We start from the raw sequence: 136299 nt of genomic DNA on the forward strand, positions 1-136299 counted from the left end.
ATCTGCTGAGCCGGTCAGGCTAGGGTGAGGTGTTTTCCGAATGTCTTCCTCAAAACCACACTTGCTATCCTGCAGAGGAGGAGAGGCAGGGGCCTGGGTAGGGTGCTGTGGGAGAACCAGGGTCACAGCCCTGTCCCCGGCTCCACCAGGACCCAGGCCAAAGCGCCAGCGCCAGCCCCTGCCAGGCCAAGGATCCCCCACCAGCCACTCATGCCCAGGGACCTTGGGGCTGCCACGCGCAGGGGTTCTCCTGGGACCACAGTGCCTCTGACAGCTCACGACAGCTGGACCCCCAGTAGGAGACGGGGAGGGGGGTTCACATCCCACTCCCCTGGACCGGGCAGATGGCTGGGGAACTGGGGAGACAGGAAGGGGGGTTCACATCCCACTCCCCTGGACAGGGAAGATGGCTGGGGAACTGGGGAGCCGACTTCAGGGGCTGAAGACCAGCGAGGGAACGGGCAGAGAATCCATCAGCAGCCCAGGCAGAAACGAAGCGCCCATGGACCAGTCACAGAGACTAGGTGCACTGGGCACAGCCTGGAGGGCTTCTCAGAGGCGGTGGCATGGCAGGTGTACTTCTAGGGACAGAGCAACACCAGGTGCTGACATGGGCTGACGATGGTGTGGGAACTGTGATTTGGCAAGGGCTGGAGGGCAGCACACAGGCAGCTCTGCGGTGTCTGTCGGGTCAGCAGTGGGAAGTCTGGGGCCACCGAGGGGACACTGGATGACAGAGCTCCAAAGAAGAGCCACCCGTCATGTGCACGCGCTGGAGCTGCCTGTCCACAGAAGCCCCGTGGCTGCCGTGGTCTGTGAGACGTCTTTATTTCTCGGTTAAACGCCGGGGAAGTGGCCGGGTCACTGCTGGACTCTGTGCTCCTCCTTCCGAAGCCCCCTCCCCTCGCCTGCTGCCCACCGCGGTGCTTCTTGCTCACAGATCCACGCCCAGGCCCCTTTCTCTTCCGCTCCCCCCCCCACCACGTCCACGTGTGTCCCCTCCGTAGGTGTCTTTCTCCCCATCTCCTTGGGAACTGCAGCTCGGTGACAGGGACCACGGTTGAGAGCAGCGGCTGTGCTGCAGGGCGCTCGCTGCCTGCACTGGGGACCGAGGGGTGCCGTGCACGGGCCTGGGGAGCCACGGGAGGAAGATGGGGTGCGCTAGGGCCCGGGCTGAGCCTGTGGCAGGAGGAGAGCCCCCTCCTCCTTCTCAGACTGCTCCGCCTCCTGCAGCAACGTGTAGAGGGGCCCCCGGGGGCCCGCGTGACGCGGAGCCCCTGTGGACCCCGCCGGCTCCGAGCGGGGGCCGTAGCAACGCAGCCAGAAGAAGGAGAAGCCGTGGACCCCCAGCAGGCACAGCGCGTCGGCCATCACGTGCCAGCAGAAGAAAGTGGTGACAAACATGATGTCGCTGACGTCGTCATCCTGCCAGGGGAAGCCGGAGATGGGTCTGTACAGGATGAAGCCGGCCTGCACCAGCCAGGAGCCCATGACGAGGAAGAGGAAGCTCTCCATCAGCCGGAGCTGGCGGGCGGCGGGAGCCCAGAGCTGCGCGGTCAGCACCAGGCTCAGCAGCAGCACCACGGGGAGCAGCAGGGCGTGCACCTGCAGCTCCACGCCCGACGAGTCCTTCACGTGGGATCCCAGCAGCAGCAGGAGCTCGTAGAAGGTCAGGGCCAGGGCACCCTTCTCCAGGGCCACGCACCTGCGGGGCAGCAGGCTGCCGCTGACCAGCTCCACGCAGCCCAGGAGGGCCAGGAGGGCGAACATGGTGAGGTGCTGCCACTCGTGGGGGTACATGAACCGGGGCGGCAGCTGCCTGTCCATCAGCAGCATTCCGTCCTCGAGACAGAAGACCACGTAGAGGGTGAGCGTGGAGCCGGTCGCCGTCTTCAGCAGCCCCGCGTAGGGCAGCGTCCACAGCCAGGCCCACCTCCCCTCACTCCTGGGGGGCTGTGGAGGCCACAGGAGGGGGTTGTTGCATATCAGAGCCCTGGACGCCATCGTGGCCTGGTACAGCCCATAATAGAAAAGATACAGCCCTGGGTAGAAGTGGCCGTTGAACTTCCCCATGAAATCACAGATCCACCCGACCCAGCAGAGAGCAAAACTCAGGGCCCGCCCTGCTGGTCCTCACGGCCAGGGCTTGGCTGCGGTACAGAACCAGCTCGCAGCCCCTTTATGATCTACCTTCGCCCACTGTCCACGCCCACGGACGCAGGGTCTTGGCGGGGAGCCGGGGCTCCTGCTGAGCCGGGTCTACGAGTTCTGTTCTAGTGCCCACGGGCCCTCACTCAGCCTCTGGCCACGCTTGTCTCTCTGTCCCCGGCTTCCTCCACTCCTGCCCCAGGCTCAGAAAGGGGCTATCCAGGGAAGGCCTGGTCACCCTCAGATGCCGGCTCACCGCGAGGCCTCCTTGGGCTGTGTCCCCTGGGGAGGCGCTGAGCCCCTCACCTGGCCTCCATCTTCTATGGCAGACAGATTAGGGGGCTACCGAGGTGGGCACTCACCTGCCCCCAATCTCGCTCCACTGGATAGTAGGCACACCTGAGAGCAGGTACAGGTGTGTGAGACAGGCAGGCCCAGTGAGCTGCCCATGGGCCCGAGTGAATGGGCTCCTCCCCCTCGTCCCTGGCATCACCATCTGCTGTAGCCCACTGCACACAGCAGCCACGGCAGGTGGGAGACAGCATCCAATGAAGGGAAGTACTCGCAGCCCAGGTGTGGCTGCACAGACACCCTGTGATTGGGCATACCACCGCCTCACGGCGACCTGTGTGTGAACATGTGTGTGTGCATGAGTGCACACACGTGTATATGTATGTGTGCATGCGTGTTCGCGTGTGTGCACAATGTATGTGTGCATGTGCATGCATGCATGTGTGTGTACTGAGGACACCTAAGGTCCATGCTCGCTGAGTCTCACACACGTGCCGTGGCATTGCTGACCCCACTCCAGGTCTGGACTCACGTGCACCTTGGCCCTGCCCCCCTCCCAGCTGACTGGCTGTGGAATTCTGATTGAATTAACCTGAAAATCGCAGTCACGCTCCATTTGGAGGGAATTAATATCTGTCCCCTCAGCAAAAGGGTTCCATTTCATTTTCCAAAACACAAAAACTCATCTTGGTCGTGTTACCTGTAGATTTCCAAGCATGAAACACCAATTTGTTGTGTTTTTTATTTCATAATGGATACAGCTGGTGGCAGCCGCGTGCACCCGCTGTCTCCCCCGGCGAGCTCGACCCCCTCAGATGCGACGTTTTCCGAGCCTGCCTCGCGGCATCGTCCTCCAGCCTCGTCCGTGCGGTCCTGAGCAGCAGGCCCTGCTTTCTGCAAACACCGGGTCACCTGCCGATGAACAACCAGGCTCTTCCCATAAACACCGGGTCACCTGCCGATGGACACCCAGGCTCTTCCCATAAACACCGGGTCACCTGCCGATGGACAGCCAGGCTCTTCCCATAAACACCGGGTCACCTGCCGATGGACACCCAGGCTCTTCCCATAAACACCGGGTCACCTGCCGATGGACACCCAGGCTCTTCCCATAAACACCGGGTCACCTGCCGATGGACACCCAGGCTCTTCCCATAAACACCGGGTCACCTGCCGATGGACACCCAGGCTCTTCCCATAAACACCGGGTCACCTGCCGATGAACACCCAGACTCTTCCCACAAACACCGGGTCACCTGCCGATGGACACCCAGGCTCTTCCCATAAACACCGGGTCACCTGCCGATAGACAGCCAGGCTCTTCCCGTGTCTCGGTTGTTGCCATTCGAACGGCAATGAACACGAGAGTACAGCTACTGCTTTGTGATTCTGACTTCATTTTCTCATCTGGAATTTTTAAATTTATTTTCATTTTGTTTGAAAGACACAAAGAGGGACCGTCCATCTGCTGGGTCACTCCTCAGAAGCCTGCATCAGGGCTGGGCCACGTGGAAGCCAGGAGCCAGGAACTCCATCGAGGTCTCCCCAGGATTGGCAGGGGCCCACGGTGCTCGAGCCATCGCCGGCTGCTCCAGGGCTGTGGTTAGCAGGAGCTGGGTCTCACGCAGGCCTGGCCACGTGGGATGTGGCAGCTTGAGTGTTGTGCGAAGGGTCTGCCCTGCTCCCACTTCACGGGGGTTTATCCCCAGAATGAGCACTGCCAGATGCTGTGGTGGGGCTGACTCTATTTCCTGAGGCAGCTCCAGGCTCTCGCCCACAGTGGCTGCACAAATCTGCATTTCCACCAACAATACACCAGGCGCCCCTTCTCTACATCCACTTGTTCTCTTTGCAAAGAGAGAGACAGAGACAGGGAGGGAAGGAAAGGGACAGAAACAGGAAGACAAGAGTTCCCATCTGCTGGTTCACTCTCCAAACACCCACAGTGTCCAGGGCTGGACCAGGACCGAAGCCAGGAGCCAGGCCCTCGATCCAGGCCTCTCACGGGGTGGCAGGGACTCGAGCCATCACCTCTGCTTCACAGGGGCGGTGCTGGCGGGGAGCTGGAGCCCAGGCGCTCTGCTGTGGCACGGGGTGGCCGCAGCTGATGCTGGCAGAGCTGGGCCTGCCCATGCCCGAGGATGACCACTGGGCCAGCAGCCACCCTTGCCTTCTTGCTTGCACTCTTCAGACAGACGGTGGCTGTGGTCAGTACTTGGTGGCGCTGGGCACTTTTCACATACCTGCTGGCCTGTTTTGTGTGTTTGTTTTTTGTAAACATGCCTATGCAGTTTCTTTTCTTTCTTTCTTTCTTTCTTTCTTTCTTTCTTTCTTTCTTTTTTTTTTTTTTTTTGACAGGCAGAGTGGATAGTGAGAGAGAGAGAGACAGAGAGAAAGGTCTTCCTTTTGCCGTTGCCGTTGGTTCACCCTCCAATGGCCGCCACGGCTGGTGCGCTGCGGCTGGCACACTGCGCTGATCCAAAGGCAGAAGCCAGGTACTTCTCCTGGTCTCCCATGGGGTGCAGGGCCCAAGCACTTGGGCCATCCTCCACTGTACTCCCGGGCCACAGCAGAGAGCTGGCCTGGAAGAGGGGCAACCGCGACAGAATCCAGCGCCTGGACCGGGACTGGAACCCGGTGTGCCGGTGCCACAAGGCGGAGGATTAGCCTAGTGAGCCGCGGCGCCAGCCCTATGCAGTTTCTTTACCCAGTTTCTTTCTTTCTTTCTTTTTTTTTTTTGACAGGCAGAGTGGACAGTGAGAGAGAGAGAGACAGAAAGGTCTTCCTTTGCCGTTGGTTCACCCTCCAATGGCCGCCGCGGCCGGCGCGCTGTGGCCGGTGCACCGTGCTGATCCGATGGCAGGAGCCAGGTGCTTCTCCTGGTCTCCCATGGGGTGCAGGGCCCAAGCACTGGGCCATCCTCCACTGCACTCCCGGGCCACAGCAGAGAGCTGGCCTTCTTTACCCAGTTTCTGATGGGGTCCTTTTTTTTTCTGTTAAGATTCAATTCAGCTGCTGATATAAACCAAAGAGCAGTTTCTGTGTCCTGACAACTATGAAACACCGAAGAGAGAAACCGAGGAGAGCCATTTCACGAATCAGAGGAATGAGCGTGGATAACAGGTTCCCACCACACCGATCTGCAGTCAACACATTCCTGACAAAACCGCACGGGCACTTTTCACAGGAACCAGGAAGAAATTCTAAAGTTTGGATGGAACCCAAAGACCTCGGCAGCCAACACAGTCCTGAGAAACAGCCGCACTGGCAGCCCCACGCTCCTGACTCGGGGTGTGCGGGGAGGACAAGGGATGGGGCAGCGTGGAGCCGGCACGCACGCAGATGCCCAGAGTGATACAGCAGACTGGCAAGACTGGGAGTGAGACCGCGGGAAGGCGCTCAGCGCCCTCCAGCCAGACAGCCGAGGCTGCACAGCAGGCAAGCGCCGTCACCTTAGCACCTGGCATCGGGGACGCCGAAGCCCCTAGCTGGCATCACTCACAGACGCCTGGAAGCCAGGTCTGAGGTGGCCAGCAGCGGGGATGGCCCCGACACTGCCCTTGGCAAGGATGATTTTGGACATGACATCAAAAGCACCGACAGCAAAACTAAAAATAAATAACGACACGAAATCAAGTCAAGGACCATCAGAGAGGCATGGGGGAGAACCCCCAGAATGAAGAGGCACCCACAGGACAGGAGGGCACGGCGGCCACCCACGCCTCGCTGGTGGACACCCGCACACCACAGGACAGGAGGGCACGCGGCCACCCACGCCTCGCTGGGGACACCCGCACACCACCGGTCTCCACTTCGAGGGCTGGGCCGCGGCTCCAGCACACGTGGGTCTGGTTCCTGCAGAGCACCCAGCAACGCACCATCACAAGCGGTCGTGCCGGACAGCTGGGCCTCTGTCTGTGTCGCCACTGTTCTGTTCTGTTCTGGGCTGTCCTCTGACTCGCGCCTGACAGATGACATCCAGGACACACCCTGAGGCACACATATAGGGCGCACCAGCACCCGTGTCTCGGAGTGCCGCTCCTCAGGCACCGGAGCGCCAGTCCCCCCCGCCATGTCCCCGGGGGAGAGGGGCCTGGGGAGAAAGGGCTGTCCCCGGGGCTTCCGTCTGCCTCACGGCCTCACCTTTCTGGCTCTGTACTGGGTGGCCGGGGCCGGCCAGCAGCCCCCAGGGCTCATTGCTGCCCTCCTGGTCCTCCGTGCTCCGTGCCCAGACGTGGCTGACGGAGTGGGGGTGGGGCATGGGGTTCCTTTCTGGCCACTTCTCCCATCCACGCTGCTTCTAGCCTCTGCACAGTGGTTATGGCTCCCGCGGGGACAGAGGCTGGCCAGAGGCCTTGGCCCTGGCTGGGTGTTCACTCCGGAAATGCAAGCTTCATTTCTGTGCTAAGTGACAGAAATAGGCCCCTCTGTCATGGTCACTGTTCATGCAAAACTGACACGTGGCCCTCACAGACAGCCCTGGGAAACACACGGAAGGAAAGAGAACGGAACAGAGAGAGGAGACCCCACTGCCAGAGAGGAGACCCCGTTGTAGGACAGGGGCCCCCATTCTCAGGGAGAGACTCCCGTTCTCTGCTGTGGGGGTCCTGAGCCGCCTGCAGACAGCCCGCTGGCCCCAGGGTGCACACCACACCCAGTCTTTGCCGTCACCGCAGCCCTGTGGGTGTTCTACCCGGAAAGGCTGCAGGCGTCAGACAGGGCCACGCCTGTCCCCGGAGCAGGCTTTCCAGGGCTCAGGCCTCAGGGTCGAGGGGCCAGTGGACATGGGGGCAGCCACTTCTGCCCAGCATGCTCCCCTCCACACCTCGATTGCCCCTGGCCGCTGGGACACAGGTGTCAGCGATGGAGCAGGGGCCTAGCAGGCACTGGGTCACCACAAGCTCCGAGTTAAAAGTGGACAAATGGGGCCAAGAGGCGCCAGGAGTCAGAGGCCCTGCTGTGCTGGGCACCGAGGCCATGTGTGCCCACTAACACCCCAGCATCCTGGCTTGGAACTTAGAAGGCAGGACCAGCCCGTCCACCCCAGACCAGGCACTGCCCACGGTGACCACAAGGGAGCCAGGTGGTGAATGATTAGCAGAACGCCCAGACGCCCCACGTCCACGCACAGCATTCCAGGACAGCTGCTCCAGGGCAGCAGCCTGCACACAGGAGCTCCCAGGGACAGCACCCACCTGGGCCGCAGGTTCTCCGACCAGCCCGAGGGTCCCCAGGCACACATGGCCATTTCCCTGAGCGGGCAGTGCCAGAGCAACAAGAAAGGAATCGGGAACTCAGACACACACTCACACTACAGCGACAGAGCACTGGCCAACAGAGGACACTCACACCAGTGTCCTAGAGCTCACAGCTACAGTGTCACACACACATTCACACCCTTGTCCTACAGCTCACAGCAGGAGTGTCACACACACACTCACACACTTGTCCTACAGCTCACAGCTAGAGTGTCTCACACACACACTCACACACTTGTCCTACAGCTCACAGCTAGAGTGTCACACACACTCACACCCTTGTCCTACAGCTCACAGCTACAGTGTCACACACACACTCACACACTTATCCTACAGCTCACAGCTAGAGTGTCACACACACACTCACACCCTTGTCCTACAGCTCACAGCTAGAGTGTCACACACACACACTCACACCCTTGTCCTACAGCTCACAGTTAGAGTGTCACACACACACACTCACACCCTTGTCCTACAGCTCACAGCTAGAGTGTCACACACACACACTCACACCCTTGTCCTACAGCTCACAGCTAGAGTGTCACACACACACACTCACACCCTTGTCCTACAGCTCACAGCTACAGTGTCACACACACTCACACCCTTGTCCTACAGCTCACAGCTAGAGTGTCACACACACTCACACCCTTGTCCTACAGCAGTTTGACACACTCACACGCTGTCCTACAGCTCAGAGCACACTCAGAGTGTGACACACAAACAGATTCACTGAAGACGCATCTGGAGCTGCACGGTGGCACACTGTGTGGGGCACATTTTCAGGGAGGCTGTGACAAGAGTGGGCAGCTCGCAGGTGTGAGTTGGTCGAGCCACGGACACTGCCAGATCTTGGGAGCTTTTGCTGCAGAAGCTGCTCCTGCCGGGTCTCACTTTGGTGGCCTTGACGTCCCCACTGCTGTCATCGTCCCCAGTGCAGTCCTCTGTCTGCTTGGGAAATGGCTCTAGCAGTGGGAAGCCAGCTGGGTCTCTGTCCCTGACCCACAGAGCCCTGCACAAGGTAGACTGGGCTCCCAGATGGCCTCGCCCTAGTGGCTCCAACAGGGGTGGGGTGAGGTGCTCCATTTGCCACCCCGACCCCACACAGCAGGGACCATGGCGCGACCCCCCCCTCCGCCGCTGAGGCTGGGTGGCTGGGGGACGAGGCTGCTGAGTGGGAGGAGACCGTCTGCAGCACTTACTGCGGGGTTGCTGCATGAGCCACGGAGGCCCCACTCCGCTCTGGCTCCTACGGCTTCAGCTAAGGTGCACAGGTGCACAGGTGCACAGGAGGCCGCGGCTGTGCCTGCAGGGAGCAGGCCCCGGGGCCTCATTCTGAGCAGCACCATCGGGCGGCAGATGCCGGGCAGTGTCTTTGGTGCCTGCTCGAGAGTACTGAACACTTGCGCGATGCCCCACGGAGGCACAGGGTGCGGCGGGCAGTGTGCAGCCCAGGAGGGCCCCCTGCGCTGGGACCCCCGCTGTGCCGTTTTGTGCCACAACAGCTTCACTTGTCTGAGCCCCGTTTTCCTTGGTGTGTAGTGGGCGGGGTCGGCAGGAGCAGCCCTCAGAGGGAACCCGGGAGGGTCAGAAGAGAGGAGCCCTGGCCCAGCCCGTGGCCTGTAGGCAGAGCTCAGGAGGTGTCGGCTCACATGGTCACTTCAGAGTATGGCTGACCATGCTTCCTACGCACCCCCTGCAGACCACAGCGTCTCCTCGCATTCCTAGCACCCCCCACGCTGGCTGATGGTGTCCGACTGTGAGCGGAGAGCCGAGAGCTGGGCCGCGCCCTGGCCCTGGCCTCACGCTGCCACCCCTGCCCTGTTCTGCTGCGTTAGAATGACCTGGCCTTAATGAAATGCACTTTAATGAGCAAACAGGGAAAGATCAAGAGGCTGCGGCTTGGACTTAGGGGAGACTTTGAAGCGGACGCCAGGCCAGGGCTGACGCCCTCTGGCCATCGGCCGGCCTGTGCCTTTGATGGCATCGACCCCTCAGCCCTCGCTCGTGGGAGCCGCAAACAATTCGGTGCAGTCGTCTTTTGCAACCTGTCCTTGCGCTTCCTTCAGCAAGTGAGCACAGCACCTGCCGAGTGCCGGGACTCGCTGGCCCTGAGGCTCCTGGCGGTGCTGGGGCGACGGCTGCGTGCAGGAGGCACTGTCGGGGGCCGGGGGGGGGGCACAGGGCACACAAGCAGCCCCAGAAGGAGCGGCCATGCGGCACCGTAGAAGAGAAGCAGTTTCGTGCTTACAGTCAGGCGTGAGTGCTTCCGCCTTGCGGAAGCTGAGCCGGCCGTGTGTGGGCAGGACTGAGCAGGTGGCAGGTGGCAGGTGTCTCAGAGGCGCACATGGCGTGGGCACTGGCAGAGAGGTCGTGCCATGTCCTGGGCCCGTTGTGCCCACCCGGTTCTCCACGGGAGCCCCGTGCTTCCCCATCAGTGAAGCAGGACTGGCAGCGTTGTGACCGGCAGGTTGTGCACAGCACTGTGTGTGCTCAGATGCGGTCACTGGTGCCAGTCCCCAGGCTGCCGGGAAGCAGGCCTGCAAGGTTTCCCCCCGGGAGATAAGAGGGGAGCTGTCGGAGGTCAATGCCGCTGTCCCACTGAGCAAGTCTGCGGCTGTCATGGGGCGGCCCCGCAGGGCACCTGCCGTGAAAGGAGCCCTGCACCTGGGAGAACGTTCTGGACTGACGGCTTCAGGCTGCCCACCCTGCCGCCCCCTGCTGTGACGCCCTCGGGCGGCACGGTTATCTAGAGCTCTGCTTGCTTGCTTGCTTTTTTAAAGATTATTTATTTATTTGAAAGTCAGAGTTACAAAAGAGAGAGGGAGAGAGAGAGAGAGGTCTTCCATCTGCTGGTTCACTCCCCAATGGGCTGCAAAGGCCAGAGCTGCGCCGATCCCAAGTCAGGAGCCAGGAGCTTCCTCGGGGTCTCCTACGCGGGTGCAGGGCCCAAGCACCTGGGCCATCCTCCACTGCTTTCCCAGGCCACAGCAGAAGTGGAGCAGCGGGGACTCAAACCGGCGCCCATATAGGATGCTGGCACTGCAGGCGGCGGCTTCACCCGCTACTCCACAGCGGCGGCCCCTAGAGCTCTGCTTTCAAAGACGCCCCCAGGTTTCTGCTGGACCCAGCTGAGGACAGGGCCGCTGTGGCCATCTCTTCTCTTTCCCGTGTTTGGTTTTGGGCTCCACGCGCCTCTGAGACCCCGTCTCAGCACTGTCCCTGAGGCCTCCTGCGCTGGTGCTGCTACCCAGGAAGGCCCCACTGTCCGCCTGTGGCCCACACAAGGCGGCGAGGTGGGCCGGACGTCGGGGGCGGGGCTTCTGTGCAGACAGCGGTCAGGGCAGCCCCCGCCCAGCCTCTCGCCGCCGCTGCCAGGTGCCGCACAGAGAGCAGCTGGGCGCGCTCGGAACCTGAGGGGCCAGGGCCTCCTCTCGGCCTTGCAGGGGCAGCAGCGAGGGGCAGCGTCGCCGTGGGGGCGGCCACGGGGACGCCAGAGGGTCTTCTCAGGAGCTCGTGGCCCGCGGATCTGCTCGCCCTCCGCCCCTTCCTAAGAGGCGGACCTGGTGGGGAACAGGGGCGTCCTGGGGCGGGCGGTGGGCCAGCGGTGGGAGGCCTGGATGGAGTTCCCGGTGAGTGGCCCAGCCGAAGGGAGATCTTTGTCTCTCTCGGTCTCTCTGCCTTTCAAGTAAACGAATGCATTTTTAAAATTGTTAGACAAGAAATTAAAATAGAGCCATGGGGGTGACCCAGGAACCCGCCTTCGAGTGTCCACCTGCAGAAACCACACCACCGCCCCGGAGAGAGACGGGCACCCAGCGACCGCGGGAGGCAGCGGATAAAGACCCGGCCCGCGCACGCGCACAGCTGAACCTGCGACAGCGCCCACGCAGGGTGCGCGGGCGCTGGGGCCGGCGGTGAGGCGAGGGGTGAGGTGAGGAGGTGTTGTGGTGAGGTGGGTTAGGTGAGGTGAGATGGCATGAGGTGAGGGGTGAAGTGAGGTGGAGTGAGGTGAAGTGAGGTGAGGTGGGATGAGGTGGGGTGGGGTGAGGTGAGGTGAGGTATAGTGGGGTGAGGTGGGGTGAGGTGAGGTGGGATGAGGTGGGGTGGGGTGAGGTGAGGTGAGGTATGGTGGGGTGAGGTGGGGTGAGGTGAGGTGGGATGAGGTGAGGTGGGGTGAGGTGAGGTGGGATGAGGTGGGGTGAGGTGAGGTGGGGTGAGGTGAGGTGGGATGAGGTGAGGTGGGATGAGGTGAGGTGAGGTGGGGTGAGATGAGGTGAGGTGGGATGAGATGAGGTGAGGTGGGGTGAGGTGAGGTGAGATGAGGTGAGGTGAGGTGAGGTGAGGTAGGGTGGGATGAGGTGAGGTGAGGTGGGGTGAGGTGAGGTGGGGTGAGGTGAAATGTGAGGTGAGGTGGGATGAGGTGAGATGTGAGGTGAGGTGGGGTAAGGTGGGATGAGGTGAGGTGAAGTGGGGTGAGGTGAGGTGGGTGAGGTGGGCTGAGGTGAGGTGGGCTGAGGTGGGGTGAGGTGAGATGTGAGGTGAGGTGAGGTGAGGTGAGGTGCGGTGAGGTGAGGTGTGAGGTGAGGTGAGGTGTGAGGTGAGGTGAGGTGTGAGGTGAGGTGAGGTGAGGTGGGGTGAGGTGAGATGTGAGGTGAGGTGTGAGGTGAGGTGAGGTGAAGTGGGGTGAGGTGAGGTGAGGTGAGATGAGGCAGTGTGGGAATCAGGCAGGAGCCCAGCCGCTGTGTCCCCTCCCTGGCCCTTGACCGTGGGAACACCACAGGCGCACAGGTGGGATGGGCGGGTGTGGTCTGAGGGCTGGAGTCTGTCACGGGCCGAGAGGAACCTGGGCGCTGGACGCAGTGTAGCCGGGGAAGCAGGGTGACGGCGCACGCTGGGCCGCAGGGATCGGGGTGACGGCGACGCTGGGCCACAGGGGACGGGGTGACGGCGACGCTGGGCCGCAGGGGACGGGGTGACGGCGACGCTGGGCCGGGCCGTGGCGGGGGGGGGGGGGGCAGCACTGACTGCGCCTGCGCTGGGCGTTTGTTGATTAGAGTTCAGACACTCGGAGGGAGGTGACTGCAGGAGGGACTGCCGCGTTGGCTCACTTGACGGCAGTAATCACGTCACTGCTACCAGCACGTGCAAAGGGCGACCGCCTCGCACGTACACATCAGTAGATAAAACCACCGTCGCGCTCATCCGGGGCGCAGGCCTGGGGGGAACTAACCCCCTCGGCTCCCGGGAGCCCTGGCACAGGAAGAGCCGGAGCCAGAAGGCCCTCCACACCGACAGCTGCTGGGACCAGCAGGTCGCAGGAAAGAGCCGGGCGCCCTCCCAGGGCGGGGCGGGGCGGGGCCGCCTCAGACCCTGTGCTGTCTGCCTGCGGCCACGTCTCCCCGCGTTCCGGGCTGGGAATTCGGCTGCACAGCCCCCGAGACACTGCGCTGCCTGTGGCAGGACTCGTCCCCGAGCCCGAGGTCAGGACGCCACGGGCCGTCGTGTGGCGGGGGAATGACCGAGGGTAGAGGTGAAGCTCGAACCTTACGTTCTCACGGTGCTCTGCGCACGGCAGCCCCTTTGATCCCCACTTGCGTGAGGCAATCACCACAGCCCCGAGGGGCAGGGAGCGGCTCTTAGCGTTTGCTTAACAGATGTCGGGACTGTGGTTCAAGGTCATGGTCTCCCCCAGCAGTGCCGAGTCAGCGTCCTGTCCCTCCAGCCTTGGGCAGTTCAGTGACACAGACGGTGTACGGTCCACCTTTTGGAATTAGCTGTATTCTGAAGATTATGGTTCCTGCCACTGTCATTCAACCCAGGCAAGAAACAATGAAAAATGAGGGCGGTGCACGAGGACGCACAGTGCCAGGCACCAGCCCTGGCTGGAGGAAGGGATGGAGCCGAGGAGCATGGGACTACGGCCCGCGGGAACCTGAGCCCTCACGAAGGCCCACGTGCGTGCCGAGGAGAGCTCATGAGCCACTCGGGTACCTGGGAATGGCGTCCAGGGTGACAGCATGGCCAGTCCAGGGTTCCGGGGACGGCCGCAGTCAGCTTCAGTGTTGTGTCTGGGTGGCCCCTGAGGTGTCCAGGGGAGCCACTGTCCACTCTCAGACACACACGTTGGCGTTCTGTGTACAGGCGGGGTGAGCAAGGGCACTGGTGGCCAGGCCAGGGCGGGCAGGCGGGTGGGCAGTGCAGGCTCTGCCTTGCCTTCCGCGCCAGGTGAGGGGGGGAAGCTGCTGCTGGCCGCTGGGCGGTGCTGTGGTCGGACCCAAGCCTGGGGGAGACCAGCTGGGTGTGGGGTTGAAGATGGGCTTCGGGGAGTCCGGGAGGAAGTGGGGCGGTTAGGGGACGGCGACCCCAACAGGAGCTGCGGCCGGTGCTGAGGGAGCTCACGTCGGGTGGCTCTGTCCTCTTCTGGAGGTGGCTTCAGGGGCCAGCACGCTGCGGAGGGCCGAGCGAGGGCAAAGCCGACGCTGAGGTTCCCGGGAGCGGGAGAGCTGAGCTCGCACTTCTCCGAGACGGCCGACCGCGAGCCGCTGGGGCCTCACAGGTGTGGCCTGCCTTTCTCTCAGGTGCAATGGCAGCTGGCACAGGGCGGGGCCGGGCTCAGTGTGGCTGCAGGAGTGGGATCTGCACTCTGCCCACGAGTCACCGCTGAGCCTGCCCCAGGCACGGGGGCTGCCCGGGCGGTACGACCAGGGCCAGATGCCTGCCCTGGCGGGGAGCCCCAGGCTCAGGGGACCAGAATCCTGCATCGCAGAAGTTGTGCACCTTCTCCGTGTCCCAGAGATGTTGCTAAACAGGTAGCCTTGGAAACAGCCAGGAGCGGAGCTGGGCGGTGTCCACTCCTGGGCCAGACGGAGATGAGAGGGGCCCTGCAGACTCTCCTCCAGCATGGTTTCCCGGGGTGGAGAGTATATGTTATTTATTTAAAATTTTTATTAGAAAGGTAGAGTGACAGAGAGACAGGTAGTGACTAGAGGTTTTCCATCCAGTGGCTCACTCCCCAAATGGCTGCCACAGCTGGGGCTGGGCCAGGCCAAAACCAGGGGCCAGGAAATCAACCCTGGTCTCCCACGTGGGTGGAAGGAGCCCAAATTCTTGGGCCACCTTATACTGCGTTCCCTGACACAATCGCAGGAAGCTGGATTAGAAGCAGAGCAGCTGGGACTTGACAGAATATCAGTGTTGCAAGTGGCAGCTTAACCCTCTGTGTCCCGATGCCGGCCACAGGGGTGGGGGTCTTCATGGTGTCTCTGGGTCTCACCGTAATCCGGAGGGCTGCTCTCACTGTGCTACAGGGCCGGGCACGCTGGGTTCCACGCTGGGTGAGGCAGCGTCCAGCAAAGAGTTCTGGGTGTTCATGGGTTTTGAATGTCCTGAAACATTCACATAAGTTAGGACAAGAAGAAACAAATAATTATTTGCTAGATCCACTCTCCACTTGACACTTTACAACGCTCCTGTCGGTGTGGCTTACTGTGCGCTTAGTAGTCATTCGTTTAAATCAAAGCCACACTGCACCGAGCCCCACTCAGAATTCCCTCCAAACGGACGCAGCCTGGGTGCAGGCTGGGAGCAGCCAGTCCCCGCCGCAGGTGCTTGGGGCCGAGTAGCCCATGCCACATAAGGGACACAGATGCTGGCCAGGCATGCCCACTCCCCAGGGCAGGCACCCGGCTGGGGCCCCAGCGGGACCCCATCTCCGACGTGGCCTCCTTCAAGTAGGAGTCATGTTTGTTGTACGACCCCGCCCCAGGCTTTGTCACACAAGAACGTCTTGCTGGTGACTGCCTTTCAGAATGCCATCCAGTTCTGGCCGCGGCTCTGGGACAGGCCAGGTCGAGGTAGTGGGACAGTCGGTGGCACTTGCTGGCCTGCGCATGACCGTGGCCGAGTGCCATTTCACTCTGTCAACCCCATGTGGCTCGTGTGGCCGGGCTAACAGGAAGCTCTGAGGGGGTCCGAGTTCCCTAGCCTGCGAGTCGATGCCCTCTTTCGTCTTGGTGCCGAGGGGCTGGACATGAGTGTAGCTGGAGGGGGCGAGGGCCCTTGGGGCTCTGTTGGCACCAGAAATGCAGCCTTGGCTTAGGCCAGCTGCCGCTGCTTTTCATTTCGAATAAACCTGCGGAACCTGGAATGGAACAGCAAGGCCACCAGCCCTTGCCACAAGTGGAAAATCAGGGTTTCTAGTGGCAGGCGGTGCAGAGGGGTCGGTGGGCGGGGATGTCTTCCTTCATTGTCAACGGTCAGCTGGGCATCAGTGAACCAGAGCAAGGGCAGGAAGGAAGCCAGCCTCCCACCTGCCCGTCTCCCTCGGGATGAGGCTGCCGTGGGCCGCGCAGAGGACATAAGTGCAGGCCCCTGCGCCCTGGAGCCTGGCGCGGCCCTGGGCATCCGGCCACTGCCAAGCCTCTCGCTCTTGCCCCCGGTCAGAGCTGCCTGGGACCCATGGGCGGCTTCGAAGGCCACCTGTACCCGGGGCTGTCCTTCTTCCTGTACGGGCTCCACCAGGCACGGCTGGTCTCCAGGGCGCTGCTGTGTGACTCCCTGGCCCAGTACCCGCAGCGTGGCACCCAGGGCCGGGGGGCATGGGCAGGGCTGCGGCGCGCGTGCAGTGTGGGCTCACTGAAGATTCTGAGTGCCTGCATCCTCGTGGCCCAGGAGGTGCACAGCATCCCCAGGCAGTTTGTGCTGCTGACCAGGATGTACCACGAGCGAAGCTTCATGTACCGCAAGCAGTGGCAGCACGTCACCCTCTACGCCTCCTTCCTCCTGAGCGGCTGCGTGGACGTGGCCAGCCAGCACCTGCTGCCGCGCAGGTGCGCCGGGCTGGAGCAGGCGGCCCAGGCCCTGAGCATGTCCATCTTCCTGCCCCTGATGCTGTCACACATGCAGGACACGGAGGGCGTGGAGCTGCGGTCCCACGTGCTGCTCACACAGACCATGCTCCTGCTCACCCTGGTGCTTACCGCAGAGCTGTGGGCCCCCGACGAGCCGCGGCTGTGGGTGCTGAAGGCCTTCCTGTCCACCGTCACAGGCTCCTGGCTGATACAGATGGGCTTCATGCTGTACAGGCCCATCTCGGGCTACAAGTGGATGGACGACGACCAGAGTGACCTCGCCTTCGTCACCACCTCCTTCTGCTGCCACGTGATCTTGGCGGCCGCCCTCATGCTCTGGATCCACGGCTGCTCTTGGGTGTGGTACTGCCACATCTCTGCCAGCACCTGGCACCCCAGGGCCCCTGCGGCTCCGGGTGGGTCAGCTGCCTTCCCCGAGTGCCCCACTGGGGGCCCCTGTGGCTCTTCCCGGTTCTGTCTGTGAGCAGCGTGGGGAAGACCCTGAAGGAATCAGAGTGGCGTCGGCCCCAGGCCTTACCCTCCCCCTGCAGCCCCCCAGGCCTGCGCCTTCGCCTCCACGCCGCCCCCCGCCCCGAATGTTGGAATAAACAGCTGCCCCCTGCTCTGTCCGCCTGACACTCACCCCCATCCCGCGCACAGAGCAGCGGCTCACCTGGACCCCATGTGGCCTGCTTCTTCCCCCACACTGGGCCAGGGAGGGCGACTGGGGAGTGATCGCAAACCAGGGGTGGCTGGACGCTTAGCCACAGCCGAGGGTCAATGGGAGGAACTGGGAGCACTGGAGCTAAATTACTGGGCACCAAGCCCTGTCCAGCTTCCCTCGCCCAGGCCTGGCTCAGATGCCTCATTAGGACAGAGCCAGGAGGGGCCTGGGCCGTCATCACCCTCTCGCTTCCTTTCACCTTCTACCAGTGTGACAGGCCGTCCTGGCCTGTGTTTTGTTGCAAGTTCATGGTGGCAGGCGAGTTGCTGCTGCCCAGGGCTGTGGCCTCTGCACCTGGGGCTCAGGCAGTCTCGGGTCCTGCAGAGGGGAGGTGCTTGCCTGGCGTTTAGATGGGGCCCAGGCAGGGCCAGCGTGCAGGGTGCCTGTGCCGTGTCTCCGGCTCCTGCGCCCCTGCCTCGGTGGGGACGTGGGGCAGGCAGCAGCAATGCTGTCCGCTGGAGGCGGGCGAGGCCCCTGGCATGGAAGTGAGCCGAGCCTTGGGCACAGTCCAGCATCCACGCCTCTGCCTATCTGGGTGTTCCCAGCTGTAGTCTCGGGTGTCACCTGTTTCCTCCACACAATCCTGCAGCTCATCCTCCTCTGGCCCGGCTGGACGCGAGCATCCTGCTCGCCCCTGCACTCTGTCCGTGTACAAAGCACAACCAGCCGTGTTTCCCTCCGCTCTCCTCTTTGGATGTTAAGCTGTGTCATGTGCAATTTTTAGGCCTGAAAGTTGATTTTTATTTTTGCTATTACAATCAGACCTCATCGCAAGGCAAATCTTTGGCCAAACAAGAGAAGGGAGGCGTGCGTGCGGGTTGAGAGCAAAGCCCGCCAGGGCATTAAGATGCCCTCCCCTGCAGATCCGAGCACCGACAGCGCTCCCAGCCCCACACGGGCCCTCAGGCCTGTGCCGTCATGAGCACTTTTGAAGTCTGCTGAGGACAAACGAACTCGCCTCTTGTCGCAAGTACTGTGTCTCACAACACTTTACTGGGCAAAACCATAACATGACCAAGGGGCCTGTTGAATGCTGGTTGGGGGGGTGGGACCTACTGGGGGCACCAAGGCCCCAGCTTACGGCCAATACAACCACGCAATGCAATCTTAGCCACTCTGGGAAGCGAAACCAACCGCAGACAGATTTCCAGGGGGAAAACTGAGAGCCAATTTGGGGGAGAAAGGTGTTGTCTTGATCTCGTCCACCAGGGGGCAACATCTCCCCATGACCCTGCAGAGGGCAGTGTCCACTGGGTGTGGAGTCCTCGGTTCCCAAGAGAGGGAAGACCAAGGAGAGGGTGGGGGAACGGCAAACGAGCATGGTCCAGGCATCTGGTGAGCGTCAGGTGGGCCTGTTTCCGTGGAACTTGGATGTGTGGTCACGAGCGAGCAGGCTTCAGTTGATGAGACAGAGACGTGCGTGTGCCTCAAAACCTCCCGGCCCCTCTGTCTACCACCCTTTCCATTTGTGTGAGCCTGGGGCGGGACGGGGAGGGGGGCTGCGTCCCACCGTGGCAGCGCAGAACGGACGCTGGCCCTGGTCCTGCTGCCGCTGCCTGAGGGGGCTCCTGGCAGGGGAGGAGGGCACAGTGGGGCAGCCGCAGACGCTGCAGCCGGTGGGTGTGGTCACGGAGACGGCGGCTCTGCCAGTGTGGACATCGGGAGGGCTGGGCCCTCAGCTGCTTAACTGTGTGGACAGGCTCTGTGGGGTGGGGGGGGGTCGCAGACGTCTGGGGTGGCGTCTGCGGGGTGGGACCCCGTGGCCCAGTGCAGGGCTCCTGAGCAGGGGCCTGATTCGCACTTCCCGGGGGAGAGCCCGGCCCCGGTGGCACTGGCAGCCCCGAGGCACACTGGAGGCTCCTTCTCAGGGAGCAGCAGGCTGCGTTCTTGCAGGATCTTCCCGGGACGGGCCCGCCTCCGGAGAAGCCCAGCCTGGTCGCTGTGCCCGGCCTGGTCTAACCACAGCCCACAGCCGGCAGACACCAGGGCCGAGGTGGGCATGCAGGTCCAACTCAAGAACCAGCGCCGCCCATGTCTGCCTGCGGGTGGCGGCCCTCGGACCAGCACCCAGCGCGGCCTTCTTCAGCAGGGGTTGCGGCTCTGTCTCCCTGGCTCGGTGTGGACAGCCCTTCCCGAAGAGGCAGGGCCATTCTAGAACCATCCGGAACTCTCAGGAAGTGTGCGGCCCACGCTGGCAGATGAGCGCGGTGACTGGTAAGAGCTGGAGGAAGAGGCGCCGTGGCCTCGGCTCCCCGGGGCGCACTCAGCCTGCAGGCATGCAGGACAGCCTCCTGCGCTGGCCTCAGCTTTCACACGGCCCTGGCCTCACCACGCACGCAGCGTGACGGGAGCTCCACGGTCACAGCTGCTCCTCCCCGACACCTTCCCCACGAGCCAGGCCGCTCATGTCCGCTCCCCCCGCCACAGGCCACACTGCCCCGTGCTCACAGCCTGGGCGCCCACCCCACAGGCCACGCTGCCCCTCCTCACAGCCTGGGAGCCTCGATGGCTAAGTGACAGGTGCACAGGGCGTGGCCTTCGTCCTCAGAGCTTCCCCCGGGATGAGCAGAGAGGATCCGGGTCTGACGAGAAGCCACGTGCCCTTCAGAGCATGCCGTTCGGGGCTCTCAGGCTGTGGGTGAAGAACCAAAGTGACTCCACTTTAAAACAATAAAAAGCAGCCTCCATTTCCATGGCAGACCCGAGTCCTTGTAAAAGCAGCATTCAGGTGTTCCAGAGGTATCAAAGCTCACCAGGGACAGCTAGCTCGGTAGGCCAAGGACAGCACAGCAGAGATCGCTAAACAAAGTAACTCCCTGCGCCCAAGTGCCCAGAGCTCCCGCTGTAACTCCCTGCACCCAGAGCTCCCGTGCTGTGAGCCCCCGCTGTGACGCCCTGCACCCAGAGCTCCCGTGCCGTGAGCCCCCCTGTGACTCCCTGCGCCCAGAGCTCCCGTGCCGTGAGCCCCCCTGTGACTCCCTGCGCCCAGAGCTCCCGTGCCGTGAGCCCCCGCTGTGACTCCCTGCGCCCAGAGCTCCCGTGCTGTGAGCCCCCCTGTGACTCCCTGCGTGAGCCCCCGCTGTGACTCCCTGCGCCCAGAGCTCCCGTGCCGTGAGCCCCCGCTGTGACTCCCTGCGCCCAGAGCTCCCGTGCCGTGAGCCCCCGCTGTGACTCCCTGCACCCAGAGCTCCCGTGCTGTGAGCCCCCGCTGTGACGCCCTGCACCCAGAGCTCCCGTGCCGTGAGCCCCCCTGTGACTCCCTGCGCCCAGAGCTCCCGTGCCGTGAGCCCCCCTGTGACTCCCTGCGCCCAGAGCTCCCGTGCCGTGAGCCCCCGCTGTGACTCCCTGCGACCAAAACTTCCTGCCGTGAGCCCCCGCTGTGACTCCCTGCGCCCAGAGCTCCCATGCCGTGAGCCCCCGCTGTGACTCCCTGCGCCCAGAGCTCCCGTGCCGTGAGCCCCCGCTGTGACTCCCTGCGCCCAGAGCTCCCGTGCCGTGAGCCCCCGCTGTGACTCCCTGCACCCAGAACTCCCATGCCGTGAGCCCCCCTGTGTCTCCCTACGCCCAGAGCTCCCATGCTGTGAGCCCCCGCTGTGACTCCCTGTGCCCAGAGCTCCCACGCCGTGAGCCCCCGCTGTGACTCCCTGTGCCCAGAGCTCCCGCGCCCTGAGCCCCCGCTGTGACTCCCTGTGCCCAGAGCTCCCGTGCTGTGAGCCCCCGCTGTGACGCCCTGCACCCAGAGCTCCCGTGCCGTGAGCCCCCCTGTGACTCCCTGCGCCCAGAGCTCCCATGCTGTGAGCCCCCGCTGTGACTCCCTGCGCCCAGAGCTCCCACGCCGTGAGCCCCCGCTGTGACTCCCTGTGCCCAGAGCTCCCGCGCCCTGAGCCCCCGCTGTGACTCCCTGTGCCCAGAGCTCCCGTGCCGTGAGCCCCGCTGTGACTCCCTGCGCCCAGAGCTCCCGTGCCGTGAGCCCCCCTGTGTCTCCCTGCGCCCAGAGCTCCCATGCTGTGAGCCCCCGCTGTGACTCCCTGTGCCCAGAGCTCCCGCGCCCTGAGCCCCCGCTGTGACTCCCTGCGCCCAGAGCTCCCGCGCCCTGAGCCCCCGCCGTGACTCCCTGTGCCCAGAGCTCCCGTGCCGTGAGCCCCCGCCGTGACTCCCTGCGCCCAGAGCTCCCGTGCCGTGAGCCCCCGCTGTGGCTCCCTGTGCCCAGAGCTCCCGTGCCGTGAGCCCCCGCCGTGACTCCCTGCGCCCAGAGCTCCCGTGCCGTGAGCCCCCGCTGTGGCTCCCTGTGCCCAGAGCTCCCATGCTGTATGTAACTCTTCCTGCTGATGTAGCCTTTTTTTCCTTTAAAAACTCCCAAACAAAGACCGGGGCCTCACTCCTTCCTCCGCTGCGCCCGTTGGTTGGATGGGGTCCCTGTCGCGGCTTGTACTCCCGAATAAACCTTGCTTTTGCACTTCGGTGTGACCGACTCTCTGGGGGTCTCTAACGATCTGGGCACAACAACTATTTTTTGGTGCCCAACGTGGGTTCTGGTGACGCCACGAGTGCGGCCTTGCTCGTTCACAGGCCCCGCGGGCGCTGTGTGAAGCCGTGCAGAAGCTGCCTCGGGCAGAGAGCAAGGAGACTGGGGCCGGATTTCCAGAGTCTGGCACCAGGCATGGGACCATGGGCACCGCCTAGGAGCGGGGGAGCCAGAAGTTCAGGGGCCGGGAGCCACGTGGGACAGACTTACCCTTGGCAGGGGGCCGCCCAGAAGTGAGGGGCCATGTGGCGGAATCTGGACCCTCGGGGCGTGGCTGTGTGGTCACAAGGGCCGGGTTCTGTGAGCTGGGGCTCCGTGGCCCTGGCCAGTCAGTGCCGGGGGCCTCACCATGAGCCACGCAGGTGAGTGTCTTCCCTCATGCTCCCTCCTCCTGACCTGCTGCCCCCTGCCCTCAGGATGGGACGGCCTCATTGAGGAGGGGGTCCCCAGTCAGAGGGGGCCTCGGGTCCCGTGGGCTGGACGACCCGCAGGACGATGCTGGTGGGGTCGGGGGTCCAGTCCTGCTGTTCTGGTGTGGAGTGAGTGCTGTGTGAAGACAGAGCAGGAGCGAGGCGTGGGGTGGAGGGGAAGGGGCCGGCCGAGCGGGGCCCGCAGCCACGGGAGCCTTCCCACGCTCAGGGTCTCGTGAGAGACGAGCTGGCCCCGGCCAGGCTCCAGGAGCAACTGAGCGGCGAGTGCCCACAGGGCTGCCGGCCGTCTCTGGAGGGGACTCAGAGCCGGGTCCAGCGGGGGCGTCGGCGTCACAGCTGCGTTAACCACTCACGCCCCGCGGGCCGACTCGACCATCCTGAGCTCGCCACGCGCCTTGGTCGACCAGTTCTTGCTGGACGCCCAGGAATTTGTGAAGTAGGCAGTGCAGGAGCCAGAGCACACGGAGCCTTGGACGCTAGGAGACCAGGTCCTGAGGACTCCGACCACAGTGACCGGACGGACTGGAGGACAGTCGGGGGTGCAGCCAGGGACACTGCTTCAGGACAAACAGCACGGGGGAGAGCGGGGCTGCAGGGATGAGGCAGATGGGTGGGCGGCAGGGGAGAGCGGGGCTGCAGGGATGAGGCAGACGGGCGGGCAGCAGGGGAGAGCGGGGCTGCAGGGATGAGGCAGACGGGCGGGCAGCAGGGGAGAGCGGGGCTGCAGGGATGAGGCAGACGGGCGGGCGGCAGGGGAGAGCGGGGCTGCAGGGATGAGGCAGACGGGCGGGCGGCAGGGGAGAGCGGGGCTGCAGGGATGAGGCAGACGGGCGGGCGGCAGGGGAGAGCGGGGCTGCAGGGATGAGGCAGACGGGCGGGCGGCAGGGGAGAGCGGGGCTGCAGGGATGAGGCAGACGGGCGGGCGGCAGGGGAGAGCGGGGCTGCAGGGATGAGGCAGATGGGCAGGTGGCAGGGGAGAGCGGGGCTGCAGGGATGAGGCAGACGGGCGGGCGGCGCGCAGCGGGGGCTCCGTGGAGGGGCAGGGAGAGGGGAGGGGAAGGAGAGCGAGAACGGGGGAGAGAGAGAAGAGGGAGAGAGAAACAGAGGCGGAGGCTTGGTTTTCTGGTTGGTGTAGTGAGTGAGTGCTGGTTCCAGTGACAGAGCTGGGGACAGGAACAGGAGCATGTGGGAGGCCTGGGCGTGGTGAGCATGCGGGCACAGCAAGGCTGAGGGCCGTGTCAGGGAGACAGACGGCCCATGGTGCCCGTACCCAGAGCCAATGGTGTCTACACCCAGAGCCAGGGGGGCTGTCTGCCCTGAAACACAGTTCCGGAAGCATCCCGTGGATGTTCCACGTGGCAGCTCGGCACAAAGCCCGACGTTCCCACCAGCCCAGGATGGCATCTGGTGTTGCCAGGAAGGGTGACGGAGCCATTGCTTGGCTTCCTGTACTGTGGACCCCTGCCCCTGCCCCGCGGCACCCGGCCCTTCCATCCGCTGTCCTGGTCAGACTGGAGTGAGCTTGTTCCACGGCCCAGGCAGCAACCCCAGCCCACACTGAAGTCCAATGGGAATCCTGCAAACTCCTGTCCTCGGCTTCAGAAAAGCGACTGCGTACTTCAAGCGGGGTGCCCAGGAGGGCCCCCAGAGCCACGCCCCTGCAGGCCGCTGACCCTGCGAGGCTGGGCTGGGGTGTGGCCCCACTGGCCCCACTGCAGAAGTGTGGCCGTGTGAGGACCAGCCAGGCTGCAACAGCCAGCAGCTCCGCCCCTTTCAGAGGCCCCGGCCCAGCCCGGGTGACCAGCCTGCTCCTGATGGGCGGGCCAGGTGGGCCGGGGTGGGCGCAGGGGAGGGGTGGTGGGCCGGCCAGGGCGGAGCCACCAGCCCAGCTTTGCCTTGTCCCCACACAGAGCTCATCGGGTCTACAAACCTCATCATTCTGCTGGAGGATGAGACTTTTGCCGATTTTTTCAACACATTCCTTTCCCTGCCGGTGAGCTCGTGGCTTCATCTAGACGTTCGTGTAACCGCCGAACACGCAAACCACCGACCTGGCACTCACTTCTGGCTTAGCAGTTACTTTCTTTACATGAAATTCTGTATGAAAAACTCTTCCAATCTCAGCAAATAAACGTGAGCCAGAATACCACTGACACGCCCAGGACTCCCGCTGCCCAACATGGATTCCTAACTCCCCCGCCTCCTCCACTGCCTGCCCAGAAGTCATTCCCCTCACCAATGCTGGATCCGAGAGCAGGCCTGACTGCACCTGGCACCCACAGCCCACACACTACCCAGAGTGCACCTGGCACCCATAGCCCACACCCCTACCCAGAGTGCACCTGGCACCCACAGCCCACACCCTACCCACAGTGCACCTGGAACCCACACTCCACACCCCTACCCAGAGTGCACCTGGCACCCAGTCCACCCCTACCCAGAGTGCACCTGGCACCCACACTCCACACCCCTACCCAGAGTGCACCTGGCACCCACAGCCCACACCCCTACCCAGAGTGCACCTGGCACCCACAGCCCACACCCTACCCAGAGTGCACCTGGCACTCAGTCCACCCCTACCCAGAGTGCACCTGGCACCCACACCCTACCCAGAGTGCACCTGGCACCCACACCCATTCCCAAATGCACCCACACACTAAGAGAGAGGATATGAGGAGAGGAGGTGAGGAGAAGAGGAGGTGAGGAGGAGGTGAGGAGGAGGTGAGGAGATGAGGAGGTGAGGAGATGAGAAGGTGAGGAGAGGAGGAGGTGAGGAGATGAGGAGGTGAGGAGAGGAGGAGATAAGGGGGGAAGAGGAGAGGAAGAGGTGAGGAGAGGAGGAGGAGAGGAGGTGAGGAGAGGAGGAGGTGAGGAGATGAGGAGGTGAGGAGAGCAGGAGGTGAGGAGAGGAGGAGGTGAGGAGAGGAGGAGGAAAAGAGATGAGAGGAGGAGGTGAGGAGAGGAGGAGGAAAAGAGATGAGAGGAGGAGGTGAGGAGGAGGTGAGGAGGAGAGGAGGAGGTGAGGAGAGCAGGAGGAGATGAGGAGGAGAGGAGGTGAGGAGGAGGTGAGGGGAGGAGAGGAGATGAGGATGTGAGGAGATGAGGAGAGGAGGAGAGGAGATGAGGAGGTGAGAAGAGAAGGAAGTGAGGAGAGGAGAGGAAGAGGTGAGCAGGTGAGGAGGAGGTGAGGAGAGGAGGAGGTAAGGAGGTGACGAGAGGAGGAGGAGAGGAGAGGAGGAGGTAAGGAGGTGAGGAGAGGAGGAGGAGAGGAGATGAGGAGAGGAGGAAGTGAGGAGGAGGTGAGGGGATGAGAGGAGGTGAGGAGGGGGTGAGGAGATGAGGAGGAGAGGAGGAAGTGAGGAGAGGAGGCGGTGAAGAAATGGGAGGAGAGGAGAGGAGAGGTGAGGAGGAGGTGAGATGGAGAGGAGAGGAGGAGGTGAGGAGGAGGTGAGCAGGTGAGGAGGAGGTAAGGAGGAGAGGAGAGGAGGAAGAGAGGAGAGGAGAGGAGGAGGAGGTGAGGAGAGCAGGAGGAGATGAGGAGGTGAGGAGGAGGTGAGGGGAGGAGAGACGATGAGGAGGTGAGGAGATGAGGAGATGAGGAGGGGGTGAGGAGATGAGGAGATGAGGAGGAGAGGAGGAGAGGAGATGAGGAGGTGAGGAGGAGGTGAGGAGAGGAGGAGGTGAGGAAATGGGAGGAGAGGAGGAGGTGAGCAGGTGAGGAGGAGGTAAGGAGGTGAGGAGAGGAGGAGAGGAGATGAGAGGAGGAGGAGGTGAGGAGATGAGGAGGTGAGGAGGGGGTGAAGAGATGAGGAGATGAGGAGGAGAGGAGGAGGTGAGGAGGAGGTGAGCAGGTGAGGAGGAGGTAAGGAGGAGAGGAGAGGAGGAAGAGAGGAGAGGAAAGGAGGAGGAGGTGAGGAGAGCAGGAGGAGATGAGGAGGTGAGGAGGAGGTGAGGGGAGGAGAGAAGATGAGGAGATGAGGAGATGAGGAGATGAGGAGGAGAGGAGGAGAGGAGGAGGAGGTGAGATGGAGAGGAGAGGAGAGGAGGAGGAGTGGAGACGAGGGGTCTGGAAGCAGCAGAGGCAGAGCAGGGACCACCCAGCAAGGAGCAAAGGCCTTGCACAGTGACAGACAGACGGCTGCGCAGTGCTCAGCCCTCAGGCACCCAGGGAGAGGCCCAGAGAGCAGCCAGGCACTCAGGCAGCCACACTGGCTCTGGGTCAGGCAGGCCCTGCCTGGGAGTCTCGATGGCATCCCTAGGGTGACCGGAGACCCCCGGGGACATTGGGGCCAGCAGGCACCAGCTCAGGCTCACTTCCAGGGGCTTATTCCTCTGTCCTGCTGGAGGGAAATGGGGGGGAGAGGCCTGTCCGGGAGTGGGTTTGGGGAGGCCCTGACTCACTGTTGGCCCTGCCCAGGTCTTCCTGACAGCTGCTCCAGTCACTTCATCAACACTCCAGGAACAGCTCACAGAACCTTCCGGAAGCACAGTGATGGGGAAAGGCATGAGGCCATCCTGGGCACTGAGGCCACTGCAATCAGTGGGACACAGTAGCATAGCACTGTGGTTTAGTCTCCTGCCAGCTCACACCCTGCCAGTTCACAGCCTATCAGTTCACACCCTGCCAGCTCACACCCTTCAGTTCATATCCCTGCCAGCTCACATCCTGCCTGCTCACACCGTTAGCTCACACCTGCCAGTTCACATTCCTGCCACTTCACACCCTGACACTTCAAACCTGCCAGTTTACACCCTGCCAGTTCACACCCTTCAGTTCACACCCTACCAGCTCACACCCTGCCAGCTCACACCCTGCCTGCTCACATCCCTGCTAGTTCACTCCCTGCCTGCTCACACCCTGCCAGCTCACACCCTGCCAGCTCACATCCCTGCTAGTTCACACCCTGCCTGCTCATACCATTAGCTCACACCCTGCCAGCTCACATCCCTGCCAGCTCACACCCTGCCTGCTCACACTCTGCCAGCTCACATGCTTCAGTTCACATCCCTGCCAGTTCACACCCTGCCAGCTCACACCCTGCCAGCTCACATCCCTGCTAGTTCACACCCTGCCTGCTCACTCCATTAGCTCACACCCTGCCAGCTCACATCCCTCCTAGTTCACACCCTGCCTGCTCACTCCATTAGCTCACACCCTGCCAGCTCACATCCCTGCTAGTTCACACCCTGCCTGCTAACACCGTTAGCTCACACCCTGCCAGTTCACATTCCTGCCACTTCACACCCTGACACTTCAAACCTGCCAGTTTACACCCTGCCAGTTCACACCCTTCAGTTCACACCCTACCAGCTCACACCCTGCCAGCTCACACCCTGCCTGCTCACATCCCTGCTAGTTCACTCCCTGCCTGCTCACACCCTGCCAGCTCACACCCTGTCAGCTCACATCCCTGCTAGTTCACATCCTGCCTGCTCACACCCTGCCAGCTCACACCCTGTCAGCTCACATCCCTGCTAGTTCACACCCTGCCTGCTCACTCCATTAGCTCACACCCTGCCAGCTCACATCCCTGCTAGTTCACACCCTGCCTGCTCACTCCATTAGCTCACACCCTGCCAGCTCACATCCCTGCTAGTTCACACCCTGCCTGCTCATACCGTTAGCTCACACCCTGTCAGCTCACATCCCTGCTAGTTCACACCCTGCCTGCTCACACTGTTAGCTCACACCCTGCCAGCTCACATCCCTGCTAGTTCACACCCTGCCTGCTAACACCGTTAGCTCACACCCTGCCAGCTCACATCCCTGCTAGTTCACACCCTGCCTGCTCATACCGTTAGCTCACACCCTGCCAGCTCACATCCCTGTTAGTTCACACCCTGCCTGCTCACACTGTTAGCTCACACCTTGCCAGCTCACATCCCTGCTAGTTCACACCCTGCCTGCTCATACCATTAGCTCACACCCTACCAGCTCACACCCCGCCAGTTCACACCCTGCCTGCTCACACTCTGCCAGCTCACATGCTTCAGTTCACATCCCTGCCAGTTCACACCCTGCCAGTTCACATCCCTGCCAGTTCACACCCTGCCAGCTCACATCCCTGCCCATGGATTTCTGTCCCACGGCTGGCCCCCCGACAGCACAGTGACTCTGGGCTGCTCTGAGAGGGGCCCAAGGCCTCTGGCTCAAGCCAGCCGACAGCAGTCAGCAAAACCCCTTCCAATCCTCCACAACCTCACCTCTGGACCTCACCTCCTGCCATACACCCCCTACCAGTAACAAGGGGCCCTCAGGCCTGTGTGTGCACCCCAGGACTGGGGCGCCTCAGGGCGTGTGTTGTCCAATGTGGGTAGCCCTGCCATTTTCCTAAAGGGCCGAGTGAGGGGCCGGACACTGACTGGGGGCATGGTCTGGGGGGACGGTCGGGTTGCCGTGATTGTAGCTCAAGCCCAGCCCCCATGGGTGCTTCGAGACAGCAGGTGCCCCGGTGGCTCGGCTTACGCTCAGTCGGACACACGAAGGAGCCGTCCCTCGGTTTCAGAGCCGGCTGCCTCCATGGCAGTCCCCGCTCCGTGCCTCCGCCTCTCCTGTGGGGACACTCTGGGAACATGCCCCCCGCCCCGAGTTCACAGCCCTGGTCTTCACGGCTTCAGTCCTCTGCTGCCTCCAGTCCAAGATTTAGGGGACTCCAAAGCCGTTCCTCACCCGGGGAGGCCTCGGACCCTGGCTCTAATTCTGGATCCCGCTCTGCACAGGGGGACAGCCGGAACATCAGCGTCTTGTCCTTGCCCACAGCGGGTGGCTCCCAGGACCACAACGCGGGGCAGCTCAGCTGGGTTGGGAGACTGCGCAACTCGACTCAGTGGAATGAACTTAAGATGTGACGTCCGCTGACCTGGGAGGCCCCCGTGACCGCGGGGGGCTGGTGCTCCGAGCACGCGGAGCAGCCCCATGCCTGTTTCCCGTCTTCTTGTGCAGGTCTTTGGGCAGACGCCGTTCTATACTGTGGAGAATTCACAGTGGAGCCTGTGGCCAGACATACCTTACGACTTGGTGAGTCAGTCGTGAACGTTGAGCGGTCGGGGCAGGGCAAGGGGAGCTGCATTGGAGGGTGAATTGGGGGGGGGGTGGAGGGGCCCAGGGGTGGCCTTGGAATGAACCGTGAGGCAGGGGCAGAGCCGCGGGCACCGAGCGAGGCAGGCGGCTCTGCTTTGAACGCCGTTGCCTCTCGGGCAAGCAGTGCCTGGCCAGGCTTCCTTCTCTCATGTCCACTACGACTGTTGGGCGGGAGATGCATGGAGCTCTGTGCCAAGGTGACCTTTGAGGCCACTCAGAAGCAGCTAAGTGCGGGGGTTGATTGACGGTGCTTACCTGGTGTGAGGCGGGTGTGCAGCCCCCAGGGCCGTGAGGTCAGGACTGGGGGTGGAGGGCGGTGTTTCCAAGGCGGATCACAGTGAGATGCCAGCCGCAGTTCTCAGGACCCCTGTCCACTCTCCTCCAGGGACACGACTTTCTCTCAACCTTCTTTTCAGATGACATGGTTTTTCCTTCCCCTGTCTACTTTCTCATCTCTGCTTTCCCCTTCCTGCTCTGCTTTCCCACTGCGTAGATGTGACACCTGCCACCTGCACTTCCCCTCCAGGCCCTGCCCACACCAAGGTCTCAGCCGTCTCTGAGTCGTGCAGAGCCAAGAGGAGACGCCAACCCTGGTTCCCTAAGAGAACCTGACGCTCACATTTCCCAAGTTTCTCTGCCCTTTCTGGTAGCTTGGACCCACGGGCACCCGTCCTGGACCCCAGATACTGTCATGCGTCAGCCTCGGTGCTTGGGCACACGCTGTGCGATTGATACAGGCTGGGTATATGCGAGAAATTACAAGTGTGTCCACCAAGAGGCGAGCGGGAGCGCTGTGACCCCACACCCTGGAACAAAACTTTTTCTGCTTCCGGTGCCAGGCAAGGCTTAGCGCTTCACTCAGACAGCTTCCCCTGGGAAGCAGGCAGCTCTGAGGAGCGACCAGGCTTTTCCCTTCCCGTCCCTGGCTTCGTCTGCTGTCCACTGGGTGCTGTTTTAATCAGCACCACCCGGCTCCTCCTGCCAGATCCCACAGATGGGGATCCCCTAACTGCCCCAGCCGAGCGCCACGTCCCGGCAGTTCAGCTCCATGACCTTTCCTGTTGCTGTTCTGTCTGAACTCTAGATTGCCAAGTACAAAGGACTGTTGACCTGGTTGGAGAAATACCGGTTACCTTTCTTCTGTAAAACAAACTTGTGCTTCCATTACATTCTCTGCCAGGAGCTCATCAATTTCATCAAATCCACAGAAGGAGGTAAGTGTGTGTGTGCCTGTGCGGGTGTGTGCCTGTGCCAGTGTGTGCCTGTGCAGGTGTGTACTCGTGCATGTGTGTGCCTGTGCATGTGTGTGCCTGTGCATGTGTGTGCCTGTGCATGTGTGTGCCTGTGCCTGTGTGTGCCTGTGCATGTGTGTACCTGTGCATGTGTGTGCCTGTGCCTGTGTGTACCTGTGCATGTGTGTGCCTGTGCATGTGTGTGCCTGTGCATGTGTGTGCCTGTGCATGTGTGTACCTGTGCATGTGTGTGCCTGTGCATGTGTGTACCTGTGCATGTGTGTACCTGTGCATGTGTGTACCTGTGCATGTGTGTGCCTGTGCCTGTGTGTACCTGTGCATGTGTGTGCCTGTGTGTGCCTGTGCATGTGTGTACCTGTGCATGTGTGTACTCGTGCATGTGTGTGCCTGTGCATGTGTGTACCTGTGCATGTGTGTACCTGTGCATGCGTGTGCCTGTGCCTGTGTGTACCTGTGCATGTGTGTGCCTGTGCCTGTGTGTACCTGTGCATGTGTGTACCTGTGCATGTGTGTGTCTGTGCCTGTGTGTACCTGTGCATGTGTGTGCCTGTGCCTGTGTGTACCTGTGCCTGTCTGTGCCTGTGCATGTGTGTGCCTGTGCATGTGTGTGCCTGTGCATGTGTGTGTGCCTGTGCATGTGTGTGTGCCTGTGCATGTGTGTGCCAGTGCATGTGTGTACCTGTGCATGTGTGTACCTGTGCATGTGTGTACCTGTGCATGTGTGTGCCTGTGCCTGTGTGTACCTCTGCCTGTCTGTGCCTGTGCATGTGTGTGCCTGTGCATGTGTGTGCCTGTGCATGTGTGTGCGCCTGTGCATGTGTGTGCCGGTGCATGTGTGTACCTGTGCATGTGTGTGCCTGTGCCTGTGTGTACCTGTGCATGTGTGTACCTGTGCAGGTGTGTGCCTGTGCCTGTGTGTGCCTGTGCATGTGTGTGCCTGTGCATGTGTGTGCCTGTGCATGTGTGCGTACCTGTGCATGTGTGTGTGCCTGTGCATGTGTCTGTGCATGTGTGTACCTGTGCATGTGTGTACTCGTGCATGTGTGTGCCTGTGCATGTGTGTGCCTGTGCATGTGTCTGTGCATGTGTGTACATGTGCATGTGTGTACATGTGTGTGCGCGTGCATGTGTACCGTGCATGTGTGTCCCTGTGCTTGTGTGTGCGTGTGCATGTGTGTACGTGCGCGTGTGTGCATGTGTGTGCCTGTGCATGTGTACCTGTGCATGTGTGTGCCTGTGCATGTGTGTGTGTGTGTGTGTGTGTAGAAACAGAGGCCCTACTGCAAAGCAATCCGCTCCTACAAGGTGCAAATGCTGACTGAGTTCGTGACAAGTGGGTGGCCCAGCCCATGGTGCAGCAGTACACTGTCTGCTGAAAAACTGTCCCCCGGAGCAGTGAGCAGGAGTCACATGGGCTGGTCTGTGGACCTCACAAGGTGAAACTGTCCATGCATACCAGGGTCTGACAAATCTCACCGCTTTCGTCCCACCATCTGGCCTAAACACCATCATTTCTTACCTGGGAACTGAAACCATCTCCTAACACAACTTGCTTCTGACCTTGCTCTCCTGCTAACAGCAGCCCGCGTGGGCCTTCCAAATCTCACCAGAGGAGGAGCGTTCCAAGGAGATGGGACAGTGGGACGCTCCCAGAATTTGTCTCCTCGCCTGGCTGACCACAAAGGTGGCATCTGTTGATGAAACCACTTTGGAACTCTGTTGAGATCGTAGGCTGTGCATGTCAGCCAGTGTCACTCAAGGCCAGTTCTCACATGGTGACAGCCACACAGCCACAGCCCGGGACAGGCAGAGCTGTGCACCTGTTCTGTGAGCCAGGGTGAGCAAAGAGGACCGAGTCTTCCACACCCTAGGGGTCTGTGCTCCAAGTGCTGATTCTGCTCTGGTCGAAGAAGCACAGCAGAGGGGAGTGTGGCCACTCTTGATGCACCTCCCCAGGGGTGCACCCAGTCCTTCCAGGGAAGTGAAGGTCCCCCGCTGACGGTCCGACATCCCTCTTCCCCTGTGTTTTTCTCTTTCTCGTGGGAGGCAGACATTAAAGAGCAGGACACTGAGATGCTGCTGCACATATGGAGAAGGCTGGGAACACAACTAATGACTAGGAACAGGTGCAGGCTCAGAAAAGACCCAAGAAGACCTGAGTTCATCCCCCAGGCTGACCCCTGGCACAGAAACATCCTGCAACAACTCTAAACCTCAGAAACAAACATCATAGCAAAACTCAGGAAACTCTAGGTGTTGCTGAGGATTCGTTCTGAGAGGAGGAGCGTGGTGAGGGCAAGAGGCACGGAGTCACGACACAGACCCCGGGAGTGTGGTGAAAGCAGGCCAGAGGTGAGCAGCTCGCAGACTCGTTTATTTCAGTTGGTGCAGCAGCTTATACAGCCGAGGCAGCCAGTGTGGTCAAGGGGCGGTTTATGCCATAACCAATCACTGCCTGTTGCCAGGCAGGCTCCATTGCCAGGTGCGTTCCAAAGCCATTCCTGAGTAACTGACGCTCACTTGCCAGTGGCCATCTTGGCACGGCCTTCTCATTCCACCACATCTAGGAAGGAGTGGATTTCCAGAAGTTCTGCATTATTAGATTGAAATAACAGCCAAAAAGCTCACCTGGAAATGACTAGCCTTCAGCCAAAAAGCTCACCTGGAAATGACTAGCCTTCAGCCAGAAAACTCACATGGCATACAAAGAAACAGGAAAGCAGGACCCCTTTACATGGAAATATACAAATCAAAAGAAACTGTCCCTGAAAAAGCCCTGTTGTCAGATCTACTAGACAAAGACGTTGAAACAACAGTCTCAAAGGTGCTCCAAGACCCCGGGGGAGATGTGGAGAATGACAATGATGTCTGAGCAGAATGGAAGTGTCAGTCGAGAGAGAGAAAGCCGAAAAAATAGGTCAAAAAGAAAACTTTGAGCTGAAAGTACAACAATAGAAGTGAAAAGTCCAGCAGAGAGACTCAAAGGCAGAAGAACCTGGAAGCCGAAGACAAGACAGAGGAGCAGAGGCTGAGGAAGGGGCGCAGGGCCTAAGGGCACCGGGACACTGGCAGGCAGAGCAGTGCTGCACTGTGAGGGTCCCAGGGAAGAGGAGGGGCAGAGCCGGCGAGAGGACACTGCATAGACGCGGCCACAAAACCTGACGGAATTCGCGCATGTGGGTCCCACAGTTAACGGTTAGTGCTCTGGACTCTGAAATACGCGAATGCAAACAGGCACAAGGCTCAATGGACTGCTGTAAGACGAGCTCAAGCCCACACCAAGACACATTATAATCGAGCTCTCGGAAGACAAACGCGGCAGAGAGGAGACTCCCCACTCACAGGGATCCTCAGGAGATCACACGCTGATTCCTCACGGAGACTTTCTTTTTTTGACAGGCAGAGTGGACAGTGAGAGAGAGAGAGAGAGAGAAAGGTCTTCCTTCCATTGGTTCACCCCCCCAAGTGGCCGCTACGGCCGGCACGCCGCACTGATCCAAAGCCAGGAGCCAGGTGCTTCCTCCTGGTCTCCCATGGGGTGCAGGGCCCAAGCACTTGGGCCATCCTCCACTGCACTCCCGGGCCACAGCAGAGAGCTGGACTGGAAGAGGGGCAACTGGGACAGAATCCGGCGCCCCGACCGGGACTAGAACCAGTGGTGCCGGTGCCGCAGGCAGAGGATTAGCCTAGTGAGCCGCAGCGTCAGCCCCTCATGGAGACTTTCAAGTCCAGGGCCCAGTGAGCTAATACATTCAAATTCCTAAAATCGAAAAAAACAAAAACAAAACAAAACAAAAAAACACAGACAACCAGTGATCAGACTCTACGCAGGAAAACTTTCTTTGAAAATCAGAGTGAAGTGACAGCCCCAGATAAACAGAGGCTGGGGGAGCTTCCCGGGGGACCTGCCTGAGGGAGCCTTGCGTAGCGGGAGGTGGAGGCCAGGGCTCAGGGAAGTGGGGACGTGGACCTGGAGAAGCTGCGTCACCGACAGCGACTTGTTAGCGCTCTCTGTTTGCTGCTTATTTAAGAGACCGGATAGTTTTTAAAGAGCCTATTAGTCTAAAGGCTGGCATAACTGCAACTTTGATTTTCACTCCATATTACATTTTGTTGTCTCCGTACGAGAGTCGAATGCAGGCTGCCAAACGACTGGTTTATGTCTGGGGGCGCTCGGGTGTAACGATGCAGCATTTTTTACATCAACCACCAGAAGGAATGGAGACAGAGCCGTGACGGAGCCGACTGTTACGTTACTGAAGCTACGCTGTCGCAAACTACGCTCGAGTGTTGTATACCTGCAGGGTTAAACACAGCCCCGCTGACTGCCAGGAAACAGCCGTGGAATGAGGCAGATGCGCAAGGAACTCAGACGACAACAAGACACAGGAGGCAAGAACAGCGGTGCAGAACTGAGGACCGAGAAGGACCTGGGGCACGTGGAGAACAAATGGCAAATGAGAGGAGGCCCCCACTTACTGGTAACTTCTGAGTGCAAACGGATTGAACTCTTCAACCAAAGGGTGAAGGATGGCAGAATCAATTGAAAAATAAGGCCCAGCTTCACGTGTTTGCAGGAGACTCCCTCCACCTACAAAGCCGATGCCACAGTTTGTCCGCGGGGACCACGGGGAGGAGCTCAGGGTTGGATAAAGTCCTTAGACTGGAGCCCCATTACCCAGTCCTGGTGGCTCCCTAAGAAGAGGGAGGGACAGCGCTGTGACACAGCAGGCGAAGCCATTGCCTGTGACACCATCATCCCACATGGACGCAGGTTTGAGTCCTGGCTGCTCCACTTGAGATCCAGCCCCTGCTATGGCCTGAGAAAGCAGCATAAGATGGCCCGGGTGCTTGAGCCCCTGCACCCACGTGGGAGACCAGGAAGAAGCTCCTGGCTCCTGGCTTCAGCCTGGCCCAGCCCTGACTGTTGTGGCCATTTGGGGAGTGAGCCAGTGACTGGAAGATCTCTCTCTCTCTCTCTCTTCCTCTCTCTCTATAACTCTTTCAAATAAATAAATAAATAAATCTTTTTTAAAAATTTAAGAAGAGGGAGCCGCCAGCCAGACACACAAACACGCGTGCTCCCCGTCTTCTGATGCCCGGTGCTGCCTTGGGGACTCTGCCAGAGGCCCTCACCACGTGCGGCCCTGACCTCGCCGCTCAGAACCGTGGGCCAAAGTGAACCTGTTTCCTTTCTCTTTTTTTTTTTAAAGATTTTTATTTATTTGAGAGGTGGAGTCACAGACAAAGGGAGGGGGAGTCAGAGAGAGTTCTTCCGTCTGCTGGTGAACCTGTTTCCTTTCCAACTCACCGAGTCTGTGATGAAAACAGACTAACAGAAAACAGACTAACAGAAAACAGACTAACAGAAACCTGGACGGGCGGAAAGTGAGTGGATGGGAACAGACGCCGCATGAGAGCAGTCGCCCACACAACGCGCTGCTGCCTGCAGCAACTTCCACCAAACGAGTTGGGCAGTCACGAGGACAGAGGCCAGCGTATGCTGATGCGAAGTCCAGCACTGCAAGGTCACCCCATAGTTACACACATCTGCAGCTGGACGGACCATCGCGATACCCGCAGCAGGTAGAGAGGCAGTGCACAGAGACGAGCTGTAACTCTGTCCTCAGACCGAACAGTCTGAAGAGGAAATCCTAAACACAGCTGCAGGGGCTGGCACTGTGGCACAGCAGGCTCAGCCACGTCTCCTGGCAGAGTGCCGGTCGCTTGCTGCCGACCCAGCTCCCTGCTAATGCTCCTGGGAATTCAGTGGAAGATGGCCAAGCACTTGGCCCCTTGCCACCCATGTGGGAGACCTGTGTGGAAAATTCTGGCTCTTGGCTTCAGCCTGGCCCAGCCATGGTGGTTGTGGCCACTGGAGAGTGAACCAGGAGATAAAAGATCTCTCTCTCTGTCCCTCCCTCTCTGTCACTCTGCCTTTCATATAAATAAATTTTAAAGTAAATAAATAGAAACTAAAAAATAACTCCAAATGAATCAAAGACTTAAATGGAAGAACTAAAACTCAAAGGAAAACATAGAACAAAATCTTTATGACATTGTATTTGACAGTGATTTCTCAGATGTGCCTGCAAAGGTAGAGAAAAAAAAATTAGACTTCAGGAAAGATTTTTAAATGTATGTATCAAAAAGACTTAGTGGCTGGCGCCGCGGCTCACTAGGCTAATCCTCCACCTGTGGCACCAGCACCCCGGGTTCTAGCCCCGGTCGGGGCGCTGGATTCTGTCCTGGTTGCTCCTCTTCCAGTCCAGCTCTCTGCTGTGGCCCGGGAATGCAGTGGAGGATGGCCCAAGTGCTTGGGCCCTGGACCCCATGGGAGACCAGGAGGAAGCACCTGGCTCCTGGCTTCCGATAGGCGCAGCACGCCAGACACAACACGCCGGCTGTAGCGGCCACTTGGGGGGTGAACCAATGGAAAAAGGAAAACGTTTATCTCTGTTTCTCTCTCTGTGTCTAACTCTGTCAAAAAAAAAAAAGACTAAACAGGCAGCCCATAGGGTCAACGGAAATACTTGGAAATCACCTTGCCTGATGACGGAGTGATATCTACAATACACAGAGAACTGAACCTGAACAAGAAGACACAGCAAACACACACAGGATGCAAAACTGGGCAGGGGCCCGAGTGCAGGTTTCTGCAGCGAAGGTGCACAAGTGGCCCCTAATCATGAGGGAAACGCAAGTCGCAGCCACGGCTAGCAGCCACCTCACACCCATCAAGACGCCCATGATCGAAAGCCACAAACAAGTGTTGGTGAGGCCGTGCAGCCCGGAGCCCATGCGTCCTGGGTGGGACGTCACGTGGTGCAGCTGCGGGCAAAGCTGCCTGGAAGTTCCTCAAACACCGGAAACAGAGCCAGCATGAGACCCAGCATGCCTGCCCCGGTGCACAAACGGGGCCTCCAGGGGCACCTGTCGTCCTACGACAGCGTCCACACAGCTGAGATGCGGGAGCCAGCAGGTGTCCATCAGCGGGCGAATGAGTAAGCCAGGTGTGGTCTCTGCACACACGTGGCGATCGCACGGCACACGCATCCCGCAGGGACGTGTGCCCATCACCAAAGGGCAGGCTGCATGCGTCATCTCACAAGGGACCTGGAGACAGGAGGCAGCGTGGGGCTGCTGGGGGCGGCCGGGGAGTGGGTGTTCAGTGCGTGCGGAGTCTGTTTCCAAGAGAAGGCAGTTCTGGGGGTGCAGGGAGGTGACGGTCACACAGCGTGAATGAGCGCACGCCACGGGCGGACGCTGCGTGCCCTCGCGCCACTCCTGCGTTCACTGCCCGCTCGCTGCTCCCCACACCCCTGCCTCAGCGCACATCCAGCCCCCGACTGAGGCTGCCCGGGTGTTAGAGCGCGCAGCGAATGGGGGCCTGGCTGTGCGCGAGGTGGGGCGGCTGGGAAGAGCTCCCTCTCTCTCTCACCGTGACTCTTCCTGGCAGCCAAGATGATGAGGTGGAAGACGGCAGACCAGTGGCTGCTCCAGAAGTGCGCTGGTGGGGTCCGGGGCATGTGGCGCTTCTGCTCCTACCTCAAGGGCAGTGCAGGTGCGTTCCCGCCGTCCTGGCCTCTGCAAGCTCTGCCCGCGTCCAGGGGCCCCAGAGCCCCCGTCAGCAGCCGCGAGCGTCTGCGGTGGCCACCAGAGAAACACCGGTGGCTCTGGGAGGTTGGGCTGCGAGCGCTGAGTCCCTGCGTTCATTCATTCACGCATCACCCACTCACTGGCATCTGCTGAGCCCCACTGCAGGGCAGCCGCCGCGTTTTAGGAGACACCCAGCTGGGCAAGAGCTGAGAGTCTGCTTTGTGAAGCTGCCGCCATGGTGGGAGACAGACCGCACACAGTGCTGGGCCCACAGCCTCCTGGCCTGTTGAGTCCAGGCTGCCGGGGCCTGGCAGTGGCTGCAGGCGGGGGTGGGGGGGGTGGGGGGGTGGGGGGGTGGGGGGGGCAGCCCGGCTCAGCAGCACCAAGTCTCGGCAGGGACAAGCCCGAGTTGCAGGGGTGACACCCGGGCTCCAGGGAGCAGGCCACAGCGGGCTGTGGCCTGCTCCAGGGAGCAGGCCACAGCGGGCTGTGGCTGCTGGCACCTTGGCTCCTGTGTCCTTCTGCGACTGCCTGGGGTCCATGGCCCAGAAGGTGTTCTACCCCTCCCTCACCCCGCAGATGTCCCCCAGCCACCCTCAGAGCTCACGGTTTTCCCCAAAGTGACAGCTTTTCTAGCAACAAAAAGTCACCAAGGCTTCCACCTTCCCCGCTCACCGGCAGGGGAAGCCTCAGCCCCAGGAGTGGTCGCTAGGGTCGCTGGGGTCTCTGGGTGCAGCCCCGAGCCCGCCCCTCCGGTCCGCAGGGGAGGAGCTGGTGGATTTCTGGATCCTTGCTGAGAAGATCCTAAGCCTGGATGAGACAGACCCGGAGGTGGAGGACCACTACCTGTCCCTTCTGCTGGCGCTGAAGGCCACCCACCTGCAGGAGGGCTCCCGCGTGCTGACGCTCTGCAACGTGAACATCAGTGAGGCCCCGCCCCCCTGCGCCGCCCCTCCCCTCCGCCTGCAGGCTGCGGGCTGCCAGCGGCCGCGTTCCCGGGAGCGTGTGGAAGGGACCCACTGCCCAGGCTGGCCCTTGAGGTGTGGCCCGCAGGAAGGGTGGCCGGAGGCCGTGGAGAGGGCTAGGGACGGGGTGTCGAGGAGCCCCTGTGCCATCTGAGCCCGAGACTGCGGCCATTTTTTTCTTCTGGACTAGAGTTCTCTAGAACAGACTACAGCCTGCGGCCAAGCGGGCTAAATGCATACTTTTCTGTTTTTATTTTTAGTTATTACTTGAGAAGTAGGCATGGAGCACGAGAGCGCTCCATCCACTCGCGCCCTCCCCAAATGCCCGTGACAGCTGAGGCTGGCCCAGGCCAAAGCTGGGGCTGGAAACTCAGTCCAGGTCCCCCGAGTGGCAGGGACCCCAGAACTTGGGCCGTCACTGCCGCCTCCCAGGGAGCACTGCAGCCGGAAGCTGGAGCCGGGCGCTCCCGCATGGACAGGGCTGCGGTGACCAGGAGGCCAAACGCCTGTGCAGCGCCAGTTTCGAGGGCTGGAAGCCAGAGGAAGGCACGTGTGGCTCACAGACCTCAAGCGCGGCCCGGGGCCCTGCACGGGAGACCAGGGCGGGCCTGGGCCCTGCACCACCAGGCCCTCCGGGGTTTGCGGGATTTCCCCTCACACCCCGGCCCCGGCCCCGGCCCCTCCTCCGTCATGAATGACCCTGCGGACCCCGTACTTTTCTTTACAACAACATTCACAGCTGGGGAGGGCGGAAGGGAGAGACAGGGTGGCTGAGCGTGAGCGGACCTCCGGGAAGTCCTCGGGGTGCGTGCTGTGCCCGCCCCGCCCGAGTGCCCGAGTGCCCGAGCGTCCGAGGAGCGAAGACGCTGGGGAAAACCATAGGGCTCTCCAGTCCCTGCTGGGCCGCCGCAGGTCACTTCCGCCCCATCCCTTCCGGCTGGCATACATCACTTCCGTCCTCCATGTCCCGCCCACCCACCACACGTCATTTCCGCCCAGCACACTTCCGGCTGGGCGTTCCGTCACTTCCGCCCAGCGCACTCCCTCCGGACGGGCGTCCGCTCAGGTCCGCTCCTCTCGTCCCCGCAGAGTCCCTGTTGAACCTGTCCATCTGGCATCCCCACCAGTCGACCACGCGGAGGGAGACCCTCGGCCACATGCAGAAGGTGGCGCTCTTCAAGCTGCAGAGCTACTGGCTCCCCAACTTCTACACGCACGCCAAGGCGGCGCTGGCGCGCGAGGAGGCGTGCCGCGGCCTGCTGCAGGAGTACGAGGGCCGCCTGGGCAGCGTGGGCTGCGCGCGCGCCGGCGGGCTCCCTCTGAACATGAGCATCCGGAAGGGCTTCCCCTCGCAGAGGCGCTACTCCAGCAGGGCGTCCAAGAGGAAGCTGTGGCTGCAGCTGGACCCCAGCGCCCAGTCCCTGGAGATGGAGCCCCGGCCGGACGCGGGCGAGGCGCGGCCGCCGGCGACGCTGGGTCTGCACGCGCCGCCCTCCGCAGAGGTGGTCTCGGAGCAGACGGCCGCCCGGTCCCGGGAGAAGGACCTCGCGTCTGCCCAGAAGCCCAGCGCGAAGAAGAAGGCCACGGGCCACCTGCGCATGGAGGGCCTCTTTGAGACCAAGTTCTCCACGCACCTGCGCACCGCCACCCCCATCATCAGCCACCCCTCCCAGGTGACCGTCAGGGGAGCGTCCAGGCAGAGCCTGCCCTGCGCCTACACCCACTGGGCCCTGTGTGCCGACGCCTGTGCCGGGGGGCCCTTCCGGGACTACCTGAGGAAGATGAGGCTGACGGTGGAGGCCCAGCTCCTGGGCCTGTGGCAGGACCTGCACCACTTCCTCAGCGTCCTGATGAGCAACAGGGCGACCGGCAGGGCCGCCTTCCGCCACGTGCTGAGCGACCGGATCTGCGAGCTCTACCTGAGCGAGCAGAGCCGCCCGCGCCTGCCGCTCAGGCCGCAGACCCTGCGGGGCCTGAGGGAGCTGCTGCCCTCCGGGGACGTGAACCCCTGGATTCCCAAGGCCCAGAAGGAGATCTGCAAGGTGGGCCCTCCCCAGGGCCCGTCCGTCACCTGCTTCCCGCGGTTCCCGCCCCGCCCAGGGCCCGCCCTCTCACGGCGCCCAGCCAGTCAGCTCTCAGGGAGAAGGGGGCTGGCCGGGACCCCAGTCCCCCCACTGCAAGTGACAGTGTAGGAAGATGAAGCTCCGTGCAAAGGAAGAAACGAACCGGGGTGGCCATACTTAGGGGAAAAAATGACTTAAACCAAAGCTGTCAGGAGAGACAGAAGTCGTTATGTAATACCAGAAGGAGCCATTCGACAGGAACATATAACAGTGATGACCACGCGTGCTCCCATCCAGCACTCAGATATGTAAAGCAAACGTTGACACATCCGAAGGGAGAAATAGTGAGATTTCCATACCCCACTGCCAAGAGACCTTTCACACGGGAAAATGCAGAAACCACAAAGCCAAGTGACCTTGCAGGCACAGAACTTTCTAGCTGAGCCGATAGAATTCTCCCTACCCTCAGGTGCACACAGGGGCTCGCCAGGCTCCAGCATGCAGTCGGTCTCAAAACAAGCCCTAAAGACACCAGGGTTGGAAGTATTCCAGGAACTACTTCTGATTGATCACAATAGAACAAGTTAGAAATCATAATAGAGAAAATACAAAAAATTGACAAATACAATTAAACAGCACATGCTTAGCTTCTGAGTCAAAGGGAAAAGCAAAAAGTAAACTGGAAGATATTCTGTGGCAGTAAACAGGAACGGAAGATCTTGAAATTTAAGAGGGGTTTCCACCCCCGACTGCCCACAAAGCCAGGGTAGAGGTCGCCAAAGACAGCCAAACCTTACACCTCAAGGAGCTACAGAAAGCAGAATCAAGCCCAACCTTGCCAGAGGGAAGGAAATACCAAAGATTAGGGGAAAAATAAGTGAGTTGAGAATAGAAGAACAAGTGTTGAAAGACACAAGTTTTCTTGACTAGAGGAGCAAAGTCTCAGTCGTGAGCAACGCACAGGCCCAGCCTACAGGACGGGATTAGCAGTTCTGTACCGCGTGCTCGGGACTCTGCCGAGGGGTGGGCCAGCAGGTGCGCCGCCGCTCAGGACACCTGCCGCCCACGGGGGAGCGCCAGTGCAGGTCCCGGCTGCTCCACTATGGTCCGTCTCCTGGCTAACGTGCCTGGCACGCTTGGGCCCCTGTCACGTACTTGCGAGGCCGATGTAGCGCCTGGCTCCTGGTGTGGGCCTGAGCCGCTTCCGTTGCTGGTATTTGGGGAGTGGAGGGAATCCGTAGGTAGAAGACCTCTCTCCCTCTTTGCCACCCTCTGGGAGTAGATCTTACGTCCACTGCCGCTCCGGTGACGCGTGGCTGTTGCGGGAATCCCAGGCACCCCAGCCGCCTGTCTGCCTTCAGCAGAGGCTGCAGCTTCAGCGAGGTGCTTGCGACACAGACCCAGTCGCCCCCAGAGCCTGGAGTGCGACACTCTGCCTGTTGCTTCCGACATGCTCTGCGCTGGGGCAGGGGATTGTCCAGTGAGGGAGGGAAGCCCTAATACAGTACAAAGGAAAATGGTTGTAGGGTTTCAGATGCTGCTTAGTTATTATGGTTTGATCAGTATTAGGATCGTAGTTTGTAGAAAAAAAGATTTTAAAAGTATATTTTGGTGCAAAAAATTGCAGAATTCGTGGAAATCTGTGTTATGCAAAAACTGCATGGATTTCACTTTTAAAAAGTTTGAGAGGCAGAGAGAGGGGCAGGCAGATAGAACACACATATGCTCCTGTCCGCTGGCTCAGTCTCCAAAGGCCCACAGCCACCAGGGCTGGACTGGGGCCAGAGCCGGGAGTCTGGCGGGAACCCAGTCACTTGAGCCACCGCTGCCTCCCAGGTCAGGAGCCGGAGCCCGGCTTTGAACTCACGTCCTCTGATATGGGATGTGGGTGTCCCAACCAGCACCCTCACAGCCAGGCCACACACCCACCTGTGCGTGATTTCAAACTTTTCACCTCAAAATCAGCTTACGTTCAGTTCCAGTTTCTCAGAAACTTGAAGTACCCTCATACATGCACTCCATTCCCCACGTGCCAGCAATGGATGGGGCACGGGTCCAAGCCAGGAGCCAGGAACTCCGTCGGGGTCTCCCAGGTGGGTGGCAGGGGCCAGGCGCTTGGGCCATCGCCGCCGCTGCCCGGGGCCGGGTTGGAAGGTGCTTGGTTTTGAGGGGACTCTCTGGACAGGAAGCAGTAACAGGCAGATGAGAAGTGACGGTCTTCAAACCGGCTCGTGGCTCCTCTCCAACATCTACGCTGAGGACAGGGCTTCCAGACTCAGAGCAAGGTTCTGTGGGCGGCCGCACTCAGGCCAGCGGTGGCCCCAGCTCCAAGGCCCCCCAGAAGCCGAGCAGCGTCCCTAACACTGGCGCTGCGTCTGTTTCCAGGCCCTCAGCCCCTGGTATGACGAGTTCCTGCACGAGGATGACTACTGGTTCCTCAACTTCACGGTGAGGGGTTGGGGTTGGGAATGGGGCACTGCTGCCTTAGAAACCCTGTTTGCTAAGTGAGTGAAGTCACCGTTTCCCCGAAGGCAGCCAGAGACTGGCAGGGTCCCTGTGTCCCAAAGAAAACCTCCCAAGAGGAAAGACCCCGACCTTGATGAAGTCATCTGCACATAGGGCTCTCCCCCAGGACAGGGGAGGGTGACAGATGAGGGTGGGCGGGGTGTGCGAGGAGCAGTGGTGGTCGGGTGCCAGGTGATGGACAGGAGGGAGTTGGGGGGGAGTGGGTGCTGGAGTGGGTGTCGGGGAGGGAGTGGGCACAGGGGAGTGGGCGGCAGCGAGTGGCGGGAGGCAAGGGAACCGGAGGTCACCAAACTTGCTTGTGCCCCGGTTGTTGCTGCCGACACTGTCTCCCCTCCCCCAGACTCAGAGCAGATTGGTCAAGACCCGGTGGCGTAAAAGAGCGGCCATGAGCATGGAAGAGAGCACCTTCCTGTACAAGAGGACCCAGGAAGCCCTGGTGCTGAGCCAGGCGCTGGCCAACCTGGAGGAGATGGACGCGGCGCAGTGGCGGCGGCTGGCGGCCGAGGACCTGCGGCAAGGCGGCTCTCTGCAGGTGGAAGTCAGGGCGCCGGTGTTCCTGGCAGGTGAGGGCATCACCGGGCCATGGGCGGTGGGGAAGGAGGTTCACCACCCAGTGGTCAGTCACTGTGCGTCCAGCCTGGCACAGAAAGGTCAACTCCTCCAACGGCCAAAATAACCTGTGAGTGAGAGGGGAGGTGCACGGGGAGGTCCCATGTCCGGGGCAGAGTGCGGACAGAGGAGCCCCAGCCAAGCCTGCGCCACGCGGTTACCTGGGCACAGGTAAGCTCACACCTCCTCCCAGCACCCCAGGAGCAGGTCCACGGGCTGCCGTGCCCTCTGCGGACCCCAGCATCACTTCCTGCAGCCCCCAGACTCCTTGTCTCTCGTGAAGGCCCGTGTGCATCCGCCTTTGCTATGCAAACCCAGAGGGCTCCACCAGGGTGGCACCCACTAAGACGTGGGAGGGTGCTGAGAGCCCTCACGCTCAGCCCACTGGCCTCCCATGGCCTCACGAGCCCTCAGCCGCACACCCACATACGTGGACACACCTATGTACGGGAGCCTCCCCGGTTACCCGTGCTGGCGCTGGCCCCGTCTCTCCACGGGCGTGTGAGCCGGCACCTGCACTTTGGAAAGCACAGGGAGAGGAGAGCCGGCACACCCTGTGTACCCATGGCCGTGCTGTGTCCCCGCTCTACCGGCTCGAGCGCTGACCCCGCCCTGCCCCTCGCCCCTCCACGCACACCACGGGATGGTGGCCTGCGTTTCCCGGTCTTGTTGACGGGGCTCAAGGTGACTCACAACAGGGCTTCAGGGAGTTGGAGATCCATACCCAGCCTTTTCATCATTGCGTTTTCCATGAACCTTCGGAAGACGCCACCATGCATGGATTTCAGTTCTTTTGGCACCAACGTAAATGTATCTTATTCCATTTCCAAGAACGTTTTGAAAGCATTTGCATAGCAAGCAGGTGTTCCACGGACAGAACCTGTTAGATCACGAAAACCCGTGGCACTGAGCCCTTTAAAACCTCCACGCTCACTCAGTGTGCAAAGCCGTCCCTGGGCCTGCGCTCAGAGCCCTGCCTGGGCGACTTGGATCTGCTTCGAGCAGACCTGTGTTTGGTCTCGACCCACTCAGCATCCCAGCCTCTCCCAGGAGTCAGGGCCAGCAGTGGGCGTCAGCACAGGCAGGAAGTGGCCACCCCCGGGGCCTCCACCCTCAGCACAGCCTTCCCTCCTCACCACTGCTCTTTGGGGCACGGTCCCACCTGGCTTGGGGCCTCCTTCCATTGGCCCAGGCGGGGGCCCTGGCTCTGGGCGGACTCTGTCTCCAGGCTGCACCACAAGCTCACAGAGCACCGGGGCCGGAACACACGCCTCTGTGACAGGAGATTGGGGTCCTCAGGAGACAGCACCCTCCGAGGTCTCCCTGCGGGGTAGGGGCTGATCCCCTGGAAACCTGGATGGGGGCTCAGGGAGCCACTGCTGTGTCGGCTGATGGCCAGGTTCTCCTGGCTGACAGACAGCCCGGTGTCCCCACCCACGCCAAGGACACGGCGTGGGAGAGCTCCAGGCGCATGCGTTGGGTGTGCCCGGCCCCAGCACCCACGTGGCTTCCCCCCAGCAGGTGCCCGGCCCCAGCACCCACGTGGCTTCCCCCCAGCAGGTGCCCGGCCCCAGCACCCACATGGCTTCCCCCCAGCAGGTGCCCGGCCCCAGCACCCACGTGGCTTCCCCCCAGCAGGTGCCCGGCCCCAGCACCCACGTGGCTTCCCCCCAGCAGGTGCCCGGCCCCAGCACCCACATGGCTTCCCCCCAGCAGGTGCCCGGCCCCAGCACCCACGTGGCTTCCCCCCAGCCGGAGCTGCTGCTCCCTGTCCCGAACTTCCTCAGACCGGGTTGCTTACAGGCCTGATGGCCCTGTGGCATCTTGGGTACAAACAGGCTCTCCCCCTCAGTTCCCCCGGGTGGGTTAGCAATGGCGGCCAACTGCACCTAGAAAACATCACCCTCCCCCACCCCCGCCCCCAGGAGCCACGGCACAGCTGCCGAAGCCACTCAGGTTCTGGGCTGCCACTCTAAGTCCTTCCCAAGCCAGAGCCGAGGGGAGAAAGGGCCCGGCCTGGGACTGCCCACCACTGACCTCAGAACCCCGAGTCCTAGAGGAGCCGGGGGCGGGAGCTATGAGAGGCTCGGCTCGTTCGCACGCCTTGCTCTGTGAGCTGCACCACAGCTGGCGGCTCCCAGCCTCGCTCGGGAAGAAAACCCTGCCAGATCCCAGGGAGGGCCAAGCCCCTGCTCGGGTCCTCACATCTGCTTCGGTAGGGGGCTTGCATTCCCAGGACAAGCTGCCCATCAAAACATGACTTTTCTACCCAAATACTAGTTAAAAGGCAGTGCCTTCCAGAATAAATAAATCCTTGAGCCCAGAGTGGACACTCTGACCCTAGCCCTGTCCTGCCTCCCTCCGCAGACTTCAGCAAAATGAGCTTCCAGGAGCTCTGCTTGAAGAACCCGAAGGCAGCCATTGAGAAGATGAGTGATGACTACAAAGCCTACTGTGAACTGGCGCCCCCTGCAGGTAGGGTGTATCAGTAAGCGTCAGGGCAACCTGGTCTTCTCGAACCTCAGACAGAATCTCCAAACGCCAGTGGCAAGAGCTTTCTTTGAAATAGACATGGCTGGGGGTGATGAGTGTGGCTCCCCGGGCACAAAGCCTTGGCTGAGCATTGTGGAGGTGAGGTGTAGTTACAAGTCCCCGAAGAGGAGATCATGAGGACTGCCGTTGGACCTGGATGTCACTCTGGGCTTTAAGTAACTTGGTCTCATTTCTGCCAAGTGGCCCGGTGTTGGAGCCCTGTGGGAGGGTGTTGTTAGCAGGTGTTGGTGAGATGTTGGAGGGTGTTAGGTGTTTGTGAGAGATATGAGAGGGTGTTGTTAGCAGGTGTTGGAGAAGCCCCATGGGAGGGTGTTGTTAGCAGGTGTTGGAGGGAGCCCTGTGGGAGGCTCTATATTCAGGTGGTCTCAGAGCTCAGGTGGTCTCCGTGGTCTGTGCTCAGGTGGTCTCCCTGGTCTATGCTCAGGTGGTCTCAGAGCCCAGGTGGTCTCCCTGGTCTAGGGCTCAGGTGGTCTCCCTTGTCTAGGGCTCAGGTGATCTCCCTGGTCTGTGCTCAGGTGGTCTCCGTGGTCTTTGCTCAGGTAGTCTCAGAGCTCAGATGTTCTCCCTGGCCTATGCTCATGTTTTCTCCCGGGTCTATGCTGAGGTGGTCTCAGAGCTCAAGTGGTCTCCCTGGTCTGTGTCAGGTGGTCTCCCTGGTCTATGCTCAGGTGGTCTCCCTGGTCTGTGCTCAGGTGGTCTCCCTGGTCTATGCTCAGGTGGTCTCCCTGGTCTGTGCTCAGGTGGTCTCAGAGCTCAGGTGGTCTCCCTGGTCTGTGCTCAGGTGGTCTCCCTGTTCTTTGCTCAGGTGGTCTCCTGAGTCAATTCTCTGTGGTCTCCCTTCTCTATATTCAGGTGGTCTCAGAGCTCAGGTGGTCTCCGTGGTCTGTGCTCAGGTGGTCTCCCTGGTCTATGCTCAGGTGGTCTCCCTGGTCTGTGCTCAGGTGGTCTCAGAGCTCAGGTGGTCTCCCTGGTCTGTGCTCAGGTGGTCTCCCTGTTCTTTGCTCAGGTGGTCTCCTGAGTCAATTCTCTGTGGTCTCCCTTCTCTATATTCAGGTGGTCTCAGAGCTCAGGTGGTCTCCGTGGTCTGTGCTCAGGTGGTCTCCCTGGTCGAGGTCTCAGTTGGTCTCCCTGGTCTATGCTCGGTTGGTCACCCTGGTCTGTGCTCAGGTGGTCTCCCTGGTCTAGGGCTCAGGTTGTCTCCCTGGTCTATGCTCAGGTTGTCTCCTGTGTCTATGCTCAGGTGGTCTCAGAGCTCAGGTGGTCTCCCTGGTCTGTGCTGAGGTGGTCTCCCTGGTCTATTCTCAGGTGGTCTCCCTGGTCTATTCTCTGGTGTTCTCTCTGGTCTGTGCTCAGGTGGTCTCCCTGGTCTATGCTCATGTGGTCTCCCAGGTCTAGGGCTCAGGTGGTCTCCCTGGTGTGTGCTCAGGTGGTCTCCCTGGTCTATGCTCAGGTGGTCTCCCGGGTCTATGCTCATGTGGTCTCCCTGGTCTATGCTCATGTGGTCTCCCTGGTCTGTGCTCAGGTGGTCTCAGAGCTCAGGTGGTCTCCCTGGTCTGTGCACCGGTGGACTCCCTTGTCTATGCTCAGGTGGTCTCCCTGGTCTATGTTTAGGTGGTCTCAGAGCTTAGGTGGTCTCTCTGGTCTATGCCCAGGTGGTCTCCCTGGTCTATGCTCTTGTGGTCTCCTTGGTCGAGTGCTCAGGTGGTCTCCTGGGTCTAGTGCTCAGGTGTTCTCTCTCCTGGACTTGGGATGCGCCCTGGTCAGGACACCTGGACTCTCATCCTTGAGGTATCTGAGCTCCCAATGTGGCTTCTTCACTTGACGGTTCATCAGTAAATTTTGTCCCTGGAGTCCAGGGAGTGGTGTTGGTTGTTCCCTGACCCTGCTGAGTATCCCTGACCATCAGAGACCCCTTTGCTCACTGCTAGCCTAATCAGTCTGACGCCTTAGGTGACCATGTCACTATGGAGGCTCTCGTGCCACCACTGAACGTGGGTCCATGTCCACTGCTGTAGCTGCCTGCCCCGGAGGCCTTTGAGACTAATACAAGGTTGAAATAAGACATATTATTGAAATTAATCCCACCCTTTTCCTGTTAGCTTCTTCAGTGTGACTGTTGGACATTTTAAATTGTGCTGTAGCTCACATTGTGTTCTCATTGAACACCATGGTCAGGCCTGAGATCGTAGAGGAGTGAGGATGATAAATGTCCCCAAGTCACCCCACCGATGCTACCCAGAGCTCTTCCGTCCCTTGGTTCCTGGACCTACACATTTCTGCCTGGTGTTGGGGAACGGTCTCTGATTAACCCTGGACATGGTGGACATGGCTCCGTTCTCCAGAAGGGTCATCTCCAGCTGGTTTCGTGGCTGCACCTGCCAGAGGTGACGAAGGCAGGAGACGCAGCTCAGGGCAGCCAGGGCTGTGGCGATGCCTCTGTTGCTGTAAATGCGTCCCTGGCTCAGGGCAGCGTTTAGTGCGGTCCCATTCAGTGAGCAAAGTCTCTGAAGCCCAGCCTCGGGCCCCATGTGTCAGGCCGCTCCCCGCAGACTTGGAGGCGTTCTGTGTGGCCCATCTCCGCGTCCAAGCGAGCTTCATTTGCCTCTGTAGCTTGCATGGTGGGTGTCCGGCAGCAGGAGTGGGTGAACAGGGGACCACGGAGCTGGGTCCACGCTGCCCTCCCTGCCCCTGCCCTCACAGGCTTTCCATGAGCAAGGCTGTGGAACGTGGACCATGGCCTCCATAAATGACTTTGCATCAGAGTAAATCTGCAGTTCCCACCTACTCCGCGCCATGCCCCTGCCTTGTCTGAACCTCATCCTCAGGCTGAACACCCAGCAGTCAGCGCGCTTGCTGGTTCTGGAACGCCCAGGGTTTCCTCTGTGTCATTCAGCCCACGTTGCTGCTTCTCTTCTTGTCCGTTAGTCCCCGTGGCTGTACCAACCGTGGTCGTTTCTCCGTATTTGAACTGCGACTGTCTCCTGTCTCAGGTTTCTCCACTCGGTTTTTGGCCAATGCCTCGCTATTTATGCTTCATCGCCATGAATGGTGAGGATTTGTAGGGATGGGGTGTGGCTTCCCACACGAGGTTTATTTTACAACAGGCACCCACTAGACCCCCAGCCTCTGACAACCCCTGCTGACCTGGGCCCGCACGGGCAGTCAGTCGGGAGCTCTGCCACCCATTGCTGACCCCTCCTGGGTCCTGGGGGACTTGCAGGGCCTGTGTCTGTTGTGGTGGTGCTGTTTCACCCCCTCTGTCCTGAGAATCTGGAGAAACTTCTGACAGCTTATGATTGTCCCGAGCTGTGACAGTGAAAGCAGCAGACAGTTCCCCCTAAAGCCTGTGGCTGTGCCCACTGTGGCTTCCGTGGCTGTGCTCTGTCCTCCACCATGACCTCCGTGGCTGCACTCTGTCCCCACTGTGGCTTCCGTGGCTGTGCTCTGTCCTCCACCATGACCTCCGTGGCTGCACTCTGTCCCCCACCGTGGCTTCCGTGGCTGTGCTCTGTCCTCCACCATGACCTCCATGGCTGCACTCTGTCCCCCACCGTGGCTTCCGTGGCTGTGCTCTGTCCTCCACCATGACCTCCATGACTGCACTCTGTCCCCCACCGTGGCGTCCGTGGCTGTGCTCTGCCCTCCACCGTGGCGTCCGTGGCTGTGCTCTGCCCTCCACCGTGGCGCCCGTGGCTGTGCTCTGCCCTCCACCGTGGCGCCCGTGGCTGTGCTCTGTCCTCCACCGTGGCCTCCGTGGCTGTGCTCTGTGCCCCTCTGTGGCTTTGCTGCTGCCATGGCCTCTGGGACAGCTGATGCCTTGGGGTCAACTCACCTGTGGTTTTTAGCATCTTCTTCATTTCTAATCTCTGTGCTTTTATTTTGTTTTGTCTTAGTTTTTTAAAAATCTGCTTATGATTTTAAAAGTATTATGCTTTAACTGAACATTTCTAGGTGTTTTGTGTTGGGAAGGGTTTTGTGTGAGGCATTTTGGGGGGGTTGTCTCTTTTTTAAAAAAAAGGTTTATTTATTTATTTGAAAGGCAGAGAAGCGGAGGTAGAGAGAGGTCTGGTTAACTTCCCAGATGGCTACAATGGCTGAAGCTGTGCCGATTCGAAGCCAGGAGCCAGGAGCTTCTTCTGGGTCTCCCACACGGGTGCCGAGGCCCAAGGACTTGGCCGCCTTCTGTGATGCCGGCACCACAGGCAGCGGCTTTACCCGCTAGCCACAGCGTTGGCCCCTCTGTTGCTTTTAATGCTTTTGAGTGTTGAATGTCACCGAGCGCCTTCCCAACCCCAGAGAAGCTTCCTGAGTGGGGTGCACCGTGCTCGGTGAACATGCCGAAGCACGGATTCTGCCTGTGACCGGCAACGCCCTCGTGTCCCGGGGGGCCCTGCAGCGCCGCCCTGCCCTGTTGAGGCTGAGGTCGCTGCTCCTGTACACAGCTCAGGGTCCCCAGGACAGTGAGCGGCACGGAGTCCATGCTTCCCCAACAGTGACATTGTTACGTGATCGCCTCTCAGTGGTGCCCCTGCCGACTGTGTGCTGTGCTGGAACCCCACCCCCACCCCCGGCAGGCTTCCAGTGGGCAGGGCCTGGGAAAGAACGCGGGTCAGAGGGTGGAGGCAGACCTCAGATGATTCTGAGCCTGCCAGGGTTCGCTCACTGCAAAGTGGGGCCCAGAGGGTGGAGGCAGGGTTAGGCTGTGGTGGCCCTGATGGTGTGGGCACGTGGCCATGGCGGGGACAATGGAGCAGCGTGAGGAGGAGGGGCCGGCGACCCAGACCACACAGCCGGGGCTGCCCTTGTCTTGGGTGGGGCTGCCCTGAGGTCAGTTCTCAGCGGGGACAGTGGCCAGTGTCGGGTCGGCGGCTGCCCCTCCGTCCGTTCTTGCTTGCAGCCATGCTGCTTGTGACGGGACGTTTGCCACGTTGGCAATTCCCCCCAGATTTCCCGATGGAGATCATCAGGGAGCCAAGGAAAGCGCACGCCCCCAGGAAGATGTCCTTCAAGAAGGCCGGCATCAGGAAGCCGTCCATGCGACCCAGGTGAGGCGCCGGCCCTGCGGGTGTCCACCGTGGAGCCAGCTTGCTACACATGTGCTGCACACATGTGCTTGGGCGCATCCTAAGGTCGGCGCCTCACCGTGGGCCTTACACAGCGCCTGCTTCCCTCCCACGGTCACGGGCCTCTGCAGCGAGCTACCCGCCACAGGAGGGGCTGTGATTCCACAGCCCCTGTCACGGTGTCCCGCTGTCTGCGACCCTCGACCCTCGGGGCTGCAAGGGCGCGCCAAGGCCCCGCCCCATCCCCCCCCCCCCCCCCCCCGTGTCCCTCTCCTCTCTTGGGGAAGCAGCTCCCAGATGATCTGCAGGTGCTAATGAGACAACAGGACAGAGCCTTCGCCTTAACCAGCGCAGCAAGTAAACCCCGAGGCTGGCCTTAAGTGCTGTGAGGAGACGCAGGCTGGTTACCTTGGAGCACCGGGACTCTGGAGGAGGGTTAGGACGGGCGGAGCCGCCGGAGCTGGAGCTGGGGAAGGCTGGCGGTGCCTGAGCCCTGCGCAGTCGCAGGCGGGAGAGGTGACCCAGAGATCCGAACTCGCGAGCAGCCGCCTGGTGCGGAAGCGCAGGGACTCTGAGCCCACCGAGGGCTCACAGGCGGGAGTGGGAGTGGGTGGTCCCGGGATGAGCCGAATCGTGGCAGTGAGGACACAGGAGTTTCCTGGAGTGGCGGGTGGCAGAAACAGCAATGAGGACAAGGAGCCAGGACCCGCAGTTTGCCAGTAGAAGCAGCCGTGGGGGCTGTGGCCGTGGCCGGGAGGGCAGCGTGGGAGGCGAGGGCCAAGGGCGGTGCAGACGTGAACTGCACGGAGGAGGGGGCCGGGCTCCTGCAGTGGCAGCGTGAGGCCCGGCCTAGCGTCCCCACCAAAGCCGTGACGGGACCGAGACTGCAGAGTCCCGCACGTTAACTGACGGCCACGGAGAAGGCGACCAGACCTCAGGGGCACGGCAGGCCCTGCCTCTGCCCCGAAGCCACTCACAGCACGTCGGCCACGAGGGCCGGGGCTGCTGCCCGCAGAGGGCCTGGCTCAGCGTGGAGCCCTGCGGTGAGCCCGGGACAGGGGCCGCTGTCTCCTTGGCCAGTGCTGGGACAAGGCTGCCCTGGGGCTTTGAAAGGCTGGGAACGTGGGGGGTCGACCAGGGCGACCCACGATGCACCTGTCCTTGGCTGCCCACAAGGTCCTGACCTAGGACTGAGGGTCACAACAGGGCCGGACGCCGCGGCTCAGCAGTCCAGCTGCCCCTCGGGATGCCCACATGTCACGGAGCGCTGGGTTCAGTGCCTGCTCCTCCTGCCAGTGCGCCCTGGGAGCCAGCTCAGGAGGCTGAAGTGCGTGGGCCCTGACGCCGCTTGGGAGACAACTCCGGGCTTCAGCCTGGGCAGCCCTGGCCACTGCAGGCATTTGGAGAGTGAGCCAGTGGATGGAAGAGTCCCTCTCTCTCTCTCTCTCTCTCTCTCTCTCTCTCTCTCTCTCTCCCCTGTATGCCTTACCAGTAGATGAAAATAAAAAAAACTCTTAAAAATAAATAAAAGCAGAAATTGAGAGCAGGAAACCCCAAGCAGACGTTTCAGTGACAGTAACTGCGGGGAGAGGCGCTCCCCGGAGGTCGCCCAGGCAGATCACTTCTTACGATAAAGCAGAAGAGGGCTGCTGCTGGGGCGCAGCGCGTAGAGCCACTGCTTGCGGCTCGGGCATCCCATGTGGGTGCTGATTCGAGAACCGACTGCTCCACTTTCAATCCAGCTCCCAGCTAATGCTCCTGGGAAAGCAGTAGAAGATGGCCCACATCCTTCCCTGCACCCACATGGGAGAGCCGAAAGAAGCTCCTGGCTTCGGATGGGCGCAGCTCCGGCCGTTGCGGCCAATTGGAGAGTGAACCAGCGGGTGGAAGACCTCTGTCTCTCTCTGTCTCTGCCTCTGCCTCTCTATCGCTCTGTCTTTCAAATAAATAAATCTTTAAAAAAGAAAATATAAAACAGAACCAAGTACAAATGTGAAGATAAAAAGCACAATAATTAAAATGAAAAATTCACTAGAGAGAATAAAAAATGCTTGTTTTAAAAATTTACTTTATTTGAAGGCAGGGTTAGAGAGAGAGAGAGGCAGAGATCTTCCATCTGCTGGTTCACTCCCCAAGTGGCTACAACAGCCAGGGCTGTGCCAGACTGAAGCCAGGAGCCAGGAGCTTCTTCTGGGTCTCCCACGTGGGTGGCAAACACCTGGGCCATCCTCTGCTGCTTTCTCAGGCACATTAGCAGGGAGCTGGATCGGAAATAGAGCAGCCGGGACTCAAACCAACGCCCATATGGGGTGTTGGCGTTGTAGGGAATGGCTTTAACCCACCGCACCAAACACTGGCCCCCAAAACTGACTGAGTTGACAGAAGAATCAGTAAACGTACAGATTTTTCGATGGACACTACCCAGTCTGAAGGAAAAAGAACCATGAGCAGAACCCGGAGACCCGGGCTCACCACCACACTCTCCGTGAAGAGAGAAAGGCCGCAGGCATCCGAACGACGGATGCTGGGTGCATACTCCGAAACTGCCGTGGAAACTCCTGCTCACCACGCACAAGAACCCCAGCTCCACACGGGGCGCCCTCAGGCTGCCATGCTGGCTGCGGTGGGTCTCAGACCGCTGGGCCACAAGGACCAGAGAAGGGTCATGCGTGCAGCCCAAGGTTGAAGCTGACTCACAGTGGACAGGTGGGAAGACCACAGGTGGCGGGTGACAGGTGATGTGACATGTGGTACTGAACCACAGGTGCTGTGACACGTGGTACTGATACCACAGGTGCTGTGACATCTGGTACTGATACCACAGATGATGTGACGCGTGGTACTGATAACACAGGTGCTGTAACACGTGGTACTGATACCACAGATGATGTGACACGTGGTACTGATAACACAGGTGCTGTAACACATGGTAGTGATACCACAGGTGATGTGACACGTGGTACTGATAACACAGGTGCTGTAACACATGGTAGTGATACCACAGGTGATGTGACACGTGGTACTGATACCACAGATGATGTGACACGCAGCATTGATACCACAGGTGCTGTGACATCTGGTAATGATAACACAGATGCTGTGACATGTGATACTGATACCACAGGTGCTGTGACGTGCGGTACTGATACCACAGGTGCTGTGATGTGCGGTACTGATAACACAGGTGCTGTGACATGTGGTACTGATAACACAGGTGCTTTGACGTGCAGTACTGATACCGCAGGTGCTGTGACACGTGGTACTGGTAACACAGGTGCTGTGACGTGCGGTACTGATAACACAGGTGCTGTAACACGTGGTACTGATACCACAGGTGCTGTGACGTGTGGTACTGATACCACAGGTGCTGTGACATGTGGTACTGATAACACAGGTGCTTTGACGTGCAGTACTGATACCGCAGGTGCTGTGACACGTGGTACTGGTAACACAGGTGCTGTGACGTGTGGTACTGATAACACAGGTGCTGTAACACGTGGTACTGATAACACAGGTGCTGTGACATGTGGTACTGATAACACAGGTGCTTTGACGTGCAGTATTGATACCGCAGGTGCTGTGACGTGTGGTACTGGTAACACAGGTGCTGTGACGTGCGGTACTGATACCACAGGTGCTGTGACACGTGGTACTGATAACACAGGTGCTGTGACACGTGATACTGATATCACAGATGCTGTAACACGTGGTACTGGTAACAGGTGCTGTGACGTGCGGTACTGATACCACAGGTGCTGTGACACGTGGTACTGATAACACAGGTGCTGTGACGTGTGGTACTGATACCACAGGTGCTGTGACGTGCGGTACTGATAACACAGGTGCTGTAACACGTGGTACTGATAACACAGGTGCTGTGACGTGCTGTATTGATTACACATGTGATGTGATATGCCGCATTGATACCACAGGTGCTGTGACGTGCTGCATTGACAGAACAGGTGATGTGGTATGCTGTGTCGATAACGAGGGGGAGAACTGACATGGTTATTTCAGCTAATGCAGAAAACGCCCTTTATATAGGCAGCGTCCAGTCCTGACAAGAAATTCTCAGTAAAATTCCAGTAGAAAATAGCTGTGTGGGGCCTGCGTTATGCGCGGTGCAGCAGGCACCCACGAGGGAGAAGCAAGGGGGTGGACGTGTGGAAGTGCGTGGAGAGCCTCACGTTACAGCTGCAGTGGCACGACGAGGCGGGACAGGCAGCCAGCACTTGAACGTGGGCTCATGGAAGCTGGAGATGCAGCTTCGCCAATCAACCACCACTGAAAGCACAGGAGGCAGAGATCGCCCAGGACGGACTGAGGATGAAGGCTGGCGCAGCTGCAGCCGGGGAGTGCGCACAGGACGTGGCGGGCATCTGTCAGAAGCTGCTGCTCGGCCTCGCTCTGCCCCTCAGGAGGACTGCTGCTGGGAGTGGATTTGAATCCACAGCACAGAGACAGAAGCCCTGGGAAGTTGTCCCCGCACGGGGCTGTGAAATGGTCGGACCTTGCTCAGGGAGGAGGCCTGAGAGTTCACGTTCATCGCCAAGGCGGTCGGCAGAGTTAACTGATTTCGTTCACTACACTCTTCACACGGCCACAAGTCCCACAGCCTAAAGACACCCGGTGCTCCTCCCTGGTCAGAGCAGCGTCCGGTCATCACCCTCCCCCCCCCCCGACTGAGAGCCCACACCCTCCCTGGTCAGAGCAGTGTCCGGTCATCACCCTCTCCCCCCCCAGACTGAGAGCCCGCGCCCTCCCTGGTCAGAGCAGTGTCCGGACATCACCCTCTCCCCCCCCAGACTGAGAGCCCGCGCCCTCCCTGGTCAGAGCAGTGTCCGGTCATCACCCTCTCCCCCCCCAGACTGAGAGCCCACACCCTCCCTGGTCAGAGCAGCGTCCCCTGCCTCACTGCACCCCGTGCCCCGCCTCGCTGCACCCCGTCCCTGCAGTGACGCGCCCGTGTCTTCCAGAAACCTGACGGAGATCCTGCTGAGCACCCAGCACCTGGAGTTCTTCAGGGAGTTCCTGCGGGACCGCAAGGCCGAGAGCCCGCTGCAGTTCCTGGTCGCCGTGCAGAAGCTCAGCTCGGAGACCAACGAGAAGCTCTACAAGTCCGCCCTGGACAACATCGTCAAGACCTTCTTCCACAGCAAGCTGCCGCCCGGTGCGCACCGCCTCCTCCCCGGGCCTGGGGCGGCGCGGGGACAGCGGCCGCCGAGACCAGCTGCGTCCCCTCCCCTTTGCTGCGTGTATGCCTGCAAGTAGAAATCTCTCGCTCCTTGTAAGCGTGGGGTAAAGGGCCCCCTTTGGCCAAGGAACAGGTGAAACGCAGAGGCTGACTCGTCCCGCCCGCGAAGCTTTGCTCCAGCTCCGGGTCAGCCCGGGGTACGGAGTCCAAGGGCGAGGTCACGGGCACTGGGAGGGAGACCCGCGGCCTGGAAGGCCGCTGAGCAGGAGGCTGCGTGTGGCCACGCCCGCCCGCCTGGCCGGAGGCAGAGGGGCCACGCGGGACTGCCCGTAAGCAGAGGCAGATGGCCGCGAGGCCGCCTCCCTGTCCACACACGGGGACAGGCGGGCTTCAAATCCCTGCTTTGCTTCCGATCCAGCTTCCCACAGCACACGCCCTGGGAGGAGGGGGGATGGCTCCAGCACCTGGGCCCCTGCCACCCACGTGGGAGACCCGGATGGAGTTCCGGACTGTTGGCTTTGGCCTGGCCCAGCCCTCACTGAAGCAGGCATTTGTAGAATGAACCAGTAAATGGGAAATAACAATCTCTCTCTCTCTCTCTCTCTCTCTCTCGCTTGCTCTCTCTCTCCCCCCCTCCCTCTCCCGCCCCCACCCCCCACTCTGCCTTTCAAATAAAAAACAAAATAAGGCACGGGGATGTATTTTATGAAAAGAGATGAAATTAGCAAATCTGTCAGAATCCTGAGAGCTGGTCTCGGGCTCTCGGCCGCCAGCTCTGCACCGTTCTCCGTGAGTGGAAGAGAAAGGGGTGCCCAGCTCGCACCCCGGGTGAGCCCCGGCGACACCCTCTGGACACGGGGCCTGCCCAGCTCTGGCGAGGCTCAGCCGGAGTCTGGGGGCCCCATTGCCCCAGCAATTCACTCTCATCTGTGGCCCGTCCACTCTCCCTCAATGGAAACCTCCAAACCTGTGCACACAATCTCCTCCCGCAAGCACTCCCCCTTGGAGTTCGGATGGACCGAGGTCAGGAGAACGTGAACCCCAGAGGACCTGCGCCGGCGAGGCGGGGCTGAGCCGGCAGCGAGGATGGGCTGAGCGCCCCCCTCCATGTTTTGCAGAGGAGGTGCTACAGTGCAGTGCCCCGATCGTCAAAGAAGTTGCCCACATGCGCCACATCAGCACCACCACGCTGCTCATGCTGCAGGGCTACATCATGAAGTCCCTGGAAGAGAAGTGGTGAGCACCCTCGCTGCGCACGCTCCTGGCTCGCCAGCCCAGGGCGCTCATCGCCAGCCCTGCAAAAGCAAACGCTAGACTGAGCTAGACTGACCCCAAGCTCCCCCCACTGTCTCCCTGCCCCCACCTGCCTCCCTCCACCCCCTCCCACCTCCCTGCCCCCACCTGCCTCCCTCCACCCCCTCCCACCTCCCTGCCCCCACCTGCCTCCCTCCACCCCCTCCCACCTCCCTGCCCCCACCTGCCTCCCTCCACCCCCCCGCCTCCCTCCACACCCCCGCCTCCCTGCCCCCAACCTGCCTCCCTGCCCCCCCACCTCCCTGCCCCCACCTGCCTCCCTCCACCCCCTCCCGCCTCCCTGCTCCCAACCTGCCTCCCTGCACCCACCTGCCTCCCTGCCCCCCCCCCGCCTCCCTGCCCCGCAACCTCTCTGCCCCCACCCCTCCCCCCACCCCCACGGCTCCCTGCACGGGCACACACTGCTGCTGCTTTGCCATGCTGACCGGCAGGGCCCCGGCAGCACCCCGGAAGCTGGCACCCAGGCGAGTGCCCTCTGTCTCCCTTGTGCAGGCTGAAAGATTACCAGGAGCTGTTCCCGCCCCGGCCCCAGGAGGTGGACCCTGAGCTGCCAGCCGCGCCCAGGAAGCCCTCCAAGACCACGGCGGCCGCGGCGACCACAGCTTACTTCCAGGATTCCCAGGTCAGTGAGGAGAGCACAGGATTTCCCCACTGGTCCTGGCCCCAGCTGCGCTCTGCTGGGCCTTCAGTCCCCATTGGACAAAGGAGGGCTCTCAACTCAGGAACTCCAACCTCCAAGAACCAAAGAAGCCCCTCCCCCTCCCCCCAGCACACCCCATGAGTGACAGCACAGGGGCCTCCCTCCCTGCCCCTCCCCCCAGCAGACCCTGTGAGTGACAGCACAGGGGCCTCCCTCCCTGCCCCTCCCCCCAGCAGACCCTATGAGTGACAGCACAGGGCCCTCCCTCCCTGCCCCTCCCCCCAGCAGACCCTGTGAGTTGACAGCACAGGGCCCTCCCTCCCTCCTTCCCCCTACCCCCCAGCAGACCCTGTGAGTGACAGAACAGGGCCCTCCCTCCTTCCCCCTACCCCCCAGCAGACCCTGTGAGTGACAGCACAGGGCCCTCCCTCCTTCCCCCTCCCCCCCAGCAGACCCTGTGAGTGACAGCACAGGGGCCCTCCCCCTCCTGTCATGCTCTTGTAGAGCCAAGAGGCTGTTTCTTTCCCCTGTGAAGCCATTGTGCAGGACACAGAGTGGCCATGTAGCCGAGTGCCCTTGCTAATTTCTGTATCCAGATTAGCCTGATGCCCTCTCCCAGTTGTCGGCAGGTGAGCATGAGCACTGGGCAGTGAACGTTCAGCATCCGGCACTGAGCAGGGAGCACTGAGCAGTAAACACTACGCATTGAGCACTGAGCACTAGCAGGGAGCACTGAGCATTGAGCAGGGAGCACTAGCAGGGAGCACTGAGCAGCAAGTACTGAGCAGCGAGCACTGAGCACTAGCAGGGAGCACTGAGCAGCGAGCACTGAGCAGGGCGCGCTTGCTGGCTGTGCTTCGCTCTTGGTCAGAGTCTGACCCGAGGACCCCGTGCTCTGCCCGTGGCTGTGGCCGTGGCCCTTCCTTCACACTGAGTCATCTCCGTGCTGGTGCAGGGTGTCGAAAAGAAGGCTCCACTCGGCCAGCCGCTTTGCCTGAGTTCTAGGACTCGGGAGCAGAAGGAACCGGCACGGACCCAAGGCCGGCTGTGCCCCGCCCTGTGCTAGGCTCACACTGGTCCTTGCCAAGGCTCGCCACGCCCCAGGGCTGCTGCTTCTGTCTCCAGGGAGGCACAGGGACCGGGCGAGGTGGACCCAAACCACACAGTTAGGCAGGAGCAAGGTCCCACACTGAGTTTCTGACCCAGGGCTGTCAGTACTGCACCCAGCTCTCCAAAGCCAAGTTTGTGTGGCCATCCCTGGTCTGTGGAGGGAGCCATGGAGCCACTGGGGCAGTGAGATTCTGCCTCCACGTGTCCATTTCTGCTGGTAAAGAGCAGGAGAGTGGGCCGGTGCTGTGGCGCAGCGGGTTGACGCCCGGGCCTGAAGCGCTGGCATCCCACATGGCGTCAGTTCAAGCCAGCTGCTCCACTTCCCATCTAGCTCCCTGCTGTGGCCTGGGAAAGCAGTAGAGGATGGCCCAAGTCCTTGGGCTCCTGCACCCATGTGGGAGACCCAGAGGAAGCTCCTGGCTCCTGGCTTCAGATTGGCATAGCTCTGGCCGTTGTGGCTAATTGGGGAGTGAACCAGCAAATGGAAGACCTCTCTCTCTCTCTCTCTCTCTCTCTCTCTCTCTCTCTCTCTCTCTCTAACTCTTATTTTCAAATAAATAAATAAATTTTCAAAACAAAACAAAACAGGAGAGCAGTCACTGGAGTCCCTGCTGGAAACCAGATAAGAAACATGAAATGTGTCTGTGTGTCTGTGTGTCTGTGTCTGTGTATGCATGAGTTGGGGGGTGTGCATGTGCGTGAGTGTGCATAATACTGTGCATGAGTATGCGTGTGTGTGTGCATGGCTGTGTGCATGACTTGTGTGTATGACTTCTGTGGGGGGGTGTGCATGAGTGCGTGTGCATGACTGGGTGTGCGTGAATGCCTGGATGTGTGCACAATTGTGCATGATAGTGTGCTTGAGTGCATGTGTGTGCACAAGAGTGTGGGTGTGTGTGAATGTGCATGAGTGAATGGATGTGTGTGCACAGAGTGTGTGGGTATGTGTGAATGCACAGTTGTGTGTTCATGAGTTTCATGGGTTGTGTGGGTGTGTGCTGAGGGTGGTGAGAGTGGGTGCGTGTCGTCACTCTGGTTCGGAGATGCCCGGAAGTGGTTGCACTCATTTCCTACTTTCTTGAGTGTTTCAAAGTCTGCCACCCAGTGGTTCCGGCGTTCAGCTCTGTCCATTCCTGCCCACTGTCAGCTCCCACCCCACTCCCAGCTGTGGCATCTCAGATCTTCACTGTGCAGGCTGTGGGGGGAGGGGCAGGGGCCGTGGCCGCGGCACAGCCCTGCCTCGTGAAGCTGGGCTCTTCTGGCCACAGCTGCATGGTGAGGGCTGCCGGGCCAGCGCTCTGACCTGCAGCTCCTTGGCACAGTGAGTGCTGAGTTCCTGCCCTGCCAGCACGGGTGAGCTGCAGCTCACGGACGCCATGTCTGCTCCTCCCCCAGAAGAGAGGCTGGGTGAAGATGATCAGCTTCATCAAGAGCTTCTGCAACTATCGCAGATTCATGACCAAAGCCAGCAAGCGCCAGGAATTTGAAAACTATCTTCACCTGGAACTGTACAACCACAAAGAAAGTAAGCTACTGTCCCAGTTGTCATCTCCGTGGTCACATTTGTGTGTGGCTGGTGTCTCTGTGGTCACGGTTGCATGTGGTTGGTGTCTCCATGGTCATGTTTGTGTGGTTGGTGTCCGTGGTCATGTTTTCATGTAGTTGGTGTCTCTGTGGTCATGTTTGTATGTGGTTGGTGTCTCTGTGGTCACTTTTGTGTGTGGCTGGTGTCTCTGTGGTCATGGTTGCATGTGGTTGGTGTCCATGGTCATGTTTTCATGTAGTTGGTGTCTCTGTGGTCATGTTTGTGTGTGGCTGGTGTCTCTGTGGTCATATTTATGTGTGGCTGGTGTCTCTGTGGTCATGTTTGCATGTGGTTGGTGTCTCCGTGGTCAGGTTTGTGTGTCGTTGGTGTCTGTGGTCATGTTTGCATGTGGTTCGTGTCTCTGGTCATGTCTGTGTGTGGTTGGTGTCTCTGTGGTCACGGCTGCATGTGGTTGGTGTCTCCATGGTCATGTTTGTGTGGTTGGTGTCTCTGTGGTCATGTTTGTGTGTGGTTGGTGTATCCGTGGTCACATTTGCATGTGACCAGCGTCTCTGTGATCACATTTGCATGCCCAGTCATCACAGTCTCCGTGGTCATGTTTGCGTGCCCTGTCTTGGCAGTCTCTGTGGAGAACTGGCATGGTGCTGGTGTGACCGTATTTCTGAGACAGGCACTATGGAGACGCCCTTCCCTGGTTTTCCCGTGGCCATCCCACATCTGAGCGGTCTCTCAGCCCAAGTGAGAGGCTGAGCCCAGGGCAGGGCCTGGGCACTCCCACAGGCCAAAGCACGGAGCTGCGGTCTGCTCCCTCCATTTCAGTCAGGCCTAGGCAGAAGGTTCCGGGCCCACGAGTGGCTGAGCCAAGTCGGACTGCAGCTCTCTCTTCTTTCTCTCTCAGACTTCTCCACCTCACCCAACACAGCAGGGCGGCCGACCTTTTTGTCCACAAACGTCCGCAGCGCAGACCAGGAGAACGGGGAAGTGAGCCTCGTGAAGCGCCGCATCTTCGGCCACAGGGTCATCACCGTGAACTTCGCCGTCAACGACCTGTACTTCTTCTCTGAGATGGAGAAGTAAGTTTCCCGGCCTCGTGCCCAACACCTCCCAGCAGAGACCGGCTTGGCCTGCAGGAGGCACAGGGCTTGCTGCGTGGCCAAGCAGGGGTCTGCTGCTGGGACCCCTGAGTGCTGCCCCCAAAGGTGCGTCGAGGCGGGGGTGCTCTTATTCCCGGGAACTGGGGTTCTGTGCTCCCCTTTGCTGACGAAGGGTCCCCTGGGGAAGCACTGGACAAACAGCCTCCTGCTGAAGCTGGGAGTTGTAACAAGGACCACGCGTGCCCCACGCAGGACACGTGTTCACGTCAAAGCCCCTGTTCAGGGGCCGAGCCCCAGCGCAGACCAAACGCAGTGCAGCAGTGGGAGGCCTGCCCACTCTCCCCGTGTGAACCACGCCCCACGTGCTGTCAGCTAATTCTAAGTGGGGTTTCTGGAAGTGGAGCAAGAACTTCCCGATTACTGGCGGGCAGCTGAGCCTGCTGCATCGCCATGCTGCTCTCCTCAGCTGCTTCGAGTCACTTGGCCGCAACTCGCTCAGCGCCATTTCTTAAACAGCGACTGCCCGTACGGGAGCATCCAGTGCGTTCAGGTTTCTTTTCAAAGAAACAGCGAGGCGTCCGTTTCATAGACACACCTTGTCAGTTCTCCTAGGTGACAGATTACTGTTGAAGTACAACAGGCAGAGGGACTGGGGAGGCACAGGAATACCGCCAGGTGCACGTGCACCTCTGCTCGCTGGGAGGGCACGCGCTGCAGATGCCGTGTCTGTGTGGCCAGATCCCAGAGCCCGGTGGAGAGCGGTCTCAGGAGGGGAACGAAGCAAGCATGGAGGAGAGATTTTCCACGGCTCCAGTGAGGGGTTTAGCTCTGTGCCACGAACACTCCCTGGTGAGCCGCGGGCACAGGTTGTGGCCCTGGAGATACGGACAGCACTAGAAACACATCCTCTCCTGCCAAGATCCCCCGAGAGCTGGCAGACAGACACAGACGCTAGCACACGTGCAGGGTGTAGGGGATATGGTCCTGTGAGTCATAGGAAGTGCATGGGGACAGCTGCAGGCCACACAGGAAGTGCATGGGGACAGCTGCAGGCCACACAGGAAGTGCATGGGGACAGTTGGGGGGCCCCACAGGAAGTGCATGCAGACAGCTGGGAGGCCACACAGGAAGCGCATGCAGACAGCTGCAGGCCACACAGGAAGTGCATGGGGACAGCTGCAGGCCTCAGGCATGACTTCTTGGAAGCTGGGTGACCTGGGCTGAATGTTGAAGGGTGAGACAGATTTAGTCAGATGACGGGGTGGGGGGGTGGGCAGGGGAGCAGAGCAATGCCAGGCGGAGTGGTCTGCCCCCAGTGACCCCTGTCCCACCACCACCCTCCCCGCTCCCTGGCTTGCACAGCAACCAGAGTAGCAGACAGCCATGTCGGGGCCGCTGGGGTGCTTTCCTGGGGCTGAGCAGGTCAGCACGGGAGGGAGGCAGCAGGCAGAGCCTGTGCCTGGCCATCGGCTGAGGTGGGCACTGCTGAGGGCCAGTGTGGCAGGGGCAGGTGCTCCAGGGCCACCTGGTGGTGGGTGAGTGATGCTGCAGCCTGGCCATGCTGACCCGCCTCCTGCAGGCCCGTCTGGTCCTTGCTGCTTCCTCCTGTCCACGCCTCCCAGGTTTAACGAGCTGGTGAACTCCGCTCACATGCTGCACAGCACCCGGGCACTGAACGAGAATGACGTGATCCTGCTGCGGACCAAGATCAACATCATCCTCAAGCTCTACCTGAACTCGGACATCCCTCCCAAGCTGCGGGTACGTGGCACGCTGCCCGGGGGCACACAGCGGGCCAGCCCACGGGCCGGAGGGGCGGTCTCCAGGGTCCTGGGGGCCCCTGCCAGTGCTGGGCTCCGCTCTGGCACAGGTGAACATCTCTGAGTCCCAGAAGGACGCCGTCCTTGCCGCCATCACCGAGGGCCACCTGGACCGCAGCATCTTCCACGGGGCTATCATGTCTGTCTTCCCTGTCATCATGTACTTCTGGAAAAGGTAACTGCGGCCGGGGCTGCTGGCCGCCCGCTCAGGAAGACACAGGGAGCTTCCTGGGCCGTGCTCTGCTGCCCACAGCCCCGCGGGGAGCTGAGGGTGTGTGCTCGCCCCGCGGGGAGCTGAGAGGGTGTGTGCTCGCCCCACGGGGAGCTGAGAGGGTGTGTGCTCGCCCCGCGGGGAGGTGAGGGTGTGTGCTCACCCCACAGGGAGCTGAGAGGGTGTGTGCTCGCCCCACGGGGAGCTGAGGGTGTGTGCTCGCCCCACGGGGAGCTGAGGGTGTGTGCTCGCCCCACGGGGAGCTGAGGGTGTGTGCTCGCCCCGCGGGGAGCTGAGAGGGTGTGTGCTCACCCCACGGGGAAATGAGAGGGTGTGTGCTCACCCCATGGGGAGCTGAGAGGGTGTGTGCTCACCCCATGGGGAGCTGAGAGGGTGTGTGCTCACCCCATGGGGAGCTGAGAGGGTGTGTGCTCGCCCCACGGGGAGCTGAGAGGGTGTGTGCTCGCCCCACGGGGAGGTAAGAGGGTGCGTGCTCACCCCACGGGGAGCTGAGAGGGTGTGTGCTCACCCCACGGGGAAATGAGAGGGTGTGTGCTCACCCCACGGGGAGCTGAGGGTGTGTGCTCACCCCACAGGGAGCTGAGGGTGTGTGCTCACCCCGCGGGGAAATGAGAGGGTGTGTGCTCGCCCCGCGGGGAGCTGAAGGTGTGTGCTCACCCCTCGGGGAGCTGAGGGTGTGTGCTCACCCCACGGGGAGCTGAGAGGGTGTGTGCTCGCCCCGCGGGGAGCTGAGAGGGTGTGTGCTCACCCCTCGGGGAGCTGAGGGTGTGTGCTCGCCCCACGGGGAGTTGAGAGGGTGTGTGCTCACCCCACGGGGAAATGAGAGGGTGTGTGCTCGCCCCGTGGGGAGCTGGGGGTGTGTGCTCGCCCTGCGGGGAGCTGAGAGGGTGCGTGCTCACCCCACGGGGAAATGAGAGGGTGTGTGCTCACCCCACGGGGAAATGAGAGGGTGTGTGCTCACCCCACGGGGAGCTGGGGGTGTGTGCTCACCCCACTGGGAGCTGAGAGGGTGTGTGCGCTCACCCCGCGGGGAGGTGAGGGTGTGTGCTCGCCCTGCGGGGAGCTGAGAGGGTGCGTGCTCACCCCACGGGGAAATGAGAGGGTGTGTGCTCGCCCCACGGGGAGCTGAGAGGGTGTGTGCTCGCCCCACGGGGAGCTGAGAGGGTGCGTGCTCGCCCCACGGGGAGGTGAGAGGGTGTGTGCTCGCCCCACGGGGAGCTGAGAGGGTGTGTGCTCGCCCCACGGGGAGGTGAGAGGGTGCGTGCTCGTCCCACGGGGAGGTGAGAGGGTGCGTGCTCGCCCTGCGGGGAGCTGAGAGGGTGTGTGCTTGCCCCACGGGGAAATGAGAGGGTGCGTGCTTGCCCTGCGGGGAGCTGAGAGGGTGTGTGCTTGGCCCACGGGGAGCTGAGGGTGTATGCTCACCCCATGGGGAGCTGAGAGGGTGTGTGCTCACCCCGCAGGGAGGTGAGAGGGTATGTGCTCGCCCCACGGGGAGGTGAGAGGGTGTGTGCTCACCCCACGGGGAAATGAGAGGGTGTATGCTTGCCCCAAGGGGAAATGAGAGGGTGTGTGCTCGCCCCACGGGGAGCTGAGGGTGTGTGCTCGCCCCGCGGGGAGCTGAGAGGGTGTATGCTCGCCCCACGGGGAGCTGAGGGTGTGTGCTCGCCCTGCGGGGAAATGAGAGGGTGTGTGCTCGCCCCGCAGGGAAATGAGAGGGTGTGTGCTCGACCCGCGGGGAGCTGAGAGGGTGTGTGCTCGCCCCGTCGTGCTCTGCCTGCGCACTGAACAGGGAGCCCTGAGTCGGAAGACGGGGGCAGAGAGGGCGGGAGGCGCTGACTTAGAGCTAGGGTTTGGGCTCTTCCAGGCGCTGGTTCCCAGCTGAGGGTTTGAGCAGCCATGGCTGCCTGGGGTGGGGCGGGCAGGTGTCCCACGTACCTGCTGGACTCGGGGAGCCTCAGAACCACCCCAGGGGAGCGCAGGGTCAGGTTCAGGTTCTGGCTGAGGTGGCAGGCATGGGACCAGCTGGGGCGGAGGGGGCGAGGGCAAAGCCAGAGAGAGGCGGCAGTTTCTGCAGACTTCGGGCAGCCGCGGCCCTGGCTCCCGACTCTTCCTGCGGCGGTTCGGCCAAGGGGCCGGCCCGCGTCCTCCCAGGGCCGGTGGGCAGCGGCTGGCTGAACGTGCGCCCCCGGCTGAGGGGGCCCTGCGACTGCCCTGTGCCCCGGCTGCAGACACTGCTCGTTCAGGCACACAGAGCTGTGGGAGCTGCTCACCCCTGACCGAGACCTGGAAGACGCAGGCTCCGCACTAGGCACCCGCCCCTCTCCTGCCAGGCTGCCAGGGCGTCGGGACCCCTGGTTGGTGCCGGTGCTGGTGCTCGGAGGGTGGGGGTGCCCGGGGCATTGGGTCCCTCATCCTTGCCCAGCTGCCTCTGCCTGTGCCCTCTACCCTCATGCAGATTGGTGTGGTGCAGACTGGGCTGAACCCCTCAGCCGCTGGGGCATGGGGGTGCAGGGCTCCCAACCCCATTTCACAGGTGAGGGAGCAGAGGTTCACAGTGGTTGAGGGGCTGGCCGTGGACCACTTGGAGAGTGGTAGAACCAGGACTGAACCCCAGGTCTCCTGTTCCACCAACACTGACCTGCGGCCAGTGGGAGGTCCCCAAGGGAGAAGCCACTGAGGCCCTCGGGGAGGAGGAAGGCAACCAGAACCCAGAGTGAGGGGCGCATGGCGACAGGTGGGTGCTCAGGGCCCAGGCCAGGGGCTGTGGAGAGCAGAGTTGCGGGGGTGTGGGCCACAGCAGCAGGAGCCAGGGTCTCAGCAAGGCGGGATGGGGGGGGCGCTGAGAGGAGGCATTTCCCCAGGGCCTGAGGGAGGCAGGTTCTTCCCTCTCCACTCCCTGCTGGATCTAAGGGGCCCAAGGTGCGGCAGCAGGCGGGACGGGCCTCCCTCTCTGTGCTGTGTGGCCAGGCCACCCCCACCGGACCCCGAGTTCTCCCCCGTGACCGGCAGCTGCCCCCCCACAGGTTCTGCTCCTGGAAGGCTGTCCGCTCCTACCTGGAGTACAGGGGCCGGAAGTTCAAGGACAGGAGCCCTCCCAAGCCCACCTACAAGTACCCCCCGTGGAGTGGAGGTAATGCCCCCCTCACAGACGCTCTCTGCTCCTGCACCTGGGAGGGGCAGCAAGGCCTGAGGCTGAGCTGACCACGCAGCTCGCAGGGCACAGGGCGTCTGCTGGGCACGGGAGCCTCCGTGGCACAGGCACGGAGCAGCAGCAGCAGTCAGGGTGAGGCCATTGCACCTGCAGTGGCCGTGCTGCCCACCTCAGCACCGCTGTCCAGCAGCCAGAGGCTTCTGCCACGGACTCACAGCTGTGTGGGGTGGACGTGATCATGGCCAGGGGCTCACAGCTGTGTGGGGTGGACGTGATCATGGCCACGGGCTCACTGCTGTGTGGGGTGGACGTGCATTGTGGCCAGGGGCTCACTGCTGTGTGGGGTGGACGTGATCATGGCCACGGGCTCACTGCTGTGTGGGGTGGACGTGATCATGGCCACGGGCTCACTGCTGTGTGGGGTGGACGTGATCATGGCCACGGGCTCACAGCTGTGTGGGGTGGATGTGCATTGTGGCCACGGGCTCACAGCTGTGTGGGGTGGACGGGATCGTGGCCAGGGGCTCACTGCTGTGTGGGGTGGACATGATCGTGGCCAGGGGCTCACTGCTGTGTGGGGTGGACATGATCGTGGCCAGGGGCTCACTGCTGTGTGGGGTGGACATGATCGTGGCCAGGGGCTCACTGCTGTGTGGGGTGGACATGATCGTGGCCAGGGGCTCACTGCTGTGTGGGGTGGACGTGATCGTGGCTAGGGGCTCACATTCGTGTGGGCTGGACAAGATCATGGCCAGGGGCTCACTGCTGTGTGGGGTGGACGTGATCATGGCCAGGGGCTCACTGCTGTGTGGGGTGGACGGGATCATGGCCACGGGCTCACAGCTGTGTGGGGTGGACGTGATCATGGCCAGGGGCTCACAGCTGTGTGGGGTGGACGGGATCATGGCCAGGGGCTCACTGCTGTGTGGGGTGGACGTGATCATGGCCAGGGGCTCACAGCTGTGTGGGGTGGACGGGATCATGGCCAGGGGCTCACTGCTGTGTGGGGTGGACATGATCGTGGCCACGGGCTCATAGCTGTGTGGGGTGGATGTGCATTGTGGCCAGGGGCTCACAGTTGTGTGGGGTGGATGTGCATTGTGGCTAGGGGCTCACATTCGTGTGGGCTGGACGAGATCATGGCCAGGGGCTCACAGCTGTGTAGGGTGGACATGATCGTGGCCACGGGCTCACAGCTGTGTGGGGTGGATGTGCATTGTGGCCAGGGGCTCACAGCTGAGTAGGGGTGGTGCGTCCTTCCCTTCAAACCCTGTCACTGGGCAGTGTTTGCTGTGTGTCGTCCAGTGAGGCAGTGAGGAGCTGGACGCAGGCTGCCCCCACCCAGCCACCCCAGGCTGCTCCCACCCAGCACCCCCCAGCCTCCCCTCACCCAGCCACCCCCAGTCTCTCCTCACCCAGCCCCCCAGGCTGCCCCCACCCAGCACCCCCCAGTCTCCCCTCACCCAGCCACCCCCAATCTCCCCTCACCCAGCCACCTCCCAGGCTGTCCCCACCCAGCCACCCCCAGTCTCCCCCACACCCACCACCCCCCAGTCTCCCCTCACCCAGCCCCATCTCCAGTCTCCTCCACACCCAGTCACCCCCAGTCTCCCCTCACCCAGCCACCCCAATCTCCCCTCACCCACCACCCCCCAGTCTCCCCTCACCCAGCCCCATCTCCAGTCTCCTCCACACCCAGTCACCCCCAGTCTCCCCTCACCCAGCCACCCCAATCTCCCCTCACCCACCACCCCCTAGTCTCCCCTCACCCAGCCCCATCTCCAGTCTCCTCCACACCCAGTCACCCCAAGTCTCCCCTCACCCAGCCACCCCAATCTCCCCTCACCCAGCCACCTCCCAGGCTGCCCCCACCCAGCCACCCCCCAGTCTCCCCCACACCCACCACCCCCCAGTCTCCCCTCACCCAGCCCCATCTCCAGTCTCCTCCACACCCAGTCACCCCAAGTCTCCCCACAACCAGCACCCCCTGCTCCCCGCCACCCAACCCCCCAAGGTGCCCCCACCCAGCACCTCCAGTCTCCCCCACGCAGCCACCCCCATCTTTACCTCACCCCACCCCCCAGTAGCCCACATGCAGCCCCCCAAGCTGCCCCACACCCAGCCACCCCCAGTCTCCCCACATGCAGCCCCCCAGGCTTCTCCCCTTGCTCCCCCCTCAGGCCCCACCCCCCTGCTTGCAGGGCAAAGGCTGCAGGCAACACTGGCTACAGGCCGACTCCTGCTGCTCCCAGAGGCACCAGAGGGAGCTGAGCCCCTGCCCCCCGGCAGCCACCCCGTGGTCCAGGAGCACCACTCGGCCTGTCTGCCGGGAGGAAGTCTCCTCCACACGGAGGAAGGAGGGCTCCATTAGGGTGGGGTGGGCTGCAGGCGGAGGCCTGGAGAGCCTGCAGGGGTGGGGGGCAGGCAGGAGGGGCGGGAAGACGCCCCTGCCCTGGGCTGCTTCCTGCAGGAGAGGACGGGGCAGCAGGGCACCCAGATCCCGGGCCAGGCCCCCAGGGAGCCCCAGACCCGGGCTGGACGAGGCCCTGATGGAGGTGGTCCAGCAGGAGCCCCGGTGGCCCAGGGTCTTCGCCAGGCGCTGGGGGGGGGGGGGGTGACGGCCCTCTCCCGCCGCAGGAGACCACGCCGTCCTGCGGTTCACCTTGCTGCGAGGCGTCGAGTGGCTGCGGCCGCAGCGGGAGGTGACGCCAAGCTCAGTCCAGAACTGTGAGTCGGGTTGGATGCCCCAGAGCCGCAGCCCCGCCCTCGAGCAGGGGGCTCCGAGCCGGCTCGGCCAGTCTCCCGCTGACCGGGAGTGGCCACCAAGTGGGGCTGGAGAAGGAGTCTCCAGGCCCCCAAGGCCTTGTCTGATTCATCAGGTGCATTGTGGCGGGGGGTGGGGGTTCCTTCCTCTGCTGCCCCCACCACCCAGGGTTTTGCATGCCAAGGCCCCTGAGCAGGACACCCCCGCCCGTCCCTCCTGCCACTCAGCCTCGACCCAAGGCAGGCCCTGAGGTCCTGGCCTCCGCACAGGTCACGTGATCTTCCCCATGTGTTCCCACTCTGACCCGCCCTCCCCGTGTGGCCCCACTCTGACCCGCCCTCCCCGTGTGGCCCCACTCTGACACACCCTCCCCGTGTGGCCCCACTCTGACGTGCCCTCCCCGTGTGTCCCCACTCTGACACACCCTCCCCGTGTGTCCCCACTCTGACACACCCTCCCATGTGTCCCCACTCTGACCCGCCCTCCCGTGTGTCCCCACTCTGACACGCCCTCCCCGTGTGTCCCCACTCTGACACACCCTCCCCGTGTGTCCCCACTCTGACCCGCCCTCCCCGTGTGTCCCCACTCTGACCCGCCCTCCCCGTGTGTCCCCACTCTGACCCGCCCTCCCCGTGTGTCCCCACTCTGACCCGCCCTCCCCGTGTGTCCCCACTCTGACACACCCTCCCCGTGTGTCCCCACTCTGACCTGCCCTCCCCGTGTGTCCCCACTCTGACGTGCCCTCCCCGTGTGTCCCCACTCTGACACACCCTCCCCGTGTGGCCCCACTCTGACCTGCCCTCCCCGTGTGTCCCCACTCTGACCCGCCCTCCCGTGTGTCCCCACTCTGACCTGCCCTCCCCGTGTGTCCCCACTCTGACCTGCCCTCCCCGTGTGTCCCCACTCTGACACACCCTCCCCGTGTGTCCCCACTCTGACCCGCCCTCCCCGTGTGTCCCCACTCTGACCCGCCCTCCCGTGTGTCCCCACTCTGACCCGCCCTCCCCGTGTGTCCCCACTCTGACCCGCCCTCCCCGTGTGTCCCCACTCTGACCCGCCCTCCCCGTGTGTCCCCACTCTGACCCGCCCTCCCCGTGTGTCCCCACTCTGACCCGCCCTCCCCGTGTGGCCCCACTCTGACACACCCTCCCCGTGTGGCCCCACTCTGACCTGCCCTCCCCGTGTGTCCCCACTCTGACACACCCTCCCCGTGTGTCCCCACTCTGACCCGCCCTCCCCGTGTGTCCCCAATCTGACACACCCTCCCCGTGTGTCCCCACTCTGACCTGCCCTCCCCGTGTGTCCCCACTCTGACGCGCTCTCCCCGTGTGTCCCCACTCTGACGCGCTCTCCCCGTGTGTCCCCACTCTGACGCGCCCTCCCCGTGTGTCCCCACTCTGACACGCCCTCCCCGTGTGTCCCCACTCTGACGCGCTCTCCCCGTGTGTCCCCACTCTGACCCGCCCTCCCCGTGTGTCCCCACTCTGACGCGCCCTCCCCGTGTGTCCCCACTCTGACGCGCTCTCCCCGTGTGTCCCCACTCTGACCCGCCCTCCCCGTGTGTCCCCACTCTGACCCGCCCTCCCCGTGTGTCCCCACTCTGACGCGCTCTCCCCGTGTGTCCCCACTCTGACGCGCTCCCTGTGTGTCCCCAGCGTCCTCCAGCAACCTCACGCAGACGCGGCTGGTGCTGTCTTCCGTGCAGCTGAGCTCCGTCCAGGGGTAGGCGTGCACCCCAGCTGCCCCCGGAGGAGGGGCCTGGGCTCGGCAGAGAGGGCCTTCCTGGGGGTGGGGGACGTCCTTGCCACCGCCAGCCAGGCCGGGCACTTTGAGGACTTCCAGCAGGGGCTACTGCCGGTCCTTTATGGCAGCTTCCCAGAGGGCCAGCCCTTCAGGGGACCCGGGGAGAGGGGCAGGATGCAGCGCTGGGCTGAGTGGCGGGACACTGGCCTAAGAACGGGGCCCTGGCCCTCAAACCACAGCAGCCCCCTGGCTGGCCAGCCCACCCCCAGCCCTGCTCCGGGAGCCCCTCTGCCCCGAGGGCAGGCGGGAGCCGGGGAGGCAGCGGGTCACCACGGGTCTGGGCCGGCCCTCTTCTGACCCCGGCTGCCCCTCTCCTCCTTCAGACAAAAACTGCCCCACACCAAAAAGGAGAGGAAGTGACCAAGTCGGGCCCGGCAGGTCACACCCACCCCACTCCCACCCCTGCCATGGAGGCCTCCCGGCACCCTCACGCAGCCTCGCAGGCTCAGGAACCAAGGCCTGGCACATCTGCCCTGGAAAATCAAGACGGGGAACAGGTGACGGCCCAGCTACGGCAGCACCGCGCTGTGGTGTGTAAGCCGGGTCACTTGGGTGCGAGAGACCCCCCTGAGCCCTCCCACAGCCTGGGCGCCCCAGAAACAGTGTAGGGGGGTGGGAATAGGCTCCACTCAGCCTTGGAAACCCCGCTCCACCCCACCCTGCCTGCCTCGGCTTCTCCTCTCCCCTCCCTCGCTTCACCCCTGCCTGCCTCAATGTCTCACCCCTCCTGGTTCACCCCTGCCCGACTCAGCTCCTCCCCCTCCACCCCTGCCTGACTCAGCTCCTCCCCCTTCCCCTCCACCCCTGCCTGACTCAGCTCCCCCTCTCTCTCCACCCCTGCCTGACTCAGCTCCTCCCCTCCCCCTCCACCCCTGCCTGACTCAGCTCCTCCCCCTCCCCCTCCACCCCTGCCTGACTCAGCTCCCCCCCTCTCTCCACCCCTGCCTGACTCAGCTCTTCCCCTCCCTCTCCACCCCGGCCTGACTCAGCTGTGCCCTCCGTGCTTCATCCCACACACTGAGCCTCACTCTGACCCACCCTTCCCCTCCCTGTGCTGTGGAAACCTGTCTGCCCTTGCTTTGGTTGAAGACCCTCCCCTCCTCGGCGATGCCCTTGTGGCGATGGTGGTCTGACCTCGCCCTGTCTCAGCTTCCTCCTCCCTCTCGCCATGCACTCCACTCACCTCTGGACACTCTCCGCCCGATTGGTGTTGGAGCCGTGCCACCTCCTCCCCCCGCCCCCCTGCTCATCTGGACTAAGCAAGGTCAGTGGGTGTCTGCTGCACTGTTCACGGTTGCAGCCGTACATCAGAGTCGTGTGGGGAAACCTTACACGTTTTACGTACTGGACAGGCAGAGACAGAGAGACAGCGCCCCATGCACTGATTCACTCCCCAAATGGCCACAGTGTCCAGGCTGGGCTGGGACCTCCACGCAGGCCTCCCACGTGGGGGCAGGGCCCCAGCACTCAGTCATCACCGTGGCCTCCCGGGCTGCACATCGGTCTGGAGCTGGGACGGGGGACAGAGCGGGAGGGGAGGGGGCACGGGATGAATGGACCCCTTGGGGGTGTGGTGTGGGAGGGCGACTGTGGGGAGAACCCAGCTTCACACTCTGCAGGAACGAATGGCGAGTGGCGAGCTGCCCCAGACCCCGCCGGTCCCGGAAGCTGCGGCCCCCAGCACCCGTCCCTTCCCTGAGTGCACCAACAGAGGGGCAGGGCAGGGAGAGCCGCGGGGGGCGGGGGAGCAGAGGCCAAGGCTGGGGCTGGGCTGACCTCAGGGTCTCCGAGGGACAGCTCCAAGTCCGCCTCCCCTCCCGCTGCTTCCTGACGATGCTGAGTGGCTGAGTGGCCCGTTCTTCCTGACGCCCCACGAGCCTCCTCCGTTCTCTACTCCAGGGAGCACAGCGACCCAGTCCGAGGCGGGGGACTGGAGAGCGGGGACACACAGAGCCGCGCCGTCACCCCCGCACGTGACCCTGCCCCTCCGCGGAGGCCGGAAGGAGTCTGCCGTCGTCCGGTGTCCACGCCACAGCCAGGGCCAGGGCCGCGTCACAATAAAGCAGGCTCACATGCTCACCTGGGGCTGCGTCCTCCGGGCAGGAAAGGGATGGGGAGCCTTGCGCCCCGCCCCCAGCTCCCTCGGCCACTCCCCCCTCCAGACAGGCAGACGCCAGGCCTCAGGGCAGCCACACAGGCCCTAGGTCAGGGGCCCAGGGCCGCGTCCACCAGGCCTGCCCCTCCGAAAGCTCACCCCAGCACTTGGCTGACGGACAGAGCTACAGTGTCCGCCTCACAGGCTCCTCCTAGGATTGGAGCCACGGGGCGGGGACAGGGTGGGGGCAGCACTCCCTAAATTCCGCGGTCAGACGCCACGGCAGAGCTGAGGGGCACGGCGTGGTGGAAGAGTCCATTCCCGGGACTTCACGTGCGTCTCCTGCCCGGCGCATGGTGCTCAGTCACCACTCCCTGTGGAATCCCCCACACGCGTGTAGCCCATGAAGAATCTCTCAGTTCTCCACGTACCCACCCTGAGCCCCATCACTCCCGTCAGTACCAGCGCCCTTCCTGGGGCGGGGGAGGGGGGCAGGCGGCAGCCCCTCTGCACTCCGGGTGCTGCCTGGTCACCAGGTCAGGGTGCATCCTGGACTCGGGCCGTGGGGGCACTCGGTGCTCCCAGGGAACCCAGGAAGGCCCGGCGCTCCGGGTCAGGCCACCCACACCCTTGCAGGGCCGCGTCTGGCTGCAGGGCCGTGGCCGTGAGCCTGGTCCAGGAGCTGCTGCTGCCTAACCCCAGCCGGCCCTGTCCGGTCACGTGGAGAGGCCTCGTGGCTCCGTCCCCGTCCGGGTAAGAGCACCACCCATCCTGGGATGCCTGCTTAGCTTTTTCTCTTTGCAAACCCAAAGCTACGGGCTGGTTTCTTGTCTTGACCCGAATCAGTGCTTGTGTGGACACTGCGGGCCCCTGCACGGTTTTTAGGCCCCACCCTCTTTGTCCCAACTCAGGGCCGGATCCTGGGACTGGGACTCAGCTCTTTCAACAGCTGGGACCTCCCGCTGGTCGGGGTGACTGTAACGCCTGAGGTGGGCCTGCTTTGCTAAACTGTGGTTCCTGCCGTTACACCTCTGCAGATGGGGCTCGCCACTGGCCTCTGGGTAGGTCTCCCACGACGGGGGCCACCACGACTTCAAGCGAGCTGATCTGACGTTTGTTGAAGGTCACTTGGTGGAGAGAGGTTGTGGGGGACCAGCCGGGCGACCTGGCCTTGCTGTGGCGGAGGCGGGGTTGGGGGGGGAGTCCAGCAGGGCTGGTGCTGGGGGCAGCACAGCGGTGGGGGCCATTGGAGGAGGAATTTCAGGACCTGGGAGGTGAGGCAGCGAGGCTGGGGCTCGGAGGTTCCACTCCCAGCAAAGGAAGAGCTGGCAAAGGCCCCGGCCCCGCGGGGACCAGGGAGAGAAGGTTCAAGGCGTGAGGAGGCTGAGAAGTCAGCCCCAGGCACACCCTGCAGCCATGGGTTCACGCACACAGGAAGTGCAGTGGGAAGGTCGTTGCGACCTTGACCTCCTGGGGGTCACCAGAAGTTCGGACAAAAGCCCTGACGGCTGGGAACCGTGACCTGAGTGCACGTCTCCTGCGCTCCAGGAAGACCCGGCCCTGTGGACTCGCAGGCGCCCTCACACCTGCTGCTTGCCACTGCGGGTGGTGGCATGGATTTCCTGTGGACCGCGTGTGACCGCCCCTCAAGCACACCAGGGACACTGCAGGGGGAAGCAGCAGGCGCCCGAGACAGGGCAGCATCACCACTCCCATGTGCCTGGCGCGCCTGCACTGGCATCCAGCACGCCTGGCTGTGCCAGCCCAGGCACAGGACCGCCTTGTCCAGCACAGTCCCTGACGGGAGCCACGCACTCGGCTCGATGCCTGGCGATGACCTCGGGCGAGAAGCAGGAGCGCCTGCAGAAACCCGGGAAGGCGAGTGATGGCCCCTCCCCCGGCCTGGACACCGGCCACCCTGCTCCGTCATCATGGGAGGGGTCTTCTTGTCAAGCAGCAGGGGTCAGGCACCCCGGGGGGGGGCGCTAGGCTAGCGCGGGAGCGTCACTCAAGGAACAGAGACGTCATCGGAGGGTGCAGATTTACTGGCGGGACACACAGATGGGTGCTGTGCTGGGCGCCCCGGCCACCGCTGCGAGTCGGCGGCAACAGCTCAGCTTCCACCCACCCCCACCCCGGGAAGCTCCCCAGGACCTGTCAGCTGCACCACTGGAGCCAAGCACAGCGTTCTGGTCCGGTGACCCGGGAAGGAGTCACGGCAGGGACAGGTCTGAGCTGGCCCTCTGGCGTCGTCAGTCCCTCCCGGCTCCCTCGGGGTGAGCGGCCGTGCTGGAGCCTCGCTGAGATAGCACACAGGGGCCGCCAGGACTCCAGACGAGGTGGGCACAGGTACCGCAGCAGGTGCACCGTGGCTCCGGGTGGAGGAAGCCAGAGAGAGCACCGGGGAGGGGGCAGGGACGCTGCCCCCTGCAGACGCAGCCCCTCGGAAGCTTCTGTGTGGGGGGTGGGGGTTGTCTTTGACCCTGTCCCTGGCCGCTGCCCATCAAATGCCAGTATGTCGCCGCGTCACCCCGGTCTCAGGGGCCAGCACTCAGGCCTGGTCCGCCGGCCCAGCCACCTCTGCCACACAGAGGCCAGCGTGTGGAGTGAGCTGGGGAAAGTGCTCCCTGTATTCCGTGTCCCGCAGCTTCCTGTACACGTACATCAGCAGATCTGGAAATGTCTTCTGGAAGTAGCAGGCAGGGTCTCCGATCTGCGCCTTCATCCTGAAACAGCAGAGGAAGGCTGGCCACGCCCGCCCCAGGCGCCCTCCCCAACACAGCCCTGCACACACCCCACCACCCGCCGGCTCCAGCCCGGTGTCGCACCGGGTCTCAGTCATTTCATCGCCTCACGGGAGCAACGCGCAGCATGGCCCCTACTTGCAAAAAAAAAAAATTCCCAGGACCCCAAGGGCCCCGAGCTGTGCCCCGAGCTGTGCCCCGAGCTGTGCCCCGCCGGGCTCTGCCCCGCTGCCCTGTGCCCCGAGCTGTGCCCCGCCGGGCTCTGCCCAGCTGCCCTGTGCCCCGAGCTGTGCCCCGCCGGGCTCTGCCCAGCTGCCCTGTGCCCCGAGCTGTGCCCCGCCGGGCTCTGCCCCGCTGCCCTGTGCCCCGAGCTGTGCCCCGCCGGGCTCTGCCCCGCTGCCCTGTGCCCCGAGCTGTGCCCCGCCGGGCTCTGCCCCGCTGCCCTGTGCCCCAGAACAGGCAGGGAGAATGGGGAGAGCCTGCGGGACACCCCCCCCGGCCCAGGCTCAGGGCAGACAAGCGTCCTCTGCCCAGCAGGCCGAGCAGGACCTGGACTGGACGTGAGCGGGAGGAAGGGACCCGGCACCTGCCTCCTGTTCCTGTCCTCGTGGATGTGCTCCCCGATGTTCCGGATGAACTTGAGCAGGTCCCCCACGCTGTTCTTGTAGAAACTGCCGCTGTCTTTGTAGAACGCGTTCATGTCCCTCATAACGCCCTTGTGGATCTGAAACGCAAACATGACGCAGAGACGTGGGGTCGCCAGGGGAGGGAGCACCCAGAGGCCCAGCACCGACTGGAAGGCACGCCACAGCTACCAGCGGTTACGAAAGAAGAGTGGAGGCAGAAAGCCACCAAGGCGCCCAGGGGAGCTGGCGGTCTCAGGCAGACGCACAGAGCAGGATTCTCCCACAGTGCTTTGCACGGGTCCTGGGGCTCCACAGCATCACTTCTGCAGCCTCCCATGGACAGACGCTTGCCTGGCCTCTCGGGCTCTGCAGGAGGCTGCTTCCAGGACCCTCGGGACCCCAAGTGCAAAAGGGCACCAGTCCCTTACGTAGGATGGCACAGAGCCTGCCCGGACCTGCCCAGGCTGCCCATGCTTCTGAGGTTGCCTCCTGGTGACCTGTCGCCTGAATTCAGAGCAGGTGCTGTGCCCCGGGTGACCTGTCTCCTGTATCCAAGGCAGTGCTGTGACCTCTCGGTGACCTGCCGCCTGTATCCAGGGCGATGCTGTGACCCCTGGGTGACCTGTCGTCTGGATCCAGGGTGGTGTTGTGACCTCTGGGTGATCTGTCGCCTGAATTCAGGGCAGGTGCTGTGACCTCTGGGTGATCTGTCACCTGTATCCAGGGTGATGCTGTGACCCCTGGGTGACCTGTCGCCTGGATCCAAGGCAGTGCTGTGCCCCTGGGTGACCTGTCGCCTGGATCCAGGGCAGTATTGTGACCTCTGGGTGACCTGTCGCCTGGATCCAGGGTGGTGTTGTATTCTGTTTGCCAGGTAGGTGTAACAGACGCGCATCGCAGGGCGTTTTTGATGGAGGTTGGCTGACCGCAGGTGCGGAGCCTGTGGCTCCCTCGGGCTCAGCGTGCACAGTGCTGCAAGCTCCTCCCTTCTCTGAGGTCCAGAGCCCCTGGGAGCTGGATGTCCCAGGTGGCAGGAGCGGTGGCCTCACTGGGCTCCAGGCTGACTCGTGGCGATGGGCGAGCAGCCAAGGCCACCGTGAGGGAGACCAGGCAGGGAAGGCGTCACAGCACCTGCTCCCGCCGGCCCAGCCTTACCTTCCGGGTCCAGCGAGCGAAGCTTGTGTGGCGCTCTGAGGGCCCGGGCTGCAGCAGCTGTAGGAGCCGGCTTCCAGGCTTCCGACTTTTGATGTCAGATTCGTTGCCCACGTTCCGAAGCGTCCTGAAGCGGCTGGGACGGCAGAACCTCGTTACCGCGCCCCCCCCATTCTCTCTCTCCAGAAACTGCATCCTCTCCCCACTCCCTGCTCCCAAGAGGCCTCGCTCCAAGCACGCACAGCTCCGAGGCCCTGGGCCGCGGGTCCCGCCCTCCTCCCCGTCCACCCTGCAGGCCCCGGTGGCTTACTCCTGCCATGGCCAGAAGAAGGGGTGGTCCAGCAGGCGGCCGAGCAGGTCCCCCACGTCGTCCCCCGGGCGCAGCAGCTGGCGGGCGAGGTCCTTGCTCTCCTCGTCTGGACAGCGGTGCACAACCTCACGAGGAGGTTTGGCCTTCAGCTCCTCGAAGGGCACGTCCCCGTTCTGGACCACGTAGAGGACCAGCCGCCCCAGGGCCTGCACGAGAGCCAGGGTCAAGGCACAGACTGACAGGGAGGCCGGCACAGCCAAGGTGAATGGGCGGAGCCTCGCACACAGAGCGCCCGCAGGCAGTGGGCCCTGCAGAGTCCTGGCCTCGAGGGGATGGAATGCTGGTGAGGGGGAGGCCCTGGACCCGGAGCCCCGCTGGACAGACGCAGGAGCAGTGGAGCCCCAGGAGTCAGACCCTGGGGGCAGAGGGGTCAGCCCGGGAAGACTGCCCAGACGCCACTCAGGGAAGGGGCTGACCTGGGGGCCCCGGGCCAGGAGGCCAGGGTCGGGTCAGCCTGTGAGCTGCCGTCCACAGGGGCTGGGCCCTGCCCTCTCAGGAACTGCGGCTGCCCAGGGTCTCCACCTGTGGGGCCAGGCTGGGTCTCCCCAACAGGGCTGGGCCCACCCCGCCACCCGACCTGTGAGTTTCCCGAGGGGCTTTGCTGCTGGCCCCCTTGAGAGCCAAACACAACTTCCAGTCGCCTGGGCAGACGTCACGCTCACTGCGTGCTGGGGACAGAAGCTCCTCCCAGAGGAGTCTGGGAAAGAGGTTGCGGGAGCCCGGGGGTCCCAAAGGCACAGGAGGCCCAGGGTCCGCCCCCACCTAGTGCAGGAGGGACCAGGCAAACGGCAGCCGTGCAGGGCGGGGCTGGGGGCCTTCCCTCAGCGTCCCCTCGGTCCCGGCCGGGCAAGGGGGCAGGAAGGAGGACGGGAGGGGTGGAAGCGGGGACGGGGTTACCTCAAGATCCCGCCTGACCTCCGGCGCGGCTCCGGCCAACTGGACACTCTGGTCGAAATCCGCCAAGCGAAAATTGCCCCTGGTGTCTGCCAGGGGTTGGGGGAAGCGTGTGAGGCCCCCGCTCCCCCACCCCACCGCAAGAGCCAATCACTGAATCACGGGACGCCAAGCACAGCCGCGCCCTCCCACACACAGCCGCACACACGTGCACAGCCCCACACACTCAGCCGCCCCACTCAGGCTTAGCCGCACCACATACACACAGCCGCACACACGTGCACAGCCCCACACACTCAGCTGCCCCACTCAGGCTTAGCCCCACCACATACACACAGCTGCACACACACACGCACAGCCGCACCCACTCAGGCTTAGCTGCACCCACACACACACAACCACCCCCTCACACCCACAGCTGCCCTGCCATGCGCAGCCGCGCCCACACACCCACACACGCACAGCTGCCCTGGGCCCACATGCATAGCCACGCCCACAAAGGCACAGCCATGCCCACACACTCAGCCACCCCCTCACACCCACAGCTGCCCCCCACGCACAGCCACGCCCACACACGGCCGCCCCCCTACACCACAGCCACCCCACTATCGCCACCCCCAGGTCCGCTCCACTCCATGGCGCTGGCTGTCCCTCTCCTGTCACGGAGTCTGACACTGGGTTCCCGTCCGATGCTGTGCATCCCATGGTTCCCACACATGTATTTGGAAGAAGACACCACCACTGGGGGTCCCACAGAAGACAGCCACTGCCCCACGGACCGAGAGGGCCACGGCTCCCTGCCCCTCAGCCACGCAGGCACGGCGCGCTTTGCCGTCTGCACAGCTCTGCCTCCTCCGGAGGGTGCGGGGGCTGGCGGCGCAGCCCAGTGCCAGATGCTTCTTTCACCTTTCACACTGCACTCGTGCCCCCTCCCCGTCTCCTGCTGTCTCCGCCCCTTTCTGAAGGGTGCTGGCGGGCACGCATGGCGGTGTGCGGGCTTTCTCCAAGCGCACATGGGGGGCAGCGGCCGGGCGCCTGGGCCAGGTGAGGCTCCTGTCCTGGAGTTGAGCCACTCCGACAGGCGCATCCTGGTCTCACCGCCTCCGCCTGCGTGTCTGATGACAAACGATGCGGAGGAGTGTGCCACACGCTTGTCACACGCATGCCACACACCTGCCACGGCCCCTCAGCCAGTCACATGGTTGTCTCTGTGTTGTTGGGCTGCCAGGGTTCTTGGCGCAGCATGGAGACGGTCCTTTACCGACACAGCAGCCATGCTCGCTCTCGACTGCACACGACCGGGCAGCGCAGAGACCTTAATGAGGCCAATTGCTTCCCGCTCCGCACCAGCTCATTCCTCAGCCGCGCCACTGATACACCTGGGAGCCGCCTGTTTCTCCTCCGCCTCGCAGGGAGCGTCGTGGTTCAGGCGCTGCTTAGGCCTGTGAGCCCCTTCGAGTGGGTGTTTTCTGCAGGGTATGAGGTTGGGGTCTGTGGGGTGCAGGGTCTGTGTCTAGTGTTCTCTGTTCTCTGCGTGTGTCAGCGTCGGCGTCCGTGTCCAGTGTTCCCTGCGCGTCAGCGTCCGTGTCCAGTGTTCCCTGCGTGTGTCAGCATCCGTGTCCAGTGTTCCCTGTGTGTGTCAGCATCCGTGTCCAGTGTTCCCTGTGTGTGTCAGCATCCGTGTCCAGTGTTCCCTGTGTGTGTCAGCGTCTGTGTCCAGTGTTCCCTGCGTGCATCGGCGTCCATGTCCAGTGTTCTCTGTGCTTGTGGGCATCTGTGTCCAGTGTTCCCTGTGCTTGTCAGCATCTGTATCCAGTGTTCTCTGCGCATGTCATCGTCCAAGTCCAGTGTTCTCTGCGCGTGTCAGCGTCCGTGTCCAGTGTTCTCTGTGCTTGTCAGCATCTGTATCCAGTGTCCTCTGCACACGTCAGCGTCTGTGTCCAGTGTTCTCCGCCTGTGTCGGCGTCCGTATCCAGTGTTCTCTGCGCATGTCAGCGTCCGTGTCCAGTGTTCTCTGCACGTGTCAGTGTCCGTGTCCAGTGTCCTCTGCACACGTCAGCGTCTGTGTCCAGTGTCCTCTGCATGTGTCAGTGTCCGTGTCCAGTGTTCCCTGTGTGTGTCAGCATCTGTATCCAGTGTTCTCTGCACGTGTCAGCGTCCAAGTCCAGTGTTCTCTGTGCGTGTCCAGTGTTCTCTGCACATGTTGGCATCCACGTCCAGTGTCCAGTGTCCTCTGCCTGTGCCAGCGTCTGTGTCCAGTGTTCTCTGCGCATGTTGGCGTCCGTGTCCAGTGCTCTCTGTTCTCTTTAGGCATCGGCACCCATCCAGCGCCATGTTGCAGACCCGTCTGCCCACCCTTTGCTGCCGTGTGGCTCTCATGGTTTCTCTGCTCCTCCTCGCTTGTCTCCTGGGCTGCCGTTTCCCTCATTCTGTGGTGGAATGAGAAGGCCATGCCAAGATGGCCGTTGGCAACAGAAACTGCCTGGCAACAAGCTGATTGGATGGTTTCGGAAACCACATGACAACGGAGCCTGTCTGGCAACAGGCTGTGATTAGATGGCTTCATAAACTGCCTGGCAACAGGCTGTGATTGGTTAGGGCATAGACCTCCCCTTGACCTGATTGGCTGCCTTGGCCATATAAGCTGCTGTAGCAACTGAAATAAACGAGTCTGCAGGCTGCTCGCTTCAGGCCCACCTTCACCCGACTCCCGGGGTCTGTGTGGTGACTCCACGCCTCTTGCCCCCACCACGCTCCTCCTCCCAGAACGAATCCACCGAAACATCATGCTGTTTCGGGCTGGGGTCCAGGTGCTGCCTTGTTCTCTGGAGTCTGTCTCCTCTCACCAGGGATCCTCTGTTTGGACCCAGCTGTGCCACCAGGGCCATGATGGCTGCCACCTGTGCTGGAAGAACTCACTTCACGACTCCCTGGCTGGCTGGCAGACTGCTCCAGGAGTCCACATTGCTGGAGCCAGGGAGATATGAAGCCACCTGGTGTCACCAGCCTCGGCCGACCGCTACCTGACACTGGGCTTGGGGGCGGCTGCCCTGGGATTCTGAGTTGGTTGACCCTGGAATCAAACGTTCCAGATTCTCGCCAGGCCTTTCCTCCATGGTGGGAGGTGAGGAGGCCGGAGGGCTCCGCCTTCCACGCGGGAGGGCGGGGCCTGTTAGAAAGGCGGCTGTCCACTGCTTTCCTGCCTTCGGCAGAGGGATGGGGTGGCAGGAAGCCCCTCACCAGCCCCAGGCCCTGCTTGTGTCCTTGTGGGAAACAAATCTCCCCCACTCCCTGGTCTCTGCAAGCAGCCACGCAGAGCGGACACAGAGACTCACCCACGAGGATGTTCTGTGGCTGCAGGTCCCCGTGGGCATAGCCGCAGCACATGTGCAGCTCCCGGACAGCCGCGAGCAGCGTGGCCAGCACCCTCCGGGCACGTAGGTCCTCCTGGTCCTCCACAGCCTCCTGCCGGTGCTCGTGCAGGTACTCCTCCAGCGTCCACTCGCACAGCGCCACACACACGTACTGGCGGCCCCGGTGGCTCTCGCACCCGTACAGCGTCAGCAGGTGGCTGCTGGGCCGGCCGCTCTGCAGGCAGGACAGCTCCTGGCGTGCCCGCCTGCTGCCCACCGCGAACACCTTCACCGCCACCTCCTGGGCCTCGTAGAGCCCCAGGTAGAGGCCCCCTTCGGTCGTGGGCGCGATCTGGTAGTCCTGGTCGAGAAAGATCTTGAGCTTGCCAATCATGGGACGGTTCATCCCGTGGAGACTGCTCAGGGCTGCCCCCCAGCGCCGGCTCTGGGGCCTCCAGTCCTGGGCGGGGACCTGCGGTCGCTCTGGAGCTCCAAGACTGAGAAAGAACCGGGCGAGGTCGTTGTTGTAATTCCTCCTGGCGATGCCGACCAGGTCCCCGCAGTCCACGCTGGCCCCTCTTTGGCACAGCAGCTGGGCCACCTCGCCCAGGTCGAGCTGGGTGGCCACGAGCAGCGCCGTCCTCCCCTCGCTGTCCCTGCCATCCACCTCGAGGCGCTCTTGCTCCAGGAGCGCCCTCACCGAGCCCAGGTGCCGCCTCTCCACAGCCAGGATCAGGGCCGTCTTGCCCTCGGCGTCCTGCCCGTTCGCGTCTGCGCCATGGCGCAGCAGGAGGCGGACCGTGTCCTCGGTGCGCTCCGCCGGGCAGCTCAGCAGCGCATGCGTGAGCGCGCTGCGGCCCATGTTGTCGCGGGCGCCCACGTCCGCGCCCATCTCCAGGAGCGCCCGCACCGCCTCCACGTGGCCCTTCTCGGCCGCGTCCATGAGGGCCGTGGCGCCGCCCTTGCCCAGCGCCTGCTGCTCCCGCGTGGTCTCTCGGGCCAGATTCACCCGCGCGCCCCTCTGGTGAAGGAACCGCAGGGCCTCGACCCGCCCATTCCCTGCGGCCTCCATGAGCGCAGTGAAGCCGTGGGCGTCGCACTCGTTCACGTCCGCGCCTCGAGCCAGGAGGAGCTGGAGCACACGCACGTTGCCCTGCAGCCCCGCGACGATCAGCGGCGTGGCCCCGTTCCTCTTGCGCAGCCCGGGGTCGGCGCCATGCTGCAGCAGCAGCTCCACGATGTCCGGCTGGTCCCGCTGCACCGCGCTGTGCAGGGGCGACCAGCCCCACTTCGGCTCCTGGAAGTTGACGTGGGCCCCACGCCCCAGCAGCTCCCGGATCCGCGCCACGTCCTCAGCCGCGACCGCGGCCATCAGGGAGGGGCCGTCGGCTTCCGCCCCGTCCCCGCTGCTGGGGGGCCTGGGTCCGTCCTGGGGGCCGTGACGGTCCTGGGTGTCCATGGCGAACGCCATGCTGGCCACAGCTCTCTGCCTCGCTCAGCCCTGGGGCTCAGGCTGGGAGTGAGGGAAGCAGGTGCTTCGTTCGGTCTCACAGCAGCGAGAAGGCGCTGGAATCAGAGAGGTCAGTTTTACGAGCAATCTTACGTAAATACACTGCGTGGGGTTTTTAGGGTTTTTCAAATTTGTTCAAGAGGCAGAAGAGGATGGGGGGATGGAGAGACACGTCCTCCCGCCCCATCCACTGGTTCACTCCCGAATGCCCCCAATGGTTGGGACCCGACAAAGCCAGAAGCTCAGAAAGAAATCCAGGTCCCCCGGGTGGGCGGCAGGAGCCCAAGCGTGCGTCCAGCCAGGGAGCGCGGGGCAGGGCGCAGCTCCAGGCGCACGCCACCTCCCCTGGCAGAAGCCTGGCGTTCCGAGTGGTCTGAGCGAGTGTGCGTCTGCAAGGGCCGCTGACTGCCGCCCGCTGCGGAGGCAGCCGGGTTCACCCTGTGGCCACGCAAGCGTGCTTCTTCCCTGTCACTAAGTGGTCTTGTTTCAGATTTATTTATTCATTTGAAAGCAGAGTTAGAGAGGGAGTGGGAGAGACAGAAGAGAGGGGACAGGTCTTCCATCCACTGGTTCACTCCCCAAATGGCCAAATGGCCAGTGCTGCGCCAAGCCGAAGCCAGGAGCCAGGAGCTCACCTGGGTCTCCCACTGGGTGGCAGGCACCCAGATACTTAAGCTGTCCTCATCTGCTTTCCCAGGCCATTAGCAGGGAGCTGGATCGGAAGTGGAGCAGCTGGGACGCGAACCGGGGCCCGCACGGGATGCAGGTGTCACGGGCGGCTACCCACTGTGCCACATGGCCCACTTGTGCCCTTTTTTAACCTGCGTTTGTTGTTGTTTGGTTTGTTTGTTCATTGCTGAGAGACTGAGAGAGCTTCTGTCCTTTGGTTCGCTTTCCAAATGCCTGCGATGGCTGGGACTGGGCTGGGCTGAAGCCGGGAGCCAAGAACCAGATCCAGTCTCCTATCTGTGTGGCCAAGACCCAGCCACGGAGCCCTGGCCCCTGCCCACAGGGTGCACTCACGGGGGCGAGGGGCTCCAGGGCAGGCTGCAGATGTCCCGACCCGCGCTGCGCCTGCCCTCCCGTCAGCTTGGGACAACGTGCCTTGTGAAACTTCTCAGAAGTCTCAACGAGACTGCTGCAAATCCGGCTTTTTCAGCTCCTTTCCTCGCGGTAGCTTGCAAGGGGCGGAGTGACCGGTCTGCACTCAGCCCGCACTCACTCCTTTCTCTCAGGATCACAGAAACCACCCCAGCAGAAAGACACACAGCCTTCGAAAACAAGAACCCTCCGGGAGCAGGTCAGAGGCACCGCGGGGCCTGAGCTCACTCCCTGCGCGGGCGGCCGGGCGCAGCCCGGGAAGCCACTTCCTGTTTCCTCAAACACCGCTCGGACGGCAGGGAGGCCGGCGGTCCAGCGGAGGCCACTTGTGGGACAAGGTTCACGCACCCCGTCCCCGACGCTCCTGCAGGCAGGTGAGCGACAGCCACGGCCGGCAGCCCGGACCCAGCCAGCTCCAGGCCAAGGGGCCTGGGGAGGCAGCAGGAGACAGCCCACGTCCTTGGGTCCCTGCTACCCACGTGAGAGAATAAGATGGGGGCTCCAGGCTCCTGGCTCCTGCCTGGCCCAGCCCTGGCTGTGACCATGAACCGGTGGATGGAAGACCTCTGTCTCTCCCTGTAACTCTGGCTTCCAAATAAATAAATGGGGCGGGAGAGGGAAGGGGGAGAGAGGGAGGGAAGGAGATCGAACCCACAGGGAAGCAGGGAGGCGGAGCCCCGGCAGTCCCGCAGCCTGGAGCCCGCTAGACCCCCAGGCAGCCCCCACTGTTCCCCCGTGCACGGAGCAGCCAGGTCGCAGCCCACCCGGGTCTGATGGGCTGTGCGGCACAGGTGCGGCTGCCGGAGGCTGAAGCCTTTGAGTGCAGACCCTGTCGGGCAGGGTGGGGGCTAGCAGGCGCCCAGAGGGAGCAGAGGAGGAAGCAGCGCCTGGGGAAGCCTGGTGGCCCCGCGGGGAACCCTCGGTCTGGCTTTTGGTTTCGTTTTCCCGAGACTGGAATGAGCCTCGTCTGGGTTTCCCCTGCCCACCCCCCAGCCCCTCCTGCTGCCCCCTTACCTCCCGGGCTGCTGCTCCTGCTGCTTCCTGGACAACTGCTGGCCCCAGAGCCTGTCCCTGGGGCAGGAGGGACGGCCGGAGGAGGGGAGGTGGGGCTCACCGCACCTCGCTCCCCTCCCCCCTCCTCCCCGCCCCCTCCTGTGACCGCGCTGGGGAAGGAATGGACGCTGGGCCAGTTGGCAGGAGGTGTGTGGTGAGGGTTGGTGAAGGTGTGTGCTTGAGGGGCCCAGCACAAAGCCAGCTGCTGTGGAGAGCACGGGGCCGCCCAGACCCCCACAGCTGTGCAGAGCGGCCCCTCTGTGCTCAGCACCACATGGGCCCCAGCCTGACCACGCCGCGCGGCCCAGGGGGTCCCCAGTCACCTGGCTCTGGGCAGTGAAACCTGGGACTGAATGTCACCCGGCTCACACTCAGCAAACCTGTGTCCAGGGCCGGGGCCACACCCCGCCCTCCTCCCCTCTGCAGCCAGTGAGGGCAGGAGGGGGAGGAAGCAGCACTCAGCCTGCCAGCCTGGGGCTGGGGCTGTGAGGCTCCTGGGCGGGGGGGGGGGGGGGGGCAGGGGAGCCATGGCGGAGGTCAGTCTGGCCTGCTGAAGCTGGACCACGCCTGTGCCAAGGCTGTGAGGCAGGCAGGAGGGAGCCTGGGCAGTGCCGGCTCAGGTCAGAGTTTGTGGAGGGTTCCCGGAAACAGTGGTAACAGTGGTGCCTTGGGGGTGGGGCCTGGCCCCAAGCTGCCTGGGATTCCGGAGGAGCCCAGAGCCGGAGCTGCCTGAGAAAGGAGCAGCCCCGCTCGGCCGCCCGGAGGGGCCAGGTAGTGAAATCGATGAGCTCATTAACAGTTTCAGTATTGATATCTTGAGGGTCCTTGCTGTCTACTCAGGTCGGAATTCTGGATGTCAGCTCGAATAAACCAGGTGACATGGTAGGTGTTAGCATTTATTCAGTGAGAGAAATACACAGGAAATGAGGGCTTTATTAGGGGAGAGAGAAGTCTAGAAGCCCTAGCTGGGTCCACACCAGGCAGAGAGCAGGCCGGGAGCCACATGGAGCAGGGCGTGCAATGAGAAGCAGCCACAGGCAGCGTAGCGTGGGCAGGACAGCAGAGGCAGAGCAAGGCCACAGGCCCAAAGAAGCGGGACAACAAGGGGCGACCCACCATGCTCCAGGCCTTTTATTCACCTCCAAAGGGGCGTGGTTCCATAGTCTGATTGGCAGGCGGGCATACAAGTGAGGTCAGGTAGGGGCATGAGAGCACACGGGGCAGGGTGAAGGTGTGGTCTCCAGCTCACTAATCTCATCAGTTTTATACCTTCAGCTGCTGTGTCATTCCTGCCTGAGTCTGTGGCAACACCTTTGTGACCCAGGACCTGGCCCCGCCCATCCCTGGGCCTCACCCTTCTCTGGTCCCACCCCTCTGTGGTCCTTATCCCTCTCTGGCCCCGCCCCTCTCTGGCCCCACGCCCTCTGGTCCCGAGGTGCTGGCTCTGTGCTGAACAAGGGGCCCATTTGCTCAAACCCAACCGGGCCGGATGGATCGTTTTAGAAAATCTACGCCCCAGGGCTCGGTGCTGCTCCTGCAGTGCCCGCATCCCCTGTGGGCACCGGCTCCAGTCCCGGCTGCTCTACTTCCGATCCAGTTCCCTGCTAGTGGCCCGGGAAAGCATTGGAAGATGGCCCGAGTGCTTCCAGGAAGGAGCTCCTGGCTCCTGGCTTTGGCCTGGCCCAGCCCTGGCTGTTGTAGCCGTGTGGGGAGGATCTCTGTGTGTCTCTTCCTGTCTTGGTGCAACTCTGACTTTCAAATGAATAAATAAATATTCCAAAAAGAGGAAAATCCTGCACCCCTCCCCCACCCCAGCCCCTGGGTCCGCAGACGGGAGCCCGTAGTTTCTTCCCTTTTGATTTTTATTTATTTATTACAGGCGGAGAGGGGCAACAGACACAGAGCTCCACCCACGAGTCACTGCCCAGGGCCCACAGGCACCAGAGCTGGGAGCCTGGGAGCCAGGAGCTCTCCCGGGGGCTCCCCGTGGCTGGCAGGCGCCCGGCTATCACCCTCACGGGGTGTTTGTGGGCACTGAACTGCAGCCAGGAACTGGGCCTGGGACCCCGCGCTCCGGGCGTCCCAGCTGCTCGGCCACACGCCCGCCCTGGGGCGTGCAAGTGAGCACGTCCCAAGGTGGGCTGTCACACCCGCGCACGACAATGCTTCCTGATGGCTCTCAGTTTCCACTCAAACAGAGCTGAGGCCATTCATAATTCAAAAAAAAGTCAGGAATCACAAAGCCCAAACTAGGAACATGCCAGAGGAGGGACTACGCGGTCTGAGGGTGGAGGGACCAGGATCTGACGGAGGAGGGACCAGGATCTGATGGAGGAGGGGCCAGGATCTGATGGAGGAGGGACCAGGATCTGAGGGAGGAGGGGCCAGGATCTGATGGGGGAGGGACCAGGATCTGAGGGAGGAGGGGCCAGGATCTGATGGGGGAGGGACCAGGATGTGATGGAGCAGGGACCAGAACTGATGGAGGAGGGACCAGGATCTGAGGGAGGAGGGGCCAGGATCTGATGGAGGAGGGACCAGGATGTGAGGGAGGAGGGCCAGGATCTGAGGGAGGAGGACGTCCCATTTAAACAGCAGCCCTCATGCTGGGTCATTGCCAGAGGGGAGAGTAGATCCACAGAGGACACAAGTCTCAGACTCAGCCAGGTGCACGGCGGCCATCACCTCGGGTGTCTCAGCACAGAGCAAAGGCCAGGCCTGCTGCCCTCCCTGGGCCCATGCACACAGGGGCCAGGCCTGCTGCCCTCCCTGGGCCCATGCACACAGGGGCCAGGCCTGCTGCCCTCCCTGGGCCCATGCACACAGGGGCCAGGCCTGCTGCCCTCCCTGGGCCCATGCACACAGGGGCCAGGCCTGCTGCCCTCCCTGGGCCCATGCACACAGGGGCCAGGCCTGCTGCCCTCCCTGGGCCCATGCACACAGGGGCCAGGCCTGCTGCCCTCCCTGGGCCCATGCACACAGGGGCCAGGCCTGCTGCCCTCCCTGGGCCCATGCACACAGGGGCCAGGCCTGCTGCCCAGCCTGGGCCCATGCACACAGGGGCCAGGCCTGCTGCCCAGCCTGGGCCCATGCACACAGGGGCCAGGCCTGCTGCCCAGCCTGGGCCCATGCACACAGGGGCCAGGCCTGCTGCCCAGCCTGGGCCCATGCACACAGGGGCCAGGCCTGCTGCCCAGCCTGGGCCCATGCACACAGGGGCCAGGCCTGCTGCCCTCCCTGGGCCCATGCACACAGGGGCCAGGCCTGCTGCCCTCCCTGGGCCCATGCACACAGGGGCCAGGCCTGCTGCCCTCCCTGGGCCCATGCACACAGGGGCCAGGCCTGCTGCCCAGCCTGGGCCCATGCACACAGGGGCCAGGCCTGCTGCCCTCCCTGGGCCCATGCACACAGGGGCCAGGCCTGCTGCCCTCCCTGGGCCCATGCACACAGGGGCCAGGCCTGCTGCCCAGCCTGGGCCCATGCACACAGGGGCCAGGCCTGCTGCCCTCCCTGGGCCCATGCACACAGGGGCCAGGCCTGCTGCCCTCCCTGGGCCCATGCACACAGGGGCCAGGCCTGCTGCCCAGCCTGGGCCCATGCACACAGGGGCCAGGCCTGCTGCCCTCCCTGGGCCCATGCACACAGGGGCCAGGCCTGCTGCCCTCCCTGGGCCCATGCACACAGGGGCCAGGCCTGCTGCCCAGCCTGGGCCCATGCACACAGGGGCCAGGCCTGCTGCCCAGCCTGGGCCCATGCACACAGGGGCCAGGCCTGCTGCCCTCCCTGGGCCCATGCACACAGGGGCCAGGCCTGCTGCCCTCCCTGGGCCCATGCACACAGGGGCCAGGCCTGCTGCCCAGCCTGGGCCCTTGCACACAGGGGCCAGGCCTGCTGCCCAGCCTGGGCCCATGCACACAGGGGCCAGGCCTGCTGCCCTCCCTGGGCCCATGCACACAGGGGCCAGGTCTGCTGCCCTCCCTGGGCCCTTGCACACAGGGGCCAGGCCTGCTGCCCTCCCTGGGCCCATGCACACAGGGGCCAGGCCTGCTGCCCTCCCTGGGCCCATGCACACAGGGGCCAGGCCTGCTGCCCTCCCTGGGCCCATGCACACAGGGGCCAGGCCTGCTGCCCTCCCTGGGCCCATGCACACAGGGGCCAGGCCTGCTGCCCTCCCTGGGCCCATGCACACAGGGGCCAGGCCTGCTGCCCAGCCTGGGCCCATGCACACAGGGGCCAGGCCTGCTGCCCTCCCTGGGCCCATGCACACAGGGGCCAGGCCTGCTGCCCTCCCTGGGCCCATGCACACAGGGGCCAGGCCTGCTGCCCTCCCTGGGCCCATGCACACAGGGGCCAGGCCTGCTGCCCAGCCTGGGCCCATGTACACAGGGGCCAGGTCTGCTGCCCAGCCTGGGCCCATGCACACAGGGGCCAGGCCTGCTGCCCTCCCTGGGCCCATGCACACAGGGGCCAGGCCTGCTGCCCTCCCTGGGCCCATGCACACAGGGGCCAGGCCTGCTGCCCAGCCTGGGCCCATGCACACAGGGGCCAGGCCTGCTGCCCTCCCTGGGCCCATGCACACAGGGGCCAGGCCTGCTGCCCTCCCTGGGCCCATGCACACAGGGGCCAGGCCTGCTGCCCAGCCTGGGCCCATGTACACACGGGCCAGGCCTGCTGCCCTCCCTGGGCCCATGCACACAGGGGCCAGGCCTGCTGCCCTCCCTGGGCCCATGCACACAGGGGCCAGGCCTGCTGCCCTCCCTGGGCCCATGCACACAGGGGCCAGGCCTGCTGCCCTCCCTGGGCCCATGCACACAGGGGCCAGGCCTGCTGCCCTCCCTGGGCCCATGCACACAGGGGCCAGGCCTGCTGCCCTCCCTGGGCCCATGCACACAGGGGCCAGGCCTGCTGCCCTCCCTGGGCCCATGCACACAGGGGCCAGGCCTGCTGCCCTCCCTGGGCCCATGCACACAGGGGCCAGGCCTGCTGCCCTCCCTGGGCCCATGCACACAGGGGCCAGGCCTGCTGCCCTCCCTGGGCCCATGCACACAGGGGCCAGGCCTGCTGCCCTCCCTGGGCCCATGCACACAGGGGCCAGGCCTGCTGCCCTCCCTGGGCCCATGCACACAGGGGCCAGGCCTGCTGCCCTCCCTGGGCCCATGCACACAGGGGCCAGGCCTGCTGCCCTCCCTGGGCCCATGCACACAGGGGCCAGGCCTGCTCCTCTACTGGGGACGTGTCCACACACACGGGGCCAGGCCTGCTCCTCTACTGGGGACGCGTCCACACACACGGGGCCAGGCCTGCTCCTCTACCTGGGGACGTGTCCACACACACGGGGCCAGGCCTGCTGCCCTCCCTGGGCCCATGCACACAGGGGCCAGGCCTGCTGCCCTCCCTGGGCCCATGCACACAGGGGCCAGGCCTGCTGCCCTCCCTGGGCCCATGCACACAGGGGCCAGGCCTGCTGCCCTCCCTGGGCCCATGCACACAGGGGCCAGGCCTGCTGCCCTCCCTGGGCCCATGCACACAGGGGCCAGGCCTGCTGCCCTCCCTGGGCCCATGCACACAGGGGCCAGGCCTGCTGCCCTCCCTGGGCCCATGCACACAGGGGCCAGGCCTGCTGCCCTCCCTGGGCCCATGCACACAGGGGCCAGGCCTGCTGCCCAGCCTGGGCCCATGCACACAGGGGCCAGGCCTGCTGCCCTCCCTGGGCCCATGCACACAGGGGCCAGGCCTGCTGCCCTCCCTGGGCCCATGCACACAGGGGCCAGGCCTGCTGCCCTCCCTGGGCCCATGCACACAGGGGCCAGGCCTGCTCCTCTACTGGGGACGTGTCCACACACACGGGGCCAGGCCTGCTCCTCTACTGGGGACGCGTCCACACATCGGGGCCAGGCCTGCTCCTCTACCTGGGGACGTGTCCACACACACGGGGCCAGGCCTGCTGCCCTCCCTGGGCCCATGCACACAGGGGCCAGGCCTGCTGCCCTCCCTGGGCCCATGCACACAGGGGCCAGGCCTGCTGCCCTCCCCAGGACACCTCCACACATGGGGCCAGGCCTGCTCCTCTACTGGGGACGCGTCCACACACGGGGCCAGGAGTGGGCGGGAGTCCTGGGCAGGGGACAGAGAGACTCAAGGCCAGGTGAGCTGTGCGGAGACCGCAGGGGTTGATCTGGGCTCAAGGACAGGTGGGCTGCATCCAGCAGCAGTGAGAAGAGGGGGGGTCCTGCGGAGCGCAGCGGCGGCCTGGGCAGCTCCGTGGCCAGCGGTGTGGCCAGCTGAGAGGGCTCCCTGCTGGCCTTGCACCTGGGCGACTCGCTGGCCCTCCCGGGCCCTGGGTTCCAGGGCTGTGGCTGGGGTGTGGATGGCAGCCCCCCCCCGGGAGCTCCGTGGGGGCTGTGACGTCCTTGCCGGGGCCTGTCCCACACGGGCAGCCGCCACAGCAGAGCACCTGCCACCGAGCACCCTGAGCCCTGCCGGGTGGAGGCACTGGAGCGGGCGAGACCAAGGCCTCCCTGCGGGCTGCAGAAGACGCACTCACCCTCCAGGAGGGAGCCCCCTGCCGGGCCCTGCAGTGGGCCGCAGGGCTCAGCGTCTGTCGTGCTCTCCCCCTGCCCAGAGCCGGCTGGGGAGTGCCACACAGGGGGCTCGGGGACACAGACTCACCGGGGCGCCTCCCCTCTGCACCTGCGAGTGTGACCGCAGAAATGGAGGGTTCTTGTCTTCTCCCAAGGAAGAATTCAGGCGTGAGACAGAGTAGTGGAAAGTAAAGTAACAAGGTTTATTAGGGAAGGGACATCCACAGGAACAGATGGGCACCTCTCCAGACAGGACCTGAGAGAGAGTGCGGTCGCTCGGACAGGGGAAGGAGCGAGGTTACACGGTTGAGTGGAGAGATTACACCCAGCCAGGCAGGCGGGCGGCTCAGCAGAGAGGCCGAGGGCTGAGCGCGCCAGCCATCCGGTTGAGGCCGGGGAGGGGGGGGGTTTAAGGGGATGGGTCTTTGTCTTCACACATTTCCTCCTGAAACAAAGGATTTTATGGCTGTAAATATTAAGAAGCTCCTATCTGAGTTTTCCCTTGAAGGTATCAGACAGGAGGAAGCCTAGCTGGTGCCGTCCTGGGTTCAGAGGAAGGGTGAGCAGGACCCCCTAGAGAACCGGGATCCATCCGGAGCAGGGTGTTTGAGATGCAGATCCTGGGCTGCACCTGGGAGACTGTGGGAGATTTGTCAGGCAGAAGGGGCAGGGACCTCCACCTGGCAGGTTGTCAGGTGGAAGGGGGCAGGGCAGGATGCAAATACCCGGCTGCCCCTGAAACACTGTCAGGATGACTCTGAGATGCAGATGCTTATGCTGGACATAGACGTCTTCTCTTTAGGCCTGTCACACGCACGTAAGCTCATATCTGACTTCCCACCTGACAAGAGCACCTGTATTTGAAGGCCAGAAACTTTCCGAATAAACCGAGTGGAAACGGATACTTCAGCGAATCCAGAGAAGGGACGAGGGGTGCGGGACCAGCAGCTCCTGGCCCCACGGCTGTGCCAGCAGCTGCCACGATTCTGGCTTCCACGCGATGCTGCGCAGCCGTGGGGAGATATCCCAAAGAAAGAATTCAGACAGCACCAAAGCCAAGACTGCGTGGCCAAGGCTGGCCACAGGGGGGCAGCAGAGGATGGGAAAGGACTCAGCTCCCTAGGGCTCCGGTGTGCAATCAGCATTGGGCGAGCCTCCTGTGAGTCCCTGGCCCTGTCCCGGGTGTAGACCGCACAGGCCAGCCTGGGCATCGTTCGTTTTAATATTCACACTCTTAATGGACACAACTCGACCAAACTCTGCCACAAATTCTGAGACATTTCAAGCCGTGTGGGATCGGCAGCGGAAGCCATCGGCAGTGCACCTCACGGGGCCCAGCCCTGGCTCTGCAGGGACAAAGGGAGGCAGCATCTGCTCCACGGAGCTGCTGCTGGGAGCCGGGCAGGGCCTGCGGTAGAGACCACGCTGGGGTCGGGTTCCCTGGGCAGGCTCCCCTGGGAGACCTGGACCTGGGACGCCATGGCAGGTGTTTGAAGGGCGGGGGAGGGAGTGGGGGAGAGTGGCCCTGGGTGGGGCGGGGGCAGAGCCCTGGTCCTGAGACCCCGGCTGCAGGCTGTGGCTGCGTGGGCCTGGGTGAGTCACTGAGACCCCTCCCCCCGAAACAACTCATGCTGGACTGGTCAGTGGTCCATTCTCCCCACCTGCCACGTGCCCGTAAAGCCCACCTTCAGGGCGCCCAGTATGCGCTGGGGGCAGGAGCCGCGTCCGAGAGCCTTGTGCGTCCTGGGGGCGCCGCCGCCTCCAGGAAGCAGAGCTGGGCCCGGGCTCCCCAGCCATGAACTGAGGCCACCGTGACTGGTGGCGCAGACGCTGGCTTCAGCTTTGGGTGGGCACAGGGCATGCGCTCAGTAGGCACCCAGTAGGAGGTGGCGGGAATGGGAGAGGGTCCTGCCCCTCCCGTGAGCCGCCTTCTGTCCAGGGTCCCACGCAGAACCCCCTGTCCAGGCTTAGGGTGTGGTGCTGGGGTCCATGCAGGCTAACGGCAGGGGCAGCAGAGCTCCGCATGTGCCCAGCTCGTGCTGGCAGCTGTTTCAACACAGGGACACGTGTGTAGGTGGCAGGCACCAGAGACGGAGGAGAGGGGCTGGCAGCATGGGTGGGGCGGGGGTGGGGAGTTGACACCTGCCACCCCCCCCCAGCGCTGGCTCCCCGCCCGGTGGGCAGAGAGCAACGTGGACGTGATGTCACACAGGCCGAGTCCAAGCCTGCACACAGCAGCCCAGCCCACGTGAACCAAGTCACAGTCCTGCGGCCTTGCTGGGACCCAAGCCCTCCGCTCCATTCTGCCCACGGCGCCACACCCACGCGCTGCACAATGGATTTTATTGTTTGTGTGACAGGAACACGCACACAGAAGCACGGAAACCGGGGTGTCCACAGCACTCCCACCACGGCAACCAGCTCCGGCTGGGGCCAGCCAGTGAGCAGAGAGCTGGCCAGCTCCGAGTCCCCTCGCGCTCAGAGGCACAGGCAGGGACGGGGGGTCAGCCGCACCCTGCGAGGTTCTCCAGTGGACAGAGGCAGAGGCCATAGCCACAGTGGCCAAGAAGCGCTGCCACCAACACGGGTGCCCAGCGCCCACGACCACGGAGACGCTGCCACCAACACAGACACTGAGCGCCGGCACAAAGCCGGCACCGAGCTGCACTCACAGGGCTACTTCCGGGGGCACCAAGGGGCTCCCAGGCCTGGGCTCCTGGGCAGGGATCAGCTTGGGGAGGCCGAGGTGCCACTGCGTCCCAGCATCTGCGTCCCATCCCAGGTGGCCGCGGGCCTGCCCTCGGCTCCCCAACACCCGCACCTCTTCCTCCCTGTGCTGGGTTCCGGGACATCCAGGGACGCCCCTCCCCCCACTCTCCTGCCGGCCTGTGGGTAGGGCTGGCTGCTTCCACGGGCTCCCACGGGGTCCTCAGGAGCCCCACTCACGGGGAAGGGCCCCGCTGCACCACAGCCCAAGGCCACCCGCAGAGACCACCGAGAGCAGCTGACCACCGTCCCGTGGGCTCACAGGCCGAGCTCTGGGCCGTCAGGTCCTCAGCCTGGGTCAGGGCCACACTGCTCGCTGGCCTGGAGGAGCCTGTGGGGCTGGACACGCGGTCCAAGCAGAGGCCCTGGGTGGCCACAGGCCGGTGAGGGCAGGTGAGGGCGTGCCGCCTGCAGGGCCCCTTCCCTGCACTGGGCGAGGACTGGGCAGCCCAGGGCACCCTGTGTTTCCCAGCCGCTCCCCCAGAGCCCCGCCCACAGCCTCCTTCATGCCCGGGGCTCTGTGCACGGGGTGGGGTCCGTGTATCGGAGGAGGGGGCTCCAGTAGCCGTGACCTCTCCGACCTTTGCCATGGCTGCACACTGCTTTGCAGAACCCGCGCGGGGGAGAGGGCAGCCCGGGGAGGGGGCTGCCCGGGCTCAGGTGTGTGAAGGCCGGGGTGGGGCTCCGGTGGCCAGGTCCCGGTAGGCGGGCGACTGCAGGAAGCGCGGGTAGGAGTCTTTCTCCATCAGTGTCCGCGCCTTGCCCTGCGCCACATCGAAACAGGCGGCCGTGGCGCCCTCCAGGTTCCTCTTGGTCAGCTCCCGCGTCTCATGGTCGAGGTTCACCTGGGTCAGGGCAGGCACGGTGAGCGGGGGGACAGGACGGGCTCCTGGGTCCTTGCCAGCCGCTTCTCAGCCCAGGGCCCGGCCCCGCTCCAGGGGCGTCCCTGTTCTCAATTCACAGGTGCACACAGGACGTCGGGAGGGAGAAGCCCGCTCTGTCCCCTGCCTGCGCAGCCCTGGACAAGCCCCCAGTGCTGCCATGCTCCCCCCCAGCCTGCCAGGACCCAACCAGGCTGAGGGCACCGCTGCTGCCCTCCCCGTGACCCAGAGGGACAGCCACGGTGCCACCTGTCACCTGCCCACTGCCCACTGCCACCCGCCCACCGCCCACCTGTCACCTGTCCATCTGTCACTTGCCCACCTGTCCACCAACCACCTGTCTACCAGCCCACTGCCACCTGCCCATCTGCCACCTGTCCCCTGCCCACCTGTCCCCTGTCCACTGCCCACCGCCCCCACCCACCTGCCCACCCTCCCCCCCTGCTCTCGGCCCGCGGCACTCTGGCCTCCGTGCCTGCCCCTCGCAGTTGCCGTGTCTGACAGCCGCTCCTGATCCCTCACGAGGGGAGAGGCCGGCCTCCTCCAGGACAGGCCGCTGGACACTCCCCCCGGAGGAGCCAGGTCAGTCCCGTGGGCATCTGTTCAACGGCTCCGGGCATCACTGTGCAGGGAGGGCCTCTCGCTGTGGCCCTGTGACCACTGCGGTGTCCTGGGTGTAACTGGAGCCCCGGACCAGAGGTGCTCAGACACGAAACGCAGATGCAGAGCCAAGGGTCACCATGTCTGTCCACCAGGTGGCGCCACGGACTTTGTCAAACCCACGGAGGGACGGCTGACCTGGGGCCAGGGAAGGCGTGGGACAACAGCTGGCCAACTCCCCGGGCGGTGGGTGGAGCCCCCAAGCAGGTGTCCTAGGGGTGCACAGAGGCCGGCCGTGGGCACAGCACCCAGGGCTGGCTCAGAGCCTGGCCTTCGCCTCTGAGCCTGGCTCTCAGTGGGGAGGGAGCAGGGGCCCTGCGGGGCGCTGACCTCTCGCGGGGCCTCTGTGCAAATGAACTCCTCGAAGATCCTGCGGGCCCTGGAGGCCAGCTTGGCCGCCGACCGTGTCTTCTTGAAGTCCTCGCAGGCCAGCCAGAACTCCAGGTTCTCCTCACTGAACTCCGTCTTGAGGAAGGCGCGGAAGGCGGCCACTCCCTCTGGGGTTAGGGGAGGAGGGGGAGGGTCAGCGGGAAAGACAGCAGCTGCAGGCAGAGGCTCCATTCTTAGGACGTCACCCCCCACCCCCCGGCCCTGCCTTTGTGTTCCCCGGGGGTCAGCGCCGGGCGCCCGGGGCCGTGGCCCCACTCACTTCTACTGCCCAGCAGCAGGTCGAACGACTCCCTCCAGCCCAGCGTGTCTTCCGAGGGCTTCCCGCTGCAAACAGCCACCGTGTCACATTTTCAGGAAAACAAGGGCACGGCCAAGCCCACACAAACCCCAGCACTCAGGACAAGGCGCTCGGCGGCAGGCGGCAGTCCCACACGCAGGGGTCCGTCCCACGGGCAGTTCCAGCCTCCGTCCTGTGTCCAGGCCGCCGCTCCCTGACTCCCACATGCCCAGAGCCCAGCGCCTGGCGCAGCCGACACCCAGGAGGGGAGGGCTCCCCGGCCAGGTGCACAGGCGCCCTGGAGGCTGAGCCACTGCCAGGCCCACGTGCCCTGGCTGCAGTCACCGCCAGGGGCTTGGGGCCCTGCAGCCTCCCACCCCCACCCCCGCAGCCGGTCCTGCAGCCCCTACCTCTCTCTGCTGGGCTTCCTGGGGTCGCTGCCCGCAGGGGGGCTCAGCTCCGGTCCCTGAAGGAAGTCGCCCAGGCGCGCCTTGAACTCTTTGGCTCTGCAAGATAAACCCAGAGCTCGCAGGGGCTCCCCATGCGCTCGGCCAACACCGGGGCTCGCAGCGCCGGCCCTCCAGTCTGCAGCAGCGCCCCCTGCCGCCTCCTGCTCCGCACTGCCAGGGATCCGGGTTCTCGGGCCTCGGAGAAGGCTCCCTTTGTGTGCACGGCCGGCGGCCTCCGCCCTACCTCAGTCCAAAGCCCACAGGCCGGAGAGCTGGCCCGCCCCCACCTCCCGTGGCCCCACAGGCCCCCTCACCTCTCCAGGCAGGAGGCGGGGAACGCGCTCAGGGTGCGGCACATGGCTGTCACCAGGGAGGGTGCGAGCTTTGCAGGGCCAACAGGTACACCCGGCTACTTCTGGCCCTGAGCGCTGCGGCTTTTGTGCCCTCGGCGAAGGCGGGGCTGACACCACCGGCCAATCGCGGAGCTGGTCAAGAGCCGCCAGCCAATCAGAGAGCCGGGCCGGGCGCGGCACCTCTTTCCCACGGCGGCCTGGGGAAGGCACAGCTAGTGGGGTCTGCATGTGCTGGGCGCTTGGCACCTACGCAGGGAAGTGCGGGTGTGGGGCGTGTGCTGACCGGGAAGCCGAAGCTCCCAGACGGCAGCTCCTCCCGGGCTCAGGGTTGGATCCCTAGGGAGCGGGTGCCAGGGCCCACGCGCTAATCTGGGTCAGGGCAGGTGGGCGTGGTGTGGCGGCCAGAGCAGCTGGGAGGCCTCCCCTCTCCCCACTCCTGGCCCGCTGGGTCCCCAAGATGCAGACGCAGCACCCTGATCCCAGGGCTGTGGTGAGCACAGGGTCACTGCCCCTGGCAGCGGGCAGAGGACCAAGGGGCAGGGGGCTCAGGGGCCTTGGGGGCGTCCCTCCTGCCGGCCCAGGCTCCTGTTGGGCTGGTGTGGATGCACGTGTGGCAGCGAGGGTCTCAGCACCGCCCTGCCCACACAGCCTGCAGCTCTGGTGCCGCAGGCCCCAGGGCCCGCCCTGAGTGTGCAGTGCAGGCGTGGTGGCGCTCTCCATGCCCAGCCTGCCCCTGGTGCCAGCGCCGGAGCATGGATAGCCCAGGTTGAGTCAGCCGCAGGAGGACTGCGGACAGCAGCCGCTGGCAGGTTGGCACAGCAGATCAAGGCGTCCAGCGCTGGTTCAGGTCGCGGCCGCTCTGCTTCCGGTTTGACCCCTGCTGATGCCCATGGCCCCAGTAGTCGGGCCCCTGCTGCTCCCGTGGGAGACCAGGCTGGAGCCCCAGGCTCCTGGCTCAGCCTGGCCCCGTCCTGTCCACAAGCCGCGGAAGCAGCACGGGTTTCTCTCCCCCTTGTGGTGCTGGGCGGCTGCTGCCTGCAGCGCCCTGGACGCGCAGAAGCTGAGGGGCCACAAGCCCCAGGTCCCCAGCTGCAGAGCGGAGGGGAAGGACCCCATGCCCAAGGCCACCTCCGCGTGCTGCGCCTCCTCTGCAGGCAGAGGCTTCCTGAAATTCGAGTGCACCCCAAATCCGTGTCTGCCCCAGCAGTGACCTGGAAGCCTGCGGCAGGGCTGTGAACCCAGCAGGCCCACCTGGGACCAACCCGATCTCGCCTCCTCCTGCCATTCCCGCAGCAGGGATCACGGGACAGCGCTGCGGGCTGAGGCCTGGACTCCCACAGTGCCCAGCCACACCACCTGTGCCTCCTCTGCCCTCCAACCCCACCCGAGCGTTCCCATGGGGCTTTGTCTATCAGGACAGGGGAGGACGTGAAAACTGCTGTGTCCAGCCTGGCACGGATGACCCAGGGCAGTGCGCACGCAGCTCCAGCTGTGGCTCTGCAGAGAGCCCTTCCTCCCCTAAGGCCCTCGGCTAACGTCTGGGCTGGCCGCGCTGCAGGATCTCTCCCCATTGGCTCAGGGAGCCCCTGGCCCACCCCTGGAGGGGAGCCAGACCCTCAGCCCCCAGAGCCTCGGGGATGCCCCACCCTCCTGGACCGCCTGCAGGTGGACAGAGCGCTGTCTCTGGTGTGGCTGCTCATGGGCGCAGCACCTGCTGCTCTGTGGGCTTGTCTGCCCAGCTGTGGGATATGGGTCACCCCCTCCACACCCTGAGTGCACCTGCCTCCAGGCTCCTGAATCCCCTGAGCATGGTACGCAGGGCCCTAGGCCTCCCCTGTGCCATCCACAGACACTCATGCCCCACCCCCGCCATCTCACTGACCCAGGGCGACCAAGGGGCCATCTGGTCCCAACACTGCCCCCCAAGCAGGAGACCTGCCTGAGACCCCCAGGGTCTGGATGGCCTCCTGGTCCCACGGTGCCCAGGCAGGTGCTGCCCCCAAGCTTGTGCCTCTGTGCACAGGCAAGAAGCCAGCACGGGGTCCCACAGATGCTGCTGGCCACGCGGGAGGCAGGGACCTGGCCCCAACGCCTCCCAGTCTCCAGCCAGGGCAGCAGCGACGCTGGACCCGGGAGGGCACACCCTGGGCTCACCTGGGAGCCACAAGCCCGGGCACACTGGTCCCACTGCTGGGGTCAGGGCCCGCCCTCTGCCTGTGCCTTCCTGCTCAGAGCCCTCTGGGAGTCTGGGCTGTCAGCGGCAGGCGGGGCAGGGCGGGGGTGGGGCGGCAGGGGCTCCCAGCTCAGCAGCCAGGCAGCCAGGCTGTGTGGCGCCCCCCCCCCCCGCCCCCCCGCCCCGCGGGGAGGAAGCCGGGACACGTGGGAGTGCAGCAGGCAGGGTGGGCGGGCGCAGGAGGCCCTGCAGAGGCCCAGCGGCAGCTGGCCTGGAAACGGCTGCAGGTGGCCGTGCATGACGTCTCGCGGAGACCGGCGCCAGCAGGGCCACGCGCTGAGCTGTGTGACGGCCGCGCCTGCCTCACTGGCCGTGTGGCTGCAGGGTCCCACATCCCCAGCCTCCCGGGTGCCCTCCCTGGCTCCTCTCTGCCCAGTGGGGGTGCTGCCTGGGGCTGGGCCTGGACCCCCTGCCCGGCTCCCGCTGCGGCCTGCCCAGAGCCACAGCCTGTGTGCCACCTGAGTACCACGTCCAGGATGGCACCGTGCCCTGGGCACTGCCCCCATCTGCCCACGAGGTGGTGCTGGTTAATGACCTCTGTGCGCCTGCAGTGACTTCTGTGAGGGGCCACACGCGCCCCGGTAGCCCTGGCTCCCCCCATCTGCTCTGATGGCCCTGGCCCCCCCACCAAGCGTCCCAGTGGCCCTCACTCTCCCCCCACCCCATGCGCCCCAGGTGGCCTTGTTCCCTCCCTTCCCTGTAGGCTCTGCTCTGACGCCTGTCCCTCAAGCATCCAGAGCCCGCGTGGGTCCCCTCCCCCAGTTACCTGCCCACCCCCTCGCGGCAGCATGAGGACCTGCGTGGATCGGGCATACCTGGGCAGTTGGGAGACCCTCGCCCCTGGTGCCTCCCCAGGGGCTGGCCTGTGGGGCCTGGACGGGACAGGAAAGGGGACGAAGGACCCGCTTGCTCACTCGCTCTCTGGCTCTTCCTTTTCTAGCCAGACACCGCAGAGTGCCAAGTGCCGAGTGCCAGTCCAGCCCAGCACCCTGCTGACGGCCTGGGAAGGCAGCGGACGACGGAGGACGGCCCAAGCGCTTGGGCCCCCGCATCCACACGGAGACCAGGGGAGTTCCGGGCTCCTGGCTTCGGCCTGGACATTTGGGAGTGACCAACACACGGGAAAACTAACTCTCTCTCTCTCTCTGCTTTCAAATACACGAAGCCCTCATTTGAAAGCGCCATGGGGCAATGGCAGGTGAAGGCGTCCCGGAGTGGCACGCGGTTCCGCAGAGCAGCGGGGGGCGGCGCCGGTGCTGCCGCCGCTGTGCCACGCGCGTGATTTGCAAGCGCGTGCCCTGCAGTGATTGTATTCAGAACCAAGTATGTGAGGAAATATGTTTAAAAACGAACACTCCTGGTCACGTGTGTGGAAGCCACGCTGGCGGATAATGAGGGAGGGAGAGCCGCGAGCAGCTGTGGGTCTCGGGCCCCTCGCCTGACTCACGGGGTCATCTCTGGGGTTGAAGTCCTAGTTCACGTGTGAAGGGCCCAGGGCAGCGCCCGGTACGCGGGATCCTTCTGTGCCCGCCCCCCAGCACTGGGAGCCGTGATGGCTGTTCAAGGCCACCGTGGGGGGACTCTGTCCTGGTTCTCGCCGTCTGAAGACAAGCGTGCTGAGCCCACGGCCCTGGTCCACTTTCTTGGGGACGGCAGCTTCCAGGGGTGGCCCAGGTACCCACAGTGGGGCCCCCACTGCACCCAGCCTGCTGAGCAGAGCCGCTGCGTTCTGACCACACAGAACCGGCCCCCGGCCCCGGGGAGCACATCCAGACCCCGCAGGGCTTTGGGACCTGGGGAGGGTCCCAAAGCCTGGGTCCTGAAAGCCTCTGGTGAGGACAGAGACTGACACGGGGGCGCCACGGGCGGCACCCAGCATTTCAGCTCTGGCTCGGTCGCCAGGTCCCCAGGGCCTCCAGGGGGTCCCAGCGTCCTGGGCAAGCCCCTCTTTCATTAATGCTGGAGCTCATGGGGCACAGGAGTGAAGGAGATGCGGCCCCAGGCCCTGGCGTGGGGACACGTGGTGAGTCCCTCCTGGAGAGCTCAGGGCGTCCCTGGGCTGTGGTGGGCTCCTGGCCCGGCTCCCCAGGGGCTGGGGGTGGGAGAGAAGGCTGGGTCCTGGCTGGAGGGGGAGCACAAGGCTGCCAGGCTCCTGCAGGCTCGGGAGCAGGCTGCGTGGGGTGGGGGAGGGCACCAGGGGAAGGCAGAGCCTGTCGCCATGGCAACAGGAAGGGCTCTGCCAGGATGGGCACCCAGAGGGCCGGTGCAGCCTTTGCTGTCCACCGCCGGCGTCTTTTCCCTTCTGATGGGAAGAGGGCAGGGGCTTGCTCTCAAGGAGAGCTCTGGAGAGAGCCGGGTGCCCTGTTCTCACGGCCGCCTTGTGTCCAGGGTGGCCGGCGTGTGTGGGCACCTGTGTGTGCTCCAAGCCGCCTTGTACAGGCGAGCACGGCAACCCCACTCCTCCACAGGCGGGGACAGGCACGGTCACGGTCGGAACCCAGGACTACAAGTCCAGGTCCCAGCTGAGGTCGTGAACTTTGAGACCACAGGAGCCCTGTAGGGGCAGTCCCGGCCCCCTCCTGCAGTGCCCTCCTAGAATGTTCCAGAATGCTCTCTCCATCTGCATCACAGCCTGATCTGTGTTCATCTGTCCAGTGCTGGAGCCAGGTTGACCTGAGTGACAGGACCCAGACCCCACCCCTGAGTGACAGGCCCAGACCCCTCTCCCCTGAGTGACAGGGCCCAGACCCCTCTCCTGAGTGACAGGGCTCAGACCCCTCTCCTGAGTGACAGGGCCCAGACCCCACCCCTGAGTGTCAGGCCCAGACCCCTCTCCCCTGAGTGACAGGGCCCAGACCCCTCTCCTAAGTGGAAGGGCCAGACCCCTATCACAAGTGACAGGGCCCAGACCCCTCCCCTGAGTGACAGGGCCCAGACCCCACCCCTGAGTGACAGGGCCCAGACCCCTCTCCTGAGTGACAGGGCCAGACCCCTCTCCTGAGTGACAGGGCCCAGACCCCTCTCCTGAGTGACAGGCCCAGACCCCACCCCTGAGTGACAGGCCCAGACCCCCTCTCCTGAGTGACAGGGCCCAGACCCCTCCCCTGAGTGACAGGGCCCAGACCCCTCCCCTGAGTGACAGGGCCAGACCCCTCCCCTGAGTGACAGGGCCCAGACCCCTCCCCTGAGTGACAGGGCAAGACCCCTCTCCTGAGTGACAGGGCCCAGATCTACTCCTGAGTGACATGGCCCAGACGCCCTCTCCTGAGTGACAGGACCAGACCCCTCCCCTGAGTGACAGGGCCAGACCCCTCCCCTGAGTGATAGGGCCCAGACCCCTCTCCTGAGTGACAGGACCAGACCCCTACCCTGAGTGACAGGCCCAGACCCCTCCCCTGAGTGATAGGGCCCAGACCCCTCTCCTGAGTGACAGGGCTCAGACCCCTCCCCTGAGTGACAGGCCCAGACCCCTCCCCTGAGTGACAGGCCCAGACCCCTCTCCTGAGTGACAGGGCCAGACCCCTCTCCTGAGTGACAGGGCCCAGACCCCACCCCTGAGTGACAGGGCCAGACCCCTATCACAAGTGACAGGGCCCAGACCCCCTCCCCTGACTGACAGCCCAGACCCCCTCCCCTGACTGACAGCCCAGACCCCTCTCCTGAGTGACAGGGCCCAGACCCCACCCCTGAGTGACAGGACCAGAACCCCTCTCCTGAGTGACAGGGCCCAGACCCCTCCCCTGAGTGACAGGCCCAGCCCCCTCTCTGAGTGACAGGGCCCAGCCCCCTCTCCTGAGTGTCAGGCCCAGACCCCTCCCCTGAGTGACAGGCCCAGCCCCCTCTCCTGAGTGACAGGGCTCAGACCCCCTCTCCTGAGTGACAGGGCCCAGACCCCTTCCCCTGAGTGACAGGCCCAGACCCCTCTCCTGAGTGACAGGGCCAGACCCCTCCCCTGAGTGACAGGGCCCAGACCCCTCCCCTGAGTGACAGTCCCAGCCTCCTTCCCCTGAGTGACAGGGCCCAGACCCCTTCCCCTGAGTGACAGGCCCAGACCCCTCTCCTGAGTGACAGGGCCAGACCCCTCCCCTGAGTGACAGGGCCCAGACCCCTCCCCTGAGTGACAGTCCCAGCCTCCTTCCCCTGAGTGACAGGGCCCAGCCCCCTCCCCTGAGTGACAGTCCCAGCCCTCTCTCCTGAGTGACAGGGCCAAGACCCCTCTCCTGAGTGACTGGGCCCCGACCTCTCTCCTGAGTGACAGGCCCAGATCCCCTCCCCTGAGTGTCAGGCCCAGACCCCTCCCCTGAGTGACAGGGCCCAGACCCCTCTCCTGAGTGACAGGGCCAGACCCCTATCACAAGTGACAGGGCCCAGACCCCCTCCCCTGACTGACAGCCCAGACCCCCTCCCCTGACTGACAGCCCAGACCCCCTCCCCTGACTGACAGCCCAGACCCCTCTCCTGAGTGACAGGGCCCAGACCCCTCCCCTGAGTGACAGGCCCAGCCCCCTCTCCTGAGTGTCAGGCCCAGACCCCTCCCCTGAGTGACAGGCCCAGCCCCCTCTCCTGAGTGACAGGGCTCAGACCCCCTCTCCTGAGTGACAGGGCCCAGACCCCTTCCCCTGAGTGACAGTCCCAGCCTCCTTCCCCTGAGTGACAGGGCCCAGCCCCCTCCCCTGAGTGACAGTCCCAGCCCTCTCTCCTGAGTGACAGGGCCAAGACCCCTCTCCTGAGTGACTGGGCCCCGACCTCTCTCCTGAGTGACAGGCCCAGATCCCCTCTCCTGAGTGTCAGGCCCAGACCCCTCTCCTGAGTGACAGGCCCAGCAAGCCGCACACTGCTCACTGCCCAGTACCGCTCCTGGCCTCTTGCTCTTCGGGCCTCAGGGCACAAAGCTAGATCGTCTTCACATTGGCCAATGCCGCCTCGGGGGTCCGCCCTGCCTGGTTACCCACTGACCAGCTGCACCTGTCAGTGATCAGCCCAGCAGATCCTGCGCGTGACCCCCGTGCTGCTCCCCGGGCGACCCCGGCATTGGTCGTGCCCGGGTGGGGACCTGCGAGGACGTCCTGGGTTGTCACCTGGTCTTGCTGCGGTGCAGGCCACTGTGCGGCTCGGCCCCTCCTTCAAATGGCACAACAGTCCTGAGCACCTGACCGGGTGGTCCTAGGTCTTACCTAGGAGTGGGATCGCTGAGACTACTTACAGAAGGGGAAGTTGAGGCACAGAATGGATCCTGAGACTGCCCAAGACTGCGCAGCCAGGGAACACCCAGGCCAGGACCTGAACCCAGGATGCTGTGAAGGGGGCAGGGCTTGGCTGTGGGGCGGAGCAGTGCACCTGCAGGCCTGGCCTCAGCCGGACACAGGTTCCTGTGCTCACGGCCTCTCTGTGCTGGTCCAGGGAGGCCTGCTCAGTCGTCCCCAGCCTGGCTGGTCCTCCCGGCACCCTCCCTCCTGCCCATGAAGCCTGCCAGGCTCCACCTGCAGGGCCGCCTTCTGACCCCACCCCAGGGCCACACCAGCGGGGCAAAACCAGCCCTGGTGCCATCCAGGGGTCCCCCGGCAAGGCCACGCCCCAGTCTGTGCAACAGCAGGGAGAACAAGCCACAGACGATGTCAGGGATGGGCAGACGGCGTTCAATCAGACGCAGGATCGCCAGGCCAAGAGACCGTGGCAGGCCAGCTTTCACTGCCCGCAGTCCTGCGCCTGGAAACCCTGCACCGAGGGCTGCGGGTCCCCGCAGGGTCTCTCCCTTCTCCAGGGCCTTGGGCCTCGGTGCAGCTCGCTGAAGGCTCCTGGGGACAGGGAGTGTCCGAAGGGAAAGCCACCTGGTGCTGAGGCACTACTGACCGAGGGTCAGCTGGGACGGCCAGGGGCCGACCGTGGGCGCCACAACCCAAGGAGAACCAGACCTGACGCTTGCCAGCAGTCCAGGGGAAAGGCCGAGGAGGGAGAGCAGGGCATGAGACCGGACCCCGCCTCACCCGACGAGGTGGCCGGTGTGGGCCCTGGGGCAGGCGGGCGCACGGACCTCAGCATCCTCGGAGGAGCGGCGGGTGACCCAGGAGCCTGCAAGGCCTAGCACAGCTCCGGGGCTGGGCCTCGCGCTCCTCCTCCCTGGAAGCCCTGGAAGCCCCCCAAGCCCCTGTGAGCCGGCCTGGCTGGCAGCCAGGTGCCGCCGGGATAGCTCCCAGCCAGCAGAGGGGGCCTGTGCGTGGGAGCTTGGGGGTGGGGGGTGGGACAGGCGCCTGGGCCACTGCATGGACACGGGCAGCTAAAGGCCCAGGCCACCCCACCACGGTCTCTCCAGCCTTTTCTTCTCGCCAGATGCCTGCTCCTGCCGACAAAAGGGCTTAGCCGGCTGGTGAGCAGGTGGCCAGCAGCTGCCCCATCCACCAAGGAGCTTGTGGGGGGAGGGGCCGAGCCGGCTCGCTGCCGCCAGCTGAGAGCAGCCCCTCTGCCACACCAGGCACCACGTCTGGCCTCGGGGTGCGCCTGGGTGGAGGCTCTGCCCTCTCCTGAGCAGGGCGCTCTGTCCCCGCAAGACCCCCAGCTCCTTCCCCTCACTGCCCTGCCCCCCTTCAGCCAGGCCAGGCATCCAAACAGCATTCCCTGGCCCCTCCCCCACTCCTGCAGGACAACCTCTCTGCGCTCAGCCCCCTCCTTGGTAGACAGACACCAAGGGCGTCACCCAAGCCCCAGGACCCTGGAAATGGGGCTGGGCTTTCTACAGAGGGGCTGAGATCAGGGGAGGCTGCAGGCGGCCCAGACCAGGAAGCGGCGACCCTGCAGGACAGGAAGGGCCCCCGAGGAGCGGGTCTGCGGGCCCGGGGGACTCACAGGAAACAGGCCTTGGGAGCCAGCCCTGGAACAGAGAGACGCCCACGTCTGCTGCCAGAGCCGCCACGGCCACGGAGCGCCACGCTGACTCAATGTGGCCTGCAGGGTGGTGGCAGGGGCCGAGCCGGACAGCAGCTGACTGATGACAGGCCTGATGGCAGGCAAGCCATGCAGCGTGGCCTGTGTGAGTGCACACTCCTCAGTGTGGCCTGTGTGAGACACACTCACTCCTCACATGGCCTGTGTGAATGCACGCTCACTCCTCAGTGTGGCCTGTGTGAGCGCGCACTCACTCCTCAGTGTGGCCTGTGTGAGACACACTCACTCCTCAGTGTGGCCTGTGTGAGTGCACACTCCTCAGTGTGGCCTCTGTGAGACACACTCACTCCTCACATGGCCTGTGTGAATGCACACTCACTCCTCAGTGTGGCCTGTGTGAGACACACTCACTCCTCACATGGCCTGTGTGAATGCACACTCACTCCTCAGTGTGGCCTGTGTGAATGCACACTCACTCCTCAGTGTGGCCTGTGTGAGCACACACTCCTCACATGGCCTGTGTGAATGCACACTCACTCCTCAGTGTGGCCTGTGTGAATGCACACTCACTCCTCAGTGTGGCCTGTGTGAGTGCACACTCACTCCTCAGTGTGGCCTGTGTGAGACACACTCACTCCTGAGTGTGGCCTGTGTGAGACACACTCACTCCTCAGTGTGGCCTGTGTGAGACACACTCACTCCTCAGTGTGGCCTGTGTGAGACACACTCACTCCTCACATGGCCTGTGTGAATGCACACTCACTCCTCACATGGCCTGTGTGAATGCACACTCACTCCTCAGTGTGGCCTGTGTGAGACACACTCACTCCTGAGTGTGGCCTGTGTGAGACACACTCACTCCTCAGTGTGGCCTGTGTGAGACACACTCACTCCTGAGTGTGGCCTGTGTGAGACACACTCACTCCTCAGTGTGGCCTGTGTGAGCGCACACTCACTCCTCACATGGCCTGTGTGAGACACACTCACTTCTCTGCTTGGCCGCCCGTGAGTGCACACTCATCCTTGGCATTGCCCGTGAGGTACACGTACTCCTCACGCCCGCACCTGCACGCAAGGCCGGGGAGCCGAGGGCTCTGCCTGTGAGGCCCGTCTTTCGTTTCTTGCCTCTCATCACTGTGGTCCTGATCCATCCTGGGAACTTCCGGTGTGAACACGTGGTCAGGAGACCCAGGATGAGGCAGGCACCCCGGGACCTGCGCCCCGGGATGAGCACGCGGCCGCCTGCGCTGTCACAGACGAGGACAGAAACGGTTACACTGACTCCCCTTGGCTCCTACGGCTTGTGAGACATACAGCTGGGGGTCACACCAGAGTGTGCTGGGGCGACCCGGGTCAAAGGTCAAGCCCAAGTGATCAGGAAAGTGTGGGGGTGTTGTTATGTATTTCTGCTAGGCCATCACAAAACACACCAAACACCGGAGTAAGGGAAAGCGTTTACTGGGGAAACCAGCAGACCGGAGGGAAGGGGCAAGGAGGAAAAAGGGAGAGGAGAGTATAAGAGAGAGAGACAGAGACAGAGACAGAGACAGAGGAGAGGAAAGGAGGAGAGGAGCCCAGAGAGCCACGTGTTCAGGAACAGGTCCTTTTAAAACTTTGCCGGAGGGCGGGCAGGGAAGCAGGAGCAGCGAATCCCATTAGGATGGGGGTTGGGCCATGTGGCCACCTGGCTTTCACGGGGCGGGAGGCGGGGGGAGCCAGGGCCTAGGATGTACATCAGGGTGTAGATCGCGCCATAGATAAAACTGCGCCAGTTTCCTAACAGTGACCTGGGTTCTTCTGTCTCATGGCTGGGGCGAGCAGGCACGGGTGGGGGCAGCACCCAGGGCTGCGTCACACAGCTGTGCAGGGAGCAGGATAGACCCTGAAACGGACTGGATGGCGTCCCTGCCCCGTGCACGTGTGGAAACCCTAACCCCAGGTGCAGTGTCTGGAGGGGCGCAATGGGGGGTGCGCGCAGGTCCGTGCCTTTGGCAGGAGGAGCTGCAGGAGCCCCCTGCCCTGTGGACTCACAAACCCGCCCTGCGACCAGCGCTCTCCAGGGCCCACCCATGCCGGCAGTGTACCCTAGTGCCCGGCCCTGCCCTCAGCCACGGCCTCACTGGGCTGACACGACAGCTCCTGTTCCCACGCGTGCTGCGTGTCCAGGCGTGGACACGAGGCAGAGCCTGGGGGGCCCCAGACACCCAACCAGGTCCCACGGCAGGCGAACACCCCAGGGAGGGCCCTGATGGCGTCCCACAGAGGGGAGACCGGGGCCTGGGGCCTTGGAAGGCTTGGGGAGGGCCGTGAGCCCACTGGGCCCCGTGGGTCCATGGGGAGCTCGCCACGTGCACCAGGACCTGCTGCCAGCCTGGCCGACCAGAAGTGAGGGCAGTGGGCTGGCTGAGGCCTGACCTACAGGGCGGACAGCAGATGCCAGGCAGGCGGGGATCGGACAGCTGTGGGGGTGTGTTCCTGAGAGAGGTCTCCAAGGAACCAGGTGGACCAGGCCCCGCCCCCCACAAGCCTCCAGGAGCCCCAGGCTCCGCCCAGCAGCCACAAGAAGTCCCACCCTCTCCCCTTCCCGTCTCCTTGAGCAAGGGCAGAAGAGAGAAGCCGGCTGCCCCCTCCCCTGGAGGCCGGGTGTGCACTGCGCACGCCCCATCCCCACACCAGCAGCCCGGGAACAGGGGCGGTCATTTGCATAACAAAAGGCCCTTTCATTGAACCCGAAGGACTCTTCAAAGTCTGGCCTGCCTGCCTGGGAGCGTCCTAAACCGGGAGAGGATCCAGCCTTTGTCACCAGCAGCCCAGCCGACAGACAGGGGCCCCGCCCGCCTGTGCGCTTCCCGGTGCCTGCCGCGGAGCACGGGGACCCGCCGCGCACGGGGACGAGTCATCCGAGTCATCTCTCCCCGGCGCTCAGGCCGTAGGCGGCGCTAATAAAAACGCACCTGGGGTGAGGCGCTCTTCACGGCTTCCAAGCCGCTCTCATAACCCGAAGCCACCCACAGCCCTGCCTTGCTGGCGGCCGGCCCCGTGCAGCCGCGGCGAGGAGCCCACGTGTCCGTGAAGAGTCAGGCGGCCAGAAGTGTGGGCAGAGGGCCAGGGCCGGCTCCGGCTCCAGCTCCGTTTATTGTATTCACAGCCTGGTCGGAAGGAGGCAGCGGGGTGCGGGCCGCGGCTCAGCCGGGCGCCACCGGCCCCCTCTGCCATGCTGGGGAGCAGGAGGGCTCGGGGCACTGGGACATCTGTGTGAGCTTTGGGAAGACAAGTCCTAGGCGACCCGGGGCAGGAGTGAGGGCAAGAGCGGAAGCTGCACCCCACCCCGGAGGCCGGTGACCCCACTCCATGTCCACCGTCCGCCGTCCGGGTCGCAGCAGCGTGGGCAGTCCTGAGAGGTGGCTCCCTCCTGCAGAGGCTCATGCTCCGTGGCACGTGGCGGGGGCTGTGTGTGCCGGAGCGGCCTGGCCCCTCTTCCTGCTCCTGCTCCGGGGGGTGCAGCTGTGCGGCACGGGCGGGATGGCCTTGGGGAGGACACCGTGGCTCCTCTGCCTGCCGCAGACAGGGCCGGCGCAGTCCTGGTGCCGCCCCCTGATCCCGTGCACACGGAGGCGCAGCTGCCGCGTGAGCCCAGGTCTCACCTTCCCACCCTGTCCTCCATGGCCCAGCGTGACTGGGCCGCCTCGGGTTCACACGGCGCCCACAGTCCGAGGGATGCCACTTCCGGGCTTTGGTTTGCTCTAAGCGGCAGCTTCCGGGAGTCCCAGGGAATCCAGTCCCTGTCTGAGCCCCGGCCGGTGACACGCCAGCCCCAGCTGTGTCCCTCACCCTCCAGGCCCCCAGTCTGGTCCACCTGTGGCACCTGGACGCTCGCTGTGACCTGCCAGGGGACTCCAGGGTCAGCCGAGGTCCTGAGCTCCATTTCAGATCGTTTGTTCAAAGCCCCCTGCCCACCGGAAGCCCAGGAGAGATCCGCGTTCCTGGGCCCACCCAGCTCTGGCCCTCAGTGTCTCTGGGTTAGGGTCCGGGGCCTGAACGGGCAACGGGCTCTCCTGAAACAGCCACCCAGCGGGTCCTCGTGCCCCAGGGGCCTGCAGGCCGAGGGCAGCTCTGCGGGGTGGGCCCTGAGGTCTTGGGTCACAGCCGTGCCCAGGGCGCTGCCCGAGCTCGCTCAGCCCCACACAGGCCCCAGGGGCCGAGCAAACGCGGCATCCGGGAAGCAGTCCACAGCCAAGCTCAGCGGTCGAGCGGAGGAAGACGCTGATGGAGGTAGCCTGGGTGCTGATGTGGGGGACAGGGCCTGGGGCCCGGGACGTGGGCACGCTGCGTATTGCACTAGATGCTGTGGACACCGCTCTGGGCTGGACCACAGACCGCAGCGTCCAGAAGTGGGCATCCAAGACCCCTGGGCCTTCTGCGGGAAGCAGGGCGAGGGCAGCTGGAGTGGGTAGGGGTGGCGCAGGGCGAGGCAGCTGGGGGGGTAGAGGTGGCGCAGGGCGAGGCAGCTGGGGGGGTAGGGGGTGGAGCAGGGTGAGGCAGATGGGGTGGGTAGGGGGTGGAGCAGGGAGAAGCAGCTGGGGGGTAGGGGTAGAGCAGAGTGAAGCAGCAGTGGGGGGAGTGGGGTGAGGCCGTGGGGAGGAGTGGGGCAGGGCGAGGCAGCTTGGGGGGTGGGGGTGGAGCAGGGCGAGGCAGCTGGGGGGGAGTGGGGCGTGGCAGTGGGGAGCCCCACACCCCAGGAAGTCCTGATGCTGGCCACTGTCCCACATGCTCCTTGGGAGGCCCTGAGAGGAGCCACCACGCTCCTCGGCACGCCGACACGCGCGCACACGCGCACATGCCTCGTGGAGTGAGGGAGGCGCTGGGCACAGGGAGGCCGCCCAGTCACCGGCGGAGCGCTGAGCCCCAAGTTCAGACACTCCTCCTGGGGATGGCCCCGGGCCTGAGTCTGCAGTCCGGTCCACGTGGGCCTCACAGGCAGTGCAGCCGCCCATTTGCATGTGAACAATGTGTAACACACCCTGTCAGAATTTAATCACTTCCAGCCACTCAGCTCAGCCAAGGCCGGTCCTTACCTGTGCAACCGGGAGGCCCCCTGGGGCTGCAGGGCGGGGGCAGCAGGGAGGGGGCAACCACACCTCAGTGCACGCCCACTCGCCAGCCCTCACGCCAGCTGACCGTGACCCTAACACCGTGGCACTGGGGGCCTCCGTGGCCTTGTCCAGCTGAGGCCAAGGAAGGAAGTGGCACACCGGCGCCACCTGTGGCGGGAGGGCTTCACTGCAGCCCAGGGCTGGCGCCCAGCCACGGATCCTTTCTGCCCGGCTGGAGGCGTTGCCCGAGGGCTCCTGGGTGCCACCACCATGTCCTCTGCGACTCAGTCCCCCGGAGACTGGCTTGGTCCCGGCTCGTCCTCCACGCCTGGTCTCCACTCCCTGTGCCACCATCAGCATCTCCTGAGCTCCTGGGGCGGCCCCTGTGTACTCAGCCATCCTCCGGGAAGAGCGTCCTTCCAGGGTGGCTCACGGGCGCCTCGGCCACACGTCCCGAAGGCCGGAGGTCAAAAGGGGCCTTCCCCAGTGCGCTCCCGGGAGCAAAGCGGAGGGGGTCCAGCCGCTGTATGAGGAGTGGACAGACGGGGGAGCCTTGGGCCCCTGGGAGCTACTGGGCCCTGGCCCTCACCGCCGTGTCCTGGGAGACCCCAGGCAGCTTTGCCAGTCTGCAGGTGCCACGGGAAAGGCTCCCGGTACAGCCCGGGGACGGGATGGGATTGTCCAAGCCGTGTCTTGACAAGGGCAGCTGTATAGGTCAGAGGTCACAAAGGACGCCTCCCAAGACCCTCACGGGGACGCCGAGGAGGGGAGTCTCGTGTGGTCCTGGGCGAAGACCTCGGCCCTGGGCCGCTCAGGAGAGAGCCGGCTCCCTGGAGGTGGTCTGCCCAGGCCACCGGCCGCCACAGTGGGAGAAGCTGGGGCTCCCGGGGGGCCTCTGTCCAGGCCGTGGGGCCCCTCCCTGGGCAGGCCCAGTTCCTCAGGAGCCTAAGTGAGCAGGGTGGGAAGAGGGGGAGGCTGTGGGAGACGCACCTGCGAAACAGCAGGGCAGCTCCACCTGGCAGGGGCGGTGACCCAGGGCAGGGGCGAGCCAAGCCAGCACAGAGGGGGCTGGGGAGGGAGCTCGGCGCTGTGGGCTCCAGGGGGAGCCGAGGCTTCCTGCTGCGGTCTAGCTGAGCCTCCTCTGGCTCTGGGACAGCAAGTCCAAGTACAGCTGGGACCTCAGGAACCGGGGGTAGGAGTCCTTCTCCATGAGGCTGCGCACCTTGCCCTGGGCTTGGTCAAAGCAGGTGAGCGAGGGCTCCTGCATGTTTTTCCTCGTGGCCTCTCGGGTCTGGAAGTCGATGTTCACCTGCAGGGTGCACAGAGGGCGAGGTCGCGGCCGGCATGCCACCCCACCCCCGCCCCGCAGCGAGGCGGCCCCACCCAGCCCCCGGGGACTTCTGGAGCCAGACGCGCCCGGCATCAGTCTGGCAGCAGGGACTTGGAAGGGAAGCAGACGCTCGAGGTTGGCCTACGCCGCTGGGGATGGTGGCGGCAGCCCAGGCACACTGAAGCCTCCCGCCAGAAAGCCCAGGGCTTCCCCCAGCCGCAGAGACACAAACGCCCCGCGCAGAGCGGCCAGCACGCGTGTCTGTCACAGCCGGCTCGGCCAGGGCCCCGGGTCGCAGCCGCCCGGTGAGCCAGGGTCTCCCTGAAGGGCCGGGGCCTGCGAGCCCTCTCAGGGCCTGTGAGCTCTCTCAGGGAGCATCTGCGTCAAGGCCAGAGCGACACAGCCGTAAATCATCAGTTAGCGATGACGACCGAGCGGCACAAGTACCTGCAAGGACTCACTAATGAGCCTCGCCGACGGTGCCCGCGGTGGCCGAGGCCGCGCCGGGTTACGCTGGGTGACGACGCTCCGTGAGCTTAAGAGACTCCGCCAGGTAGTGGTGGAGCCTGGACGCGAGCCTGGAGGACGCCCCGGGTCCGGTGGAGCACAGGCTCAACCCCACCCACCCTGGCAAAATCCCCGCGGCCCTTGGGCTGCAGCAAGGCTGGGCTTCGGCCCTTCCCCTTCCCGCAGGGCCGCCCCGGGAGAGGCACGCATGCCAGGGCCCGCACAGGCCTGAGGGGCGGGCGCCGCGGCCAACGCACCTCCCGTGGGGCCTGCACGTCCACAAACTCCTCGAAGATCCTGTGGGCCCTGGAGGCCAGCTTGGCCGCCGACCGCGTCTTCTTGAAGTCCTCGCAGGCCAGCCAGAACTCCAGGTTCTCCTCGCTGAACTCCGTCTTGAGGAAGGCGCGGAAGGCGGCCACTCCATCTGCGGGAAGAGAATCAGGGAGAAGCCGCGGTCAGCACGGGAGCGGGAGCCAGGCAGGCACGGGGCCCTCTGCAGGACCTCGCGGGAAACACGTGGGAGCCACAGGGACAGCGGAGGCCATGAGAACTGCCCAGCTCCTCAGGCCCAGGTCGCACGTGAGCTGTCCGGGCCCTGACCCGCGTCGCTCACTGGGCAGCACAGGGCGAGCGCCCCAGCGCCAGCCGCCACGGCCTTCCAGGCTCCAGAGCGCCTGTGTGCCTGCCCGATCACAGGTGTGAACTGAGATTAATCTCCCTTTTCCCCGGATGATTCCGCGGGGGAGGCCCCGCGCATGTTTGATTCATCAGTGACGTCGCCACATGGGGCCTCCCGTCAGCACACGGCAGGGACAGGGGCTGGCACTGATGCCCCGGGCACGTCGGCAATGCTGCGATTTTAAAACTGTAATCGCGGATTTGGACTGAATGCACTCTGCCGTAGCAAGTGACAGCCATAGCTTTCGTCGGGAAGGTGGGAGACGCTGGAACGAGGCAGAGCCGCCCTGGTCCCGCCTGGTCCTGGCGACCACGCAGGTCTCTGACCTGCTCCAGAGAGACCAAGCCTCAGCGGCTCTGGATTCCAGTGCCGGGTGGGCAGGTGAGCCGGGAACCCAGCCACACTCACCACCACACCCACAGCCACACCCACAGGTCCACACACACAGCCACACTCACGGCCACACACACAGCCACACTCACGGCCACACTCACAGGCCAGGCTCCTCCAGTCCCGCTGGGGGATGGCACCTGTGAGTGCTCAAGTTCAAGTCCCGGCTGCTCCTCTTCCCATCCAGCTCTCTGCTGTGGCCTGGGAAAGCAGTATAAGATGCCCCAGGTCCTTGGGCCCCTGCACCCACGTGGGAACCTGGAGGAAGCTCCTGGCTCCTGGCTTCCTCCTGGCACAGCCCTGGCCGCTGTGGCCATTTGGGAAGTGAACCACGCTGACCCGCAGGTCACTCTCGTCTGCTGCAAGAGGGAACCAAAGCTCAGAGAGGCAGGAGCCAAGTCCACTGCCTGTGGCCCGGCTGCCAAGGGCAGTGCAGGAGTCCCCAGTGGCTCCGTGAGCCGGGTCTTCCCCAGGCAGTGTGCACTGGGAGCCAGACGAAGTGGGAGAAGGGAGAACAAGCCAAGAGGGACCAAGAACAAAAGCAGAGAGACGGGCAGGTAGAGATTACAGGGCAGTGAGCCTGAGGCGGAGAGGGGTCCCTGCAGGTGCCTGGGAAGGAGGAGCCCTCAGACCCTGGGCACTAACCTGCATCTGGGACCTCAGACCCTGGGCACTGAGCTGCCTCTGGGACCTCAGACCCTGGGCACTGAGCTGCACCTGGGACCCTTAGACCCCAGGCACCGAGCCTGTACCTGGGACCTCAGACCCTGGGCACTGAGCTGCACCTGGGACCTCAGACCCCGGGCACTGAGCTGCACCTGGGACCTCAGACCCCGGGCACTGAGCTGCACCTGGGACCCTCAGACCCCGGGCACTGAGCTGCACCTGGGACCTCAGACCCCGGGCACTGAGCTGCACCTGGGACCTCAGACCCCGGGCACTGAGCTGCACCTGGGACCCTCAGACCCCGGGCACTGAGCTGCACCTGGGACCTCAGACCCCGGGCACTGAGCTGCCCCTGGGACCTCAGACCCCGGGCACTGAGCTGCACCTGGGAAGAGCCAGGGCTCAGGGCCGTGGTAGGGAAGCAGCAGACCGAGGCAGGCGCCTGGCAGCGCCTGTTCTGGGCCCGGCCCCAGGCAGAGGGGTGCCTCAGCGGTAAGCTCTTGGCCTTCACAGCACACAGGAGAGGAAGTTAGAGAGGTAGGGGACACATGGACGCGGGCAAAGCCAGCCGTTCCAGGGCAGTGCCTGGTCTCCGCTCTGTGTGCACTGACCCATGTGTCGGGAGAGGAAGCAGAACACGGCTGGGAGAGCAGAGCAGTGGGAGAGCAAGGGGGCCGGGCCTGAGGCTCCCAGGCCTGGGGGTGGGGATAGCTTGGCTGTGGCCCACCCAGGAGTTCTGACCAGAGCCAGGCCCGTGCCCACGGTGTAATTCAGACCGCACGGACGCCCAAGTCTCCTCGCTGTCCACCCTGGCCGGGCAGCACCTGCTCTGAGTCCCTGGTGCCCTCATCACCGTCACAATGTCCGGGCCGACTCCTGGCCCAGACAGCCACTCCACAGGAAGGCAGGGCTCTGATATCCCCCGCCTGGGGTCAGCCCCCACCTCTCCGCCTGTGACACGGGAGCCGTGCGGGGGCGACTGCCTGGGTTGGCACCCGTGGCTCACGGGCTGGACACCCGCCCTCTCAGAGAACATGGCATTCCCCCCGTGGGACGCAGGGCATGGCCACAGGTCAGTGACGGTCGGCAGGGGTCTGGCGCAGCCACTGTCCCTCCCGGGAGACGGTGCCCGCCCTCTGATCACCCCTTCCTGGACAAGAAGCCCAGGTCCAGGAGCAGGGGCGGGGGCTGCAGCCGGGCAGACACTGCTCGAGGTTCAAGGGCCTGGGATGCTTGTGGGGGGCTGAGGCCGCCGGCTGCCCCTGGGCGGCCCACGCACCCCTGCGCTTCCAGCCTGAAAGGGCCCAAGACTCCACAGGGCCTCCCAAGTGGGCTGGTTCTTGGCCAGCTGCACACAGGGCCATGGCCACGGAGCTGACCAGACACCTCTGGGAAGCTGGGCAGGGCCTCAGAGGCGGTGGGGGGTGGGCCTTCCTGGGCGGGTCCGGTCCTGACATCAGCAGGGAGAGACAAAGGCTCACGCGTGCACACAGCACGCAGAGGCCCCTGCAGACTGCACCTGCTCTCGCCGCCCCTCTGCTCACCCACCCCTTCCCAGTCCTTCCTCCCCGGCCCAGACTCCGGGCATGGGACAACGCAAGCGGGGGGGAGGAAGGGGCTGGAGCGCGGGCCCCCCCTCCTGCCTGCAGGTTCTGTGTTCAGACCGCCGCCGGCAGCCTCTGGATGCCACCCCTCCCCCCAGCAGGGGCTCCCTGCCCCTCCCGCCTGCCCATAAGCAGGGCTGCTTGCTCCCCTCAGGCACCGCACCCCCCCACCCCCGCCGCCGCCCCCTCCTCCACCTCATGGAGGGGTGCGGGCAGCTGGAGGGAGCTGCTTCCCCGGCTGGGGTGAGGCTGGTGAGTGTGGGCTTGGCCAGCTGTTGTCCTCCCCACGCCTCAGTGTCTGTGCTGGGCAGATGCTCACAGCTCCTCCACGGGGGCACGGGATGCGGTGGCCTCACCATGTGGAGCACACGCGAGGGGATGCATGACCTCACACATACAATGTACATGCGGGGGGATGTGTGACCTCACACACGTGGAGCACACACAGGGGGATGCAGTGACCTCACACATACAGTGTACACATGTGGGGATGCGGTGACTTCACACAGGGAGCATATGCATGGGGATATAGTGACCTCACACATGGAGCACACATGTGTGGCTGTAGTGACCTCACACATGTGGAGCACGTGTGGGGATGTGTGACCTCACACACGTGGAGCACACACAGGGGGATGCAGTGGCCTCACACATACAATGTACATGCGGGGGGATGTGTGACCTCACACATGTGGAGCACACACAGGGGGATGCAGTGGCCTCACACATACAGTGTACACATGTGGGGATGCGGTGACTTCACACAGGGAGCATATGCATGGGGATATAGTGACCTCACACATGGAGCACACATGTGTGGCTGTAGTGACCTCACACATGTGGAGCACACGTGCGGGGATGCCATGACCTCACACATGCAGTGCACACGTGTGGGATGCGGTGACCTCACACATGCAGAACACACGTGTGGAGATACAGTGACCTCACACATGCAGTGCACACATGCAAGGACACAGTGACCTCACACATGTGGAGCACACGTGTGGGGATGCCATGACCTCACACATGCAGTGCACACGTGTGGGATGCGGTGACCTCACACACATGGAGCACACACGTGGGCATGCGGTGTCCTCCCACTTGCAGAGCGCTGGGCCAGGGTCGGCGTCACAAAGGCCTTGCCCCCCTAGGATGGAGCTACCTGGTGCCCTCAGGGCAGTGGAAGGGAACAGGGGCTGCCACCCCTCACTGCCTGACCCCCTAAGGAGTCCAGTTCTGGGGGCATCAGTCACGTGAGGAGCAGGGAGTTGGCCTGTGTCCTGAACTCGCCGCACACGTGGTGCCTCCAGAGCGTCCACAGTGTCCGCCCGTGGCCCAGCCGCTGGCAGTCGGCTCGCTCCGCCCTCCATGGCGCTTATATAAGAGAGAAACTGGGTCACCGGGAGCAGCGGGGCGGGGGCAGGGCGCTGAGCGAGCTCTGTGGTCCAGGAATCTGGGCGGCCAGTGCCCAGGTGGGCACGAGTGTAGCCCCATCCCCAGGCTTGGGAAAGGCCAAGGTCATGGGAGAACAGAGAGCCAAGCTCTCTGTGGGCGGAGAGACGGCGAAGGGTGGGCTCCCGGGCGGGCCCAGGACAAGCGAGGCCAGGTCTGCACAGCCCCAGCCCAGGACCAAGCTCTGGCTGGAAGTCGGTGATGGGGCGGTCAGCGCTTGCCCCGCATCGCCCGTGAGGCAGGAGGGGAGAGCAGCCACGGAGGGCTGTGTCAGGACGGCGGCAGGAGGCAGGCGGGCACCGGCCACCCTGTGGGTGACGCTGTCGAGCTGTGGGCTCTGCTCCGCTGGCAAGCACGGGCACAGCAGCGGGTGGGTGCCTGGGGGGCATTCTCGGGGCTGGGGGCGGCTGGGAGACCCTTCCATCCAGCCCCACGCTGAGCACAAGGGAGCAGCAGTGCCCAGCCAGGATGCAAGGCCAGGAGGGGGAGAGGAACCTGGCTCCAACGCCCTTCCCTGTTCTGCAGGGAGAAGCTGCAGCCAGGACAGCAGGGGAGGCTGTGAGGGCAGCCACTGGCCACTGGGAGCCAGGGCAGGCCGGCCCTCACAGAGCTCCGCACACCGGCACCGCAGCCGTGTCCAAGGACAGCTCCCCTGCTGGGTTGGAGGAGCGGCACTGCAGGGACCAACCAGGAGCGGATCAGACACACCCCCAGGCTCCTGAGACAGCTCCCCAGAGGGGCAGGGCAGGGAGGCGGAAGCCCAGGCACTGAACAAGACCCTCACCTGGTCCTAATGCTATCTGACCTCCGACTTCCAACCTCCAGCCTTGAGCTGCCTCAGGGGTCACAGGACACGGATGCCCGTTTTCATAGAGGTCTCTGTGCTGTCACAGCAATGTCATACACAGCTGTCCCAGACACACGTCGCCACGTCAGCTGCCGCAGACCACAGGCCCACCGAGTGCTCACCGCCGGCTTGCAGACGGGCAAACTGAGCGTGGTGGTGGAGGCCACGGGTGCCGGGTGCCAGGCACTGTCCACCCGCCCGTGCAGATCTCCCAGCAAGCTTTCCATGGCTACGTAACGAATTCCTGCATTGTCTGTACACCTGCCTGGCGCCACTCAAAGTCACAACAGCCCCGGGGACTGCCGGGAGGCAGAGGGCTCCCTGCCACCCACATCCAAAACCTCACCACCTCCTCCAGGGGGCGCTACCTGCAGGCGGCAGGAGCTGTGGCAGGGGCCAGCACGTTTCATGCAGGCAGGCCCCTCACTGTGCCCCCCGCCCCAGGGTGCCGGCGCCCGCAGTCGGGAAGGACCCACACGCACTCAGCCCTCGCGCTCCCAGAGCAGCGCCCCGCCTCCCGTCACCCCGCGGAACGCCGCGTTCCAGGGTTGGCCGCATGCAGTGGACGGACGGCACGTTCTAGAACCACTGGAGGGATTTCCTGAGCTGGTCACTGGTGTCTGCAGGGCTGCTGGGCGGGTGTGTGGCCAGCCCAGGTCACTGTTTTTCTCTTTCTCAGAGGGGAACAATTTTTAAAAACTAAGAGCTCCTCTGTCGGCCTCCTTTTCTCAGAGGGAGAGGAAGAAACATCATGTCTGCAAATGCAGGCGAGCTTCCCACATCCCGTCCCACAGGCCAGCGGGGACCCCCAGTGCTCCCCGTGAACGGCAAACAAGGTTAAGTTCAAGATGAGTTCCAGGGCGGGGCTCAGCCACCCAGGCGCGGGGTCCAGTGAGACAGGACAGGGACAGGGACCCTGCCTGCACCTGCACCTCAAAACCAGAGTGTGGGGGCCGCGCTGAGGTGCAGTGGGTTGGCGCCCTGGCCTGCAGTGCCAGCATCCCATACGGGGCACCGGTTCGAGATCCGGCTGCTCCACTTCCGATCCAGCTCTCTGCTGTGGCCTGGGAAGGCAGTAGAAGATGGCCCAAGTCCTTCGGCCCCTGCATCCACATGGGGAACCTGGAAGAGGCTCCTGGCTCCTGGCTTTGGATCAGCACAGCTCAGGCCGCTGCGGCCAGTCTGGGAGTGAACCAGCAGATGGAGGACCTCTCTCTCTCTCTCTCTCTCTTTGCCTCTCTTCTCTCTGTGTAACTCTGACTTTCAAATAAATAAATCTTAAAAAAAAAAAAAAAACCCCAGAGTGTCGAAAAGAAGAAGCGGGGGTGGGGGGGGCACATGGATTCATGCTCAGCAGTGCCAGCGCTGCCAGGAGCTGCCAGGAGCTGGTCACACGGCCCAGGGGAAGACCTGCACCCTGGGACGTCTTCCGCACCCGGCAATGGCCGTGGTGCAGAAAGCACATGCCAGCAAACGCATGCACACGCACATTGGCACACACGTGCATGAGCACAATACTCGCACACATATCCTCACACATGAGCAAACCCACACCGGCACACATGCACATAGGGGCAAACATACACCCTCACACATATGCACATGCACAAACCTGCACACATACACATGCATGGACATACACATGAGCAAACGCACACCGGCACACATGCATGAACCACAGCACATACCCACCGCATGGTCTGTGCGATGCCCATGCTCATGCACACAAGTGAACACGGAGTTGCACACGTGTGCACTCATGCACGCACACACATTGGCACATGCATGAGCAAACACAGCTGCACACACACATGCAGGTGTGTGCGTGTACTCGCTCGCCTGCACACCCCGTCAGGGACAAGCTCCAGAAGAGCGCACGCAGACACCAAGCCCAGCGCTACTGACGAGCAGGAGAAAGCGCCACAGAGACGCGTCAGAAGCCCTTCCCTGCCAACGAGTCCTCAGCGACTTCAAGTCCTTTGGCAAGTGGTTACTTCTCAGACCTCGTGGGTGCTTCCCCTCTTGGCGTGGCGTTGGTGAGCAAATAGGGCTGTAAACACAACTGCTCCAAACAGCTGCTTTCCAAAGGTTCCCGAAGCAGCCTGAGCTCCGAGCCCAGGAGGAGCCGGGATCACTCGGTCCCTGTCCCGGCCGCGGGAGCCGCTTCAGCTCCCAGGCAGATTTATGTAACCCTGCAGGCAGCGCTGCGTCAGACGCCGCCCGGGGTGCCCCGAGCTGGCTGCAGACTGCGCCCCGGAACAGGAGGCCGGACTGGACCCGGCCCCCGGCGAGTCCTGCAGCAGCCCCTTCAAAGTTGGAGAGGGAAACGACTAAGAGTCGGGGCCCCCTGAAGGCCACGCCGCCGCCCAGGAGCAGAGCCAGACTGGACCCCACCTGCTCCCGGACAGCCTGGACCGCTCACGGGGACGGGGACCCTGCAGGACGAGGCCCCTCCCCATGCCAGCCTCCCGAGCCTGCAGACGCTGGCCCTGTCTGTAGATTGTAGCCTGCTCCAGGCCCGGGGCCGAGCAGAGGGCGTGGGGTGCTGTGTAGACTGAGGTAGGGACACAGCTGTGGTGGGATGCTGTGTAGACTGAGGTCGGGACACAGCTGCGGTGGGATGCTGTGTAGACTGAGGTCGGGACACAGCTGCGGTGGGATGCTGTGTAGACTGAGGTCGGGACACAGGTGTGCAAGCTGTGCAAGATGGAGCACGGGGGCGGGGGAGGCGGCAGCATAGGGCGTCACAGGGCGGGGGTGGGCACTCCGGCCACGGCCCTGGACCTCCCAGGGCACCGCAAGGTCTCCTCAGCTCACGTGGGGTCCCTCGGAAGGCCGTCCTGCGCCCTGAGCCCCAGGCCGCCCCAGAGCTGGATGGCTGCAGGGCCACAGACGGGGTCTCCAGGGCCCGGGTACGCCAGCGACTAGGGAAGGGGCCCCTTCCTCTCACCAGTGTTGGCTCCCCCACCCCCACGGCGCGGGCCTGGGAAGGGCGGCGGGACCTGCGGCGGGATGCAGGGGCTCAGAGCACCTGGTGTCCCCTGACCCTCACAGACCCTGCCTCAGAGAAGCTTCCGGAATCCCACAGCGGGGCAGAGCGGGACCAGGCGAGCTCGGATCTGAGAGTTGCCCTCAGACCTCCAGACCCTGCCACTACCTGCGCCACAACTCCTCCAGGTGGAGCCGGGCCACCACGGCCACATGGCCACACGGCACAGCCAGCACCGGCAGTTCCTACCGGGCTCCAGGGGCACTCGCCTGGCACTGGGTAGAGAAAAGCACCTGTCCCTAAGCACACGCAGACCCTCAGAAGCCGCCCCATGGAGGGCTCCGGGTGCTCACTCGGGGGCCAGCGGCCCCAGGGACTTGACTAGGTGAGTCAGGCGCCGGCCGGAAGAGAAACCAAATGACCCCGAGTCGAACCCAGCCAGGGAAGGAGGCGAGGACTTGACGACGCTCGTTCAGCCCAAGGCACGGCGCAGCTGCACGAGGCAGGTCCCGAGTCCCACACTTGCCGCCACCGTGGCAAACGCCTGGCACAGCTCTCTGCTTGGCCTGCGCCATGCACACCGTGTGCGGTGTCCACGTGGCTGCCCTCCTGCCGCGGGGTGAGCCATGGAGGCCACCGCTGCCGTGTGCCCCGGCCTGGCCCCCACGTCTCACTGTGAAATCTACCTGCAAGCATTTGTCCATCGCTTACTGGGAAGGGGCAGAATCGGAGGGGACGCTGGGCGAAGCTGAGAGCCAACGACTTCTAAAGACACCTGCAGAGACCAAGGGCCTCTGCCAAGGCCCCTCAACTGCATGTTGACCCTGCAAGGTTAAGATCAAGAGCACGGGGCCAGGGCCGGCGCTGTGGCAGACCTGCAGTGCAGACATCCCATATGGGCGCCGGTTCGAGTCCCGGCTGCTCCACTTCCAATCCAGCTCTCTGCTATGCCCTGGGAATTAGATGAAGGTGACCCAAGTCCTTGGGCCCCTGCACCCACGTGGGAGACCCAGAGGAAGCTCCTGGCTCCTGGCTTTGGGTCGGCCCAGCTCTGGCCGTTGCAGCCACCTGGGGAGTGAACCAGCTGATGGAAGACCCCCCACCCCCCGCCTCTGCCTTTCTATAACTCTACCTTAAAATAAACAAATAAATCTTTTTTTAAAAATCAAGAGCACGGGGCTGGCACTGTGGTGTGGCGGGTTAAGTCACCTCCTGCCACGCCAGCATCCCGTGTTGGAGCGCGGGTTTGTCTCTGCTTTTGCTCCAGCTCCCAGCTGAGGCACCTCGGAGAGCAGCAGGGGGCGGCCAGGGGCTCCGGCCCTGGCCCCACGCGGGAGCCCCCGTGGGAGCTCCTGGCTCCTGGCTTCATCCTGGCACAGCCTTGGCCGTTGCGGCCATTGGGGGAATGTCTCTCTCTCTCTCTCTCTCTCTCCCCCCCTTTATCACTCCGCCTTTCAGATAAATAACAAAATATTTAAAAAAATAAAATCCGGAGCAGGTCAGACTCCGACCCACGCCCTCAGCCTGCGTGTTGCAGACTGTACTGCGCAGTTCAGCAGGCCCAGCTCTGGCAGCCGGGACGCCCGGCTTGGGGGCGGCTGCAGGCGGCCGAGGCTCCCTGGTTCCTCCTTGCCCTGCTCTGTGCCCCCTCCACTGTGTGTAACGCCCTGGGGTGTCAGAGCCCCAGGAATGTGGGCTCGCCCACGAGGAGAGAGAGGCCAGAGCTGAGGGCGCCTCCCCACACTGCACACGCACGACCTCTGCCTCAAGGGGGACCAGAGGGCAGCAGGGGCTGGGGGAGGGGCACAGCTGTGCGCAGGAACTCCCAGGACGACGGCCCGGCCGGAGACCCCATCAAGGCCAGAGCCACAGGGGGCAACGGGCCTCACAGTTTCACAGGTAATACGCAGCTGGAGCCGCAGGCCCCCAGCCCGGACCCGCACTCTGAGCTTGGCTCTCTGGCATGGCTGCGACCACGAGGCTCCGGGGACCTCCCAGAGCCCAGGAGAGGGGAAGGAGGCCAGCGCCTGGCTTCCACCCTGTTGTCTCCGCCTCGCGCCGCAGGGACCAAGGCCGGCGGGGAAGGTCACTTACACTTGTGTGCCAGGAGCACGTCGAACGAGTCCGCCCACCTCGCCGCCTCTTCCGTGGACAGTCTCCTGGGCAGAAGAAACAGCCGTGAGCGGGCCTGCCATGGTTCCCTCCCCCATCTCCGCGGTCTGCTCCGGAGAGCAGGGGGCAGCGGGGCGCGAGCCAGCCAGGCACTGGGGGAGGAGAGGACACGGCCGGGCCGGACACGGTCAGGGGCAGTGCAGAGAAACCCGTCCTGGCTCCCGCCCATCACCTCGCGTCTCTGCAGGGGGTCACGCGAGGCAGCGCGTGCACAGGGAGAGCTGCTCCTGGGTTACCTGGATCCAGGCGTATTTTTAGAGTTTACTTCCAAATCGAGAGCTCAGATTGACAAGCAGAGGCAAGGAGTGTCCCTCCCACCCACAGCCCGGCCGTCTGGGGCGCAGAGGGGACCCGAGCTGGGATCAGTCAGCGATGCACCAAGAGGAAGACAAACTCCCCTCCACTCCCACCCAGGGTGCAGGGGGCTGCCGTGGGCAGGGCCGGCCAGGCAGTGGAGCGGGGGACGCCACTCACTTGAGAGCGCGACTGGGTTTGTCGGGAAGGATGGCCGTGAAGTCGCTGCAGGAGTCCGACTTGTGCGACAGGCACCCCAGGCGCGTGCGCATCCCTTTGCTCCTGCAGACAGCGTGGGCAGAAGGTCAGGGGCTGCGGTGGGCACAGCTGCCGCCCCCCACGCAGCCCCGGCCCACAGCCTCACAGAGGGGGCCCCTGGAGAAGCCGGCCTCCCACCCAGCTGACTACGGGAACAGCGCCGGGCAGCCCGGGAGTTTCTAAATTAGGATTCTGTGCAGGAGGCTGGACTTCACGCACCGTGGCCTGTGGCCCCCAGACCCAGCGGGGTAGGGGGCAGGGGGCCTGGCCCTGCAGAGCCTCTGCAGAGATCAGGACTCCCAGGCAGCCACATCCTGCCAGGTCCCCGCTCGTCCTACAGCCGGGCAGATGCACGGACAGCCAGGCCCCCAGGCAAGCCCAGTGCCCACAGCTCCTGTTCATTTCTCTCTCAGGTTCTCTAGTTCCCGAACACCCGCGCGATGACGGTATTGCCGTCTCTTCCCCACTGCCACTGTCAGCCCCGTGTGCCTCGCTCAGCCAGGGCCTGGCATTCTGCTCCCTGCGGGTGCCGTTTGTATAAATAAAGCTTTATTGGCACACAGCAGCAGCCAAGGTCTACACCTTCAGCCACAGACTTCTGAACCACCGGGATGAGAACATCGAATCCCTGGCCCTCGACACATGAGCTTTGCTGACTCCTGACCTTCGGCCATGGCCACTCCTGGAGCTGAGGTCACAGGTGGGGGAGGGGCGGGCGCGTGGGGCAGTAGGGTTAAGCCGTCACTCAGGATGCCTGAGATCAAGGCCCGGCTGCTCCACTTCCAACCCAGCTCCCTGCTGACGCACCTGGGAGGCAGAGGTGGTGGCCCAGGTGCTCGGCCCCTGCACCCACCTGGGGGACCCCATGGCGTTCTTGGCTCCTAGCTTCAGCCCAGCCCAGCCTGGCTGTGCAGCCATTTGGGGAGTGAAGCAGCACATGGAAGATCCCCCTTTCTCTCTCTCTCTCTTTCTCTGGGACTCTGCCTTTCAAGTAAATAAATCTTTTATAAAAAAGCAGGCAACACGGGGGTAGGGGTTGGTGGATAGAGCAGGACTTGAGCTCTCTCCCCCGCGAACAGGATGGCGCGTGGGCACCGACCGTGTGGAACGGGCTCCATGGCTGCCGTCCCGGTGACGAGGGCTCCTCTGGCCTCGCCGCTTCCTCCTTCCCACAGACCTGGGGCTGAGCACAGAGGAGCCCTGCTCCAGCGCTTTCTCACCAGCACGGGGGTTTCCCTTGCGACCCGCCACTGTCTGCTCCCTGGGGGCCGCGCGCCTGGCCCCTGCCCCCGCCCCGCCAGGCCGAGCCACGCAGCTCCCCTAGGACCACGGGCACCACGATGCTCGCCTGGCAGCTCACAGGAGCCCCCGCAGCGCGGCCCACGAGCCCTCGGCCTCAAGGGCAGTGTGGACGGCCACTTCGCCGGAGGCCCTGCTCAGCAAGGAGACAGCCGGCCACGGCCCCGGGAGCAGTGGCGCGGCCTCCAAAGGCCTGCAGAGCCCCAGACGCCGTGCGCAGGGCCCCAGTGATGTGCGCAGCCTTCGCCGGGGTCTCTGTCTTCCCAGCTGAGCCCGAGCGCGGTCCTTCTCAGGTGCAGAATAAGGAGAGCAAGGCCCAGCGTTAACAAGGAGACCAGACCCGCTGCCCGGCCTGCTCTCTCGCTGGGATCCCGCCCCAAGCCCCGAGCTCGCGCACAGCCCCCTGCCGCCCCAGAGTCACCCGGACCCCCGCAGGCTGGCAGGGCTGCAGCAGAGGCAGCTCCCACCCACAGGGCCGCAGCTTCGCCGTCCACTCGGCACCCTCCAGTGCAGGCCCAGGCCCGTGGGGCGCGCCAGGGACAGGTACCTGCGGGGCATCAGCAAGGCAGCCATGCAGACATCCGCTTCGGGCCCGGGCCGGAACCAGGACCAGCACCGCGCCTCTCACCTAAAACCGAGGAAGCTGCCGTGAGGGGCCACCTCGCGTGACTGACACCCGCCCAGCACAGCCCCACGCGCCCCAGCCCTGCCTCTGCCGCCCTCGGCAAGGGCGCCCAACCAAGGATGGACACGCACGGTGGTGGGCAGCTTTCTGCTGCTGGCCGTCAGCGGAAAGTGGGACGCGCGCCCCAGGGGAGGCCAGGGCTGGCCGGCCACAAATCACCGCTCCCTCTCAGGGGCTGGGGGTGGGGCCTTGCCACACGCCCTGATTGGCTCCCTCCAAGGGCACCTGCCCAGGTAGGACAGGGAGGCTGGGGGACACCGAGGGGCTTGCCGGGCACTGTCCCCACCGTGCACGTGCAGAGATGGTAGGGGCAGCCCAGGGAGGCTGTGGGGGCTGCCTGAGCGGGGGAGGAGGCGCCGAGGCCCCCTGACCTGAGTCAGGCTCCCGAGGGCCCCTCTGCACCCACCCGGGGAAACTGACTCTGGCCCCAAACACAGGCTCTGTGTTCAGACTCCTGACTCGGGGGAGGCCCTGGGCTGCGCCGGCACACAACTCCTCCAAGAAGACGACCAGGACCGACAAGAACTTAGGGATCCGTCAGCTCGCGGAAGGGCCGTCCCAGGGACCCAGGAGTCGGGCACCGAAGACCCCCCACCCTGAGAGCAGGGTCCTCGCCACAGCCAAGGCCATTTGGGGCAGGGGTCCCCGTCCACCACCCCACGGCGCCCACACCCTTCGGGAGCTGTCACTCGCACGCCTCTTCCAGACCCAGCACAGCTCAAATCGCCCCTCGGGTCCCCAGCCCTGGATTCCGTCACGTAGGGGCCTCAGGGAACCGCAGACCCCCCCAACAGGGGCAGAACTGGGGGAACCCAGAGCCCAGGAGGTTCCAGGGTGTGACTGCACCAGACTGGACGGGGCACGGTGCAAAGAGAGGCGTCAGGGAGAGCAAAGGTCTGAGAATTGGGAGAAGCAGAGAGAAGGCAGAGCGCGGGGGTGGGCGGGGGTGCGTGCAGGGCAGGTGATGGCAAGCACGGGACATGGGACACGGACATGGGCGGGGAGAGGGCAGCCGAGCAGCACTCACCGTCGTGGGCCGGTCCTCATGGCCTGCAGGTCCCCGCCAGCCGGTGGTCAGGGGAAAGGGGAGGCCCTTCCTTCAGCTGCCCAGCCTTGGCGAGGACGGGCAGTGTGCAGGGACACACGGGCGCGCACACATCCACACGCATCCACACGCATGCATGCACAGCCCGGCAGCCCGCGGCCTCGCACAAAGCTCCTCTCTAGAGCCTGTCACATCCAGTGAACGCCAAGGCAGCCTGCGGCCGGCGGGCGGGCGGCTGCGCGGTCACGCTCAGCTCCTCGGCGCCCCAGCAGCTCTGGCCTGGCCGCCCCCTCCTGCACCTGCCTCCTGGCCTGGAGCTTCCCTTGCAGCAGCCCGGGCGCCCTGCTGCTCCCGCCAAGGTCTGGATTAACTCTTTCAGGCCCCCAGAGAGCTGGAAGTCCAGGTTGGGGGTCGGCTTTGGAAGCTGCTGCCGCTGCAGGCACAAGGAGCAGGGAGCGTGGGGGTCCGGCCCCAGACAGCAGCGAGCGCAGGAGCCCAGCGAGCCGGATCTCCTTCCCGGGGGAGGGGGCTGTCCCTGTCCTGCCGGGTGTGATGGGATGTGATGGAGCCCCGGGGCAGGTGACGCGGCCAAATGCCACCCCTCCTCCCTCCCGGCTCTCCCGTGCCGTGCCGGGCCAGCCCCGTTCTCCCAGCCTCCTCCAGACCCTCACCCCCCCCGCAGCCCTTCCCCTCTCCCACCCCGCTGCCTAATGAGACATTTCCACCGCCTCCTCTGCCTGCCGGAGCGCGAGCCCAACTCTGCCTCTCACCTGGCTCCCACCCTGGGCGCTCCCCTCGCTCCCCATCCATCACCTAGCAACTTCCCGGCTTGCCTGTGTGGCGAAGCGAGACTTTCCCCTTTGTTCTGCCCGATCCGCACGCCAGCCCGTTCTCCTGTCCAGGTTCTCCTCGGGCCGCTCACCGGCACGCACCTTCCCGCCGCCCGCCTCCGCCCACAGGGTGCTCAGGTCCTCCAAGTGGGCAGCCTCGGCATCACTGGGGATCCTGCAGGACTGGCCAAGCCCAGGCCCCGCCCCCAGACCTGCAGACTCGCAGGGGGTGGGGCCCAGCCCCGCAGGTGACTCCGGGGCCGCTGGGGATCCTGAGGCGGCTCCTCACTCCCACCAGGGACCAGCCATGGGCAGTGGGATTCTCTACGGAAAGTGACGAATCCACAAGCCAGGTCCGAGACCCCATTTGCCCAACCTCCCCCAGCACATGAGGCTGTTCCTCGTGTCGCTATCACCCCAGACCGCAGTCCCACGTCCCAGGCAGGCGGACGGTCCAGACAGGGACACGACACCAGGGAAGTGAAGGTGTCCCCCAGCTGAGACCGCACAGCCGCTGCCCCCAGCCTTCCCGGGCAGGGCGGCCAGCGGTGACCTGTGTTCCGCAGCCAGGCCGCCCCTCTGTGTCTCTCCGACAGCGCCCGCAGGGCCTTGTTGGGTGACAAGACGGGAAGCGAAGGAAGAGCTTTGCACCCCTGGGACCCCTCGCTCTGGCGCATGGGCAGCAGAATCAGAGCCCACCAGCACCGGGCCAGTGCCCAGCGAACACTGGCATGTGCTGGACACTGCTACCTCCGGCCTTAGCCACAGCACGTGCAGCAGGCGGGGGCCGGCACTGAGGTGCAGGGGGCAAAGCCACCGCTTGTGACACCGGCACCCCATGGCAGCACACCGGCTTCGGCCCCAGCTTCTCCACTTTCCACCCGGTTTCCTGCTGATGCACCTGGGGAGGCAGCAGGAGGCGACTCGAGTGCCTGGGCTCCTGCACCCACGCGGGAGCCCGGATGGCACTCCTGGCCCAGCCCGGGCTGTAGCGGCCATTTGGGGGATGAACCAGCCCTGTGTCTCTCCTCTCTCTCTCTCTCTCTCTCTCTCTCTCTCTCTCGTACACTGCCATTCAAATAGACAAGTAAGCAAATCTTTTCTAAATGTTTCACAGGCCGACAGCTTCGTCAGCCGCATGCCATGGGGAGAGACGGGGCACGCGTGTCGTGGGAGCAGAGCTGGCGCAGAACTCGGCGTGGACACGGTCTCCAGGGAACGCGGCAGACACCGGCCCCGCTCTGGCCTCCCAGGCACACTCTGCCCTGCCCAGCACGGACTCCCGGGCACCCTGCCCTCCGCGGCAGCCGCTGCTCCCCGAGCCCCGGCTGCCCGCCCGGGCCCGCACTGCTGGACAGCTCCGCAGCCCGCGGCCCGCTTGCTCTGGCCGTCGCTGTCCTGGCCCTCAGGCCTCTCCGGCTGCTTTCTCTCCTCCGCGCCCCTGGCCGAGCCCGATTTGCAAGCTGGCCACCGCAGCTGCTGAGTGTCTCAGCCTCGTCCCACGCCCCGGCCGTGGGCGCTGCCTCGTCTGGCCACCCCTCAAGGACAGCTTCTGGCCTTACTTCTCCCGCCTCTGCCCAAGACGCCACTGGAGGGGGCTCCACAGCCCTCCTCGTCCTTATTCTCGCCTGTCCCACCTACCGCCCACCACTGCTCACACGCACGCACGGCCTGTCCCCTCGCCCAGAGTCCCCACCTGGCCCCGCCCCTGGGCCCAGCTCCTGTGAGCCCCCCGCCAGGCCCACATTTGCCCTCCAGGCAGGCCCGCAGGGCGGGGCAGGTGCAGCCGGGATGCCTGCGTCCCACACTGCAGAGCCTGGGCTCAGCCCCTGCCAGGAGGCAGTGCTGACGGCTCCTGTCACCGTGCAGGAGGCCTGGGCTGAGTCCTGGGCCCCGGCTTCGGCCCCCACCCATTGTGGGCATCTGGGGAGTGAACCCGTGGACAGGAGCCCTCCATCCACCCCCTCTCTCTCCCTCCCTCCCTCGCTTCCCCTCCCGCCCTCGCTCTTCTTCTCTTTCCCTCCCCTCTCCCCCTCCCTCCCTACTCTTCCCTCCCTCTCCCCCCTTGCCCTCCCTCCCTCCCTTCCCCCCTCGCCCTCCCTCCCTCCCTCCCTCTCCCTCCCTCCCCCTCCCCTTCCCTCCCCTTCCCCTCTCCCTCCCTCCCTCCCTCTCCCCCTTTCTCCCTCCCCCTCCCCTTCCCTCCCCTTCCCCTCTCCCTCCCTCCCTCCCTCTCCCCCTTTCTCCCTCCCCCTCCCCTCTCCCTCCCTCCTTCTCCCCCTTTCTCCCTCCCCCTCCCCTTCCCTCCCCTTCCCCTCTCCCTCCCTCTCCCTCCCCTTCCCTCCCCTTTCCCTCTCCCTCCCTCCTCCTCCCTCTCCCTCCCCTTCCCTCCCCTTTCTCTCTCCCTCCCTCTCCCTCCCCTTCCCTCCCCTTTCCCTCTCCCTCCCTCCTCCTCCCTCTCCCTCCCTCCCTCTCCCCCTTTCTCTCTCCCCCACCTCAGAACTCCCTCCTTGAGAAGGGGCCCCCTCAGCTCCACCAGGCCACAGGACCCCTCCCCACCGGCCATGCCCTGGAAGCAGCAGCGCCCATCACCTCCGTGCCTTGGACACAGCGGTGGTTAATAACCGTCCACCCTGAGGACACTGAGACCGGGAAAAGTCTGGAAAAGCAGTGGGTCCCTGCTGCCTCCCGGCCAGCACTGGGGTCGGGCGCACCGACCGACACCTGCTCCGCAGCAAAGTGGCCCCCGGTGCCGTCATGCAGGCCACGCAAATGCGATTACGTGGGGGATAAAGGGGATGCGATCTGCACTCTAATATTTTAAAAGCCCTGACGGGGGAGGAGCTGGCTGCAAACGCCCAGTGAGGCTGGACCAGCGCAGCACTGGGCCGCACCACCGGAAGCTTCCGCGGCAGGCGGGGACTCTGGCCGGCGAGCACAGCTCTTCCGGCAACCTTCTGAAAGGAGTTTCCACCCCGTGGCTTCCCAGCCCCGTGGAAGCATGGATCAACACACGCGGCGTGGATGTGGCGTTCCCGTGGAGACCAGAAGGACACAGGGAAGGGCAGGACAGAAAGAGGCCACTTGGCCCAAAATTCTACTTTTTAAAAAACGCAACTCAGTTCCATTCCTCTGAGCATTGGCAGCCTCATTTCCCGTGCAGGAGCTCAGGCTCCCAGCTCCTTAATTTGAAACAACCCTGCCGCTGCGCACAGGGCACGGGGCACACGAGGGAGCCGGGGCGCCGGCCCGGGGCCACCAGGCACCGGGGAGAAGAGGAACACGGAGCTTCAGTCACAGAGAGGGGCCTGGGGTCCAGTTGTGCAAGTCACTGGTCTGTGACACTGCTACCCTCTGTGGTCACCCAGGTGACGGGGACACTGTTACCCCTCTGTGGTCACCCAGGTGAGGGGACACTGCCACCCTCTGTGGTCACTCACCTGATGGGACACTGCCACCCTCCGTGGTCACCCAGGTGATGGGACACTGCCACCCTCCGTGGTCACTCAGGTGACAGGGACACTGCCACCCTCTGTGGTCACTCAGGTGACGGGGACACTGCCACCCCCACAGCTGTGGTCATTTTCAGGGTGAGAGTGCTGGACTCCAGCTTCCTCCTCTGTCAACACTGATTCCTGTGCTTGCCCGTCAGTTCTCGGGGTTCTCATCGGAGTGGGCACTGGGGGAAACATCCTGTAAGCCCCAGTACTGTGTCTGTGGTGCTGAATTGGACGAGGCAGCGTGTGGTGCGCGCGATCATCGTGAGTGCAGGGGTGGGGCGGGGGGTGGCCTGGGGGAAGGAGACCAGTCTTGCTCGTCCTGGCGGGCTCTGGCCTGGCAGGCACGAGCCACGCTCCCGGTGTTATCTTCGTCATGGACACGGGAGGCCGTGACAGGCACGCTGTAGGGAGGCCCCCAGCAGGCCACTGTGTCCCCACAGCCTGCGTCCCTCGGCTATTCAGTGAGCTGTACGGGCAGAGTGCAGTGTAGACAGTGCAGTGTAGACAGACTCACTGTTTGCCGCCTGCTCTCCCAGGTGATACAGAAGCTCCTGGGGGGAAATATTGGGAGGGGATTCCGGCAGCTGGCGGCAGTGGGGTCCCCCCAGGTCTCCAGGGCGCTCACAAGCCCCGCGGGTGCTCTGGGACCCAGGCTGACACTGGTCTCCCCGCCCAGCCTGCTTCCCGCACTCACTTGCTCCCCGCTTCCGTGTGTCTGCAGGGCAGTGTTGAGGTTACACTTTGGGGAGTTGGCAGTTAAACCCATGATACCCCTAGGGCTCCTGAAAGTAAGAGATGGGGTGGCTTCCTGCGTTGACCCTGCCATCAGCGTTAAGGAAGAAAACCCAGGGAAATCCAGCAAACAAGTGCAAACGTCGTCGGGGATCCTGACCGCAGCTTCAGACTGAAAATGCCAGGAGACACGGAAATGTGCGTGCCGGTGGCTGCGTGACGACGTGAGCGCCGGTGGCTGCGTGACGACGTGAACCCTGGTGGCTGCGTGACGACGTGAACCCTGGTGGCTGTGTGATGACGTGAGCGCCGGTGGCTGCGTGACGACCTGTGTGCCAGTGGCTGTGTGATGACGTGAGCGCCAGTGGCTGTGTGATGACGTGAGCGCCAGTGGCTGCGTGACGACCTGTGTGCCAGTGGCTGTGTGACGACCTGTGTGCCAGTGGCTGTGTGACGACGTGAGTGCCGGTGGCTGCGTGACGACGTGTATGTCTGTGGCTGTGTGACGACATGAACCCTGGTGGCTGTGTGACAATGTGAGTGCCCATGGCTGTGTGACGATGTGTATGTCCGTGGCTGTGTGATGATGTGAGCGCCCGTGGCTGTGTGACAATGTGAGTGCCCGTGGCTGCATGATGACGTGAGCGCCCGTGGCTGTGTGACGACCTGTGTGCCAGTGGCTGTGTGACGATGTGTATGTCCGTGGCTGTGTGATGACGTGCGTGCCTGTGGCTGTGTGATGACGTGAGCGCCAGTGGCTGTGTGACGCCCTGAGTCCCTGTGGTTCCTTTTTGGTCCAGTTTCACGTGGGGTGGTTTTTCTGGAGAGGCTTCGCTGGGGGATTTGCTGAGCTCCGGCCTGCTGAGGTGAGACGCTCCCTGGAGTCGCTTTGCGATCATCTAGGGTGGGGCCGGGGGCTGCAGCCAGGAGTAGGCACAGAGGGGCCCCCGGTTC

At 63.8% G+C, this 136299-nt stretch overlaps 6 protein-coding genes across 9 annotated transcripts; 2 read left to right on the plus strand and 4 right to left on the minus strand.

Moving 5' to 3' along the window:
• Positions 1–823: 823 nt before the first annotated feature.
• Positions 824–2140, minus strand: LOC100338126 (transmembrane epididymal protein 1-like). The gene has a single exon (XM_002724192.5). It carries the CDS (start codon positions 2071–2073, stop codon positions 1162–1164), a length of 912 nt encoding a protein of 303 aa, XP_002724238.3. The 5' UTR covers positions 2074–2140; the 3' UTR covers positions 824–1161.
• A 13787-nt stretch (positions 2141–15927) lies between these two features.
• On the plus strand, positions 15928–17191 carry LOC127489470 (transmembrane epididymal protein 1A). The gene has a single exon (XM_051840975.3). The coding sequence runs from the start codon at positions 16158–16160 to the stop codon at positions 17031–17033; it is 876 nt and encodes a 291-aa protein (XP_051696935.2). The 5' UTR covers positions 15928–16157; the 3' UTR covers positions 17034–17191.
• A 4956-nt stretch (positions 17192–22147) lies between these two features.
• RGSL1 (regulator of G protein signaling like 1) lies at positions 22148–73125 on the plus strand. Its single transcript, XM_070056225.2, has 22 exons — positions 22148–22160; positions 24140–24222; positions 29173–29247; positions 30395–30524; positions 38023–38127; positions 38926–39087; positions 40217–41169; positions 43576–43638; positions 44057–44279; positions 46693–46800; positions 51824–51923; positions 56918–57111; positions 58254–58371; positions 58942–59071; positions 61595–61724; positions 62644–62818; positions 64462–64600; positions 64710–64834; positions 67915–68021; positions 70680–70769; positions 72462–72528; positions 72933–73125. Exons 1-22 carry the CDS (start codon positions 22148–22150, stop codon positions 72967–72969), a joined length of 3327 nt encoding a protein of 1108 aa, XP_069912326.2. The 3' UTR covers positions 72970–73125.
• A 3606-nt stretch (positions 73126–76731) lies between these two features.
• RNASEL (ribonuclease L) lies at positions 76732–87607 on the minus strand. Its single transcript, XM_008253632.5, has 7 exons — positions 87469–87607; positions 83826–85409; positions 80494–80579; positions 79537–79742; positions 79230–79362; positions 78039–78172; positions 76732–77430 (listed from the first exon to the last, which is right to left on the minus strand). The coding sequence occupies exons 2-7, from the start codon at positions 85312–85314 to the stop codon at positions 77256–77258; spliced, it is 2223 nt and encodes a 740-aa protein (XP_008251854.4). The 5' UTR covers positions 85315–85409; positions 87469–87607; the 3' UTR covers positions 76732–77255.
• A 9763-nt stretch (positions 87608–97370) lies between these two features.
• On the minus strand, positions 97371–99961 carry RGS16 (regulator of G protein signaling 16). The gene is made up of 5 exons (XM_002724275.5): positions 99826–99961; positions 99473–99568; positions 99045–99109; positions 98726–98892; positions 97371–97699 (listed from the first exon to the last, which is right to left on the minus strand). The coding sequence occupies exons 1-5, from the start codon at positions 99867–99869 to the stop codon at positions 97511–97513; spliced, it is 561 nt and encodes a 186-aa protein (XP_002724321.1). The 5' UTR covers positions 99870–99961; the 3' UTR covers positions 97371–97510.
• A 14691-nt stretch (positions 99962–114652) lies between these two features.
• Positions 114653–131333, minus strand: RGS8 (regulator of G protein signaling 8). Of its 4 annotated transcripts, none has more exons than XM_089311953.1 (6): positions 131057–131333; positions 129104–129184; positions 127180–127281; positions 126628–126692; positions 116164–116330; positions 114653–115378 (listed from the first exon to the last, which is right to left on the minus strand). In XM_089311953.1, exons 2-6 carry the CDS (start codon positions 129127–129129, stop codon positions 115196–115198), a joined length of 543 nt encoding a protein of 180 aa, XP_089168079.1. In that variant the 5' UTR covers positions 129130–129184; positions 131057–131333; the 3' UTR covers positions 114653–115195. The 4 variants fall into 4 exon arrangements, with proteins under 4 accessions (XP_089168079.1, XP_089168078.1, XP_089168080.1 ...); XM_089311952.1 differs by having other exon boundaries at positions 131120–131331; XM_089311954.1 differs by having other exon boundaries at positions 131219–131302.
• Between the last annotated feature and the right edge of the window lie 4966 nt (positions 131334–136299).

The sequence above is a fragment of the Oryctolagus cuniculus genome, chromosome 13 (genome assembly GCF_051225735.1).
Source record: "Oryctolagus cuniculus isolate XC-2025 breed Fujian yellow rabbit chromosome 13, ASM5122573v1, whole genome shotgun sequence".
Lineage (NCBI taxonomy): Eukaryota > Metazoa > Chordata > Mammalia > Lagomorpha > Leporidae > Oryctolagus > Oryctolagus cuniculus.

Coding starts and splice junctions, on each gene's coding strand:
- LOC100338126 (XM_002724192.5), bottom strand. CDS start 2,073: ATGGGGAAGTTCAACGGCCACTTCTACCCAGGGCTGTATCTTTTCTAT.
- LOC127489470 (XM_051840975.3), top strand. CDS start 16,158: ATGGGCGGCTTCGAAGGCCACCTGTACCCGGGGCTGTCCTTCTTCCTG.
- RGSL1 (XM_070056225.2), top strand. Junction 46,801..51,823: donor TGAACTGGCGCCCCCTGCAG/GTAGGGTGTATC, acceptor AATTCCCCCCAG/ATTTCCCGATGGAGATCATC. Junction 61,725..62,643: donor ACTGTACAACCACAAAGAAA/GTAAGCTACTGT, acceptor TTTCTCTCTCAG/ACTTCTCCACCTCACCCAAC.
- RNASEL (XM_008253632.5), bottom strand. CDS start 85,314: ATGGCGTTCGCCATGGACACCCAGGACCGTCACGGCCCCCAGGACGGA. Junction 79,743..80,493: donor AGGTCAGGCGGGATCTTGAG/GTAACCCCGTCC, acceptor GCTCTCGTGCAG/GCCCTGGGGCGGCTGGTCCT. Junction 77,431..78,038: donor CACGAGGACAGGAACAGGAG/GCAGGTGCCGGG, acceptor CTGCTGTTTCAG/GATGAAGGCGCAGATCGGAG.
- RGS16 (XM_002724275.5), bottom strand. CDS start 99,869: ATGTGCCGCACCCTGAGCGCGTTCCCCGCCTCCTGCCTGGAGAG. Junction 99,110..99,472: donor AGGAAGCCCAGCAGAGAGAG/GTAGGGGCTGCA, acceptor GGCTGTTTGCAG/CGGGAAGCCCTCGGAAGACA. Junction 98,893..99,044: donor CCTGCTGCTGGGCAGTAGAA/GTGAGTGGGGCC, acceptor CCCTAACCCCAG/AGGGAGTGGCCGCCTTCCGC.
- RGS8 (XM_089311953.1), bottom strand. CDS start 129,129: ATGGCTGCCTTGCTGATGCCCCGCAG. Junction 126,693..127,179: donor AAACCCAGTCGCGCTCTCAA/GTGAGTGGCGTC, acceptor TCTTCTGCCCAG/GAGACTGTCCACGGAAGAGG. Junction 115,379..116,163: donor ACGTGCAGGCCCCACGGGAG/GTGCGTTGGCCG, acceptor TGCACCCTGCAG/GTGAACATCGACTTCCAGAC.